At 38.1% G+C, this 144179-nt stretch overlaps 3 protein-coding genes and 2 long non-coding RNA genes across 5 annotated transcripts in view; 2 read left to right on the top strand and 3 right to left on the bottom strand.

The window, feature by feature from the left end:
- The window catches only part of trappc6bl (trafficking protein particle complex subunit 6B, like), a 4104-nt gene extending 3820 nt beyond the window's left edge, over positions 1-284 (top strand). Inside the window, exon 7 of the mRNA XM_008425555.2 lies at positions 1-284. This exon is cut by the window's left edge and continues 914 nt beyond it. The gene's annotated coding sequence lies outside the window, so the exon portion shown is untranslated.
- A 6133-nt stretch (positions 285-6417) lies between these two features.
- Positions 6418-12472, bottom strand: LOC103474517 (uncharacterized). The gene is made up of 2 exons (XM_008425557.3): positions 12207-12472; positions 6418-9220 (listed from the first exon to the last, which is right to left on the bottom strand). Exons 1-2 carry the CDS (start codon positions 12258-12260, stop codon positions 7982-7984), a joined length of 1293 nt encoding a protein of 430 aa, XP_008423779.1. The 5' UTR covers positions 12261-12472; the 3' UTR covers positions 6418-7981.
- Positions 12473-36275: 23803 nt separating this feature from the next.
- On the bottom strand, positions 36276-38849 carry LOC103474518 (mRNA decay activator protein ZFP36). The gene is made up of 2 exons (XM_008425558.3): positions 38698-38849; positions 36276-38513 (listed from the first exon to the last, which is right to left on the bottom strand). The coding sequence occupies exons 1-2, from the start codon at positions 38728-38730 to the stop codon at positions 37296-37298; spliced, it is 1251 nt and encodes a 416-aa protein (XP_008423780.2). The 5' UTR covers positions 38731-38849; the 3' UTR covers positions 36276-37295.
- Positions 38850-75142: 36293 nt separating this feature from the next.
- Positions 75143-125244, bottom strand: LOC145554730 (uncharacterized). The gene is made up of 3 exons (XR_014090719.1): positions 124929-125244; positions 114039-114192; positions 75143-75952 (listed from the first exon to the last, which is right to left on the bottom strand). It is a non-coding gene; the product is annotated as an uncharacterized LOC145554730 (long non-coding RNA).
- Positions 125245-135850: 10606 nt separating this feature from the next.
- LOC145554628 (uncharacterized) lies at positions 135851-143392 on the top strand. The gene is made up of 3 exons (XR_014090616.1): positions 135851-136738; positions 137130-137182; positions 143218-143392. It is a non-coding gene; the product is annotated as an uncharacterized LOC145554628 (long non-coding RNA).
- The last annotated feature ends 787 nt before the right edge of the window (positions 143393-144179 follow it).

The raw sequence follows: 144179 nt of genomic DNA, 5'->3' as shown, positions 1-144179 counted from the left end.
TTAAAAATGTGTAATTAGAATCAGATCTTGTTTGTGGGGGACACTGATCTTCTAAGATGATTGACCTATTTCTACCAAATACTACATTTAGAATACCGACCTGATTTCACATGTCTATATCTTTTCTCAGTCGGCTGTAAATCATGTTCGTAAAATTTTTTTCTTGAACTGCGTTATGTTCAGTAACAATGTGTTTGTTCTCTGTTCAGTCGTAGGGTCTTAAAACAAGACTTCTCTATGTAAACTTAATAAAACTATGATGTAATAAATAATGCTACACTCCATGGAAGTCTTGTCATGTTTGGTAGAGAAAAGCGATTCAAAAATCTTTTGAAAGCAGTAACCTCTTTAAGCCACCAGATGGAGACACATGACGCAATCTTTATACGTTTGAGGCATTATTTATTCACTTCTCAGTTTTACGTTCTTTTTTTTATCATATGCTTGCTGAGACAGCAGTTTTTTTTAAATTAAAGGAGAGTGATACCAGTTGTGCTCTTGTTAGGTTTTCCATGAGCAACATAAACATTCCTCAAAGGAGATTTGGTTTATGGAGAAAGACACGTATGGGACACCTACTTAAAAATTCCCAGTTTCAGTGAAGAATAACATTCTTTATTGTTATAACTCATAAAATAATATTTTTGCTTGATAGGTTTAGGTAAGATGAGCAATGCACGATTCAGGGTTTTAAAGATGATCTAGTGAATTGAGAATATTTTAAACCTTGTTTCACTCGATTTGTATTTTTTAATTGTACGTGTGGATGACAAAGATTTTATTACTTGACTACCTCTCGTCTCAAATTGCTCTCATAGCTCTGGTTTGTTCCCGTCTCAAAAACAAGTGTGCTTGAGCTATCTCAAGTTTTCAAGAGAAGTTAAGGAAAATTGCTGAATAAACCATAAATAGTTATTTTTCACCTGTAAATCTGCACAGTGTAATGTAACCCTTATGAAACTTTTATTCAACCATAGGAATCCAGAGGAGGAGGAAAAAAACAGGCTAGGAATCTCAGTTAGTCGTCTGTATTTCTATGCAGCTAAGCTCAGTCTTTTTCTGTTCGTTGCAACCCATTAAACAGCCCAAATCCTCTCTTGAGAGGAGGGAAATAATCAGGAGGAGGGATTAGAGAAAGACTGAGAGGGGGTAGAGTTTTAGAAAGTTGGTGGAGGAGGAGATTAGGAGAGTGGGCTAAATAGAAAAATAGATGGAGAAAACGGAGAGCCTGAAAGGAGGCTGTAGGAAGAAGAAAGGAAGAAAAGAGACTTTCATTGGAGGTTCTTGGAAGCAGAGGGTTAGGAGAAGGAAACAGAAAAAGGTGACAGAGGTGTAATTGTGGTCTTCAGGGAGTGTTTCCTTTCACCTGCAAACAAATTCCTCTGCTGAGAAGTAGGGTTATATGGAGACTGATTCTTCCTGTGAAACTGAGGGACAATAGTTACAGTTCAGCAGGGACATTTTGTCTCCTTTCCTACACGTCTTTGCTCCCCTCCCCTGTGTCGCCCAAAAGACTCAGCAAGGAGCCTGAACAGAGGGAGGCCTGGACGTAGGGGGCTCAAGAGCTGCGCTCAGAACCGTTCATGTTTCTGTAACTAACGTTCACCAGACAAGTACAAAGAAATATGCTGTCCAGACTGAAAAATTACTCGTTGACCTGTTTATTTCTGACAACAAGGAGCGTGTATCTCTCTTTAAAAGTTTAGCATTTTCTTGATTAAGTGGTTCCCCCCCTGAGACTACTACTTTGCTAAATCACCTATTTAAATAATGTTGAGCAATCAGACCTTTTGGAGTATGCCATCAATTAATAGTGATACAAAAGAAGTAGAAGTCAGCAATCTCTGATATTCCCCATATATCTGGACTTTAGAGTACAGTCTTGCATTTCAAACAAAACATCCAGATCTTGCTAAAGTTTCCCAAAACCTTGTGTGAATTTCGGTTATCACTCCGATTAGGATAAACTGCTACTGCTGTCACCACCGTCGACTGTCAAAAACACAAGTTTGACACAACTATCAACGTTGCCAAAAGCACAGCCCACACAGTGAACTATGTTGGTGACAGCATCATGATTACTTTTCTAAAGGAGGAACTGACACAAATAAGCTTTGACAAAAAAAAATAATAATCCAGGTGATTAGAAAGCTGAAAAATGAAGACAGATTTTTATATTGCACAGTGAACCAAACATTCATAAAAATCAACAGAAGAAAAAATTAAGTTGTCTTCACAATTTGAGAGATTTGGGGAACTTTCCAAGGCAAAGCAGGGAAATGTTTGATGCTGACATCTTCCTACCACAGAAGTGTGAATACTAAGCATTACTTTAAGGGTGGGTACATTTATGCAACCGGATTGCTACAGTTTATTTATTTATTTTTGCAATTTTTAACTAAAACAAAGTCCTAGAACATTGAAATGACTGAGCTCCAAAAAATTTAATGGCAGCAACATGGTAATGAGATAGCAACAGATTGTCATGCTTTTGTGCACCTACCTTGTTTTTTGTTTGCTTTTTTTCCCCACACCTGATTTCCATTTAATCATATGAGTTGGGATTGGCTGGAACAACACTGAAGAAAATCTCTCCAGATGTGATAACTGTTTGAGTTTGGGAAATGAAAATGAGTCTCACTCTGAGCTAATAGTAACAAGTCCTCATGCACCCATATTGCTGGGCTTAATTTGCATTATCTCATGGGAAGACACAAAGTTTCTTCCTCTCCAACTCTCCCACAACTCTTTTCTCACCAGTTTTTATCTTCCCCCCAACCCTTACCTTTTTTTCCCCCACTTTCTTATTTCATTCAACTTCTTCCACTCATGCATGGTGGGATGCTCAGGCTCACAGACACACAAACACAAACTTTGTCTCCATGGCCCATATGTTGACCTGTGGTGGACCTGAATGCAGCCATCTGCCTGCCTTTCCTCTGTCCCGCAGCGCAGGAGTGTGGGATAATGTCTCTAGGAAACAATGCCACATACCCATACAAGCACACACATGCCTCTAAACCCTGCACCGCTAACCAATCACTCCCAGGAAGGCCAACCCATCTGCTGCTGTAGAGACTAGATAATAGAGCTCGAGTGTGTGCATGTATGAGGAAAAAAATAAAGACTTCTTGTGAGTCAGTAATGAGGATCCTTAAGAAGACCATTATCTGAATGATAGGCACCTGTACATTTTATACATTTTGTGCCGCGTTAGCCTCTGCCAAGTTCTAACCAAAAATATTTGAAAACTGAAAACTTAAAAAAAAAATCCACAATCATGTTTTGGTCATTAGACTAGAGAAGACTAAACCAGGTCACACCTCACACAGCTGAGCAGGAAGAAAGTGGAAAGGGGTGTAAGTGGCAGTAATACCAGAATAAACATTCTTACACATCCTGAGCTTCTCTGTATCCTGTTATGACAGAATCACAAGATGTTATATTGGGTTATGCTACGTTAGAAACCATCAGAGACAAATGCATAATTGTGTGTAGGAACGGATGTGTTACATGGATTTCCAAAATGTTTACAAGTGAAAATCTGAAAGGTTTTCATCTGTTTCATATCTACTCCACCTCTATATCTGCTCTTTAATCCGATCCTCCTGTTTAAAACTATCGCATTCAGAAGTTAACTAATTGATATATATTCCACCTGTGTGTAATGGATCTTCAGTATAAGCAGCTGTTCTGTGAAGACCTCAGGAGAACATTAATGAACAAACGACATCATGAAGATCAAGGAACACAGCAGAGAGGTTGGGAAAGTTGTGCAGAAGTTAAAAGCAGGTTGTAAAACCGTATCCCCGGGCTTAACGCGCAGTGCAGTCATTGGAAAATGAAAGTATGGCACAACTAAGCACGTAAACTAATTGGCTGGATAAAGAATGCATTAATCAAAGAACAGCCTTGAGGTCCCTGGAGAGTCTAGGAAAATCCTCAGCTTAGTTGGAAAAGATTGTTGATATGACAGCCATTAATCATACAATCTGCAAATTGAGTTTTAGTTCATTGTGGGGAAGAAAAAGGCATTTAATACGGTAAATCACAAAGTTTTGCAGAATCTCTCACCTTACACTTCTGAAGGAAAAATACTCCTCTGGCTTTTATAATTATCCTGATCAACAATTTCTTGTAAGTCCTGGGATCCCACAAAGATCCATTTTGGGAACACTTATTTCTTGAATATAAAAATGATTTGTCTAATCCAGTGCATTTGTTTCCCGTATGTCTCACTGATGATAGCAATTTGTTTTAGTTGTAAAAATTTCCCCAGTTATAATTACTAAACTAATGCTTATTTGGAAACTACGTGAAGTTTTATCCGTTTCTCTTGATCTTTGTAAATCTAAACTGTACATCCAGTTCTTCTCTCTAAACTGGAAGTTATTCGGTATGGGCGGTCTCATTTTCTGGTTTTCTTGGTGTGTTGATAGAAAAAACATAAAAGCTGGAAAAATAATTTTCATTTTATTTCACATAAATTTTCAAAATTATTAAAATCATTAGTGTTGTGGTTAACAGCTCCACTGTGGATGTATCCATCTCATAGTGTAATATTAAATAGGAAGCTACCTATCATAACCATTATTTAACTGTTTTGCAGAATTTTTGACATAGTAAAAATTCACACAATCACCAAGGCAGACATAGAAAACCTCTTTTTTATAATTTAATTGTATGACACTTCAGAAGGCTGAAAAGAGAAACCCGTCCATCTGCTGAACTTTCTACACTGAACTGCAGCGTCTCAGTTCAGTGGCAATTCCACTACATATTACCAAGAGTCGTGAGGTCAGCATAGGAAATCACCGGGACTAAACTCCCAACTCTTCAAGAACTCCCTATTGCCTCAGCAGATCTACCAAGAGACCATCAAAGATTTCACTCGCACTACACATAGTAGTGTTACTACACATTTGAACTGTTTGAACACATGGGTTTAAATGACTCTAACTTACTGTTATCTTCTTGTTAATTTGGTTACTTACTGTAAAATGCTTTTTCACTCTTACTGCTGCTACACCTTTATACTCATGCAGTGTAACGAGTGCAATACCACTATTATGTGAACAGTGTGCAATATTCCCTCATTCTAATAGACTGTTTTATATAATGTATATTGTAACATTCAGCTCTGTTGTATAGTATGAATAACAGTTTATCATTCTTAGCAATATTCTTCATTCATTGGTTTATTTTTTTGCCTATAAGAACATTTCAAGTTGTAGTTTTTGAGTTACCTGAGGTGAATCTCACAATAAACCCTTTTCTTGTTTCACTTTCACATATTCCATCTTTTTGGCTGTTTGATTTCGAATTGTACAGATGGAATAAAGAAAGCCAATGCTGAAAGAAACCTGCAAGATGACGCTTTTGTCTTTGCATGCAAGGAACACAGAAAGCCTGTGGGAGAAGGTGCTCAGCTAAAAATGACAAAGTTACACTGTTAGCCTCAAAGAAAACCTGCATCAAAAGATTTAATGTTGAGGAAGATGCAGAAATCCCTGACAAAAATGTTTTGTTTTTTTTATTTTGCGAAGCTACCAGAGACAAAAACTTAAGAGATTTAACTGGAGCAAAAAAGATTTCCACATATCGACTCGTGTATATAGTAAATTCAAATTAATATAGTTGCATTTACATTGGGGGACACCATGCACCATTTTCCTTCCTGCTCACACATAATCCTTTGCTACAGAAGCTCAGTAGGAAAGCATCTGTAGACACATATAAAACTTAACAGTGGATTCAAAGTGAGTATTTGGTTGTTTTAAAATGCCAAGATTAACAGTTTGAAACCATCATGGTAGTCATCTTCACCAGCTATCCAGGTTTGTTTTAACTTGTGCTCTTTTTACTTCATAATATGCACTTTGGCAAGAAAAAAAATATAATGTGCACTAACTGCATGCTGTATATCTCACCTTTAAAAGTGAGATGTAGTATAAAAAAGTAAAAACATGTCTCACGACAACATTTAAGCAAAATGTATTTAAAAAGAAAAATCTTCTAATTTAAGAATTAAATGTTCAATGAATACACATTTTGTGCTTGATGCTCACAGACAACTTTATAATGTGACCAATAGTGGTAAGTCAATTATAGATCTAAAATTTAAGACAATGTAAATTTTCATTCTACTCTTAATCTTTATATTTGAACCTAAACCATTCGTGGTCACTGGAGAAATGCAGTCAACAGTGAAAACCAGATATGACAGTTAAGTCATTTCCTGCTTCCTTCCTTCCTTCCTTCCTGCTGCACCTAAAAACGTGTGAATGGCTGCAGATGCACGCAGTTCTGCAACAAAGTCAACACAGATGTAGATTATGCAAAAAGATGGAGCAAACGGAAATCATACGTTCTGCCTTGTTAGCATATCTGTTAAGTGAGAAACAAAGAAACAAGCTATTTTTAAAAAAAGAAAAACTTTATTTTCAGTAGAAAAAGGCAGAAGAAACCCAAATATATTAAACTCGATACAAGCATTAACTGAGAAGTCCTCTATAAATACGTTAAAATAAATTAAAGAAATTAATTTACTAAAGATGTTCACCTTTATCTCTAAACAGGTCTCAAACTTGTCGACGAAAAAGGCGATTCTTAAATAGACCAGGAACGTCACGACGCCTGTTCGTCTAACCAACTACTGTAAACACACACGCACACACACACACACACAAAAACAAAAAAAAAAATACAGCCGAGTAATGTTTCTAGAACACTAAGCATACGTACTCTAAACCTCTACAGTATGCCGGATCTAATTCAGTAAGGCAACGGACACATTTCAAGTGGATCTTATCAGGAGAACAGAATGAAGCCGTAACAGCAAGGATTAACACTGGATGATGGAGAGATGCAACAAGACGAGAATCACTAAAACATTTGATGAAGATGTAACGGTGCACCCGTGGACGAGAGCAAGAAAGACAACATAAAAAGAAAAACAAAGACTCACTAATAGCAACGTCTGTGTCAAAGATCAATTCAAAAAACACCATTAGCACCTAAAATGGAGGTGTTTGACGAGAGCTGTTAAGAAGGATTTGATTTAAATATGTTAAAGCCAAATGCCAATAGCTGGCATCTCGTTTATGCTTCAAACTGTAGCTTAGACTTGCTGGTTAGGCCTGCAACTAGCGCCCACAAGCTGGCAACACATACCAAGACAGTTTGAATTAATGCTTCCAAGAAAAAAAAAAAAAGAAAAAAGGATGAGACTCCATTTCCATCTCTCCAAACAAATCAGAATCTTGGCTCAACAACGTAACAGGACCCGATAAAAACATTACAGGCACATAGTTTAAAAGAAAAAAAAAAAAAAAAAAAAAGAAAACAGACAACCCTCTGACTTACAGGTTTAAGGCCAGTAATCTAAACATAACCTCAGACTGCACATTTACAAAGAAAAAAAACAAAACTATTTCACAAGCTTATAAACAATACTGTGTACAGTTATTGGAGCAAACTCCTGAACATTGGCCACCATTTGTTTGACCGTAATTAGGAAGTCTGAGCTGCAAAAACATGTCCTCTTTGGCTTTGTCACATACTGCAAACCATTCATGAAACATTTAGACAAGTGAATGATTGTGCGGTTTAGCAAATCAATCGTATCACACTGATTTGGTTTTTTTGTTTGGCCGTTTGTCTTCATGGCACATATAAACTATTTACGTAAAGAATAAAAGCATATTTGTTGATGTAAAACTACTACGGTGATATGTATGCTTTAGTTTACGCATCAGTGTGGCTTGTGCATGTTGGGGTAATAATTTAGCCACATAAATCTAGACAGGGAAATCTCTATAAAGTGTTTTGAGTCTGCCATCAAGTCCTCGTCTCCTTTAATGCCACACAGTTTGTAAAGAACGTCTTATGTGTCAGTCAGGCGAAAATATACTGAAGTTAAAGGTGAGAACATTTCATTTCAAAGACCTCTGCTGCTTTTAGGCAGAAGCCAGCAGCAATCCTATGGGACAGAGAGCTGGCTGAACACCGCCAAGCGCTTCCCGTTGCTGTCGTTGCTCCCCCCGCACGACTCGGAGCTGCTGAGGGAGCTGGTGGAGCTGCCGCCGTCCTGATCCTGATCTGACAGGGAGGTATAAGACAGAGAGCGGGCGCCAAGCGACCCCAGGAGATGGTCGGTGCTGCTGGGGCTCTGTCGGAGGGAGGGTGAGCTGGTGGGCGACAGTCCACTGGGGGAGTAGCCTGAGTCGGGGGAAGGCAGAAAGGGGGAGCGCAGGTCGGTTTGGGCAACGTGGCCCGCCGAGGGCTGGCACTGCTGGATGCCGGACGCCTCGAAGGCGGAGTCCATCTCCAGAAAGGCGCTGGAGAGGAGGTCGGTGATGTCGGCACAGGAAGCAGGGGAGCCTGATGAGCCGCATGTAAACGAGGTGGCAGTGGGGGCAACAGGGGGAGGCGTGTGGCCGGTCAGGACTGACTGGAGGACATGCTGAGGAGCGGAAGGAAAGCCGGCGAAGCTAAAACTCTGCCTGACCAGAGGTGGCCGGTGAGAGCGCAAGGACGAGGAAGAGGAGGAGCCTGCTGGCTGTTGAGAAACGTTAAGGGTGGAGGAGAACGACGAGGACGAGCGGGAAAAGGTGGGCTTCTTCTCCTCCTCATTGTTGTGGATAAAGTGACAGCGGATCCCGTACGGGCAGAAGCCGATGGTGTGGAAGGTGCGACAAGGCTCAGTCTTGTACTTAGGATGTCTGTTTAGATCGCGTAGCTCTTCCGGGCCGTGGGCGAACTGGCACTTCCCGCCGTACTTGCACAGGCCGTTCTCTGTGAAAGATCTGCAAAGTTCGGTTTTGTAGCGCGACGAGGAGCTGGATGACGAAGAGCCAGCGGCTTGCAAGGCGGTGGGGCTCAGGTCGCTTTGGGACGTCTTCAGTTCAGTGCTGGGCCAGTCTAGGCTTGCCGCCGGCATGCTCCTCGTCTCCACCAGGCTGACAGAGCGTTGGGAGAGAAAACCAAACTTTCCCCACTGGTTGGAGTTAGCAGCAAGCTGGGAGGGCGACAGGCTTTCTGATGGCTGCCCCCATTGGCTGGAGGCCAGAAACAGGCCGTCTGATGAGTCAGCGGGGAGGCTGGACAGAGAGAACGAGGAACTTCTGCACAGATCGCCGGCGTAACCTGGAGAAGTCATGGCCAGGTTCACAGAGGGGGACGGTCTGTTCTGCTCTCCAAGGTCAAGACTGAGAAAATGCTGTAAAAAAAAAAAAAAAAAAAAAAAAAAAAAAGAGGAAGAAAACATGTTAAAATGTTTAACCACAACATTACCCCTACTTTGACCCTGTTTAAGATCAAGTTTTCCGATTTGAGGCAGTCTGAATGATCTGGGCTGAAAATCCTTACAATTTTGTTTTTGTTTACTTTCACCCAAAATGATTTCGCACAGAAGAAGCAGACCTAAACTTAAAAATCAGTTCTTTACTTTACAGCTGCATTCAATGCCTTTGGAAATCATTACGTAGGGTTTTAACCCATTGTTGTGTTTCAACAGCAAACATCCTTGATGTGCACAATTCAATTCACTCAGCCACAGATCAGAGTTGGTACATTTCCAATTTTAAAACAAATTAGCAGGTCAAAAACATAAAAAATCTGAAGGTTTTTCTTTCTACATTGAACATCAACAGCAGATATGTTACTGTATCTTCTTAATATGCATTTGACCAGCTGGGTACATCTGCTAATCAAAATGAAGAGCATGGAATGGTTGATCGATGCGTGCATTAGCTTATTAAGTCATAGACAAAATGTTAGATTTGGTTGATTATGTACAGGCATCCAACCTTTTGCCAACACTCGGCTTTTCATTGCTATGCTTGCATCTAGCACTCAACAGCCAGGATGCATGGCAATGACCTTTTAACGCGTTTCGTACTTTTTTTAGACTCAAATTTCTATCATAAAAATCTATTATAAATGCAATGCATTTTCTAATTTTGCCAAATTTAGACTTTTTATTATTATAAAAAAAAAAAAAAAAAAATGAAATACTAAAACCAGAGATTTCTCAGTATGCACCTTTAGTTCAATATAAAAACTTAGTGAAAATGTTAGTGTTCTCATTTGACATTTAGAGGGTAAACACTTTTATTCAGAAACCAGTTCATCGCTGTAGTTAGAAGAGTTTCACGCTGCTTTAATTAATATTTCTATAAAGTAAATATTTGCAAACCTTTTGGATTTTTTTTCTTTAAAGTTATTCAGCTACTACTCCATGGCAGTTAAGAGGCAAGTCATTATAGCAACTAGAAAAATAACACCATAAAAGTGTTGATGTAAAGCACTTTTTAAGTATTAACCAATAGCCTGTCTTGGTTTACTTGGTAAAGAAGGTGAGGCAGTGAGCAGTGAAGTGCTGCTGTAGCTGTGCAGATGTAGGAAATGCACCACAGCCAACTGTCCCGACAGCTTCTAGCAGCAGGGCACGTATCCCTGTGCAGCTGAATTAACAACTAGTGTTAAATCCCCTGAAACCTTGTGATCAATAACCTACAACCAACAGGCCTCGGAGCAAGGAGAACATCTGTAAACAATACATAGGTGTCAGCTGAAAAGGCTCCACTACCAGATCTCCAATAAGGTTTCCTTCAACAAAGCAGTCACTCTGTATCCATGACACTACATCTGTGCTTTTTCTGTGTTATTTTAATATTTTTATGAACAACCACAGTGCAGAGAGAGATGATGCATACACATCCACATTAATCCTTCTTATTGAGTATCTCAACCTGTTAATGGTGTCCTGAACCCAAAGGTGACCAGCTGTGATCACTACCTGCGGGAAGCATTTAAACAGCATCTGAAGCTAAATTTATTAACGTCATCCGAGGATATTAAAAGACAAACAATGTGGAAGAACGGAGTTACAAATGGGTCTTCCTGGAGAAAAATCACTCCAGGTGCAGCTCGATGCAGCTTTAAAATTAAATTGATCTCCTGCGGGATCAGAGGGCTGATGCTGCGCCTGAGATGATCCAAATGTTTCCCCTTGTTAGGTTTGGTGTTTTTACTGCATTTTGTCTCAATTGAGGCTGTGCTTAGATAGAATTTCGAACACGGTGATCAAATCACTTTGATTGGTTGCTTTACTCCATGAGCCTACCTCCAGCCCCAGTTCTTTCCTCTGGCTCAGGTCAGAGTTGAAGCCAAAACTTCACCAGTTTATTAGTGCCAGTTGCTATAAAGGAAACACTAATAACTGCCCCACTTCAGTACGAAAGGAGGTCAGAAATTGAGAAAGAAAGAAATATTCTTGTTTTACATTGTGCATTCAGCAGAGATGGACCAAGAAATTAGCTTATATCTGGAACTGGATGATTTGTGGATGCTCCATCCTGACCAGCGACTGGGTGGTTAAAAGACAACAAATCTGATTTTTTTTTTTTTTAAACTATGCCGTTTAAATCAGAATCAAAGATTATAAAAGCTGATCACAGTCACCTCTGCTAAAAGAAATGTGCACAGGAGAACCAGGTTGTTGTCTTAATAATCAACAAACGTTATTAATACAAGCCAAAGTCGAATGTAATGGATGGTTTGTAAAGCCAAAGGAAAAACAAACATTTTCAGAGTAGTTTTTAAATCACCATAGGTATTTGCTGCTGTTCTGCACATAAGCTTAAAGAAACGCAGAAGTTTGGTTATGAAGCTTAAAACGAGCTACAATAAAAGCAAAGCCGAAATATGAACAGGCGCACAGTGACTGCAGCCCAATACGAAGAGAAAAAATCCCAAGTTTGCCGTTTTGAATAAACTTTTCTTTTTTGGGAGTTACTTCTTTAAGTCGGCCACTTTACTTCAGATTCGGTCTGAAAAGGCGGGGAATAGTTTGAGCGCTATATTAAGCATGAAAAGTTGGAAGAATGTCGCTCAGAGAGTTTGATGATAGGCCGCTGTTATGAAGAAGTTTCTGAACAGGCGCCACAACGCTCCGACTACTTAGCTTATAGTTAGCAGACAAAACAATCAACAGCAATAGGACTAAAACCGGCCTTCGACCCCGAAAACAACCTTTCTGCAACGCAAGGCAGGAAAACGCAAAGACACAACCAAGTAAACTATTTGTAGAGTTCGTGGAGCAGCTAAAAAGCTAATGTTAGCACCCTCCAGAGTTTTAGCTAACCAACTTGTCCTCCGCTCAACTTTTCTTTTGCGCGTTTCCGCCCCCCTGTTTCGTTTACCTTGCTCATTATGTCTTCCAGCTCGGAAAACTGGTTGAGAGGGTGAGATGGCATTCTCGCCTCTGTGTGGTCCAGTTTACCCCTGCTGCGGCGGACGTGTGCAGTGCGCTGGCATGAGTTTCGTCAGAAGTTTTCAGCAGTGCGTCGTTGCTGCTAAACAAGCCCTGAGACGGAGACCACGTGTGGATTTAAAACCTAACAGCGCCGTTTGGCTCCTCCCACTGGAGTCTGAACGTATGCAGGACACCAAATCAGCGATCTGCTTTGATTCAAGAAGCAAAACTTGTTGGACAAAATTATGTATTTATTTACTTTTCCGGAGTTCATATGAAGGAGACTGTTGAGATATTGAGGAAACCCAGGTTGATTTAATAGGAACTTTCAGCTCACCTGCATTGTTAGATTTGGGATCTCACAGAACTCCATAGATTCTCTAAGCCCATTTTGCTGCGCAATCAAACACGTTGAAACTGTGGTTATTAGTTTAGACACCAATAACTGAAAACAGCCGAGTCCTACTGGAAGATGGCAGGAGGAAGCAAGAAGTGCCACAAAACACAGTGGACTAACAGCAGCATTGAACATGACTCAAATCATCTCTGAATTTCCAGATGCAACATTTTATTTAATCTTAAAAAACAAAAAGGCAAAACATATCTTTTTTCTCATTATCCCCGTCCACAAGTGTGCTTAGCACAGTGAATGAAGAAGTTGCAGTCAGTTGTGCGATATACATTTCAGTGTGGTGAATACAGGTTTGATTTGTGAATATCTCAGATGGGCTCTTGCTTCAAAATCACCGAAAGGGCTCCTGATTTCCCCTTTTACTAGTGTTCCTTTTCTGCCACACTTTTTCCTTCCACCCAACTTTCAATTAATATTCATAAACAACCAGATGTTTTTTTTTTATTAATGATCATTTGTAGCTTACCGTCTTTCTCGAGTGTCATCGACTGCCAAGTTAGTAGTTCTTCCTATAATTGAGTTAGCATAGCGTTGCCAAAACAATGGTGACCTGTATTTGTATAGTGCTTTATCAAGTCTGTAGTTAATTATCCTATACATTCCCACATTTACACCCTGATGGTGTTAAGCTACATTGTAGCCACAGAAAAAAAAAATATTACTGCATATGCTTTTTTTTTTACTGATTTTGAGATAAGCTAATATATGACTGTATATTTTTGAGCTTTTTTGTCTCAAAGAAGGTGTCCCATGCATATAACAGCATTGCCACACCAAGAAACCTGAAAACAAAGAGCTACATTAAATAGACTGAAGAAATGTAGAAGTGTGTAGTCTCACACCAGACAGAAACAGAAGAAAACAGGCAGATAAGAAGACACCTGGACATATGGTTAGGAACGACTGCCTCTGGAGACAGCCTAACAGTCTGAGACAGATGAAAGGAAGCAACGTCTTTGATTTCAAAGGCAAAGGCAGATGTGTGAAAATTTCCACTGCAGCTGAGCAGAGCCATGAAAATATAAGTCACACTTTCACACACAGACGTGTTTGTTTTTCTGTCTTGGAACTTTGGCAAAGGAAATACATATTATCACAGGTTAAAATTTGACATCAGTGTACCTAGGAGCTTCCACTGGCTATAAACCTGCAATCCAGACTTGGAAAAACACCACAGGACTTCTAGTTAGCCCTGTGGCTAACTAGAAGCCACAGAAAACCTAATCTCACCACCATCAGAGGCGAGAAGGCTTGTTTTTACAAAGGCAGAACAGACACATCCAGACAGGTTCACTAGGAGGGAAACTATCAGATCTCTGGCATTACAGGGAATTTACAGGAGCGTGCTCACAAGCTTCATGCTCACAAACAGTTGTCTCAAACGTTGTGAGGACTATTTCAGTTTGCAACAACTCATACTAAGGAGCATAGGCATCATGGGAGAAAATGGGAACTCACTTTACAATTAAATAAACAATGTTATGATTGTGACAACATTTCAAAGTATGAGGCTATTCAATATATTTTTTTTTTCAGTCAGCACATTAAAATTGTCAAAGAAAAATGAATGTAACATTTGAAAAGCATTCTGCTGTGTCTTTAAATGTTCTTTCTACTAAAAACGTCTCTAATACTTCAACTCAGACCTCTAAGCCGCCTCGAAAAGATGTGATCAGCTGAGAACAAAGCCATCCAAAAAGCTTTGTTTTACCCCAGCCAACTGGTCCCCATTAAGAGTGTGTGTCTCAGTGTGCATATGCGTGGGCATACTTGTGTTTGTTAATGCCTGAAAGTGTGTGTTAAACCGTCCCAGACATGAGTGTGTGTCCCATTGGTCAGATCTATATACCCTAAAGTATGTGGTCAGCCATCTTTCTGCTCTGATTTCCTTTTGAAATGGAAAGAGTGTCACAAATTAAAGAATATCTTAGTATGCCCAACACTTCACTTATGGACTAATTTGCTTTAATTTTATTTGTATATGTGAATTACTTGGGTTGTTTCTGACCCCTGGTGTAACATGCATGTCACATGGTCAAAAATACTTGTGACCATGTGATATTTCAGTTTTTCTTTTTTAATAAATTTGCAAACATTTTCACATTTCTGTTTTTTTCTGCCAAGATGGGATGCTGAGTGTACATTCAGGGGGAATAATGTAAACTTTTTTTATTTTAGCAAATGCCTGCAATGAAACACTGAGTGAAAACTTTAAAGGGATCTGAATACTTTCCATACCCACTGTATATTAGTAATACCACATGTAATGTTTGTTGGCTTACCAACATTAGAAACGAGGGCAACAGGACATTTGCGCCTTAAAAAAATAACCCCGTTCCATGCGTTCATTTGGTAAATCAACAAGTCTTGGCTGTAAACAAACTAAGTGGGTTTATGTTCGTAAAAGAAAAATAAAGTTTGGTGAGTTGGGGATTACTCTGGGTAAGAGTTGGAGGATTATGTGTGAGTGGGTTGGGGAGTGGAGTGCAACGAAAAGGGGGGAGGGGACGAGAGAGGAGTTGAGAGATTTGAAAGAGAGTTCTTGCTTCTTGTTGAGTCCAGCTGGGCTGTAGGGCCTTTTGAGTACAATGAGCTCCATGAGCTGCTGAATCAACTAACAAATCAATGGCCCGCCTTCTAAGACTCCTTCTCCATGCACACACACACACACACACACCCACGCACACGCACACACACACACACACACACGCACACACACACACACACACACACACACACACACACACCCACGCACCCCCACACACACACACACAGCATAAAAAACAGTAGATGGGTGGGACAGTGGGGCTTGTTAGGAGAACAGACATGGGGAGAGAAGGGTAAATTGGGGTTATTTAAGAGAATGAGAGGAAGATAAAGAGAAAGGATTGTTGAAAGTATAGGAAGGAGTGAGTTTTTTTCTTACTGGATGTGCAAAAGTTTCCACTATTATGTCAGATAAATGAACTAAATGCATAACTCTGTATCCTGGAACACATTTAGTTTTTGCACAGATGAACTTACTTATCTGAAATAACAGACCAAGTCATCAGAAAAGGTATTTTGCTGACACATCTATTTGTTGTTTGGAAAGCCTCAAGGGTAAAGTAAAAAAAAAAAAAAAAAACAGACCTTGAAGAAACTGTGTTTCATTGTGGAGATATATGTTTCTAAAACACATTAGACCACCTTAATAATACTGAAGAAATGTCCTATGTTTTGACTTAAGTATTAGTCAGAACCTTTAGGAACAATACTTATCAAGTGAAGTCATTCCTTCACAGCCAAGCACATCCATCTTCAGATAAGTGGCTATTAGCACCAGTGAAATAATGAAGAGGATGAAGAAGGGGGTGGTGGACCTCTTGAACATCTGCTTTTTAGCTCCCCGCCCCTCACTACTTTATTTAGTTTTCACTGCTCTCTCACTCGTTGCTGTGTCTCCATTTCTTCCATTTTCACTTTTTTTTTTTGCCACACTTAAATGCTTCAGATCATCTAACAAACTTTTATATCACATGAAGATGTCACATGTGAATACAAGAAAACACAATTTTCAGATGTTTTCTCATTGCTAAGGGAAAAGGAACTGGCCCAGGGTGGGAATGTAATTATCTCCTAAACCTAATAACCGGTTGTGCTGCGCTGGGTGGAACACCTGCATGCAAGTGTTTGCAATAAGTGGGAGAAATCAGAGAAATTTTGACCCCATCTTTTAAATAATTCAGCCCCTTTCGATGGTGTGGTAACATGAACATCTTGTTGAAAGTCATAGCAGATCACCTGAATCAAATACACGTCCGGACATTGACTTTATCCTTATGGTGGCTGGACTTTGTCCAACAGAATTTCTGATTTCATTTGATATGTGTTGTTTGAATGAAACGCATGACTCCCACCACCATGATGATTTTAGTTAGTTTTTCGGGAGATGTAACCGGACATAAACTTTCCATTTTGTTGTCTCAGGTCACAGAATCCTTTCCCAAAAGTCTTGTAGATCATCAGGTTGTTTAGTGGCAGTGGGTTTCATGGGAGGAAAAGACATAATCTGTTTGACTTAGATAAAAAAAAAATAGTGTGACAACATGAATGCATGTTACTATGCATAACTAATGCATAATAAATGATTTCTGACACCTTTACACCAAACGTATGTCTCAAAAGTATGTGAAGTCAAAAACTTGGACCCAAATACACACAAACCTCTAAAAGCCCCACACAGTAAGCCTCTTCTCAGAGGTTGAAGGTCAAAAAACAACCTTAGACCTCTGACACAACCTCCTCGCCCTCCTGGTCTCCTGCTGTTGGAATTCAGTCCTGTGGATTCAATTAAGAAGCAAGAGAAGTCAAATAGCTTAGAAAGCAAGATAACAGTGACAAATGTCTGCAAGAAGAAGCTGCTGAGGCCATTGAGGCCAAGTTGATGTTTTGTGTAGAGAAGAGAAAAGCAGTTGATTCTGGATACTTTGCTCAGACAATTACAGTTAGCTTTCTGTATGAGGGACTTGATGCAGACTGAGTGTGCATAGACAGAGTTTAATAACTGCTGCGCTAGTTTGAGTATAGATAAAACCTGATACGCACCTTCCACAAAGTTCCACTTTTCTCTCGTTAGCTGACAGAATATTTCCCCAAAGTCTTAGAGATCATCACAATGTTTTTGCAAATATGAAATCGGCTTTTTAATCTTTTTGGTCAGTAGTATTTCTGGCCTCGAAACCGTGAATGCCGTGTTTGTCAAACGTCTTTCTCATTGCTGAATCACTGACCTTAACTAATACCTGCAATGCTTTCGACTTTGTTTTGGGCTGTTTTTTTTTTTTTTTTACATCTGGAGTGAGTTGTTGGCACACTTTTGAAGTAATTTTGGCATACTGGTTAGAGGGTTTGCCACTGTTTTCTTCATTTGTGTATAATGACTCTCACTGTAGTCCAAAAGCTGGAGAAATTTGCTTGCAACCCCTTCCAGAACGATACATGTCATTTACTTTATCTCTCAGTTCATTAATTTCTTAAAATCAAGACATGCAGAGTTGCTTTTTCAGATTCTTCACTGGGGTTGTTGTTGTTGCATCTGTCTGACAACAGTTGCAACAAAATATAGTATTTTGCATTGCATGTGAAATAAGTTGCTTCAATAAGATACGTTTGAATGAATGTTTTTAGTCATTAAGTTGAAATATGCAAATTGAAAATTTGTAAGAAAACAAAGATGTCTGCCTTGAATATTGGGGGTGGAATAGCTCTGTGGTATTCACTGTGTATTTCTGCCCTCTGTTGGATTAAAGTGTATTTGCAACTCACCAAATCAGATCTGACTAAAAATGTTTAAAGCATGACATGAATTCAATTTAAGCGATAGTAAAAAAAGGTTTGCCATCACTGGAAACTACTGTATGTTTTTTTGGGGGGAATTTATGAGACATAAAAATGCAACAATTATTCTTATCAAAGTTGTCAGACTTTCCTTTTCTTCTATAGACCTTAATGATCAATCATGCATTTTTTTAATGTCAAACCATGCGTATGGTTAAACATTTTCTCTGAAATGTTAAACAATGGCTGCATTGTATTAGTTTGATAAAACTAAAGCAGGATTATTGTCATGAGTGGTGGTTTGAGGTGGTGGGGTGGACGCGGTTGGACCCAGGTAAAGATGCAATAATTATGGCTTTTAATGAACAAACAATACACAAAATCCAGGCAGCACAGATGAGCAGCAGCAGCAGCAGGGAGAATAATCTGTGATGTGTGCCACACATTTATATTCAGCCCCTCAGCATCAACACCTGTTAAGACCAATTTTCATTCTAGTTACAGTCTCGGCCTGTTTTACATATCTGGATATTCTGCCCAATACTTTGAAGTTTTGAAAGATGAACTGAACAGTGTTCCATTAGATGTCTAAACTTGTCTCCTATTCATGACCTGCCTGCTGTGTTCCTTTAATTACGCTGTTATAGACTGTATATACTAATAACATCTGAAGGCCTTGTATTATTTAGGAGTATGAAAGTAAAGGCTGCTGAATACAAATACACATATCTTTGGAGTTGGAAAGCTACATCTAGCTATATGTAAATATACTGCTCAAAAAAATAAAGGGAACACTTAAACAACACAATATAACTCCAAGTAAATCAAACTTCTGTAAAATCAAACTGTCCACTTAAGAAGCAACACTGATTGACCCGACGAGGGTCCCCATAGTCAATCAGTGTTGCTTCCTAAGTGGACAGTTTGATTTCACAGAAGTTTGATTTACTTGGAGTTATATTGTGTTGTTTAAGTGTTCCCTTTATTTTTTTGAGCAGTGCATATACATATCCATCCATCCATCCATCCATCCATTTTCTTCCGCTTATCCGGGGTCGGGTCGCGGGGGCAGCAGCTTCAGAAGGGAGGCCCAGACTTCCCTCTCCCCAGCCACTTCTTCCAGCTCCTCCGGGGGAATCCCAAGGCGTTCCCAGGCCAGCCAAGAGACATAGTCCCTCCAGCGTGTCTTGAATCTTCCCCGAGGCCTCCTCCCGGTGGGACGTGCCCGGAACACCTCACCAGGGAGGCGTCCAGGAGGCATCCTGACCAGATGCCCGAGCCACCTCAACTGGCTCCTCTCGACGTGGAGGAGCAGCGGCTCTACTCTGAGTCCCTCCCGGATGACCGAGCTTCTCACCCTATCTCTAAGGGAGAGCCCAGCCACCCTGCGGAGGAAACCCATTTCGGCCGCTTGTACCCGTGATCTCGTTCTTTCGGTCATGACCCAAAGCTCATGACCATAGATGAGGGTGGGAACGTAGATCGACCGGTAAATCGAGAGCTTCGCTTTTTGGCTAAGCTCTCTCTTCACCACGACGGACCGGTACAGCGCCCGCTTCACAGTAGACGCTGCCCCAATCCGCCTGCATATACATATATGTATAAAAATGACAACTTCTCCTCCAATGAATTTCCAGCAGAGGGAGGTGCTGCTCCATGACTGCTCTAGTGCTTTAGTGAGTCCCACAGTGTAAAACTTATTAGGTCAGTTTGCTTTCCCTTTAGAAATATCTTCCATCTACACATGCATTACTTTTTCACACTTAGACTCTTCTATTTGCCACCTAATGGACACACTTTTATTAGCTCGCTTTGTGTAGCAACACAACTAAGGCTCAGGTTGACAGCCACAGTTGCAGAGGAAACTCTGACAGATAGGGGGACCTTTGGCAACTTTAATACCTGGAAGGCAGCCAGTAAATGTTTGCAGTTCTTAGTGATCCAAGTAAAGCCACAACAAAACACACAGACATAATATGATTTATCACTTTGCATGGTCGTCTGTTCAGCGTACAAAGGTGTAGTAACAAATGCTGCTCAGGAGACAGAAAAAAATGGAACCAAAGAGCTAAACTCAAATTTCAGCTTGTTTTCAGTGGCTTTTACTATAAAAATGGGATACATCAGAAATCTGTGTAAGAACAGCGGAAGTCCTCAATTTAGGGAAAATGTGGTAGGGGAGATGCAAGACAGAGAAAGGTTTCAAATTTCCTAAATTATAGTTGTGTATGTTAGGAAGCTTAAAAACTATGAGGCTGTGTGCGTGACAGCACCTTGAGGGTGTTATGAAAGACAAAAGGAATGTAGCATGAGCTGTTTGTCTCTATGCTCGCCTAGCAGATGTACATAGAAACATCTTGAACTTTCTGCTGCTGACTTTCAAAATGCACCCCTGTAAATTCCAATATCCATTTTTTTTATCAGTAGTTTGCATCTTTCATAGACTGAGAAAGGAAATGATCACTAACGTATAAAGAGTGAGAAGTGATGTAAGATGTTTGCATTCCGATGGGCGGGCAAATGTAGAACAAGCGTCACGAGGAGACATGTTGCAACACTTGTATTTGCAAAAGAGGAACACAGATGAGAAAAAAAACACACACAAAAAAAAACATCACTGTGCTAATCTGCACTGTCAATCATTTTTATGTGGAAAACTTCCCAAAACGTTTTACCACTAGACTACTGACTTCCTGCCAGGACTGGTGGAGATGAGGAAAGCACAAACTCACATCATCAATATATATTTTTCTCCCCAAAAAACGAAAGCTGAATCAGAACAGTTATGAAAAATTGCCAAATATGGAAGACAGTTAGCACGCACAACAAAGCTTTCAAGTGACGTTTATTACTTTTTTTTCACTTTATAAAATTATCAATTTGGCATTCTCTTATTGTATATTTGTAATTTTCCTGATGCTTAACTGTGGTGTTAAAAGACGCAACTGTGGCTTTTTTTAAATGCTGTAGCTAAACATCTGCAAGTTATGCTAGAGCACTCTTTTTAGATTTTACATCTATGAAGCTAAATGTTAAAGTCAGAGAGACTTGAGGATTTGGGTGTACCTCACTAGATAAGAAGTTTTCTCTTTGAATGTCCTCAAAGGGTTTTCCTAGAACTATTAACTGTGAAAGTTTTTTAAGGGAGCACCATAAATGCAGAGGAGACAGCTGTCAACTGTGAGGAGATTATTTATGCTGCGTCTCCAATGCTAGAAGTCAGGTAATCCTGGGCATGTTTCAGGTTCAAGTGTCTACATGAAACATGCCCTTCAGAGATGAGTCCTGGAATGTATATTCTCACTCATACTCCTCCAGCTGTCTCTAGGTGACTAATTATATTGATGAAATTATGTTTTTAAGTTATAGAATATTGGTAGGTTCATGTGCAAAAGGTTGCGATCTGCTTGTTTGTTTTTGTATACCGGTAACCAGACAGCTTATCAAAAAATGCATTAGCTGTGTACATCCGTGCAGGTTTTGCATCTGCGTTAAGGGGAAAATGTATCTAGCTTCCTTGATCTCTCTCTTGGAAATGAATCTATATGAGGAATGTGTTGAATGTGTCATAGGAAGTGTTACTGCAACACTGTTACCTCCCTCAGTGCTTTCCATACTTTGTACTACCCTGTGAATCTGTCACTGTGTGCCTAAATTATGGGAATGACTTTGTTTCTTCATGTCAGTCTTAAAGCCTTGCAAATGTAGAAACTTGCCTGTTTCTACAAAGCTGATTCAGAGATATTGACTATATTCTTGTCCAAAATAAAAACATGGCTGGGTGATTAACCAATTAGGATTCAGTGATGTGTTACTTTTAGGAATCTTTTTACCTACTTCATGCAGTCAGACAGATGCTGTTTGAGTAATTTTATTGTTTCTACAGGTCTGAAGCAGATCTGGGTGAAGCTAATGAAGCTGAACCAAAGGAAACAAAAACTTAACCACAGTTAATTGGTTTGGATCATTTCTCTTTACTTATGAAATGAAAACATTGTTTGAAAATTGGTTACTGTATTAACAAAATTATCTTTGCTGTTAACTTTTAAAAAAAAATCTGAAACATTTCATTATGATACCAAAGAACATACAGAAGAAATCTGCTAATACTTTACAGATCATCACTTTTGCTTGTAGTCTGAATATAATGTTAGACGTCCAGAATTTACATATTGCTTGGACCAAAACATTTCACCTTGCAGACATTTTTTTTTTACTGGCCTTACAGTAATTTGAAGTCAGATGCGAAATCCCAAAAGTGATTCATTCACCACAACCACACAAGAGGATCTGCTTTAAGCGCAGGATTTGTCCCCAATTACTCCATTGTATGTCTGATTTCTGGAATCAGTAATTATTTTCAGTAAGGTCCAGACCAAAGACGCTGGTCAACAAAACCTTACAGTATAACTCAGAAAATCATTAGCTGGCTTTGATGACGAATGCAGTCACAAAAAAGGGTCATCAGATTTTCCCAATGTTTTATTTCAAAACTTGCTTGTGTTTTCTTTTACTGTAGGCGTGATGGCTCATTCTGAGGTCCTACTTCTTTAGCAACACTTGCAGTCATTTATACATCTATTTTGACCAGAGTGACTAAACGTCTTTCTTATTTCTGAGTTTGTATGTGGGATGTGTCTGTCTGTCTGTTAGTTTTAGAACAACTATAAGGGAGAGCAGTAAATGCAAAGCCATGATGAATTGTCACACAGCTGTGAAACTGTGAAGCTGGACAAAATGTGCAGTCAAAGACCATCGCAAAGGCAACAGAACGATGGGTACACCCGGGGAACAACTGCAGGAAAAGCCCCATTCGTGGCATCAGCTTTCTTAGCTGTTAAACAGAGCGCAGCCATATTGTGGTTGGGCCCTGCCCAGCGTCATAAAATCCTTTGTTTCCTCTTTTTACAGCCGTCACTACCTGTAATTGTGATCCACCTCGCTCAGCCAGTCACTTCCCAATAGATCGGCCCATTTGTGCGTGCACACTATGTGCGTCTAGTAGTGGATGCAAAGTTCCTGATGTGGACTGTGACTGCTCACAAACAAGTCGTGTCAGCACCGGCAACAACCACTTAAGTTTTGCATGAAACTGTATTATAACATAGGGTTATAGGATTTCAATTGTTAGTGGAGAGAAATATCTCTATAAAAAACATTTTTATAAAATCTCCTGTCCAACACTTATGGTCACACCTACAAAAAAACTTACTATGTTGCAGTTTTTGAAGCATGTAGCATTGTTTAAAAAAACATATATGCCCTTTAGCATGTGCAGGAACAAATAATTGGTAATCTGTCCTCAACACAAGTTAGGTATGGCAAATGAGTAAAAAAAAACTTCTATAAAGACTGGAAAAAAAAAGAGTAGCCTGACTGTCCAAGTTTCCATAACAATTACAACACAATCCACATACCAGCCAGCTGTTTGGTAGGCATGACAAAAATACTGTTTTTGTCATTCCAACACTAACATAATATATAAAACAACTAATAAATATGAATGTGTCTCATATTTTATGTTGGACATGATGGAGGTCAAGTGACGCTGTTTGCCAGAATCCTTTCCAGAGGTCCTGGGAAACGTGTGAAACATCATGGACTATTTGAAATACGAGAAGATTTTAAAGTAAGAAAACTGCTGGATTCTATCAGAAAACTGAAAATGGGTCATGTGTTTAGATTTACCCAAAACAAATGGCCAATTCAAGACAGAAACGGTTCACCAAATGCAAACTCAACTGTACTTCATGGCCAACTCAGATATCACTAAATCTTATGCCAAACATAACCAGGCCCTACCAAGCAGTTACCAACGCAGCCCCAATCGCCCCTACTTAACTCCAACCTCAACTCCATGTACCTCCCACCATCCACAAACCTCGACATGAATTGCCCCACAGAACCACCCCATGTGTTTGGGGAACACATGCCCCCAAACACAGACGCCATGAATCTCCCATCCACCGAGGAGGCATCCCCACAGGAGAGCTCTGCCCCCAAAAAAGACGATGGGAACACATTAACACAGCATTATTGTCCGCACACAGACCCTGCTTCAATCCCACACAACAGACCCACAGGTATCCAAGTATGCCTGTAATGCACCCACCCTGACACCACCCAGCACAGCACAGCCCCATGCCAACCCCTCTCCAAAGTGAAGCCACGCCCCTGAAATCGCTGCCACACTCCATTGACAACCAGGCACATAAAACAAATTTCTTTTTTCTCTTTTTGACTTTTCTTTTACGTGTAGTGTCCGACTGTGTACCAATTAGAGTAGTTAATCTATCAGATTTACTTTCACAAGAAGGGCATTATGGCTTGCGCAATAACGCCGTAAGTGAGGCGTTTGGCACTGTAATAACAATAGAAACAGCATTTTATCAGTGAAGTGTGATAACAAAAGGGGCGGAAGAAAGTTATGAGCCTTGCACAGACTGTTAACTAACTAAATTGGCCTTATCAAGTAATCTGTGATGATCTTATAGCATCAGATGGCAAATTGGTTTCATAAAAATACAGACTGTGGCTTTGCTGCCTAAAGATGACAATGAGATCCAGACGAGTAAATCATTTTTTTTTTTTTTTACTTTTGCATAGATGCATAATAACTCATTGTAGCGGGCCTACTTTGTTTGCTCACCATTAACCCCTATGTTTGTATTCGTTCCTGATTTTTTCCCCCCTCCTCTCTTCTCTGTTTCGACGATGCTTATTTTTATAGGAAGGAATTCTGCTGGTGTCGGCGCTGCTAGTGTCCCTGTGGTATGTATTCCTGGGAGGTCAGCCAAGGCTAAATACACACATGCTGTATCCATTCCTTTCCTTTTTAATAACCAAACCCACCAGAAACACACATGCACACGCATACACACACCGCTCGCTTTTTTTTTTCAGCCCACCTGTTCAAACACCACTGTGTATATGTTCATACACGTGCAAGCTCACAAAGAGGCCTATTGTGCTCAGGTCTTCGATGTCCATGCTGTGTCATGAATTGACTCGGCAGCCACAAGCCCTTTGCTGATTTTAGCCTAAATATGGAATACGGGCCTAAAATAACACAGGCACGGACAGAAAGGCAACTGAGTCAAAATTTTGCCCCATCAGCATTGTGTCTTTTAGAGAAAGGACTTACAATACAGATCTTCTTAGAAGTTGTGCAGACGGATGTTTGAAACAATACTGGAAATCAAAAATAAAGAAAATAAAAAATTCTTTTCAAATATGCATTGATAGATAGCAGCTACACAGAAAACATGCCACTATCTCAATTATACTTTGTGGATATTTCACAGCTGTGCTGCTTTAGATGTTCCTAAGATATATATGCATATCAATTTAAGAAACAGCAAGCACTAATTAGGCGACTGCAGAGTGCTTCTCATTATGTGCTATGGGATTTTATCTTGCACTCATAATCTCATCATGTTTGTGGCCATTTAGGGACACTTTCTGGCACTTACGTGTAAAACAAATTGCTGAATAACTTGCAATTAATCTGTAAAAGATGCGTGTGCAAAAAAGGATTTCATGACACTCGTTTTTACGTGTAAAGCAAGACACGTTTCAAGTAAATAATCTGATGAATAGGAACACGATGAACAATTTGGACTTTGTTGTGAGTATTTACAACTGAGCTGGGCCACACTTTTTAGCCGAAATAAGTTTGTAAAAAAAAACTAAATAATTTAATCCATTGGAGGGAACAAACGTTCCATTCTACAAATGAAAGTCTTGCTTTAACAAATTGATCATTATTGATGGTAAGCAGTCACTGACTCTGTCAGTCTTTGGATAATTTTTCAAAGACTATTATCAATAGCTGCATGGTGCTGATATGATGGCACACTACTTTAATTAAATACCGTCTTTATACATCTGATAATTAAGAAAAGATGATTCAGAGCACCAACAGACTTTTTCAGGCTTGTCAAACTGGAATGTTCCAACTCAAAGGCACCACATATGCTGCACTTAGATGGCACCGCACAATCCTCTGAACCTCTGACCTGCACAATCTTCATCCCGACACAGAAGCAATATACATCACGCTTCACAGCAGTGGCAAGACTTAATGTGTCACAGACTGCAATATATTTCTTCATATTTAGGTCATATAAGAGCTGCTTTTTAGATACACCGACATGCTTAACAAGATTAAAAATGACAGTGTGACCTTGGCATGTGTTGCCAAGTGGTGCATATTTGTGAGACTTTTACATCCAGTGAACTTGGTGAGATTCTACAGCATAACAAGGTAGTCAAAACTGATACTTTGACCTGTTGGGGGGAAGCAGAACTGGAATGACTTTCAGGGTGTTAAACAGTAACAGATGCTTTCATAATAATTAATCTTTAAGGTATTACTCTCTGTAACTTTGTGTGTTGTAAATTTTCTTTATGCTCTCGTTTAAATATTGGTTTTGATTTGACAACAACGATACCTGTGCTGTGTGTTCCCTTTATTCCCTTGGTAAATGGTAAATGTTTTATTTCAATTGGTAAATATTAAGCCCAGTTTCCTTTGCTCAGTGCCAGGCCTTTGGGCTTGTGAGACCTCTGTTACTCCTGGTTTTCAGGTCTATATCATTTATCAAAGCTGTGGACAGGCCTTTGCAGTTTTTCCTTTTGGTTAATGGTGGATTTTCCTGTTTCTGTAGCCATGTTGTGGTTTGCCTTCCACTTGAGGATTAAACATTCAGATATTCTTTACCTGCTGTTTTCTGCCAACTCATCCTGGATTCTCACACCATTGTATTGACAGATCTGAGTAAAACAAAACACCACATATAAGAGCACTATTCAGCTAATAAATGGTAGAATCAACATGGGAAGAAACTGCTGATGTATTATGGTCCGGGCTCTGGAAAATGTCAAAGAGATGCTGGAAACTGCAAAGAGAAAACATTTTGGTAAGGACTAACAGTGCAGCAGTGACATGTCTATGCACACTTTCCATCTCTGTTCCATTGTCTCCACTCTAAATTTTCAAAGAAATAGGAAATGGAATCTTTCTTGCAGAAATCTTTCAAGTTCGCAAACCATAAGTTTGCATAATGACAAAAAGCGCCTTATACTTTAAGACCAAACCAGCCCCCTCCAGCACTAATGTCTGCAACATTCAGTCATGTGCCCTTTTACACAGAAAGCTGTTTTCATTCTGGCGTGTCACACATCTGCTGTCAATAAACCCACCAAAACCGTTCTAATTTATTTTCATGCGATCACAAGAAAAGGAAATAAAAACAGGAAGTCTAAAAGGAGAAGTGCCAGTTCAGGCTTTAGAAACAGGAAGTGTGCAGTGGACATGTATGGTCCGGTGTGTTTTGAAAGATCTGTTTTAATAACAGAAATAGATGTGAAACTGGCTGACGGGACTTTCTTTTTCTGCCCAACACTCAGAAGAAACACATTAGGCTATAAAAGGCTAAACACTGAAAAGACAGATGATGAGGTCTTAGGGTGGATATATATATATATATATATATATATATATATATATATATATATATATATATATATGTGTGTGTGTGTGGGGCGGGGAGTGTGTGTGTTGGGGTCAGAAGGGTATCACGTCAAGGCCCAGGGATATTAAATAATTGTAATTATTTCAATAACATTTTCCTATGACGTTCTATAGGTTACAAAATTTTATTCTACTGAGTTTCTATGCAGCATAGAAGATATATATTTTATTAATGAAATTACCCAGATATATTCATATCCAGGGACAAGCACGTTATGAGGTTAATTGAATTTGTTTTACTTTTTAAAATTGAATTCTGTATTTTTTCAGTCATAGTGTGTAGTAAAGAGGTAATTCTCTGAACCTGGCAAGCTAAGCACTAGTCAGAGACACTCAGCTAAATTTAGTTCTTTGGAACTACTAAACTGTAAACATATCTATTTGATACATTATATTAATATATTTTAAATGTCTACCCTTTTAAAAAAGACTTTTAAATTATATTACGGGCCCTGTCAACGTCACTTTAGCATGACAACATGGACTAGCTGTCTATAGCTGCTAGCCTTTCACTACTGTTTCTTTAAATTTGTACAAACCTATTAAAATGTTTTTCTATCACAAAAAAGGGAACTATTTTTGTTAATCTCACAGAACCACTTTACGATATCCAACCACCCCTTTAAAGGGACAATACTATGTGTTTTCCATCCACATAGTGTCATTTTATAGCACAATCAGTAACTACGTTGTCTTCAGTTGTGTATCTCAAATATGACTTAAAATAAATGATCTCTTTATTAATGTAATGCTTTCAAATTGGACCTCTGTCTCTTCAAGAAACTCTTGCTCTTTCACTCCACCTTCAGGGAGTCATTACTAGTAGCTCATATAGTGAGCTCAGCAAATACACTGTTTCAGATGATGTTTGCTAATTGCTGCTGGCTAGTTTGAAGGAGCTGAGTCAGGGAATCGCGAAAGTTGGGGCAGAAGTTGAGAAGCTTGGAAAATGCAGCCTACAGTAGGAGCTTCATCCTCGAAGGCAGTACCCAAGGTATTTTGCACAGCTCAATAGGATTTCTCAAATATGCATGAGAGAATCAAGTAAACATCCTAAATATGTTTTTGATGTAGGAATAACATTTTAACATGACGTAAAGCTAAAAAAAAAGTTGATTTTATATAATGCTGCTCCTTAAAGACAAAACACTCATGACCTTTTGTCAAAGTTAAAGGTATAACCAATGAGATATACATTACTGAATTGGACATCATGTAACTGTCGTGTGACAAACATGCACCATTGTCATGCATTGAGTTGGAAATATTGGTGGTTGGGGAAAAGACAACGTGCAAACATCTAAAAGGAATCTAAAAATGGATGCAATGTTTTTCTATCAATCGTCAAGACTTACAAAAGCTAGATTAAAGTCTAAGACTATGAAACAGAAAAAAAGTTTTCATCTAAAAAAAATAATGAAGATTTAGGAGGCAGGTCATTTATGCCACACCCACTGATGTGATGTTGACAGATCATCAGTAGATCAGGTGTTGAAATTAGCTGACCAACCACTGCTCCTGTTCACACCACCACCTACCAATATTTGCACAATCGACATCAAGTCGAGAAACATAATAGTGTAATAAACTGATTGTTCTGTTTGTTGGGTTTTATGTTCCGTTCTTTGCTTGGGAAATTCTCACGTGTGTTTTGGTTTTGATGTTGCTGAAGCAACATAAAAACCATTGTACATTATTTCTCCATTATTTCTCCACTGAAGCCTAGGGGAGTTGTTGTCATGTGGTAGCCACAGCAACAAATGTGTAAGAATTCATTGTGGCACTCTGCAGCCTCAGTAAGTTGTGAAAGTTCAAGAAGTGACAAACCTAACTGGACTAATATTCATAAACAATCATAAAAAAGGACGTATTTAACAAACTATGGTTCCTACAGCAACAGTTATGTAAAATTAAATTAATTGTCCAATATAAAACTGAAATTTGTTTAGACCTCTCTTGCATCTTCACAGAACTAACAGAAACCAAACTGTTTATAGATTTATTTCCAAGAAGACACATGTTTTACATATTAAAATGTTTACAATTTTCTCTGACAAAAAACAATAGAAATCATACTAGAAATAAGGGCGCTATGACCATTATAGTGCCCTATACACAACACATATGGGTCAAAATAACCAAAAAGATGCAACAATACTACTGTTCTAACTCAGGAAGTGTTCAGAAATCAATATTTGGTGGAATAACCATGAGGTTTTCAATTGGGTTCACTGCAGTGGTCTCTTATTTATTTTCCAGATTCGTATGTCAATGGATATGACATCAAGTGTTTATCTTGGCAATGGGTTCAGAGCCAGTTTATCACAAAGGACTTTATGATTATGAGTCTATTTAGCCTGATTAAAGTTTAACCCAAATTTCTGATTTACAAGACATAAACTCTTGGAAGAGTGCAATAAAACTCGATCTTGGTTATATGGTCTTTATTGCATCCGTCTACTTATGACTCAGCAGCCTGACAAAAGGAACAAGGAACAAATATGGGTTTTTAGAGTCCACCAAAGTCTACAGATGTCTTGTTTCCTGCTTTTCACAGTGCTTCATTCATACTTTATTTCTTGTTTTTTTGAGTAAGGAAACCAAACTGAATCAACTTAAGTCAATAACAACATGTACTGTCATATGTTGTTTGTTTTTTTAGCATACCTATATGTGATTATTAATCCATAATCTTGCATGGTAGCAAACCACACCAGTGAGACTTGAAATGTTCAGACTCTGGCATAGTGATACTTTATCATTAAAATGTCAACATATTTCCTGAGGAATTGCTTTTAGACGCATTGAAATCGCCATAAAAGCATGTTGCTGTAAATGGGAACTTGTCGTAAATCTCTCCAAGGATACCTTTAGTACCAAAGAGACCCACTAGTGAAAGTAAAATTCGAGAGAGGAAGAGTGGATCGTCAGGAAAGGAGAAGTGGTGAACACCGTCGACATAGAGGGGGAGAAGTTAGGGGATTTTTGCTCTGCCTTCAACCTCACACACTGCTCTCGACTCCGCCACCTCCTTCCTCCTCCTCCATCTCCTGTGTCTGCTCTCTGTTTTGTTTGCGTCACACGAGTGGAGTTAGAGGACAGCACAGGAGGCGGGGTGGACTGGAGCCTGTAGCTGAGGAATGTAACTAAGTGATAGAACATGGCTATAAAAGGATTGTACTTCCCCTCTGATACTCTGATGTCACAACACAAACATTTCCTCCTTCCTTCTCCTCCACTTCGCAGTTATTGACACTTCTGCCAGTTATCCATAATTTCTCTGGAGCCCACATGCAGCTCCTCTGACTTTCCTGATAAATAGGTCGGTATTTACTGTAAGAGGAGAACAGTTTTGTGTTTTGGTAAATCACACTGGCAGACAATGGTGTGGAGCCCACATCATTTGATACCCTGCTGCTAAAACTATCTTCAGGGACTCCTAAGTGACACAACATAAAATGATTATGATATGTCTGTCTTTTTATTTTGTCATGCAAGAATATGCTTCATATTTTATTTTTGTTTTTTCTTGTGAGTGTTTGCTATTGTGTGCACATTTTGTAGAGTGCTGTAAATGAATTGCCTATTTGGGACGATTTAAAAAGGCTCCGCAAAAGACAATTTATCAATGTTGTGTAATAGTCAACTTCTTAAAGTTTTTTTATTTTTTTAATCAGATTTGTAGCCATTTTATTCATAGCACTTTGTCACATTCAGTTGAATTGCATTAAAAGTTTCAGAGATGATTCTGAAAAAGTTGTCACATATTACATACTAGTTCTTTCTGAATATTTGTTTGGTGTTTGCGGCAGTCACCCAAAATGTGCAGCAAATCGTCAGCTATTGTTTCATCAATCTGTCAGCAGCACAAGGATTTCTATTTGCACACCAAATAGGAAGCTACAACTCACTACAGGGACATTGAGTCCAAGAGCATTTACACTCCCTAATGCTGATGCTGATCTTTTTACCTTTATCTGTTCCTCTCCCTTTTAAAGCTTTGACCCACTTACTTAGATGCCCAAACCCACCTTGCTGAAGTGACTCAACACTTCCCATTTCTCACTTTTTCCAGGTGCACAACATAGAGCATTAAAAAAAGCACTGAAATCAAACATCACAGGGTAATAAGTAATTTGATATGTCAGATTTGGTTATTACTGCCATCTGTAATGACAGACGGGTTGTCTCTTTATTGCTAGTGTCACACATTAAAAAAATAACATCTCAAAAGTAGCAGGATCATACCAAGTGAAATGTGCGCTAACAAACTGAGTGGTTTCTTAGTATTTTAGCGTGGTCTGACCCCTCCCGTGTTATTCTTTTCCAGGAAAAATAGTGGTATTTTCCAATGACCCAGATAGCGAGAGGTAAAACTTACATAACGGACTCCGTCACACTCTGAATGGCTGACGACGTTTTAGGGCTAAAGGATTTCTCAACCACAAATGTTTAATCCGCAGGTTGTGACAGACATGGTGGGAGGACGGGAGAAAGAGTATATGCTAAGCAAACGCTGCAAGCAGACAGACAGACACACACACACACGCACACGCACACACACACACACACACACACACACACACACACACACACACACACACACACGCACACACACAAATACTTGGTTACTAGGTTCTAACTATCAACAGCAAAGCTTGAAAAAACTGCTGACTGAAAATCCCTTTATTATCCAATGGGAGAAGAAAAAATGTTAATCCTTCACAACTTGGAAGATTTTCTGAGATTTATGCCTTATAAACCAGTGATTCCTGTGATTAAACTCTTGGGACTCTGGTTTAAGATTAAAGTGTATAAATTACCTGTCTGTTTGTTTCAAACTTTTACTTCAGCGTATTCAGACAACTCTGTCATGTAGCTTCATTGATAATGTTGGACTCGATAAAGGGCAATAGCTTCAACAGGCCTATCTGAGTCCATGTATAGTCTGCAGATCAGGTGACTTAGGGGAAAGACTGTTTTGACAGAAGCAGGTTTGTGGTTGATTATTAACTATTTCTGTGCAGGAGTTGCTGAATCCATGTTAAAAATCTATGTAGTTTTTAACCACATAGATTTTGTGACATGGGAAAAAAAAAAAGCTGAAGTCAATCAATAGTTAAAATTTCACTATTAGGAGAAAAAGAAAAATCCATGTTGTTGTCAATAGTTTAACTTGAAGCACTTTATAAAAAGATGCTTTTTTTGACCAGCTTGCTGTCACCAGGTTCCTGAAATGTCCAGCTTTGTGGAGCTTTTCAGACATTTGCCCTTTTGTTCCTCAGGCCGTTTAACCAGCCTAGTCCCGTGAACTGGCTGGTAAGTTAATGTTTGCGAACAAACAAACACACGCCTGCTTTTTTTTTTTTTCTTTTCATTCTGGCTTTGCTGTTTACACTATGTGGTCATTGTCCATCACTATGGCAACACATCCTGCTATGGCTCAAAAGGGGAACTGGGTTTAAAGACACAATGCGCAATTGTGGCTTAAGTTGAGGTGCACTCAGGGTCCAGTTTCAATAGGTTTCTTCAGAAAATCTGCCTTCCTCATGCATTTGTAATGCATAGACAATGGGAATAAATCAACTTAGGTTGTTGTCTCTGGCGTGTTCTGAGCTCAGAAGATAGCATGATGCAGCTTGAGTCAGATATGTTTATAGCTTTAATTTAAATTGATGTTTTCATTCTGTTTCTAGCGAAGAGCAACACAGCAACATAGAAGCAAAGTAATTGCAAATGCAATAGCAACAAGGAAAAGTGTGGCAAATGAAAGAAAAACAAATGGAATCATGCAAAGATAATTACAATGCATTGCACAATATGCTCTATGCTTTCTCTAGATTGTATGTTCAACCTTGGTTACACATTAAACACGCGAAAAGTTGTAAGTTGCAACGAAAATATAAAAACGGATTATTTTAAGTTAAGTATTATGAGCGGTTTTGTCTTACTTTCTTGCAAAGCACATTTACCTTTTCATACCCTGAATTTTGGGCAAAACCTCCACGTTTAAATATTTTTCAGTAATTATATAGACTGTGGGCCAGTCTCACACATGCATGCATGCGGATTTAAACCATTCCACTTCAGTTTGCTTGGATGTTTAGGGTCATTGTCCAGCTGGAAGGAAAACCTCTGCCCCGGTTTCAAGTCGTTTACATGCTCTCATGGGTTTTCTTCCTGAATTGGATACTCATTCTGTATCCATATCAGTTTTAATCAGCTTCCCTGCTACTCCTGAGAAAAGGATCCCAGGATCCCCGCAGACCACCACCATGTTTCATATCAGGGATGATGTGTTCAGGGTGACACAGAAAATTGCACGTGGGACAAAATGTTCAAATTTTCTCCTTATTGGCTAAAGCGTGATTGCTGTGTTTCCTTTGCTGCTAATTGCAAACTTTAAAAGTGACTTTGAGGTTTTCTTTGTATAACGGCCTTCTTATTGACATGTACAGTCCAGATTCGTGGAGAAAGGTTCTCTCACCTGAGAGGTTGATCTCTGCAGCTCCTCCAGAGCTCTTTTTCTTTTTTTTAAACTCTTTTTCTGATTACTGCTCTCTTTGTCCAGCCTGTTAGTTTTTGTGGTTAGGAGGTCTGGATGTGTTTGGTATTGTGTCAAATTATCCATTTTTCAGATTTTAAAAGTGCTCTGAGAGACGTGTGAAGTTTAGGGAAATTGATCTATAGCTTACTCTGCTTTAAAGGTCACCAGATCTTTATCTCTAACCCTGATGTTGTTCTTTTGCTAATGTTCTCTAACAAATCTCTGAGTCTGCTGCATCTGTTCAAAGATTAACATGGTTGCACACGGTTCTATGCAACGTATCAGAGTAAAAGGTGCTGAATATAAATACAAGTCAGATTTCTGAAATTTTATCTCTGAAAGTTTTTGAAAAAACTTTTAACTATTTCCTTCTTTTTGAAAACATAAACTGTTGGGTGTCTATGACCTAAAATCCCAACAAACAATCCTAGATAGACGATTGCATTAACAACATAATAAAATAGGAAACAGTTCAAGGTTTTAAATAATAATAACATGCAATGGCAAGATCTGTGTGAAAGTGTAAACCAGCCTTAATGAACTTCAGGAAAGTTATCGAACTGCAAAAACATATAGTACAAGAACAAGGTTTGTGGTTTTCTCAAACAAAGTTGCTTAACAAAGGTCATTTCATTGGCTTTCTGAAACAAATATGTCTTCCATTTTCTCTGGAACCGTCATTCAATGAAGTTTCCACATACATGATTTATCTGCCACCACAACGTAACACGCAAAGGTTGTTTTCAAATCTCTGTCAAAGGTCATGTCATGTTCATGCGGGCACACAATACATAGGCTAATATCGCACTCCGTAAAACGCAACGATTTCTAAATGCAATACAGAAAATCTCAGACAAATTCAAGCATGGTGCACTAGCCAACGTTCCAAAGTCTTTACAGTGGCAAGATTTTTTTTGTTTTTTTTTACAGCCTTTCTTTCATTCCATCAGCTGCCCAAACTCTGAGAGGGTGGTGATGTGTTTGTTGCACAACACATCGTCTCACAGGGAATTTAAAGTGGAAGTTGCAACAGGGTACTTTTGTGAACTTCTGCTTAGCAGTGCGTCTTGCACAATCTCCAGAACATTTCGCTCACAAAACACAGATCAATCAAGGCTGGAAATGACAGCAGCTGACTGGCTTCCTGGGAAACGGCATGTTGTGTAATTCCCTGTTTCATATTTGCAGTATTTAACTAAGTTTTAGGACATTTCTAAGTATTGAAAGGGATGGATGTATTTCACTGCTGCAGTTTACATAGTGAGTATTTCTGGTAAATCAGCTTTATGTGCACAGCTTAGAAATGTCTTCAGTTTCCTGAGAAATTTTAGTGAAAATGAGAAGTTTCTGGTGTCAGCCACATGAGTGGAGGGGTGGTTACTGCTATTGTTTTTAGTTGCTTTTCTTGGCAAGCGCAATCAGTGTTGCACAACTACTAAATCTGAATAAAAAGGTCAGCAAATAAACATGTTTTGCAATTTACATATAAGGTTAGTTTCCTGGTGAGAGCCAGTGGAATGTGGAGTGTGGGTATTTCATGCAACTTGGAAATCTTGCAATTTTTTTTAATAAATCTTGAGAAAGTAAAATATATATTTCAACTGGCAAATCTGTCCAGATCATATCCCAAACTGTCATGAAATAATCCTTATAAGACATGGATTTCGACAAACAAAAAGATTTTTTGAAAGGAAAATATTCAGACTTTTCTTGGAAACAGTTTGGCTTATGTAGTTTTAACTATAAAATCCCATGTTTATTGCGAACATTTGAATATGGCAGCCAAAACCTACAACCTTCTAAAGCAGGGGTGTCCAAAGTCGGTCCTCGAGGTCCGGCATCCTACGTGTTTTAGTTCTCTCCCTGGTGGTAGTAACAACCTTTTCAGCTTGTCAATGTTCCTCTTAGGGCTTCTAACGAGCCATCATTTGATCCAGGTGCGTTAAACCAGGGAGAGAACTAAAACATGCAGGATGCCGGCCCTCGAGGACCGACTTTGGGCACCCCTGCTTCAGAAGGTTTTGATTTTTCATACTGGTGTGTTTATGGCTGACGAAGACGCCTACTGGAACTGATCCAAAATAATTCACTTATGTTTTCCTTCAGTGTGTCTATATTTATAATAATTTTTGGTTTATATATTTTATGTAGTTGTGATGTGCAGAAAACTCAAAATGTAAAAGTCCATAAAAAGTCAACAACATTTTTTTTAAATCTATTTAGGAATTTATTGTTTGCTTTTCAGGCAATTAAAAATATAATATTTTCTTTTTCTGTTTTTTTTTTCTCTCACATTGCTATTTCACAGAGTTGGAAATATCTCTCCATAAATAAAAGTACAAAACACATAGTTTCTTTTTTTTAAAACACGAATAAATATAATAAATACATTAGTTTAAGTTAACAACAAGAGCCAACCAATAACCAAATGGAATACTGTGGTGTTCCCTGAACCAGGCTGTCAAACAAACAGGGGAAAAAAAAAAAAAAACTATAGATGGTGTGCAATTAACAAAAGAGCAAATAAAACAGAACGTTTTACAGAATCAAACACCATGAGAGCATGTCAGGATACAAATATTCAGTTCTAAACTCAACAATCTATTAGCATACTTTGATCCTTCAGCATTCTGCAATATTTACTTGCACCCCAAGTCTGGAAAAATAAACTCAAACATTCTTACATGCATTCTTGTACAGTCACACACTTTCCATACACACTTAGCAGAATTACAAATGAAGCTTTGGTTGAATGCTACTGGGACATTTTCCCCATTTGAATTAGCTGTAAAGTGCATACAATAGACACGTCAGGTCTCGCTGATTAAGGCTACTGAATCAAACATACTGCTTGTGGCACAGAGGATGGAAAAGTCTTTAAGGCACAGGCATCATTGATTATCACTAAAAGAGATTAATCACCACTGATTTGTAGTGAGCCAAAGTATGTGCTGGTAAGGTCAAGACCTGCAGAGGAGGTAATTCTCTTGGAAGACCACATACAAAGGTCTAATAGGCTAAGCCACATTTCTGAGTATAAAAATAAAGTCTGATAACATTTGAGTTCTAAAATCATCTTAGCATGTGTAGTTTGTAAAAGATAAGTTACATTTCTACAAGTGTTATTAAGTTGTCTTGTTCTGAAGAGTTTCAAAAATAGTCAGAAAGGCTACGTAAGTGTCACAGTTCTTTCTCTTTGGATTGTGTTGTCTGATCTGTATCTTTAGTCAGACAGGGACAGACGCTCAAACACGGTCAGCCTCTTAGTGGCCGACCCGTCGAAAGTCGGAGATTCAGACCCGCTGGAGCTGCTGCTGCTGTAGCTGTCCTCCAAGGAGTCCTCGGAGGAGAAACGCTGCAGTCCAGCGGGCCTGGTGAAGCCCCCGGTGCTGCCAATACCAGGAAACAGCAAGCCGCCTTCCTGGTCCACTGTGGTGGGGAAGGCTCTGGATTTATTGTTGGAAAAGTTATTTCCGTGGTTGCACACGCAGCGTGTAGGCTTTGGCTCCAGGATGAGAGGAATGTCTCCGGTGCTGGTGCGGGTCTGGTGGCTGCCAAACTGGAATGCTGATGTCTCCCTCTGCACAGAGTCTCCAAACACGGGGGAGAGGAGATCTGCAGGAGGAGGGGAAACTGAAGGAGCGCGGGTGAATCCCAGGTTGGGATCATTGAAGAGTGAAGAGAACGACGGAGGAGAGGAACTGCGGGATGGACCCATGAAGCCGGCAAAGCTGACACTCTGGCGCAGCTGGTGGCGTGGGTTGTGGCTGCCAGATGCGGAGGCATTTTGCTGCTGCTGGAATTTGGCAGATGGTAAAGGACCACCGCTGATTTTCTCCTCGTGGATGAAGTGGCAGCGTGAGCCATACGGACAGTACCCAAAGTTGTAGAAGGTTCTGCAGGGCTCGGTTTTATACTTCGGGTGGCGGTACATTCCTCTCAGTTCGGCTTCACCATGAGCAAACTGACACTTGCTGCCGTACTTGCAAGTGCCGCTCTCCTGGTAGCCACGACACAACTCAGTCTTGTAACGGTTAGAGGAAAGCATTGGCTGTACCTGGGCTGAGAGGTTGGACGAGGGAGGAAACCCTGGTGGGGGGGCCACCGTAGTAGCAGGGCTTGGGGGGAAAGGCTCCAGGCCTTTCAGGTGTCCGATTGAAGGGAGCAGGGAGCTGCTGGGCTCGATCAGGCTCATGGAGCGGTCAGGCCGGAAGGAAAGCTGTTTTTTGTTGGAGACCGGCGCCTGACTCCAGATGTTCGATGACCAGATAGAGCTGCCATTGTCATCATCGTTAACATGCTCCGAGCTCGAGCTGAGGCATGAGGAAGCAGGATGGGAGGAGGGAGAGAAAAATGAGGCCGATCGGTTCAGTCGGTTTTGCCCTGGGTTCTTAAGCTGTACGAAGAGCGGGTCTTCATTGAGGGCCAAGTTTAGAAAGTTCTGTAACAGATGATTTAAACAATTACCACAAAGCACACAGACCATCTGTGAGGCAATACAAAATGTCTCAAATGAGTAGAAAGAAGAAAAAAAACACACTTATAGATATACTTTTTGAACTTCATAAAGTTTACCAAAAAATAAATAAAGAGAAAAAACCCACAAAAGTTGTGTTTTTACTCACTTTTGCCAAAATGTCGTCAAGCATATCGGACATGCTGTATCCCTTTGACTACACCAACGAGACTGAGCTCTGGTCCTTGGTTCAGTGATAAATGCCTGCGTGTAGACTTGTGTTAACCCTGCCTTTCTTAGCTCCTATATTAAGGGAGACGCTCCTCCCCTCCTATGGGAGGGGTTTCCACAGGCCATGTTCCCGGACGATCCTCTTTCTGACAACCCTTTCTCCTCCCCCTCCAGAAAAACAGAAAGAAAAAAAAACGAGAGAGAAAAAGACAGAGGAGAACTGAGTATTTTTAGTCAGCTGTGTGAAATGTTTCAGTTTCGGAGGCATGTGAAGCCGAAGTGGCTTATTTACATAGCTCTCGAAGATACTCTACTTTAGGGCAAATGCGCTTATGCTCTCACGCACAAAGGAAGATAAATCCCTCCCAACTCTGTGAGACATTTAGAAATCTGAAGCATTCAAGCTTCAAGAAAATGTCAAAACAATTGAGATTTCTGTATGCATAATGTTATATGTTTACAGTGTTTGACCTAGTTCCAGTGACTAATACTACACTGTCGGGAAGCGTGATAAACGATCGCACAATGTATAGTTTCTGAGAGTTTTTTTTGTCTCATAGAGAGCAGAATGTATTACTGTACATTTGAGTTTACCAGAACATACCCCCCTCCACCCCCCCACTATGTCTTCTGGTTTCAGTGATGATTACATCAGAGCCGCAAATTAAAGTACATGTTGGTCAAAGGGAGAAACCTTTGGTTGAAAACAAGATATGAGCAAATAAAAAAATATCAGCAAAGACCAAAAAAGAGAGAGAAAAATATAATTACAGAATTCTTGAACATTGGTGGCTAACATTATTTACATTTTAAACCAATTAGTGTTGTAAGATTATTTTTATTACTAGGTTTGTTACATGAAGTAAATGATTTCTAAAACTTGGTTTTAGAATCTAATTAAATACAACACAAAATAACATTTTAATCAAATGTTCTCCAGTCTTCTTAGAAAACTGATAATCCTTTTCTTGTCATAAGAAATATTCAATGGTTTACACGGAAAATGTCTCGCTTTGAGGCTTATGTACCAGAGAGTGGAAACGTGTCAGTCTTTGTGTTTATATGTGACAAAACAGATAATGTATTCACCATAAACAATATGCTTTCAGATGTTTTTTTTAAATGTAATTTTGTACATAAAAAATTACACAAACTGTCCACAAAGTACTTGTACAGTTTTACTCTGCTTTGCGCAGGAAAGCTAAAAATTACTTGTACACCTTTATCTTTATTTTATTCTTTACTTTCTGATTAATTCTGTTTCTCATAGGAAATGAGAAAGAGAGAGATCTCTCAAAAGATAAGACAGTTTAAAAGGTGAATCAGGATTTTTAGAAAAAAACTAGTTTTTTGTCTATGCTTTATTAAGTTTTAGTATGTCATTTCATTTCATATACTTCTCAATTATCAATGGAAAAAAAAAAAAAAAAAACTTTATCTGCCTCCACTGACCGTCATATTCAAGACTCTGGCTGGTTCACTCCAGATAATTAATTTGATTTCCAGTCAGAAGAAACAAGTTGGTAAAATTAAAATGCTACTTCAAATCAAAATCTAACAAGAAGGTGAATAATTTTAGGCGGTACCCTACATTTATCTGATGTTGACGTAAAATGTTATTTACACTTTTATGCAGCAGTAATAAATACACATTGTCACTTTTTTTTAAGCCTTATCAGGTAATTCTTAAATAAAATGCGGACAGTTTTGCCTTGGGTTTTGCTACAACACTGAAGTCATCAAGCACACAACTACAGCTGTGACAGGGCACACAAAATCTAAACAGATTACATACAATACCTTTAAATGCAGCTGTCAGTTTCCTTCAATTTTACTAAGTTCATATCAAATAATTAAAGCGTTTTTTTTTCTCTCTTCACTGCTGCTGCTCTTGCATGTGTCACCCACTTGCATGAGTCACCCTGAATCCTGGCAATGACGGCGCGTATATTCGAAGCAATGTTGTGTAAGTGTACAAGTCATTGTAATAATGGTAAATTGGTAACGACGTGCGGCAATGCAGCCAGATTAATATCCGTGTCTTATTAGTGCAACCAGTTTTTACTTTGCTTTTTAGCACCTATCCGTGTTGTAGTTATTGTCATGTTGTCAGATGCCGTCAAAGTGACCTCCAGTTTGAGAAGAAGTGAGGAATTATGGGATAGGATTTTAGCCAACAGCTACTTAAATAGAGAAAAAAAAGAATCTATTTTACTATTACTGGAAAAAAATAACCTGGGAGCAAAGGTATTTTTATACAATATAATATTTGTATGATGTCCGGTTTACATTTTCTGAACCAAAAAAACATTATGTCTATCTTGACTGCATATTGTTTTTTACAGTTAAATGTTTTGTAATAATGATGTGGAGGTAGTCAAGTTTATTCAAATCTATTTTTGACAGGCAAAACTGATTTGTAGTATGTCAGTAAATAAGTAATGTATGTTAAATTAAAAAAAGAAGTAATTTTCCTAGGAAGACTCACCATGTACTAAATATATCATCGGAGAACTTTACATATTTTTATATTGTCATTGTTTAACAAGGATAAACTATCCACCTAGTTTTATGTCTAACCTAACCACTCACTTTTATAATACATCTGAATGTTAACAACCTTGTGTGAGGCAAAAACAACAAATCACTAATTAAACTATCAGTCTTAGTCAATGACAGTTCATGTTTTAAATGTGCTGATAAACTGAGTTGTGAATTTAGCACCAAATTATGTGCTGACCCCAGATTTTTTGCATCCTTGAACTCCCAGGGGCTAATCACAGCACTTTGTTCAAACGCAACTATTTTTTTGATATGTCCTAATTTTTTTCAAACTAATCAACAGTTTATGGGCTAATAATTAAATAAATAAATAAATAAAACAACCTCACATGCTCTTTACCTTAACATGATGATGCACTGACATCATGGCCGGGACCAGGCTCGCTTCTCATGTTCAGCTAATAATATCTTCGGCTAGTTATAAATAACGTTGTTTATTATAAGCTTGACGGATTATACGAGCCTGTCAACAGTGTGTGGAAAAATCTGACCCCTTCTTTAGAAACATTCCCCCCCTCGCCAGGCCAGGAAATTGGCAGGGATACTTGGGAAGCAGAATTACATTCATATGTGTGTATGTGTGTTTACATGTTGGTGTGGTTACTTTGATCTGCTCGGTTTTGCTACGTCTTTTGGTGCAGTTGCAGGGAGTAGCTCTGAAATAGGGAGTGGCACTCGCACAGCCTACTCGTACTAATGTAAGCTTGAGAGAGTCTTCTTGGTGACGGTGACTTGCAAGTTGCTCAGTGTGAGGTTTTTCTTTCCTTGGTGACTAAGAGACTGGGCTCTCAATTTCCACGTTTTCCACAGGGCTTTTTCTTGGATGACATCTCAGTTTCTATACAGCAAAGTCTTGTAACAGGTCAGGGCATGATGACAGGCGTGAGCTGGTCCGTGAAAAAGTGTAATTGGAGAAATGACATACAATGCAATCCTGGTACTTATCTGTGATTTTTTTCATTTTAAGGTCTATTATTATTCTCAACCAAAAGCTTAATATTCATCTAGATCCAACACTAAATGACGTGCACTTTAAAATGTGCATTTTTTTCCCTTTTACTTTCTTTTCCACTGTTGATTGAATGAAACAAAAATAATAAGTGTACATATCTATTTACCCTCAAACATAAACAAATAAGAAGAAATACTATCATCTGATGTCTAGACGTTCTAATTGGGTTTCAAAATGTACCCGATTTTCATGGACGTTTATCACTGTACTCTGACTGTGCACATTGATAAAACAAGATGGTTGGATCATTAACCAAGAGGCCTTTGTTCACCCTTGTTGATCACGTAGTACCTGCTCTTACACAGAATCGACTCGAGTGCCTAAAAATCTGTGGTTAAAAATATACCAGACACGTTCGACACTATTTGAACTTATCTCTGGTTAGATCATCCCAACCGCTTACAAAGCAAGGTCCAGGCTGCCAGCCCAGATTACATATCCTGTTATTTAGACTTCGGCCTAGGTCTAACCTTCTTTTCACTTCTGGTAAGTGGTGCAACACATTTTACATTTACCAGCAGCAGCTGATATATTTTACAGAAGGCTTTTGATGCCATCTCCCACATCTTATTACTGCCATATGTTCCCAGACCCAGCAATGGGAAGTGAAAAAGGTTAAAAGGTAGCTACATCTGCTTGAATGCTTGGGGAGGAAAAAAATTAAAATCTTGCAGTCCTATGCATGACAGATTGATCAGATTGATCTATGTGCATGTGTGTCATTATGAAAACAATGAATCAAACTGAATATATATTGCACATCCAAATAGATGTATAAGTCATGGTACAGTAAGACTAAGGATTTAATCCTAGTAAGTTAATTTCAAATGATTCTACAATCACAACAGGCTAGTTACTTTCCTTTTGTGTTGATCACATGATGTGATGACTTTGGAATGTATTCTATTTTAAGTTTAATAACTTATAGCATTCATGTCTAATGATTTATGTAATCTTTAATATTTGCATGCGGAAAGAATATTTCCTAGTTAATTAAAAATAAAGGAAACTTAGCTCCTGATCACGCACAATATTCAACAATTACCTCATTTCACTGCCAATTGCCCTGAATGTTGGTGTTGTGATTGTAATCAAAGAGTAAAGAACAAAGTTTTGACGAGGCATTAAGCTTTATTTTCTACCTTCTTCTTGGTTGAACGAAAACAAAATCTAAATCTGCTGGAGTCGAAGATCATTTTAACTGTCATCATCTCACATAAATAACATGACATTTATGACAAATCTAAAATTAAACTCCAAACTACTCTGCCATATTTCCATCCTGAGACTTCTCTACCCTGAAGTGCTCCTAGATGAGGGGAACTCTGGGAAACTTTTTAGGACTCTGACTCATTACAGGGTCCAAACTGTCAAGTCATCGTCACTTGACAGGCAGGTTTAGTCAACATCGAAGAAGACACTCAACAACCCCAGAGGTTTCCTTTCTTGCCAAAACAAAATTTATGCTGCTGATAATTTTACTAAGCTACAGTTCAAACATTGTTTTTTTTTTTTTTTTGTACTTATGCTATCACATATAATCCATTTCAAGTTAAACAGTTTTTAGACTCGCTGACAGTGTTAAAGTTGACCTTTCAGGTTTCTTTTGGTTTTTCATCTCCTTCAAAACTCTCACCTGAAGACCTTGATAAATACAATTTGACCAGACGGGGTCTACACCAACTAATACTCGGCAAATATTTAACCATACCCTACATAGCATTGCTATGGTGACACGCCAAACACCGAGCCACTAAATGAGCACAGGTTAAACAGTCGCCTAGCAACCACTGTGCAGCAGGTTTGTCAAGCTAATAAAGATGTCAGAAATATGATTAGCCTGAGCTGCTAATACCTTTGAGCTCACCGAATGATTCAAGAACAGAAACTCAGGGAAGACTGAAGGAGAAATGGTATTCCTACTGCAGAGTAGGGAAAGTGAGTCAATGCTTTAAGTGAGAGGCCTGTGTGGACATTAGGAGTGGGGGAAAGTACCCTCCTCTCCAGACGTCTGGCACATGTACAGTATATGAGACACGGCCGATACGGAGGCTGCTGTGGGGTCATTAACAGGAGGGCTGGTTTTGGACCAGTCGTCAAGGTATGAGCTGCATGTTCAAAAATATGCAGACTGCTACATGTAATTATATAGTTTAGACCTTCATCTTAATTTAAGAAGGACTTCAGTTTTTCATGTGTTGAAGGCAAATGTACATTTTCACAAAATCTATAAATAGATATGCTTTAATTTCTGGACATAAATATAAGAATTTAATGTATTCCTAGAACTTATGTTAAGAAGCTTCAACAAGATCAATTCAATGCAATCCTTCTCTTTAACAATGCAGTACTGAAGCTGTACGTAGCTTCGGTTGTGAAGTGTACACTTATATTCAATAAATTAAAATATGCATCCCATTGAGAGTCATGAAATTAATTGCACATGTTAGAATAATCTTTAAATTTGTATTAAAGTTACTTTTCATTAAGCCCATATTTACGCATAAAAATGCATAAATATCAATATCTGATGGAATGTTCTATGTATTCTATATCAATGTCGTGTTTTTTTTTAAATTAAACAGAAATTAAGGCTTTGCAACATCAGCCTGTATGTGTTTCACTTGGTGAATTGAGTTGTTGAAATGAGTAAACTTTTCAAAAATCATTCTAACTTACTGAATATGACCAACTTTTCCATGTTTTCTTTTTGGATTATTCCATCCATCCATCCATCTTCTTTACACCCTTGTCCCAATAAGTCATTCTTGAATTGGACTGAATGTGTTTGTGCTTTCTTGAATGGAAATACATTTTAACCAAATCTATTCTGAACTGGTTTTGTGGCATTGATTGCAGCTGCGGCACATCGTTTCTGTTTCTCAACAGGCAGATGTCTGATTACTAATGACTGGTGACTAATATTAATCTCTCATTCTCAGTGGATTACTCGGTTATTTCCTGCTCATATGTTATAGTAGCATTTAATGAGTGGGCTGTTTTTCTAAAACTCGATCACGTCATACTCACATTTATTTAGTGATCCAGTTGAAATACTCTTTCCAATCAATGCTTTCAGGAACTGCACTGTGATAGTGGTTTTACCTTTTGACTGGAAACATGCTGACAAAAACACATTACTGTTCACTGTTACAAGTTTATCACAACTTTCAGCTGTCAGTTACAGTCAAAATCAGATGTTTTCTTAGTCTGTACAAAACGAAACATGAGCAGATTTTCTTATCGCAGTTTTTCATATTTTTCTTATAATCAGAGGAAACATGTTATACTCGAGGTAATTTTGGGTTGGGTTTTTTTCACATTATTTTTTTCAGTGTCAAAGGCTGTCCCCAATATTTGGAATAATTGCTTTCCAATCGTACGACTTCAGTTTGCTGAACTTTTGCCCAAAAGACAAAGTATTGACATCAATTCTTTGTGCCCAAGCATTGACTTTTAGGCTGATTTATTGAGTTGCTGCTTCAATAACGTGAGATTTGAATTATTTTTAAATCATGATGTCATGCAGCATTAGATTCATACAACATAACAGTGTCACACTGATACTTCAAAGTTTAATCAATCTTATAAGCGAAAACCCGAGGGGAAAAAAAAAAAGACAGAAATAAACAAATTACTACCACCGTAGAAATGTAGAGGAGGGAAGGGGCATATAAAAGATAAGTCGGCAAACATTCTGAAATGTAAATGTCACACATTTCTTTTAAAAACATTTCTGAAGAATAATAATACGGGAATAATGTAGTTCTTCAATAGTGACCCACTGAAAATGTCAATGGGTCACTGTTGTTCACAGTTGTTCCATAAACAAGAGAAAGGTTAGAAAGGTCACTCAGCATGTGACTGAGATTAGCGTGTGGCCCGACTGGTTAAACTTGTATCTTTAGCTTTTCCTTATAAGGCGTCATGGTGACAACAACTCAAAAGCAAAATGTAGCATAGTGCAGTGACATACAAAATTATTTGCCAACAATACATCGGTCTTTTAATGTACCAGCATAAGCGGATACAGGGCTGCAGAAAGTACTAATCCCCTGACAGTTTTCTTTTCTGTTGCTTTTATTGCCAATAAGTGATTTGAATCAATCACATTTTCATTTGAGAAAATTCCTTTTCAAATGATAATTTATAGTTTTAGGGGAACAACACTATGCTAACCAGCATGACCGTATGGGAGAAAGTAATTACTCTCTTGTTACATCATGCTTAACCCAAATAATACCAGGCCTGTTAGATCAAGTCATGACTAAACATAACTAGATAAGCAACACACAATTCTCAGACTGATGAAAAGCAAGATCAGTCACATCTATGAGCCTGTATGGAGGTTACAGTCACTGGGACCTCAGTGAACCACAGTCAGAGCTTTTATCCGCAGAAAACATGGAGCAGCGGGTGAACCTTGCCTGGAGACGTCAGACTACCAAAATTATTCCAAGAACGTATTAACGCCTTTTCCAGGAAATCATAAAAGAACGAAGAACAAAATGTAAAGCGCTGCTGGCCTCTCAGTTAGCATCAGTGTACATGATTTACCAGTGAAAAAGGGACTGGATACAAATCGCATACGCAGAAGAAATCCAAGGTTCAAACCACTGCTGACCAAAAAAACCCCACAAAAAGCCCATGTTGCACTTAGTAAAAACATCTTTATGACCCCTGAACTCTTTGAAAAATACTGGCGTTAGTTTAACAGAGGGCCATTTGTAGCAGTGAAACTAGTTGAACACCAGACTTAGTGTCATATTCCCAAAAAACAAGACAGATTGCATTCCTAAATGAATAATAAAAAAAAAATAATTACCCCAAGATATTTTACTTCCTTTTTTCAATAAAATGAACAGGAGAGCAACAGACAGTGAGGTCCACAAGCATCTGCTTTAACTGTAACCATGAAAAAACAAAAACGAAAAAACAAACCAAGCATTGATTTAGAATCCGTCACCATATGTATTTTTAAAATTTCAACAAAACAAAATATGGAATGGTTTTAAAACAATTTTATGTAAACTGATGCAAAGTTTTGACTAGACGGAGATTATAAAGGTGGTAGTTCAACAATATGTTAAATCCTCAAAGCTAAAAAAAATTAAAAAAATAAAATCTATAGCATTTTTTCAAATGTATTTTGCAAGCTCAAAGACATTTTTGCCATGCTTCCTGTATCAGCTGTGAAAAGTGGTTTTGGAGGAATTTCTTCTGTGAGCAAAAAAAAGCAGTAATTATATTACTGAAACAGCTGCGACTGAAATCTTGGTTGATACCACACACAATTAATGCTGAGGTTTTCCAGTGTGTAACTCAAGAGTTGTTTATCTGACTCTTTTCTCTGGCAGTGAGAAGTGGTGGTTTTCCATAAAAGAGTAAAACCCATAATCTGCGCACATGTTCCTCTGTTCTGAAAGCATAAAGTCGCGACTAAATTAACCGTTTCTGATCTGTGCTCCATATAAATGTTCACAAATGAATTATTTGCTTGCTCTCAAGAACAATCAGACACAAAAGAAAAAAAAAAAAATTTAAATAATGGATCCTTCACTTGAATGAAACCCAGAGTAGTGCGATGGAAAGTAATTGTTTTCATAACATGTCTATTGTACAGTAGGGAATGTTAGTTTTTAAAGATACTAAAATAAAAAGACGAAAATAATTGGGTTGTGTGAATGAATGCACATTTGGCAACAGAACGCTAGCCAAAGAAAAACACAGTCAAGCACTTTTTGCCGGAGAAAATTATATGAGTTGTGTTACAACGCATGCAGTTGTCAGGCAACAAGGTATATTTAGAGTGTTTGAAAGCATCCGGCAATAGCTTTGGGTAAAATGTAATCTTATGTTTCATATTCTGTGACTGGTGTCCTGAATTTTTTAAAAAAACAAAGAAAAAACATGGAGGGGATTTCCCATTTGGTAAAGAGTTGAATTTGACATTTTCAATGACCAGAGCAAACTCGTGGTTCAGGTTTTGTTTTATTTCGGAAGAGAAATAAAACAAAACAAAAAAAACTTTCGAAACTGGGTTTCAAATCTGTGTGCTTCAAAGTAATTTCCAATGCAGTGCCTGGAAAAGCTATTTGTAGCGCTGCACTGTTTTGTTTTGTTTCAACCACAAACGTAATTGAATTTTTAAAAATGTTTTTATGTGACAGAGTAACAAGACAGCAGTTGTGAAGTGGAAGAAAAACGACACATGATTATAAGATACTGTTTTTACAAATAAAAGAGAAAGTTGTGGAAAGTTTGGAGGAGGGTTAGGCTTACAAAGCAATATCCTAAAATGACACAAAGACCTAAATATATTTGAGAATCTGTTGTAAGATCCAACAAGGGATTTTCACAGATGTTATCTGTCCAATTGTCCTGTGTTTGACCTAATTTGCAAAGAAGGGAGGCCAATAATTTCAGACTCAAAATGTGCTTAGTTAGCAGAGTCGTACGTCCAAAACTGTAATTGTATCAAGAAGTGGTTCTGCAAGTAACTGAATCGGAGATGCTAAATACATATGGTCCCCGTAATTTTCCTGGGATTCCAAAGTGAAAACATGTGAAAAGGTTCAAGGTGTATGTGTAGGGCTCATGTGCTCCTGAAGTGCTCGCTCACGTGGACCGTCGTAAAACAAACAGTCTGAACTTTCTGTCCAGAGAATATGCCTTTAAAACTCACCCATCCTGGTAAAACATTGAAAATGGGCAGCGTGAGAGCTTTGTCAGTGAGCAGCCGACCCTTTTTTGAAAATGTTTGTGTATCAGCTGCGGTTCAAGGTCACTGGTGTGGGATTTTAGGGTGTTGTGTTTACTGCTATATTACTCTGTGGCAGTGACTAAGAAATCACAGTGTCCACTGAGCACGTCATTTTGCTCCAAAAGCCTCACAGATGTTTCTTGCTGTCATTTTTCAAGCTGTGCTTTTTCTTTTCTTTTTTTTTTTTCCTGTCTCAGGGGAAACGGCATTGGAGATTTCCAGATCAGAAATCATTGACTTGCAGCTTCTTTGTGTAAAGTGTCAGAGTTGAGCTCTCATGTAGCCGGATTTATAAAAAAAAAAAAAAAATATGGAGGAACTTATTTGACGGGAATGAAATAGACAAGACGGAGAAAGCTGAGAATACTTTTTTATTCCTTCTCATTGTATCTTTATCTAATTACTTACAGTAAATCTGTCAATGAACTAAACTCCAAGAAAACGTCTCCTTCTCGAAACCCCTCTCCTTCTTATATTTCCCTTTTTTCTTTTAAAGAGTAGAGCAACGCTCTTCCTTCTCACACGGAAATCAGGACAGGGTGTAGAAAGCCAGAAGAATGAGGGTGGGAGGGAATGACGGGAAGCCACAGTAGGAAAATGAAACAAAATGTTCTCAACTGCAGGCTGGAGTGGCTGCCAGGAAATGAGCTCCGAGTAGTGGCGAAACTTACCCCGAAAGTCAGTGAAAAACATTCCTAAAAACATAAATAACGCCGTAGTTGTGCACTCAGAACCGCCACATTTGTCACATTCTGGATGTTGCGAACTTTAACGGAACTACACCAACAATGTGGAGCTATAAAAAGAAAACGAGAAGAACAGCAGCAGTGGAAGAGATAGGAAAGACACACGCCAGCAGAAACAAAAGAATGTTTTCACGTCCCCCCCCCCCTCGACTACCAGACTTTTGGTGGTCTTTTCAAACTTGATAAGACACATTTTGAAGCTGGACAAACAGTAAATCAATAAGTTTACTTGCCTGTAATTGCATTTGAAAATTGGAAACGGTAAAGTGGTAAGAGATAAAGATGTGATCAATACACACAGAAAGCAACACGGAAAATTATTTTCCCCTGAATTTGAAAAACTGATCAACTCAAATTTCTATGTAGAATTTAACTTAACCAGTATTAGATTGCAGTGATGTGATAACATGGAAAGATCAGATGAGACGGACACACACATGACAGCGACTATATAACTATTGTACATAGTTGCTGTTGTTAAAATCAGAGAATACTAAAAAATACTACACTGTAATGCATACAGTCATTTCTCTTGTCTTTATTGTAATTTTGATTTTGCGACACAGACTAAAAAGATTTAAATATATATATTTTTTATTTATTTTATGAATAATAGCACCATGTTAGCTAGATAATTAGTCAGGTTACCTGCAGTTAGCTGCTCAATTAAAAAAAAAAAAAAAAAGTTTGATCCTCATTTTGTTTTCACATCCACAATGTCTATAATTCATACAGCTGAAAATATATTCTAACAAGCAAATTTTCCTCTTCCTGGGACTAAAGAGAAGTGAAATACTGTCATTTCACAGTAACAAGAGGGGAATGGGCAGCATTTGTTTAGCTGTGTGCTCTATGCAGCTGCAAGATACTTTTGTCACGCTGACACATTGTCTGACATCTCATTCTGAAAACCTCCAATTGGAAAATTCACCTTGTCGATTCAACTTTAAATACAACTCTGTATTCCTTTCTGACATCATTAGTGAATGTCTTTTCAGAAAATGCTTTGTCGTCTGGGATAATCGAGTAAGTGCAGACAAAAACACAGGCATTGCACACATTGTATCTGTCCGGTTCACATAATTTGCAACTGCAGGACTAAATGTGCAGCTTTTGTCTGAAACATTAACCCAAAAGGCTGTGGAGATGAAATCTCACTGGAATGAAGCCACGGCACCTTTGAGAAGCAAGATGAGGCTTTTGGAGATCATCCAAAAGCATGATTGTAACTTTTTACAAGTACTTATTTTTTTAATGTTTTTCTTTGCAAGAAAACTTGAAAAATGCAAACCTTTCACGTTATTGTCGTGAGTAAGACGGGTGTCGTTTTGGTTGGGTTGTACTTTGACACACAATAGGTAATGCATGGATTCTGTGAAACTCAGATAATTGAAGTAAGCCCACTTGATTCTTTATAATCCTCTTTGACGTCATTGAAAACCGGCTCCATTCATCTTGATCTCGTATCTTCTTTTATCTCCCAGTCATGCCTCGCTGCATGCCAGACTCGGCAGATAAAATCCATTACGTTTCTAACCTTTATCCACGTTTTCTGGCCCGGCCCCTCTGAGCGTTGGCCAAAGAAAAAGCTTTGCCCTACACTTTCTCTCTTACTCTGCTGCCTCTTTCCTGTTTCTTTAAAAGGAAAAGTATGTTCCTAACTGGAACACCCCACACACACTCACACAAAGACGCGCCAAAAGAGAGAAAAGGGGAGTTTTTGCAGATGTATCTTGGAAACAGACATAGTAATATGCAGAAGTTAACAAAGTTAAAATGTTTGTCTGATCACGTCACTCAAGCTTTTCTGTTCCCCCACAGTTTCACACAGACACAACAGCTAGCTGCCTCGATGGATTTTAATATTTTTATTCCTCTTGTTTCAGTGATTCAGAGCATTTCAGTGTCTGCTTGTCTGTTCCCACAGTTATAAGTTTGCAGGCATCATCTTGTCAGGTTCCTAAAAACAACAGATGTGGTCATAACGTCTACTTACTGGTTTCTAGCTGTAACCTGCCTAGTTTCTGTAGCAATAAGTGCACTGGTGGCGTTCAAAGTTTAAGCTCAAAGTACTCGTGGGGCCACAAAATCAGTATGTATTTAAAAATTAAAAACACGAAAGCAATTCCACTTTTTTACCTGATCAGCAGAAGACTAGATGCTTTAATGAAGCATTAGTGGTCTCCCTTTTTTGTAAAGCCAGATCTCTAAGACAAAAATAATCCTACATGTTTGCCATTTTAACATACAGACTTACAATATTCCTCTAGGACTTGGAACAAAAGTCTGCAAATCCAGTCCTCAAACGCCATTAATGACCATAATGACTGAAGCTCATTAGGATTTAATTCATACTAATAACCTCATTGTTTGACTCAGATGTGTTGAAGCAGAAGCACATCTGAAAGTTGCCAGATTGTAGTTTTGCAGATCCCCATTTTAGGTTGTCTGGGTTGGGTTAGAATTGACTGGAAATAAATAAAAAAGAAGACAGATACAGTGCGTTGTACATAACATTTCCTATTTTTAGATTATTTTAATGCATATTCTTCAAATACCTTGTATCAGGGAAAATGTCAGCCTAGATGTTTGTGCTGGCAGGCCATTTATTGTCATTCTTGAAACACAAAATTCAACCAAGGACCCCCATCTGCCACCAACGGGCTCTCTGGTTTAGACGTTGAAAATACAGAGAGCTCAGAGCAAGTTTTGACTTCAGAAATGAACCAGTGTTCATTGTTGCAGCTTAGTTACCACATAACAGATCTGCACTAATATATTGAACTAATCCAGTGAAGCTTCTGACCGATTGTTCACTGTCACTCTATTCTTTTCCAAAACAAAGCCTGTTAAAGCATAAACGAGAAAAAAATATTGCGCTAAAATCCACAGTGTTAGGATTTTCCCATTTAAATTAATCTGGAAAAGCCATAAAGAGTGTTTGAACAGGTGGAAAGATTCAAACACATTTAACACACAAGCATATGTCGTCACAGAATCACACCTAAATAAATAAGGCTACCAAGGAGATGAAATACAGGAGAAGACACTGAAACTTCTCTGTCCTCTGTTCGGCTCCCACAGCTCCCTCTGGCTCTCTCAGGTACACTTTGTATTTCCCACTACATCACTATTGACACACACACACACACATACAGCCACACAACCATGGCTGCAACCCTCTCACACAAACACTGTGTGCAACTCTCCATCCTCATATTTGAAAGATGATCTTGGGAGGTGTGTGAGACCACATGGAAGTGTCACGATGCTGCAGGCAGGTTGTGTGTCTATGTGAGTGTGTGATTTCAGATGTCTGCTGAAAACACAAGATCATGTTTGTACGTCACATTCCAGGTCTGCCGTGCAAACCCAAATAGAGCAAAAAAACAGGCAAAGGACAGACAGAAGAAAACAGATAAACGATTTCCACGTTTCAAGCACAAGAACAGAAATTCGAACTCTCGTATCTCCACCAAAAGGAAGGTTTGATGTGGATGAAAATGAACGCGATGGGTTATAATAGCAATTATGAAGACTTATTTCACTATTTTTTGTGTCAGCAATTGTTTCACACTGAAAAGAGTTCTGTTACCTAAATACATCAAAAAACATGAATATCCAAATAAGGGTCGTTTTTTAAAAATAAAACAGAGCATTACACACAGCCTGGAGCATCGTTTTATAAAACAGAGTTTATGCAGTTAGAGGCTTCATAGACTTGATGTAATACACACTGCTTCTTGTCCCCAATAACTCCTGAAGAAACTGACCTGTGGAGTTAATAAAGTAGTTTTGAATTTGAGTTAAAATATTAATTCAGAGGACAGAAACTGAAGATTAATGGTATAAGATCATTAGACATTCAAACATGCCTCATAAAAAGAATTAATAATAATTATAATTATATGCCACAGCAGAAAAGTGCTTTGCTTGCTGGTGAAAAGCTTTAGCAGGTTTATTACAACATTACCCAGGATAAATGCTGAAAAATCTGAAATGAGATCAGATGAAGACTGAATAAATATGGCTTCATCAGAAGTGCAGTCTAGGGGGAAGTCTAGCAAAGTTCTACCTAAGCAAGTCGCAATCTTCAGGAAACAGTACACCGTGTCTTTGTGGGGGCAAAGTAGTGACGTATGACACACCTGACCAACTTTTATCAACTGTCAAGCATGTGGGGTGGAGTGATTATGATTTAAAGCTGTTTTGCATCCACAGTAATTGCAAGCTTTGCAGTCAGTGAGTCAACCTTGAGTCACAGGAGGACAAATTTACAATTCAAAACATCAAGCACAGCAGTGAATCACTTAACAAGGAAAACAAATTGTTTTAATTGCCAAATTAAAGGCCGGATTCCAGCTTTGTCAAATTGCTGTAATTGGGGCTGCGCATAACCAAATCCACACTGACAAACTTTATATGATATGTGTGACGCAAATACTCCATCGGAAAATGTGAAAAAGCGATAAGGTTACGCAGAAAATAATGGTTGAAACTGGAAGCAGTTGGCATGTTTAGGAAAAAAGTTTACCTTCATAATAATCCTCCTAGTTTCTGTATGTAGCCCCAGATTTCCAGTGTTAAATTGATCCTATTTGTATTATCAGAGCTTTTTGCAGATGTAAACAAAGAAAATATAGTAAAAAAAAAAAAACGATACTGTGGTGATCCTATGATTTCTACAATGTTTTAATGGGGTTCATATATTACTGTATCTTTTGATATAACTAAATTTGTAAAACATTTGTTGTGAGAGGTCATCTTTGTATATTCTTTCATTATCTCCCCTTACCTATATTGACTTTTCTTTTCAGGTTGTTTTTATGTGAACATTGACAATAAACAAAAATGTTTTCCCTCCTTGGATGTGATTGGTTCACATATGGAGCCACTTTGAATGTTGTATGGTGCCTGATATAGGGTTAGATAAATGCCACCAAATCAGTTTTGATGTAAAAAAGAAAAAAAAGTAACAACCCCAAATAACTGAGTCATGACACTGTGACTAAGAACTGGATTTCTATATAAGTTTACCAAAAAAAAAAACTAACAGAACTGCCCTAAATCCAAAATATGCTATCGACCGATCTCAGTTCTCACAGATGTCTTTGTGTTTGTTTATTAAGCCTAGAAACATGTTCCAGGGTGTGACCTAAGATTGCTCAAGTTTGAAAAAAAGATGAGGTCGAATGACATAAGCAGGTGAAACAGGTTTTCTGTTGCTGCCAGGAAGTGATGCAGGTACCAGTATTGTGTTTGTTCTGTGGGCACAGAGTCAAAACAATGCCTTTTATGTACATGCAAGCTAAAACATGGTATCTACTAGCTAACATACACTGCATTTCACAACAAATAATAATAATAATAATTAAAATAGTCAATTTGTTTGCAGGCTGAACTGAGTGACACTGTCTTTTCCACTTTAGAGACACCAGATGTGTTTTGACTGGCAGTTGGAGATCAGGTCATCCTTATATAACGCGCTCTGAGTCAGTCACTTGTTTATATCACAGGCAACACACAATTGTGCTTGCCTGCACTGCGAGAGCCAGTGAGAGTAAGGGAGCTAGACCAGAAGTTGTGAAGATACGCACAACACACAAACGCGCGCGCGCGCGCACACACACACACACACACACACACACACACACACACACACACACACACACACACACACACACACACACACACACACCCCCACACACACACACACACACACACACACACACACACACACACACACACACACACACACACACACTCTCAAAGCTGGTGAGTCAGTGAGGAATGTGAGCTATGTGGGCAGAGCAGAGCGGGCAGCGTGTAGACAGCTGTTGGGAACCTTCATGTTGGTGCTCGACGAGCTGCAAAGAATCTTCCATTCCTCGCCGATGGAAACTTGAATTCAAGCCCTTTCATACGCAACGAGGAGCCGGCGGGCAATTAACCAATTTTGTTTGAGCTTTAAAAGTCCCCCTCTGATTTAATCAACATGACACTGAGGCTGCACATGTCAAATTGCATGAGTTTTACAAATTTGGCTTATTAAAATAGCTTTACAGATGGTAACTCTGTGCATACGTCAGCTGATTTTATTTAAATGAAATCTTGGCTATTACACTTAGAGTGCAGAGGTGAGGGACATAAAAAAAAATCATGAAAACCCTAAAAACAGAACAAAGCATTTTAGGACAACATTTTACTGGACTTAAGGCACTAAAAAATGCCACATGACATTTGAAATTAACAGAGTAGTCAGAATGTTACATATATCTTAATTTCCTCCTTTTCGTGTCTTTTTATGGGCACGATTTCCTTCTGTTTCAGTGTTTGAATGGATTCAGTTTTGCTCAGGAAAAGCTGTGATGTTCAAACTGCCCAGGATCATTATTTGTGTTTATACACCAAAGCTGGCACCGATTTCAACATATGAACGAAGAGTTTATAAACTGAGTGGAACATATAAGTTGAATATGACAATCTTCATCAAACTCTTTGTGTATGTGGATGGATGTGGGAGGATCAGTTATGATTTTATTTCTTTTTTGATTCCTTAAACACCGTTTTGCAGTAGCTTACACAGATTGTTTCCGTTTCACATTATATCACAATTACAAAATTTATGGATAATTTTAGGGATTTTAATGTGATGGACCTACATAAACATGTGAATTACCGGGCAGTGAAAGCATAAAGAAAGTCAAGTCTTTTCTTTTTTCTTTTTTAAATAAACATGTGAAGAATGTGGTGGGCGTCTCATCCCCCTTTTAAGAACCACATGTTGCTGCATGAACACGAACAGCTGGGTTTATGCAGAAAATAAATTATATCAATTTCTTTAACCAGGTGACTTTTGAAGGCAGGTGAATCCATCTGTGGTTCGTTTCTTGGTTTTTCCATTTCAAAATTAAGCAACAAAAAAGTGAATAATTGGGTGCTTCAAATCTTTTTTGTTTTAAAACTACATTAGACAGACAATCTTTATGGTTAGAGCATAGACAAGCTTTACAAATGCCTTGTGATGGAACGGCCTGAAATGCTGGTGCAGAAACAGTGAGCCTCACCATGGAAACGTTCGTCCTGTTTGAAGGGAGTCGATGCATCTCATTGAGAGCCGATTATCTGACCGTGAACAAAATGACCAATATCTTTATGAAAGTTTTTGCTTTTAAGGAGTTTTCCAGATACTACAAATTCTTCTTCTTTGGTATCTTTTGTTTCCGGTATCTCTACATAGTAAGATACTGGATTTAAATCGCTGAAGCAAAAATCAAACTTAATTTGACAGACTTCATTGATTAAGTTAGTTTGATTTGACATTTTCACATTTAGGTTTTTAACATGGAAAAACATGGTTATTTTGATTTTGCAATTTTGTTTTGAAATGGAAAAGTCAGAGAACAAACCACTTGGATTTCGTAGTGTTGCAGTTGTATTGTTTATTTTTGCATTTTTTATTCTGTGAAAAATATCAAAAGCTGCGTACTTTAGCTTTACTCACAGTTACACTTTTCTTTGTGCTGGTTTATCACTTAAGAGCTGAATAAAACAAAAAAGCTTCTGAATATGGAAAAAAATGAAAAATGAGAAAAATGAGAAAGAGTTCTAAAGGTATTGCATTTCTTAGCAAGCCAAGTTAGCCCCCACAGTATCCTATAAATAAAACGAAACCTTGTGACATACTGGTGACTGAGCCTTGCTGACAGAAATAAGGCTTATTCATAATGTTATTAGAGTTTAAACCCAGAAGTTAAGTACTTTGTCAGAATTAACCCATCGTTGAGTCATTTTCTCAAAGCTGCTGCCTGGACCAGTTTGTAGAACTTGTTGACAAATCTCCAGAGGACAAAAGAGCTAATCGCTGACTCAAGCTTTCTTAATTGCAATGTCCTTGAAGATGGTGAATCACCAAAAGCTGTGACAGATACACAGATAAGCCTGAGTAAGAAATGAGCACTTGTCATTAGTTTCACCAAATTACCTCCCGAGTTAAAAACACACACAAAAGAACACTGTGATTATTAACTGCTGCCTTTGTTGTTCTGCATCTGTTTCTGTAAATGTTTGGGGAAACATGTTATGTCACGCTTCATTACCGCCTCAGCGGAAATATTTAAGTTTAAGTCTTCAAAGGGAAAAGAGTCGCAAATAACTTTAGAATAAAGATGTGGCCCAACCAATCAATTGTTTTCCATTTCTAAACACATTACATTATATTATATTCCAGCTATATTTCAAACATACGATAATTACCCATGGATTGAGTACCTGATTGTGGCCACGCAAGTGAAACTTGCAATCAGTCTCGAGAAATTTTGAACTCTTTTTGCAGAATATTTAATTTGAGGTAAAATTACAACTAACTCCACCAAGTCTTAAAGCATATGCAGTGTTTTGGCAAATGTATTAACCAAGAAATTCACATTCACATAAGTATTTACAGCCATTGCAGATTTACCTCAAAACTGATCTGTTGCCACTGATCAATCTCATCATGTTTCTGCAGCTTAACAGGAAGTCCATCTGTGGTAAAGTCAGATGATTGAGGTTAATCTGGAAAGGTACACACCTATTTAAAAGGTCCCACAGTTGATAGTGAAGGTCAGAGGTCAAACACCAAGAATCAACTCAAAGATCTGAAAATGGTTGCGCAGATGACTCCCGTCCAACCTGATGTAGCTTGAGACGTCCTGCAAAGAAGAATGGGTCAAACTGCCTGGAGTCAGGTGATCTAAACTGGTGGCATCATATTCATAAAGATGTGAGGCTGTACTTACTGCCAAGTGTCTGAGAATACTTTTAAAAATCTGATTTCTTGGTTTTCTATTTTTCATAACTATGCAAAAAATCTCAAGACAAATTCCCACATTGTCATAATGGGGTAGTTGTGTGTAGAATTTTGAGGAACCAGGTTAAAACTGAATGCAATCTGGATATAACGAAATGCGAAAAAGGTGAAGTGCTGGGAATACTTTTCGGATGCCTTGTGACACGGCTTTTTGAACAAGCAAAAAAACGTTTTGCAGCATCGTGACTGTGAAATGATGTCTCAATGACATGTTGTTTTGGAGCCCCCCCTAAAAAACCTTTTCTGTTAATCTGACGTCACAAGCACCAGTTTCCACCCCGACTTTCTTCTTTCATGTCAAAACAGCACCCATCTTAGACGTACACTGTTACCCGCTTTATTCCAGCTCAAAGTCTGTATAACAAGCTAGGAAATTACAGAAAAGTTTCCCACCACTTCATGGTTTATTTCCCCCCCACACTTGTTGTGATTATACAAAGAGACAGTGCGCAAACTCTAAAGCGACAAACCACAGTGAAACAGGCTCACATGACGGGTGCCATCAAAGAACTAAGTACAATGAGTCATAACCACAAACTTTTCATTTGAGTCTTAATCACATGAGGCTGTGTAGCTTCTCACGTATTCTTCAACAACTGTGTGTTCATTAAATAAGGTAATAGTATGAGGGTACTGTAAGTCACAGCTACTTATTGCCTTTTCTTAAATATACTGTCCGTTAGAGAGCATATGATTTTTCTTAACTCGTTGAGAAAAATCACAAGTTAAACATTTTGTAAGCCATGAAAAAATAGTGTAGCTCTAGTAAGCAGGCAAAAAAATTTGTAGCAAATCACTCGCACTAATAGCCAAGCTACATTAATATTCTAAAATATATGGAATATATATTATGCAAGGAAAGAAAGACTCAAAAACACTCATTATTTTAACTGGGGGGAGGAACTGCAGGAGGAAGGAGGAGTGCAGGGAGAATTGAAGTGGGTGTGATGGGGGCCAAGAAAAAAAAAAAATCCAGATTTACAGAACCATGCACACACACGCGCACACACACCAGAAAGTTTTTGTATTTACCAGCATTCTGCATGCATAATGGAAGGAACACCCCCAAACAAGTAAGCAGACACAAAGCAAACTATTCCTACTCGTGCACTCACAAAATGTAACAGAACCACCCCCTGAGTTAGGTATCAGTTTAGCCACCTTGTGTGAAAAGCCCTAGAGGTTCCAGTTTCAAAACACCTTAGAGAATCGCCAGAGGAAATCAAGCAGTCAGCAAGTTGTTTGTGTACATACTTGTATCATTATTCTCAGTTTTAGGACTGATGCCATCACCTGACTCAGCCTCACATGACCACACGCTCATGGAAAAGATGACGGGACAGATTTTAATAGAAACAACGCCATGGATTAGAACAGTACAATGTACATTAATGTAAGTCATGATGACCCTGTGACATGTTATATAAACTGACTAGCATTGTTTTTTTTTTCCATTACGGAAACAATGTGATTAGTTCTCCCTTGATTTGTATCTTTATTAGCAAGTGATGTGTTTTATGTTTGACATCTGTGTGAGCCCTTTCTGTTAGTGTTTGCCAAGATTAGTGTTATCACTGTAAAAACCAACTTTCTATTCTGACTTCAACTTTAGGCTAGGTGACCTCACACCAACCTCAACAAACTTCATACTTTAGCCGGTGGCTGAATGTAGCTCAGGTTCATAAGGATTTCAAAAATAATGACACTGAAACAACAAGCTGCAGTTTATATTTTTATATTAAAAATTTTTTATCAAAATTATCATTAAGTTGTGACAGTATGAAGTAAGACAACCTGAAAAAAATTGAGCTCCTCGGCCTTCTCCCAGTACTCTCTGTACTAAACAGCCAATCAATCAAAACCAATCTTTGCTAAGCTACAGCTGGTTCACCACAACACAGCATCTCACCAATGCTAAGGCTAGTAAGCAGAGTCACAAGTTGTTTTTCCACCATTGGCATATTGAGCAGCAGTAAGTAGACTGACTGACAGCACTGAGACTCTCCTCCTGGCTCTGATTACACAATAGTAGCACTGGAAGGAGGTGGAGGAGCTTGATTTTTTTTTCCACAGGTTTTCTGTCACGACATGGTTACACTTTTAACAAATATGGAAAAGACATATTTTTGTAAACGTTACACACTGCAGCTTTAAGTGTATATTCACAAAGTCCCTTGGTCCACTTGTTTGATCTGGACCAAAAGCCATTTTTTTCCCCCTTTGGTGCAGTTTCCTTTCACATAGTGTTTTTTTGCAAGTGGAGGATGATCATTTGTAAACAAACTTGCTCCTATTTGACATGAATAACGGCACCAGAACAGAGCATAGACTAGGAGAAAACAAACCTTGAAAATCCTGCTTACTGCATATCTGTTGTGCACATTTGTGCTTTTACTACATCTACAACATCATGTTGAATGTCAAGAGCAGCCAGTACAATGCTGGCTTCACGTTGGGAGTTCTAATTTTGGAACGGTGTAAACGGCTGCTGCAAGCTGAATGAGATGCTCTTTGTATCCTGACCAACAACATGATAGCAGCAACATTGCGAAACCAAATATTTCCATATGTCCTAGCAACAGTAGTACGTGAAGTCCAAAAAGACATTTATTTCCTGCAGTTGGTTTGGACTGTATGCACACTAGAAGCAAATCGCACAACAGTTAGTTTGGAAGGAGTCTGACACCACGTCAAAAAGTGGGTTTCCGTTAGATTTGTTTTGGTCAGCACCAGGGTTCAGTTGAACGTATTTTTGCCTGCACAACAGACCTGGAGCAACGAGGAAAACAAACTTTAGTCAACTTACTGCTTACGTAATTTGTTATTTAGAGCAGGGTTTTTCAAAGTGAGGGTTGTAGCCCTCTGGAGTGCCAACAGGGGGAGCTGTGGAAGCCTGAGAAAGTTGGAGGAAACGTGAGAAAAAAAGTGCTTCAACAATAAATGATTAAACAATAAATGTTTAATCTTGATTTTTGTTTTTTTGTTTTTCCAATCTTTTTTTTTCAAAACATAAAACCTAAGTGAAAATACATCTCTTAGCATTTAGGTGGAATACAAAATATTAGTCATTCATTTACTTTATTTTTCTGATTGACTGCCAGTCAACTTTATCAACTTGCTTTTCTCTTCAGTTTAGCTGAGCAAGCAAAATGTTTATGATTAGAAAATGACCAAATAACCGTCCAGCAGTCCTGCTGTAGACGACACTGCGCACACACACACACACACACGCGCGCGCACACACACACACGCGCACGCACACACACGCACAAAGCAAACTGGGATTAAAATCAAATCTGATGTAATTAATATATGTCATATATTACATTCATATACATTATAACATGTAACATCTGGTAATAAAGTCATTTTATCTGATAATAAAATGTTTCCCTACAGAGCTCATGGTCAACTAAAATCCAAAGATATGAGGCAGCATTTATGTTAAATAGATGCAATAATTATAGACTGGAGAATATGAAACATTCCAAAGGTTGATGTTTCTTTGCATATTTTGTAGGGCGGCAGAGGTTGTTGCTCTTTTGGGGCAAAATTTTGTTAGTGAGATATACGTAATGGTACTGAGCTAAGAGTTGAAAGTATCAAAAAACAAAAAAAAACAAACCAAATAACAAAAGTATTATAGAACAAAGATAAAAAGATTAAACAATCCAAACAAGACACCTTTTATGATAAAATATAAGATTAGGAGCATCAAAAAACTGAGGAGCAGAAGGGTTTTGCTGTAATGCTAAACCATTGGTTATTCAGAAGGAGATAGGTTATTTTGAATTTTGAAAAATCACAGGATTCTGTAGAATAAAATACCAAATAGTAAATTTTAAACGGTTGATAGGTGTAAATGATGTAAATGCAAGTCGAAAGTTCAATTCTTTGCCCTTCAGCAATGACTGGTAATACTTTGGCCTGTGGAAATGCTCTCAAAAATGAGGTTTTATGCATCTTTTAAAAAAAAAAAGACGACGCACTGTAACTAGAAAAAGTGTGGGTGTGAGAGCTAACGTGTGCTCCTGTTCCATGTTTGAAAGGAACATCTTTACAGTCAAATAGCAGAACTGCTGTAATGGAAGCTTGGTAAAAGGTTAACTTCCTCCTGGCTGTGCTCATTTTTAACCCACTGGTCAAGGTCATGCTGTGTGTGCAAGTCAGTGTTGAAATGTCTGTTCAAGTGTCATGTGTAGAAAACAAGGAAGCACTTTTTTATTTTTTATTTTATTTTGCAGATACAGCTTGATAGAATCGTTAAGAGTCTTTGAAAACGTTAGTGTAATTATGAGCAACAGCAAAAACACTGTAATTGTATTAGCATGTCACTGTCGGATCAGGTTTTCTTGTGGTGCTTGAGTTGAACTTTGTTTTTTAATCAGACAAATCCTTTACTAATTTATGAGCGTCAGCTGATTCCTATTAGCATATACAGTACCTAATAATTACATTTGAATATTTCTTTAAAAAAAATACTCATCTGGAACCGGAAGCGGCTGCGTGGGTGGAAACCATCATCTAGCTTCTTTTTGATAATTATAGGTCACAAGCTGTTCCTCTGTTCTCTGGAACTAAATGACATTAACAATCTGCCATCAAAGAGAAAAATAAAAATGATTTGTTTTCCTTTTTTCTTGCACAGATAATTCATTAAAACCCAAATGGCAGTTACGAAGAAAAACAACGGTTGCAGTGAACATACACACTATATTGGATGAATATGTATATTTAAGACAATGAAATGATGTAGTTGTTCTCATATGTGCACACATAGCTTCTGAATCTCAAGTTTATGTGATGTAAAAAAAATAGACCAATATAGATTATACCAAAACATTTTTCTCTATAATGCAGAAATAAAAAAATATATCTGCTGAAGCTTAGCTCTGAATGCTTGTTTGTCCACTCCAAAATATTTAGTCTTATCGAGCAATTCCCTGCTTGATTTGGATGTACATTTTGGGTCACGGTGTTGCTGACAAGTATAACCCCTTTTCATCGTCATCTATTTTTGTATTAGAAGCTTTAATTACATCCACTTTGATGTGACAGTTCTGTCTGAAGAAGCCCAAGAGCGTGATGCTGCTACCTCCATCTGTCATGTCATGGAAGGTACTCTGTGTTTTTTTTTTCTGTGACGTGTAGTGCCTTTTTCTGAGAAAAACTTACCTTATAGATCTCAGACCCAAAGGTTCAAGTTGGTTTCAGGTCATTCTTCCATCACGTTTTCTGGGGTATTTGCCCCAGATGTTTTTCTGGAAGAAAATAATGTTCTTAATCCTACTTCTTATCTTACACCGTCTCTGTTGGCACCTTGCTATCCAATCTGACAGGTTTTTGTTGGTACCTTCACTAGTGCATGTAATTATCTGTTTTCACCCGAGTATAAATATATATATATATTTTTACTTTTCTTGATACAGATTCAAATTACATAATCAGTGAGCAGTGCCAGGGAAGACCTACCAACACAGCTGAACTTTATTTCAGTTTATTTAGATTCTCTATAGCTGACGGTCTCAAATAAATTTGTTCTACTTACACAAGATATGTTTTACATTATATTTCATTCCATTCCAGTTTATTCATAGAGCACTTTAAAAACACCACACTTCACCAAAGTGCTGTACACCGCAACCAGAAATAAAAAACAAACAATACAAATATAACAACCACAGCTATAAAAAGCAACACTTCAATCTGAATTAAAAGCCAGTAAGAAAAATTAAGCTATAAGAAAAACTTATATGTGACAAAGGTTTAAAATTATTGTTTTAAAAAAAGAGACTTTTTTTAAAAAATCACAGGTACTTTAGCAGAGTGTGAGATCCACTGTATGCTGTTAAACTAATTACTTAAGAGAAAGAAAAAACATTTTTTCCGTCAATTATTGCAACAACACGTCAGCAATTTTTAACCCTAGGGGTTTTATCTTCATGAAACTGGTTGAGGATGTGCAGTAAATGTCAGCTGACGTAAGTGTCTTTCATGAGCTGTATGTGTGTGTGTGTGTGTGTGTGTCCGTGTTCATAACTGGGTAAAGTCCATAGGGTTTACTGCTTTCTTCCATCCACATTAAACTCTTTTATGATCTCAAAAGTCAGACAGAGATGTCTGACAAAGCCTGAATCACCTCTTAGTTTATAACCATTTGTCTGAAGAGATTAGGTTAAAATAGGAACGGTAAAACATACAGAAGCTTTATTTTAAACAAAAAACTCTTACCTTTTTAAAATGTTTTCAGCAGATTTAGCTATAAAAATATTTACTGCCACCGGAGAGGGGCATCTTTAAATGCTGAAACGATAGCCAGTATTTTCAGCATTTGTCCTCTACACTTTGTGTGGATGATCTTTATTTTTTTTACATTCTACTTAAGCAAGCACAGCTGACAGTTGTACAAGTATGTCTTAAAGTGTAACATGTTTACTGCTTACGAGTGTCAGTATTGGGAAGTCTAAGCACACTTCTCAGACGTCGTCAGACTTCCCACTGCAAAGTGCAGACTATGACATGGGGGGATTAAAATTGTATGAAGACGTTCGTAAAGACAGAGCAGATGTCCTAACTGTATCTTGTGAAAAAAAGTCAGATTGAAAACACCTACTCAGATAAGTAGTTGGAAGGTGGCACAGGTCGAACCTGGTTTTTCACTATGAATCACTATGATTAGTTTTCTATTCATCTGTTGACTGTGTCTGTTTTAGTTTATAAGAATGATTAAAGTAAAGCTACTCATTTATTCATGTCTTTGCTCATCTGAGGCATTCTCTACATAGCTGTTGCATCTATTTTACACATCCATTGCAGCATGACATCACATCCCTCTAACGTACTCTGATGGGTTTTTTGGCTTACAAAACAGCGTGATGTGTTGAATTTGAGCAAGAAAATGTGGGAAGATCTGAGTGTAAAAACTCAAACTCTCATCCGGTTGGTTAGTGTTAATAAGAAGCCAGGTGTCTATTAATAACCAAGAAGTTGACTACATGTTGGCTATTACCAAGATATATCCTTCTTCTCAAGTAATCAGTGAACAAGTACCACTACCAGAGTACTGTACTGTATGTGAAGCTGGTTTGGAGGCATCCACACACATTAAGATGTGTTTTCTTACCTGGTTCCCTAAGTTTTCAACATATTAGCTGATCTTTAAATTAGGTTAATTTTAATTCTTATCTGAGGTCTTGAGCAGTACTTATGAGAAAGTAAAGTTTTAGCCTCACAGATTTTTGAAGCCACATCTTAAGCTTAAGTTGTGTCTTCACAGTCCACACAGCTCCACAGTCTAATTTACCCAACTTCACGGAGGCGTTAAGATATTGATCAGTTATTTTTATCAAGGCACAGAAACCATCTAAGATAGGTTCACTCTTATTTTCTCAAATCTCTTTGTGGTTCAAAAAATAACTTGTGTAAATTACAGAAAGTATAATCAATTGTAACGATCTATCGATTTGATTACTTCCAGGCCTTGTGTATAACGTCACAGGTAAGATAACAGTCATTGCATCCGAGTGCTTAATCTGGCTTGAGTATGGATCCTATGGCTCATAACATTATCCTAATATTTCTGAAAAAAAAAAATGTTATAATGGGATCCTTACGCTGTCAGCACTAATATCAAAGTCTTTCAGGCTGTGTTTTGTGCACTGCATATAGGTTTTTTTTCTTATTTAAGGACGTGTGGTAAGTGCTCTGCTTTTACTTTTGTTTAGCATATCACCCACTAAAATACCACAGCATGACGACTTTTTTTATTGTTTACTGATCACATCACACCATGGAAACACAGAAAAAAGGAAGTCTGCCAAGAAAAGGGGAAGAATGTCCATCAAAGTGGCAAATTCAAGGTATTTTGTAACTCCTACAATATTTTCCGGAGTGTTCGCTTTTGGCCCTTATATCCTGATTAGTCACGAGCAAAAAAAACAACAACTGTGTTTCATGGTGATTAGGACATAAATTACAGTCTCCAAGGTCAAAGTCCTGCAGTTTGGCTAAGCTCATAAGGCACCACGAATTGTTGTGCTGGATGTATTTTCCTAAACCCAATCAGCTTGCCTCATGACTAATGGTGACATGGCCATGGTGTTCATTTTCAAGATTGTACTGTAAAAACTATTTGCAATCATTTTCTTAAACTAAAAATTTAAATAGGAGACAGGCATAAACAAAAGCAGAAAATGTAAAAAAAAAAACAAATAAATAAAAAAAAAAAGACCAGGTCTTATTTATTTTTTAAAAAGGTTTTTCATGTTTTCATTTTTATTTTGACAACTTTGGTGATGAACTCCAAAGTTTTTCACACTGAAATGCCTCCTTGACATTAGTTACCCCAACGTTTAGCTTTCTCCCAGATTCAAGTCATTACTTCCAGTCAGCACACACATTTTGGTAGAACTAAAATGTTCTTAAACTCAAATTTCCCAGCAGTATGAGTATGAGTAATTTTGGGCTCAACCACAAACTCTTTAAAATTTGGTTTAAAGACCTACAGTATGTAGGTCACATCCAGGGAATAATTGTAATACTATGAAGTTTTTGATATCCTATGAATGCAATGAGGTTGATCTTGACAAATGTCTCAAATTCTTAAATGCATGATTCAGATGTATGTAAATTCAGGTATTTCTTTTTTCTGATAGGAAATGAGAAAGAACTATGCATCACATTTGTCTCAAAAGACAAATGTGGTGCCTCAACCAAGAACTCACATTTGACTCATCCTTCAAAAATGTGTGTGGAAGTCCAGTTCTCAGAGAAACAGTACTACACTGCATCTCCACAAAACAACAACAATGTGGTTTCAGAATAATTCAGTGAAGAGCTACAGAGCTGGTCCCATTTTCTTTGTGGGGAAGGGGTGGAGTAATGTATTCTAAGAAAACAGTCAGTTTTTGAAGGTTGTGCATGATAGAACTCAACCATCTGTTTGTGTTTAAGTATTTAAATATATTTATTGCTGCCATCAAAGCAAGTTTAGTATTTTTAGGTTTTTTCACAGGAATTTAGAGGGCTTCTTCTTAAAACAGCCTCCAAGTGCCATTAAGTGTGGCTTAGAAGTTTTTATATAATCTTGCAAAGAGCAAGACAAACAGACCTGGGAAGATGAGAAAATTCCAAGTCGACTTTTGACTAAAAAAAGGAACAAAGGGGTCGCACAGAAATTAGTACAAAAAAATGAAACAGAACCCTAGAACAGAAGGTTTAACATGAGCAAATACAGGTGGTATTATTCTGAAGTTATTTTTTTATTTACTTAACTGTCTCACAACATCTTGTAATACAACTACATACAGAGTTTCACTATATTTAGAATATTATAAAATCTCGGAAAACAATGTTTGAGTAAGTTTGAGTACAAAAACACGACTGTCAACTTTGAGCTTAATACTCTTAATTGTACTTTCCTTTTTAAACTTTTTCACTTTTGTATCATCTTGCTGTAAGGCCAGATCTCAGCACCTAAAGCACAACTTTAAGTCCTTGGCAGGGCAAGGCCATATTTCAAAGCTGATTACATTGCAGCAATGGGACAAAGACTATCCAACATGGCCTCTCCAAATGCAACCCACTGGGTCTGAAGGAAGGGTCTGCTGTATTTTTAACAGACCCTCATGTTCCAAGATTCAGGGAAGATTTTTGTTGTGTGACAATGGTGAACAAAGTGAGAGATGGAGCGGGTACAATAACTGGTGGTACAAAAGTTAAAAGGTAGAAGCTAAAAGAGATTGTGTTGCTCGGGATTTGTCATTTGCATAGGTAAGTTATAATTAAATAATTAATGTAATCCAATAAAATGCATTGAATAGGTAATGAAACCAACCTCAAAATTTAGAACTCAATTTGTACCTGCTTGTGTTGCTAGGCGACAGGACAGATGTTGAGGTAAGGGCAGGAACAAAACAGAACAAAACAATTTCATAGCCATTCACTTTCAGTATTCGAGGTTGATGAAGGATCTAGGTCGACTGGGTAGGCCGGTTCCTTTACAAGATGTAGCTCTGAATATAAGCACACCCAACATCTATTCTGCTAGACATATTTTCTTCAGTAATTCACGAATGAACAGTTCCCTCCCCTCTCTAAAAGACAAAGGAAGAAAGTGATCCGCAAGAGCAGAGTTACTTTTGAAGTAAATAAAAGAAAAACCAGTATTTCAAAAAGTAGAAAGTAAGTAAATTAGCAAACAAGTAAATAATTAACTACACACATAACTTCCCCCTCTCCTGTAGCTTTGGTTAGATTAGCGGTTCTCAACGTGGGCGGTACCGCCCCTCAGGGGGCGTTCAGAGGACGGCAGGGGGCGCTGGGATGCCTTTGGGGGGCGTTTGGTCGAAGGTAAACTTTACACCTTAAATCCACAACAATGCCAGTTTAGACTTTGAGCAACTTGGTAAAACTGTATTGTGTAACATTAAATCATGCTTGGCTGCAACTGTATCGATGGCAGCTCTTCTACTATTCAGTGTTTGTAGCTTCATGGCGCAGCTCCGCTCCGCATCAGTTCAGTGTTACACCAGGTGATGACGCTGCTGTGATTCACTTTCTCTGGTATTTATGTAGGCTACATATGTTTAGGCAGTTCTGGGATCATGTCAAAAGCAGCAATTTATATTAAAAAGTTTTTTATTTCCGTTTGAAAGCTGCCCGCTTCCATGGAAGGACAACAGAAAATCGCTCTTATAAACATGTAATTACTAAAATCACGACTTTGTATCCCTCTGAAAAATGAACCCATTTAAATCAAGAAATCCCTCCATGGGTGATACCGAGATAGAGAGCGTTCATTTTATAGCGTTAACACGGTACTGTAAGTGGTCCGATATGAAACGGGGGTGATAGAACAACACAGCACTTTTACATTGCAATAATCAGAATGCAGAAATTGTTTCCGTTGTTTTAAAAGGTTTGTCAGTCTGCCTTTTTCCCATTGATACAATTCCCGACCGCCCTGCACCTTAGGGGCTTAAAAAAAGAACCGCCGCGCACATTGCGCAAAACTCTGAAACATGAGAAGTGGGCAAAACGGAGCGAAGGACTAGATGTGAATTATGACAGAAAAACAGAGAATCCGACGCTGAACAGTGAAAAATCATTAACACATGATGTGAAACACATGATGATTAGGAAGCGCAGCAGGTGATGAATGAAAATTACTGATAGTTAATAAACGATCAAATAAATGTAGCAACAGGAAAGAAACTAAATGGAAATGAATGAAGAACAAAATGCAAGAATAAACTAAGAAACTAAAGTAAATACAGAGGAATAAACTAATATGGCAAGACCTTTCGAGCAATAATTAATACAGAGGACTGTATGGCAAGAATAAACAGACACTATTTCCAGATAAAAGGTAAAATAATATTGTTGAAATGTCATGGGTAGGGGCGCAACTACACATTATTCAGGTGGATGCGAAAACATAAATCGGCGCCCCCCACGAAGGAGAGTAGAAACATACGCTCGCCTCCCCCCCCCTTCAGACGCCGATACGTTTAGCGCAAAACTCACTACATTTACCCCGTGTGCGCGAGGTGAAGGAGCGCAAGGCGCGCTGAAGTGTTCGGGAAAACATAATTGGTGTGCCGAATCAAAACATCTACAATAATGATAGTAACATTAATAATAAAATAATTGTCAGTGCAAGTAACCTACAAATTCTTTGGTGGGGGGCGGTGAGGGACCTGGATAAAGGTAGGGGGGCGCTGGCCTGAAAAAGGTTGAGAAACACTGGGTTAGATCATTAAAGATCTAGCTGACGATAGGCTACAAAACCAGCCTATCAAACGTCAAACAGCAGTGCCAAGGACCAATAGCCTTCGTACATGGGGCTCCCATCACACCACTACACCACGTTCCAACCCCAACAAATAATTAAACAAGCTACTTAGTAAATATCTACATTTCTAGATGGCTTGTTTCAGCTTCTTCCCCAGATGTTCAACAGGAATTAGATGAGGGCTCATTGAAGGTCACATCAGAAAAGTCCAACGTTTTTCACTTAGTCATTCTTGAGTGTTTTAATCTCTGTGTTTGGGTCTTTATCTTGATGGAAGACTAATGACCTGTGACTGAATCCAGGCTTTCTAACACGAGGCAGCACATTTCTCTCCAGAATGGCTGGATAGTCATGAGATTTCATTGTACCCTGCAAAGATTTAAGACACCCTATGCCAGATGCAACGAAGCAGCTCCAGAACATGACTGGACATTCTTCATGTTTCACAGTGTTCTTTTCCTGGTATGCTTAATTTTTGCATATGTGAACATAAACCTGATGAGCTTGGCTAAAAAGTTCCAATTTTATTTTCTATGTCCTTTCTTCCAGAAGCTTGCGGTTTGTCAACATGCATTGTGGCTAATTTAAATTTCCCCTTTTATGCTTTGCTTTCCTACTGGGTCATCTCCCATGAAGTCATCTTTGGCTTAAACAATGACGGGTGGTGCGATCCGATATTGATGCACCTTGAACACGGAGTTCACTTTTAATTTCTCTAGAAGTTGTTGTAGGCTTTTTGGTTACCAGTCATAATACTACTTTCTTCAATTTGTCATTAGTTTTCCTCGTGTGACCACTGCAGTGGAGGTTAGCTGAAGTCCAAACAAGGAAAAAATGTAAGCAAGTAACCTACTATGACTCATAGAGTCCAAGTAGGTAGATAAATAAGTAAGCAATTAAGTTAGTATACAATAAATAAGTAATCTAGTACAAAACAAAGTGGTATAATAATAAAGTATATAAGCAAAAAACTATATTGTTGCAATTGTGATTGGCTGATTTCACCTGTTTTACCCTCGCCATCCCTCCTGTTCTTCTGAAATTGTTTTGAATTATAAAACAGAAATATTAATCTTTCGCAGTTTTCTAGACATAAATGATTACTTTACTCCAATTAAATCTCCTATAATGTAAAGCACAACTATTTCTAAAGACACACTACAACAAATAACCGCATCTTTTAGGGATGGAGGTAGATCAGTAAAGAAAACAGCTTCTCAGCTCGTTGGCTCAGAAAGGGAGTGAGGGAGGGTGTGGGAGCTTAACTGTCTTAATGTACAGTACGTTATGTACCAGACAGACTTTTGCTTTCATTTGAATAGCATTCTTCACCCCCACTGGAACGTCTCCTGAGCACTAAGGGGCCTCCCTTCCTTTTCTTAAAGCTTTTCCATTTCCTCTGTCTGAGGCGGAGCTCTGCCTCTAAAGAAAAAAAACTTGTTCCACTTAACTAAGAATGCTCAGAGCGTAGTCGTAGCAGTTCTCTGTCCCTGTCATTTATTAATGCTGATTAAAACCACAGTCTTTAAGGGTGATTATTTTAACTAACAACACTTTTTTTTCTTTTCTTTTTTGCAGAGCATTGTGGAACAATACAACTAAAAAGCTGTCAATTAATACGACTAATGACCTTTAGTAAGAATGTACATTCTAATTTCAGTGGACAGTAAATGCCCTAAATTGTCTAGAAGGCCACCATACACAAGTCCGACTTCGAAAACTGAATTCGTGGAAATATTTTCTCTCAAAATGGGCTTTAATGTCAGCTGAGTTTACCTCATAACACTTCTGAATTCACGGCCACTCACCCACAACAACTCAGGCCTGTGTGGAGGGAAAACAAGATCACGTGAGGCAAAGCAGAAGTCTGTAGCAATAACAATCTAAATATACCTGATTAAAATGGTATGGAAAATAACACATTTCAAGGAGGGTGAGTGAAAAAGCAGAAGTACAGAAACTTCTGACATTTATGGCCTTAAAATATTTCCTATTATGCTTTGATAATAGGAAATATTTTCCATCTACAAAATCTCTCAATAAAGCGGGTGTAATTATGTATAAGTCACCTGTCATCAGGAAATCCTGCATATTGCAACACTCAGCATTCACCAATTAACTGGATGACCAGCTTCTGCACGTGAATCTACACAGTGTGATGTAGGAGCATTACTATTCAGAATTTCTTGCCACAGTGCAGATAGTTTCTACTGTTGTCAAAACATACTTTAAGAAATGTTTGTATTGATTTTATATTGACGCTGCTCTACTTGCATGTAATGTCTGGTTTGCTAATGCACTGCTGCCCCCTGCTGCCTGAAAGCAATCAGGTAGCAGCTGGAGGAGTGAAAGTGACTCACTACTTTTGAGCATTCATGCAACCCACAGTAATATCAGACTATTTACAAACTCTGTATTTACAGTCATGTATGTGAAGGTTTCAGAAATGTCTCCCTTATTTGTGATTTCTTTAATCATCAAAGTAGGCAGGGTACATTGTACTTTGTAGTAGTAACTTGTGTTTTTATGACCTTCCACCATTTCTATTATATACGTGTTAATGTGTGTGTGTCTTTTTAAAAAAATACATTTCATTTGTGTGTGTCATTAACTTAGACACTAGCACCCTTTTATTCTAGGTTTTAAGACTAGCATATAATCACCTGTATTGATGTCTGCTACATCTCCAGGAATACCTGCATTTTTCAAAACTGTGACAGTTTACTGTAAACTTGTGACATCGTTTTGGTCAGTGGAAACAAAAAACTTTTCCCAGTTCCTCTTGAACACATGCATATGCGCAGAAAAACAACCACTGAAATAGAGAAAAAAGGTTTGATTTCTTTGTAGGTCCATCAGAGTGGCAGCTCAAAAAACATGCATTTATGTTTTTTTTTTATTATTAGCTTTGCTTTGCATGAAAATATCACCCCTCTTTACTATGAAAAATAACATTTACTATTTAGAACCAGTAATTTATCTGAAGGGAAAATGATAGCACACGTCAAACTATCATTGGGTTTTAGTACCATTCGTATGTCAATTTGAAATTTTGACTTGACTTTAGGAGTAATAGCATGGATGTTTATTTGTCCAAAGTATTTCTGAATTTGCCCAGAGATAAATCCTTGAACTGTTGAAGTTTCACCCAATATTTGCCCTTGGAATAAACTTTTCCTTGTGCATGACATTTATGGTTTTCTTTCTTAAATAACAAAATAAATTGACAAAGAATAAGGTACAATACTTGTAAAAAACATTCTTCAAATTCAGAATTTCACAGAGTTAAGATAGACATGCCTTCAAACAATTTGGAAAACCCTTATTATGTCATGCTTTTGTATTTCAGGTTATTTGAGTGAAACTCAGACACACCTTTGAATGGTTTTGTGTCAGGCGACTCTTCATGCAGACTACTTCCCTGTGTGACACTCTAGTAGAGAATTTAGGACCTCCATATGTCTGGTTCACCACTGGATATGAAGGTGCCAGATTCATATGAATGTTTCCACAGTTACATGAAAGTATAAACAATATAGCGATATAAAAAAAATCGCACCGCTTAGGAAAGAGAAACTTGGCCTCGCCACTGTTTCTGACTGTAACTGTAAAGAGTGTCATTATCCACAGCAAAGGTAACTCAGGGAGGAAGAAGCAATTCTTTTGACAGCAACATCAGAGTACATGGGTGTGACTTTGAAGGGAAGGTAACTATTTTAGAACTTGGCATTCAAATTTTAAAATACACACACACGCATGTGTCTATATATATATATATATATATATATATATATATATATATATATATATATATATATATATATATGTGTGTGTTTCCATCAGCAAGTCAATACATCCAACAGAAATTTCTTGTCAAACTATGATTTAGTTACTATTGCATCCTATGGGACTACGATGATGAGCTTTGCCGGCTCAGTATGAACTGAAGTCAAATGAAGAACTCAGATCTCACTTCATCTGTTAGCTAACTTCTTAGAATAGTTTTGGTTTGATTGCTTCTACTAAAAATATATTTATGCAGCTAAAGAAGAAAAAAAAACTGTAGCAGAATAATGGCAGCTGGACAGAGGGTAACCTGAGTGTATGTTCAGAATGGCAATTAGCTCCCCCACATAAGGGTTTTGAAAGGCAAATGTGTTTCCTTACGTTGGGAAACTGAGTCATTTCTACAACACACACGTCTGTGTTCTGACCTTCTTAGTGAAACTGAAATGGCTCATACAGTTCTGCAGGTGTGGATGTGCATGTGTCTCTGTGGGTGTGCAGTTCTCAGGCTTCACATCCTACCCACTCGCTTGGCCTCGCCACTGTTTCTCCAAGACTTTGATTGTTGGCGGTGTGCGTATTTGTGCTGGGGGGCACAGAGAGGTGTCTCAACTCCACATGGTGCACCTCCCCTTCCTGAGCGAGCTCACCAAAAACACCCAGGAACATCTGAGGACACATGAATCAGATGTGAGAGATGCTCTTACAAAACCTCCTCACCACATATTGACTTATGAACTGTTACACAATCTCATCCGTGTACTCTAAAAGAAAAGGAAAAAATCCTGGACCCAATTGGAAACCTCCTGAGTCTGTTTCCTGTAATCAGTTATTTGGTAGCATGTCAGCGTGTAAATAAGGGCCGAAAACTGAGAAGAGATCACTTGTGTCAAGAGTCGTGGATTTATTTGACACGCAAATACGGATACATACACAGAATCAGATGGAATAAGTGTTATCTTGAAGAAAATGTAGTTGAATGTTCAATTAAAAGAGAATCTGAAGGTACAAAAAAGAAAAAAAAAACAATTTTCTTGACTGCAATTACGCTTTTAAATGATTAAAGCCCAAGTTAAATGGTGCGTTACAGAATAACCCTTAAGCTCAGTCAGACTGTCTGTCTAAATCATCTACTGCATTCTGCTGTAGCTCTGGATGTAGTTGCTTTAGAGTTGATCTGCTCAAGTCTTTTCAACTTCTTACATGTTTTATTCCATCTCCCTATTGACTCTGACCTGCTACTCTGTCCCTACTAAATATAAAACCATCTTCACAGCATGATGCTGCCATAGTCATGTCTCACAAGAGGGGTTGTTTGTTCAAGGTACTGTGCAGAGTAATGTTTGAGCCACATAAAGAAAGTGTCTTCCAGTAAGACAAAAAAGTTCAATTTTGGTCTCATCTGACCAGATCACTTTCTTCAACAGATGTTCTGGATACCTGTAACAAGGCATGGCTGGATTTACAGTGGATGTGGTCAGTGGACACAGAATAGATAGGTGAGCAAACACATCTTAGCATGCATAATCAACTTCTTTACACTCACTTTTAACTTTAGATTTTACACACACATTTACCTAAGTTTTATGAAATAGTTTACCTTATTTGCTCCAAGTAGCGATTCTTATCTCCACCCAGGCAACCGCCACACGTCCTAATGAGAAGCAGTTGTGGAGGACCTGGAACAAAAGGTTACATGCTAAATAGTAAATACTCCATAAAAAACAAATGGCTAAAACGTCTTGTGTGCAACTGATGATTGATGTGAAAATCTGTGCTTAAAGTGCAGTGATAAAGTGCTTGATTCCCATAAAGTGCAAAGGTTGTCTTAATGTGCTGTACAAATTATGTCAGTAGAAATGGTACCAATAACGAAGACGTCTTCTCTCCAACACCATCCTTAAGTTCTGCTAAGCTGAAAACAGAACTTCGTTTTACTTAATTTACCAATTGTTTTCTTTTTTGTCGCTTTTCCATGAATACCATATTTGTAAAGTGCATGATTACTGCATGAGCTTTGGATCCCTACAGCAGCACCAGAATTAATGTAGCCCTCTTTGAAGTTTCTCTAACCTGCTTTAGACTCCTTTACATCGCTCTCCCTGACCTCTGTGCTGTTGGGGTTAGTGGGTTAGTAGTTCCACAACTTCACATGCAACAGCAGTCTGATCATGTCTATAAAGAAATACCTCTGCTCTGTTTGTGATCTCTTTGTTTGTTGAACCATGTTTGTGTCTTTGTTAGGCAGATTCTTTCATTCAGACATCCATGCTGTGCTGGATGACTGCACTTAACAAAACAGATCCCAAGAGAGCTTAGAAGCATGAAGCAGGATGGTTGTGATCATGAATAAATAAATTAATCAAGGAAACCTAAGCGCTTTGCTTGTTTGGCTGCTCAGCAGGGAGCCGTGTCGCAGGGCCCAGCAGCTCACTCTTAGGGGTTCAGAGTGGTTCGTCCAGTCAAGACTTATACATAATTGACGTCACCTTTCATGTATCCGTGTTGCACATACTGAACAAAGAGAAGAAGCTTTTACAATGAAGTGACAGACAATCAAGTTCTTCAAAGATTGAAGGGACACTTTCTCTTAAAATGCGTTAACTGGTACTTCACCACAGACATGACCTCACACCATCCGTCCAGCTCTGATGAGCTACACTGACGTTGCACCTTGTTTTAAGCTCTTCCAGCTGAAATCACCTGTCATTCTTACAGGTTCTGCTTGAGTCAGAGTTTAAGATGTTTTGTGCCATTATTAGACTATTTATCTCTGTTGAACTCAATAACTATTAATAGCCAAACATGAGTCAAAAACCCAGTAGAATAATCTGATTTGAAGGGAATTTAGTACACGTGTAGATTAGCACTGGAGTACGAATGATTAGATTTGAAAGGTGCCGACATCTGTAAAACGAACACCAGAGGATATATTGTGGTGTCATCACCAGCAGGGAGAGTCCGCAATTAGGCAGTTGCCAAAATCCCTAACAGTCAGTCAAAATAGTGAAGGGAAAATATGTCTGGTCTGTGGCATTATGCAATCTTTCTGCACATGTTCATCCCACTTCCCTAGCAGTTGCACAACAAAGTCTCATGAAAAAACAGAACACTACATCATATAGTGGTAATGTGCCTACAAGGCATCCTATGGGTGAGATTCACACACTATTGTGATTGAGTTTAGGATGCTCTTGCTACTTTCTGAAAGCCCAGCTGATGGTGCCCCACTTAAACTTGATTATGCCAGTTTTATTGACATACCAGATGTGCATGTGCATCAGTTATTCCATGTTAAGTATGTGTAAACGCTCAGAAGGGTCAGATTTGGAAAAAGGTTCAATTGAACAGTTGCACCAGTCTAAATAATGGTACATAATGTTTTGCAAAAAAGCAAAACGTTATGTACCATTTATGGGGGGAATTTGAAAAGGAAGTTCTAATTATAAATTATCAAATAAAAATCTTTGCTTACATTCTTTGCTAATTTCCCAAATTTCAGAAGGTTGCACAAAAAGAATATGTAGGCTACCAATAACTTGTTTGTCTGTGAGCAGCCAAATAACAAAGGGATTCGTGATTAGTTGAACATGTTGGACAAAATATGTTGCGAACAAAAGTGTCCGCGTACTCTCTATGGATTGACAAAAAATGTCAACCCATAGAGGCTGACATTTTTCCACCTGGGATGATGATGCGGCTGGGTCCGTTCTGAACTGGAATCTACAATGTAAACACAGAACAGCTAACATTACTACCCAAGTTGTTTATTGCGTTATGGGTATAAATTTAAATAATGGCACCCTATATTGCTGTTGACTGTAATTATAAAAAAGTCTGGATCATTTCCCACATGAAAAAAAAAGAGTGCAGTGGGAAAGATTTGACCACAGCTTCTGAAGAACCCACGTTTGTGCTCTCAACATTTCTTTCCAGAAGTCATTTGTACAAGCAAAACCGATGAAGACTCCAACAGGTGGATGTTACCTGTGAGAGGTGGCTAAAACCAAATGCTGTGCTGACAAAGTGCCTAAACCCCACTGCTGGCAAGTGAGCAAAAAACACAGCTACCACTGCTATTTTCAATTCATCGGAGTAGAAAGGTGTGCTGTAGTAAGACTTTATATAACAAGGCCATATATATATATATATATATATATATATATATATAAAAGTAATACTGTGTTTTAGATTTCTAAACTTATCCAGTTTGACATCATAGGGATTATATTTTTTTAAGTTTTATTGTTTTAAATCAGTTTCTATGGAGAGGTTATGACCATTTTGTATTTTCTCTGCGGGTGTTATTGATCTTAAACATCTTCAATCTTCTCTCAGCTAAGCTCAATGCAATGTTCAGATATGCTGGGGTAAAAGAAAAGAAAAGCATTTCTAGTAAATCCTCCCTCACTGACAAAAAAGGTATGCAATTGAAACAGAATGACACCATATAATTTAGTTTATTTTACATGAACATATGCAAAAAGATGTGTGCTATAAAAACAGATTAATGAAGATAGATAAAGCATATAGTCTAAATAAGTACTTATAATACAAATATAATTTCAAAGATCACATGATTTCATCCTAAAAACATAATTGTATCTTGTAATATGAAATGTACCTTTAATGAAAATGCATTGTTCCGTTTAGTTGCATACCTTCATTATAGAGCTGTAGTGAAATAAAATCAATTTCAGACACTAGAACGTATGAGCTTCTTGATGTTGAAAGACAGTCTCGCCAATGTTCTCTTGACAGTCATATAATGTAGCATTGAAAACTGCCCACAGCAAAATTAGCTTTTTTTTCGTGCAATTGAAAACCAACAGATATAGGCATACGCCAAAATAAATTAGCAAAACTGTCAGAAAAGGGATGATTATCAGCTCTAATGAGCAGAACAGTCATCATACAAGCAATTTGGTTGTCGGGCAACAGACAACTGACAATCAACAGACCCGAGTCAGTCTCCCGTCACTGGTGACTGGTCTGATAAGAAAGTGCTTAAACACGCAAAATTTAAATTACTTTAGTCAACAGTTCCCTGCTATGCAGCTCTGTATCCTTTATTTAGAGTGATTTGTTTTTGTGACTGGTAAACTAATGTTTATCAAAGGTTTTAAGTTTATGTTTCCCTGTTAGAATAAGTTGCAAGCCTCTGTTAGAAAAAATATGGCACTCTGGTTAATAATATACAGGTATTAGCTTCTAAGACAAGTGCATCTAAAGCCAATTGGTGTGCCGCTTATATTAGAGATTGACTGGTTTTAAACTAATTAAGTTGTGCATAGCATTTGTTGACTTAGTGTTTTATAATTGACAAAAGCTAAAAAGTGTTTTGTATGCAGTTTTCAACACTTGCTCAAACTACAACTGTGAATTTCAAGCCATTTGAAAATGGCCTTTTTTCAGCTTTGTAGCATGTTATATCGTCTTTCCCTCATCATACACATATATGAGTGTTGTATTTTTGACACCCTCCTTGCAATCCAATATAAAAAAAACTTTTGTGTCACTTTGGCCGGCTCTTCATCCTTTGAACATCGTTCTAGACAACTAGTCCGAATTTCTTTCATCATGTAAGGAGCGTATTCCTAAATCAAAACTACGGGTGTCAAAAAATGGATCCAAAATGGTGGTTCATGCTTTTGTCTTTTCTTGTTTTGACTAGAAAAGACACTACTTTTTACATGTAAAAAGTAATAAACTTTTTACGTGTCTTAGTAAGTCAGCTTTCAAACTCTTCAAACTCTACAAAATGCAACAGCATGACTTAAGGGGGGAAAAAGAGAGCACATTCTAGCCTCCTTCCACTGGTTCCTTGTACAATAGAGGATACAGTTAGAATATTGATCCTGATCACTCTCACCCTACAGAGTGTCAGAAATGTTACAAGGTACTTAAAAGACACAGGGCAATATAAAATAAAAAAATAAAAATAAAACTGAAGGTAACGTAGTTACATGATTGTGCTATGGTACTATGAGCCCTGAAAATACATAACAAACCCCTTCCACTTTTGCAGAACAACAGAGACTGGTTACAGAGTTTTTGTCTTTCAACAACAGGCCTCAAATTCAGAGCTCCCATCATCAAAAATCATTTATTGTTAAAATTGGCAGCCTCCGAATATGCTTTCATTATGCTCATGGCATATTTAATAAAAGAGATGATGCAATGGTTAACTGTCCCTTTCCTCAGCTTTGTTAGAAAGTTCTTCATGTGTTGTGGAACATCCAATTCAAAATAAATGTTTTTTTTGTTTGTTTTGTTGTTTTTTTTACATAGGAGCTTATTTGTTTCCAGGAAGGTAAACAGAAAGAACAGAGCAGATTTTCAAGTTGTTTTGGATGTAACTTGTGACACTAAACAAGCTGCACATAGATTTGTCATACTCTGAAACACCACTGGGCACCATAACATGATGTGTGACTGAAAAAGCAGAGTGCTCCAGAACCAAAAAAAAAGAAAGAAAGTTGTTCACACCTGTCTGAGTCTACAAGCCTTAATTGGTATGCAAGCACAGCTTACACAAACTGACATGGCTAAACCCTCTGAAATGCCTTGATCTCTCCAACACAGACACCCTGAGAGGCAGCAGCATGTGCCCTGAATTCTGTTATTTGTTCTGCTTTCATGTCAGCCAGGTTTAAAAGACAACTTTTCTGAAATTGTCAAACCCTTTTTGATTCACTGTTGTAAAGAATATATTGTTTTTGATCATACTGTACTCCTTCCAGAGTAAACTCTGGCAGCTATTGCTTTAGTCCTAATCAAAAGAATTTACTTTGAAATAAAAGGTTTAACTGCTGACACAGGAGCAATGCAAACAAACTACTAAACAGAAATGTAGTGTTATGTTTACAAGTAAACATAATATTTTCTATACCAATGCTCATACTTTAAATAAAAACTGAAAATCCTTAGGATTTTGTAGTTATGATTTGGGGTAATTTATGTCCACCATTCCAAGGCTTATGCACACCACTTTATGAAGTACACCTGGGCTAAACCTTTCTTTTAACTTCCATAACTGCCCACAATTTTGATAATATAGACTCAAGATGGCATCAGAAATATTGCAGACAGTTTGGTCCATAGACCTATTGACATGACAGTATCTCACAGTTGCAAACTGTAGATATGCCAGCCACACGTCTCTGGTATGAATCTTTCATTCCACCACGTCACAAATTAGCTCTATTGCAATAGGTGAATGTCTGTCTGGTGTATGCCATTACAGTCAACTGATCTCTTTGTTCTACGAACCAGTTTGAGATGATTTAAGCTATATGACATGGTGCATTATCCTGCTAGAAGCAGCCATCAGAAAATGGGTCTACTGTGGTCATAAAGAATGGACACAGTCAGCCGAAATACCTGGTTTGGACTGTGAAGCTTAAAAAATGCTCAGTTGGTACTAAGGAATATTTTCCTCACCGTTACCCTAATATCTACTATCAGTAGGCTGAACCATTGATGCTACCATTTATCTGGCTCTAGTGGCCAGACAGGAAAATCTGTTCTGAGAGAGGGGGAAGACATGCAGCAAAGGCTGAACCTGGTCAAGGACTAAGGCCTCCGTATATGGGTCACATACTTTACCCCTGCACCACTGCAGCACCCAGGAGCTGTTAAATTTGACACCTCACCTCTTTTAAACACCTTTTCTAAAGGTGTTTAAAACGTTACTCTTAGACCACCAAATGTAAAATGCAAGGGAAAAAATATGGTTCAAAACAAAGCCCAATGTCAAACTGAAAGATCCTTGTCATAGTTCACCAACCATCTGAACCTGCATTCTGCTCATTAAGTATCTGTTTCATCTTCCTCAAAGTCTTCTGACAAACCTTGAGGTGCTTTTCTGAGTTGTTCCTCTCTGAATTCCTTCAGGTCAACTCTGTAATATCCTCCTAATCGTGGCTCCCTATGGCCACTATTTTAAAATCCCCGATTCTTGTAGCTCCACACCTTCAGGCTGACAAATTAATCCACCTTCACTCACTTGAGACCAATTCCCCCCCCCCACTCTGGCCATGAAAGCTCCAGAAACCTCTCCTACAGTGGAATAATCTTCCTACTTCATTCAGATAAAGAGCTCATAAATATGACCAAATTGATCCTCAAGCACTCTCCTCTGAAGTCTTTGTTTCATTAGTGACATCTGCGCTCCAGAAGCCATTCAAAGTGGTATTTTGTAAAGAGGTTATGTTTTGCAACTTTGTATTATCCTAAGTAGGTGTAAATTGAACAGTCTTAGAAATGACTAAGTGGAACAATTCCTTAGCCTAAATAATAAGAAAGACAAATAGCTGTGAAATGTTTGAGATGTTGCACAAATCCAACAAGACTGTTATTTTAACAAAATGTACAAATGGTTGGCTGTGTGGGTTGGCCAGAACAAAGTGTTCAGACATGTTTCCATTCAACGTCATCAGGACATGCCTGGACCAAAAATACACACAAAAAAACCCCTGAAAAAACTAAACTGGAATGATTAAGAAGTTTGGCTGGAAAATATGTCGTAATATTACATCCATCATGTTTGTTTTTCAGGTATGGAACAGATGTGTAGAGCTAGGTGCAGCCGAGGGATGATTGTTGAATTGTAAAACGTTTGCTTGCAGATTTGGATGATTGAGTATTCCACGGTTTCCTAGGGGTTGACTTTTCCATAACAACTTGCAATAAAAATTCACGTGAAGCTAACACGTAATAAAATTTATAGATGTTAGCAGATGAACATATACAATTTTATTGCAGTGTGCCGGAGCTGCTGTTTCTAATTAAACATATTCAAATGTTTTCAAAAGTGTTCATACAACTTGAACTGTTTCACATTTTGCTAGGTTATAACCTCTAAATTATTAGGATTGCTAACATAATTTTGGGGGATTTTATGAGATGGACCGAAATCTGTTTACCAGTTTTGTTATTTTTTGCAGTATAGATCAACTGGATCCTACGGAGCCCTCCAGGGGACATGGGGAATTTTTTTTCTTTTGCGTTCCCTCGCAAAACTTTTGCATCCCCTCGCAAAAGGTTTTGCGTCCGCTCGCAATGATCTACTGATCAGTTCATTAATTCATAATTTAACACTTTAAGCCATTTTTATGGTGGCCGCCGTACTTTCTGCTTTAATACAAGCTTATAAGGTTTTTCCATGGACTATTGAGTTATTATCGCGGGGTAATCAGTCATCTGATTGTGTCTCTGTTGTGTTCGTATCTGAATGGTTTAAATGGCTGCTTTCAGTGCCGTTCCATCTTAGCCTTAACAGACATAAACATGCAGTAAATGAATCGATTTTCAATCAGCTTTTTGCACCAAAGCGTTAATGATAATAATCACGTTTTATTATTATAAAACACAGCAAACTAATGGTGGTAGAGGGGCTCACTGGGTTAACTCGGGGAATCTCATCTGTCCGTGTATCAATCAACTCCAAACCTCTTCTTTGTTCTGTCATAATTATCGATTTATTAAATTTTTATTATCATGCTCCAAACTTTGCGAGGACTGACCACCTCGTTCACCCACTTCCTCATGCACACAGAGCCAGCAGCCAGTAACCTTCCCATTCATACTTCATGACAGTCACACCCACATCGACACGCCCACCACCAGGTGTCAAAGCCGCTGCTCCTGTCATATCAATAATTATTTAATTCATATGGCTCCTATAGAGCCTCAGTGAAAACGTGTTTATTATTATTAACTCTTTGGTTCAGAAAACTGATTGAAAATCGATTTATTTACTGCATGTTTATGTCTGTTAAGGCTCAGATGGAACGGCACTGAAAGCAGCCCTCATTCAGACGAACACAATAGACAATATAATGACTTATTACCCCGCGATAATAACTCAATAGTCCATGGAAAAAACGCACATAAGCTTGTATTAAAGCAGAAATTACGGCGGCCACTGTAAGAAAGGCTCAGTATTCAATTATGCCACATGAACTGATGAATAGATTATTGCGAGGGGATGCAAAAGTTTTGCGAGGGAACGCAAAAGAAAAAAAAATCCCCATGTCCCCTGGAGGGCTCCGTAGAATCCAGACTATCTCTGAACAACAATTTTTAAGTCTTTCCACAAATAATTGTGGAAAGACTTAAACCATTTGAAAAGACTTGAAAACCATTTTAGGATCGCCTTCTCTTTATCTCTAGTCAAAATTAAATACTTTTTCCAAGTCCATTTTAAATATTTTTGGAGGTTCACAGAAAAGCCCTAACATTGTCATAAGGACTCTGATCTTTGTCCCTATGAAATTTATAAGAGTTTTAAAACATGAACAGTCTATGTAGAAATAATTCAAAAAAATAATGTGCTTTACTTCCTCTTCCCCTTTTTTCTACTAAAACCCAGAGTTCATTGATGTTTACTTTTTCAACACTAGAGGGCAGTAATATATTTCAAAGAGTAAGATGAAGTGGGGAATCAGCCACTGGGAAAGACGGCAAAAGAAACAGGGACGAGGCAGTAAATTAGAAAAGTGAGATTTGAAGAAACCAAAGTTTTAAACAGTGGTCAAAAATAGCAATGGTGACAGAAAGGAGAGCAGAAAACTGAAGATAAAAGGCAACACAGAAGAGATGGACACTGACAAGAAGACAGGGAAAAAAAGTAAAAAGCAAAGTGAAGGGAGACTCAAATAAGATCAGAGACACAGAGAGGGGTGGATAAGAAACAATCTGTGTGGGATGTTAAAAAAACCTAGCAGATTGGGAGATAAATGAATGCAGAGACATAAGGGGATGTTCATGGCAAGGGCAGAGATAGGAAACATATCTGATTTGAAAGTGTTTCTTTTTTGAATCAAAATCTGGGTGTTATGCTGTCAGCAAAGAAATAAATTATCTTCAGTCGCCCTCTGATCTGATTCATTTTTAGTTTTCATGTTTGCCATTCCCCTTTTTTTGCTTCCCTCACTTTGGTAATCTTTCTACATTGCCTTTATCTTTTTTTTCCTCTTACAGGAAGGATTTTTAGGAAATTACAGTCATTCTTTAAAACACTGCTCATAAATCAAAGATCCAATCTCAAAATTGGAAAAATAAGGCATTGGTATGCAGGGAAGTTTTAGGCATCCTCACAAAAGTTTAAGCCTTTGTTTTACCAAAAAAAAATAAATAAATAAACAGAAGCTGACACTGCAGCACCTGTCGGGGCTTTAACAGTCTGACACATCATGCAGCACCACAGAGTTAAGTCGAGCAGAAGTTTTCCAACATGCCTTTTGCCTAAACAGTTAACATAAGTGGTACTAAAAATATATATTTCAAGATTTTGCAAAGTGCACATAAAATGCAAAGATATTGCAAAGATCATAAAACAGTATGTTCTTCTGACTTTCTTTACTTTCTCTACTAATCCCAAGTTTCTGAAAAAATAAACCAAGATCTCTGTAACACTTTACTAAAAATTGTTTTCGGGGAGCTGTTCTTATTGCCCGTCTTGCTGTAATTGTAATGAAGTTGAAGCAGTTTTGTCCACGCTCACTAAAAACCACCTACAGTTTCTCTCCGCTTCTACATCATGTCTTGGCATAATACGAAATGTCGCTACATGCAGAATTCAACTACTTCTCTGCAACCAGCGACATGGTTTAAATAACCATTAATCTGCAATCATCTTCAGATGGAACTAAAACTGCCTTATTTGATTCCATTGGGAAAAATTAAGATGCAGGTAAAAAATACTGAGAAAATGAAAGTAGGCTACTGCTCAAGTCCCTAACTATAGCATTGAAATTATTGAACATGTCATAATAACGAAATTATTCTATTTTCTAAAGTGAATGAATGTTGTTAAGTTATGAGTGAATGAAACCCTGCCTCAATTAGTTAACTTTCATAGCAACTTCATCCGTAAAATGCAAAACAGTTTTTTGACTTGGGGGTGGGGCGTGGGGCTAAACTTATACCCCATGTCATGATAAACCACACTGTCGGATTTTTAGGACACTCCCTGATACTGCAGTCGTAATTGAGACACACAGTTTATTACTGCACGTAAGAGCCACTTAAATGAACCTGACACAAGTGCTATTGAAGTATTGAAAAGGGTTTGGGGCAGTGGTTCTTAACCTGGGTTCGATCGAACCCCAGGGGTTCGGTGGAGCCTCTGCCGCGGAGGTAAAGACACACTTGTGTAAAGTAGTGATGACTTCCCGCTTTGCCATCACTTGCTGCAGAGGAACACGTTACATTGCTTAGCCAATCAGAGCTGCGGAGGAGCCCTGATTGAAGGAGCTCCACTCTCAGCATGGATTTGAACTTGTGTCTTTATTTACTTCAGCAAAACTCACAGTTTTTACCAAATTCTGTAGCTTTCGGTGTACTCCTAAATCTGCTCCTTAGTGCATCTTTTCGGGGTTGGTACTGCTTCTAGTGGCGTGGGGGTGGTAACACAACTAATATAATTACATTACTAAATCAGAATACCGCAAAGTCTTTATTATTTATTATTAATTTTTCATTCTCTTAAAAATGTAGAGCTAATTAAATGATCTAAACAAGACCTTAAAGTGGTTCCAGTTTCTCTCGATGACCAACCTGTTGAAACTGTAGCAAATTTTAAATACCTTGGATCGTTCCTGGACAGTCAGCTCAACTTTGCTGAAAACACTGACTATATTTTGAAGAACTAGAACTAGACTAATCTAGTTGGTGACCCAACTAGAATCTAGTTGGGTCACCCCTATGTCTTGAATTTTGGGGGGTGGGGGGAATCATGTTTTATTTATCACTACAGAAGGGTTCAGTGAATGCGCATATGAAACTGGTGGGTTCGGTACCTCAAAATAGGCTAAGAACTACTGGTTTGGAGGAAGAGAAAAACAAATTTTGCAAATGTAGCAGGTTATACTTTTCATTTCTTTACTCTTACACCAACATAAAACATGTGTAAGATGTTGGTGTAACAACAGGTATTACTGTACTGCATATGTTTGGGCCTGAAATCATTCAATTCTTGTTGTAAATAATGTTTATTGGCAAAATACTGAAACTACAGGCTCATAATAAATTAAACTGTAACAGTTTCTACACACACATTTAGTCCTCCAAATGAAACAAACAATGTCTCAGCAGTTTTGGATTTATTCAACTCCTTTATTCAACTACAATAGTTATTATAGTTGTCTGCTTAGACATAATTCATTGCCAAACATCAACTTTTGCCAGCATTAATATAAAAGGGATATTAGCCCACCCCTCGTAGGCAAAGGCCTCCAGCTTTTAATATCCTTAGGGCTCCCTTTTTAAATCACAGCAAACACTTTTAATAAAGCTCAAGTCAGGGAACTAAGATGGCCACTATGGTATCGTCTAGGATTTCATCTGAAAACAAGTCTCTGTGGACTTTGAGATTTGCTTGAGATTACTGTTCTGTTTAATTAATTGCACCCTTTATGTGATTTGTACAAGAAAATGACCTCTGCTCTACACTTCTAACATGCAATGGAACATTATAACAGCCCAGGAATTTGAGATTTTCTACCTTTACAACTGATACAACTAATAAAGCCCTTATTTAGTTGTATCAGGTGGACCTGATACCAAAGTGATATTGTATGACAAATTTTGTTGAAGGGGGTTAAATACTTTGGTGAATTCAACATTTGTTGAAAGTACAAGTTAACATTGTGTTTAAATAAAACCCTTTTAATATCAGTTTTATTTATCCAGCTTAAACGTTTTTGTGCAATTTATGCATTGCAAATACTTGAGCAATTTTTTTTTACTTGCCAATAATCTTAATGTGCATTGTTGGTTGAATGACTTTAGGTTCCAACTGCAAGATAAGTATTATATAGCATCTTAACACAACGTCATAAGGTTCTGTCACTGAAGCCAGTTCAAAATGTCATAGCTCTTCAGTTTAACTGGTTTTATCTCGTCATAGGGCTACTGAATGTAAACAAAATTATCTTTGTAGGTGTTTCACAGTGAAGGTATTGTTAAGGACTAATGTGGTCTTCAATGTAAATAGCTACATTTCAAAATAAATAGCATTCACATTCAAGCATCGCAATGGTTTAAAAGTTTATACAATGTTTGCTTGAACTACTGTGACGATTTGGAGATTAGGATTGTTCGAAGATGACAAAAGTCTCGGGGTGTTGCGATGAGCAGCTGTTACCTTTAGGCTTTGGAAAATAAATATTTATTTATACAAAATCAGAGTTTCAGCTCTTGGTAAGACACAAACTGCTCAATAACCTCTAAAAACAATCCCCACTCCAAAGCATCTCAAGGTCTCCATTTGAAGAAAAATAACCTTAGTCCTTTAAACTGCCAAACTTTAGCAGCAGATATTTTATTTACTTTCAGGTTTTGTTATGATTTTTCAGTGATTTCACAATAAATACCATTTCACATGAAACACATGGCACAAAGGAAGAAGAGCTTAAACATAACTAGGCTGATTAAAAGGAAATTGATAGAGTTGTAAAAGTTTTGGGATGAATTGTTTCAAGATGTAAGAAATCTGTGTTCCATTATTCTGTAAATTCTACAAATGACTTGCCATTCTTCTTCCAAGCTCCAACAAAACATTTTCTTTTCCAGAGGCACAATATCCAACACCTGGGAGGTAAAATCCCTCATCACATCCATTTTTTGAAAAGGAGAGGATGGGTCTCTTCAAAGGCAGTGAAATGTCCCTAAGCCAACTGGCCTCAAAACCGCTGCCAGTGCTCATCAGACCTGCGGTGAGGCAGTGCCACACTTCAGCTCCGCTTTACCTCCAGCATGCCAGCAAGTAATATTAAACCCTGCTGATCATTTATCTCCACAGGAAAAAAGGCTGATGGGACAATTGACCTTGCTGATAGTCATCTGACAACTTGGCTGTCCATCAAACGATGTCGGCGTGTTTGAGGGAAATGCAAGACGAGCCTCGACTTGAATGATTTCTGATGCAAGAACTGTGGGAAGAGAACCACGAAGCATACGCTCCACACGTTTATATGTGTAGTCACCGATACACGGTGTGTCAGGCTACTATGTTTTACATCCATTTACCTTAACAGCTCAGCATTTAATCCAAGGTGATCAGTGTTTGCCAAATTTGACCTTTTTTAATATCTCCATCTTTACTCACTAGTAAATTGTAAATGCTATCTGGAGTGATCATTTTGAAGGAGTGATAATTTGGGTTAGCTTTGCAGTACCCCGACCTGGGCAATGCAAGGTGACCCGTAAGCTTTGAATATTTACCCAAATGTGTTCACCTAGGTCACAAAACAGCAACGTAAAAATGATCTAAAATGAAAACTTAGCTGACAAAAAGCTGTTTAATTTTAAAATTACTTACTTACTTTCACAAAAACATTATGATTTCCTCTAAATTGAATGTGTGTTAACTTTCAGCAACTCCCAAGTCGAAAAACCCTTTCCTGCTTTGATTGTCAATTATTAAAAATACATTTTAAGTGTATCAAACCTGTCAGAACCACAAATTGCATTTGAGAAATGAGAATGATCCTGCCTTCATTATGCTATTACTGTCTGTCTAATGTGTCAAATACTGCTTATTTGTTAGTAAGGATTGGAAACCTGTCTCAACTTTCATAACTAATTTGATTCATGATTAATTTGTAATTTCAGAGTGAAAACAATATTTCTATGTGATTAAGCTGGGGAGACAACTGCTATGGCTTCAGCAAGGTTTCTGACCCAGCATGGAGGGAGAGGTGGATTCATGCAGGTAACTGACTGTGATTTGATGGATGTTTGAATGAGTAAGTTCCTTTAATCCTGAACAGAGTGTGCTGGAGAGCGGGCAGGCTGATGAGAGCTGAGGAAGGTGGAGCTCCAGGGGACAACCATAGATGATGTAGGATTGGAGCAAGACGAGGGTTGAAAAGAGGAGTGAATGGGGCGAGGACCACCAATAAACCAACGTAGGAGGGACAGAGAGCACAAATATAAAGCCGTGAAACCAGGAAGGCATGAAGCCCAGGAGGCTTCGGCTTGATTTCTACCAGGTTTGGTTGATCGTCAAACACCAAATGGTTGCCTCACAGCTCCTTAAAACACACATAAAGGAGTTGATTATATGCAGCTGCAGCAGGATTGAAAAGTTAATCTTGCCAGGTGAGAATTATTGATCTGAGTGTATCATAAACAATAAATGCTAGAAATAATGTAAAATATAAAGAGCCGATTTTAATTATGCTCATGAAGCCCTGAAAGCCGTCCTAATGAAATAACCAATTTTAAGTTGAACTGTACACAATTATTACTTATAGTAGGAAATTACGTCATCTTGTGGTTTCGTTTTCTCTCATTGTTTTATATCTGATCATAAGTACAACCACATAGGTCCATTTCACCATGCTTTGCAGTTATCACAGTGTTTACTAATCTGCACTAATCTGAACTATTCTTTTTTGCTTTATGGAATCCCACATTATTCTAAGTAAATCAAATAGTTCACTTTGCCTCAGAGATATTCTGTCATATCAAATGAATCAGAATGATTTGATCCGTATTTTTGACAAAAGCAGTTAAAATAGATCAAGGCTCAATTGTTCTTTGAAAAACAGCCAAGGAATCGATGTTTTCCCATGTTCACAGAACCCCATTGTGAGAATAAATATTTTCCAGCACAAGCTTGATCTTCCTTGTGAAATATTCCGAGTCTCTATAGTGGACCACAGTAGCTGACATTATATACACAGATTATAGGATTTGTATGGTTCTCTCAGTGTTTGTGAACACTTTGTACAATACCAACATTTCCAGCCTCTGATTTGTATTCATATACGTCTCGTTTCCCTCAGGATGCTAAAATGTCAGCCTGGATAGACAGTTAAGCTGAAAATCATTCATATCCCTGGTAGATTTAGGTTTGAAGTAATTTAATCCAACATGTTTCTTCTCTCTGGAAGTGATAACATTTTTTCAGAGGCCCAATTCAATAAACTAAGGAAATAGTTAAATATTAAGGTGAATGCATAGAGACCCTCCAACCATAACCAAAATCCCATGGGGTGTGGTGGGCTTAGGGCAGAGGTTAAATGATCCATTTGCTACATCTTTGCTTGTTTTGCTTAGCTGTTGTATTGAATGACATAAATATGTATCTTTTTTTGAATGGTAAATTAATATTCAGATTATGAAATGGACCTCTGTGTTGAGTCATACTTACACCCAAAAGAAAAAGGAAGTTATGGCTAAATTAAAAGTTCCCACATACTGTATCAATTAAAAAATAAATAAATAAATGCATAACGTAACGTAACGCTTCTGTTACATGTCTTCTTGGTAGCTCTGCTAATTCTTAAATGTGTATTTGTTAAAAAGATTATTTATTAACACAAGATCTTATTAACAAATGCAGTAAAACTAAGGGTATTTTTTGTAAAGAAAAATGTTGCTGCGTTGAAAGATGAGTTTTATACTAAGGCTTTATTCACAATTATTCCAGAGTGGTGAGAACATTTTGACTGTGCTTAAATTTAGGTGTTTTGAGATTTTTGTTGAATAATGATGAAAGTTTTCATTTAAAAATCCTTATTGTATTTTCCACTCAGTGCTGAGGCAAAGTGCTGGACAAATGTATTTTTCAAAGAAGCTGCAACTCAACACCTTAATGTCTTAATTGTCAAAAGGCCGAGCTTTTTGAAATTCTTTGCCTCAAACTTGCTGCTCTCCACACATTAACATTAAATTGCAGCAAACTTGTTAGGATCTATCTGTCAACTCACCATACAACATCAAATACTCCTTATAATGATTGTTTTTCAAAAGGAATTTTGAGCGTGATGACGTATTGCACATGGTCTGTATTTTGTTTTAGAAAATATCTAAGATGAAGTTGCTGCAGAAGCGCTTCAAAATATGGTTATATTTCACAAAAAAAGACAGCAGTAGGGCCAGTTGCAACATGTTCAGAAATTCAATCACAATAAAAACAGGACATACCTACAATATCCGCAAACAGTTGAACACAGAGGATGGAAACGATTTACAGTCAGATAAAAAATAAGATATTTTCTAACATTTATTATATTAAAAGCACCTGCACAAAAAAAAAGTTGCTGTGCAGAAAGTTGCACCTCATGTTAAAATGTTCATTTGATTCTTATTTTTAAGCCAGTTTTAATTTAGTTTGAATAGAAAACAACATGGTGTACATTTTGAATTAAAGTTTATTTCCGAATTCGATCAGAATTTATAAGAGAATCTATAAGGAATCAAATTGATAAGAGAGATTGATAATGGAATTGGCATTGATAAATTATCATCAATTCTGATCTCTAGGATTATTTTGAGTAATTTTAACACAGCAGTTGTGCTAATTAGCACCATCATTGTGTCAAATTTATATTGACATTAACATTATTTAATTTTCCTTTGGGATCAATATGAATTTGAACACATCTTTTGTTAATATATTGACACATCATGAGTATCAGAAGCTCATAAATCTGTGAACATTGTAAACTGGCCTTTCTTAAATTGTTTACAGACATGGAAATCTTGGAATGCATAATCTTCTGAATTTGAAGAAAAAAAAATCTACCTCATTCTGGTATTGAGCTGATAAAATTGCAGGAAAATTATAGTCTGAATTAATGTTACCCAGTAAGAATGAAAATGTTTTTCCCTGTAGGAAGCTATATATAGAGCTTTATAAAGCTGCATAAAGTGAGACATTGCCATGTCATAAAATAACCAGAGCATGGGAAAGAAGAATAAAGCCAACTCTGCTATGAAATCTATTGTGTGGATCACATTTTCGGAGTACTTTGCTCAATAGATATTGATGCCATAATCATATTGATTCATGAATAACATTTATTTTGCAGAGCTTCACAACACACATCATGTGGAATATGGGAATCTGGAGTAACATGTCCACAGACATACCCTGTGTGATCACTCATGGTCAGTCTGCTCTGCCCACGCTAAACATCAGCTACCAGCAGCAAAATAGATCTAAACTGTTTGCTGCATGATCACTTTATGCTACGTCTTATGCTAAGCTTGTTTTGTGTTGATGTCTTTCATAGCTCATTTTATTGGTTATAACTAAGATCAGGTTCTACATATCTTATTGTTTCGTAATCCTCCTAATCCCACCTTGTGGTATACAAATATACAAGTCCCTGCAGGAAGCAAAAGTACAAAATTAGGTGACAAAGGGTTGGATTAGTAATCATTTTCTTCTTACAACAAGCATATCCTGGCGTGTGTTCATTTATTTATCTTCTTCCTCGCTGTTAATGTTCACATATATAAGTTATTGTTCAGTGTGTGTTTATTTGATAGATGGCCTTTCATAATGATGAAACATGGGGCAGGATGCACACAAGCACACTCACACACTTGCTCTTTATGAGCCACATAATTTTAAATAACTATTAGAAAAGAATTTTCTTGTTCTTTTATATAAATCTCGGCGTGCTTATGCAAATATATGCAGCCTAACAACTTTCTTCCAGGGACAAAATTTATGGAATTCACTCAAATAAGTGCTTTTAAATGAAGGCATTAAAAAAGTGAAGATAAAATTAAACTATGAAGTTGTTTTATGCCTCATCTCTCCTTCCATCACCGACAGCAGCATTTCAGCCAATTCTGACTTTCAACCCCTTTCATGTTATTTTTGTTTTATTCTTATGGCTAAAACAAACAAATGAAGAAAACATCAAGAAATCAGACCCAAAAAATGTTTTTATAATGGAAGTAGCAATGGAAGGTGGATGTATCAGGCTAAAAATGTGAACTGGTGTAATTATCTTTCCGAGTTTGTCAATCCTGCCCTTCTATTGGGATTTAGTTGGCAGATAGAGACGGTACCCTTTCATACCAAATTATCTAATATTTATTATAACAACCGTCATGATTCTAACCCAGGACCTTTTGCAGCAAGGTAACACTACTGTCAGCTGCTCCACCATACAACATATGCTGGCATTAATAAAAGTGCAATAATTTAGTGACAATAACCTAAATCTGGAAATGTTAATGCCGTATACCAAAAAAATGTTCGATGTAAAGAAACAATTACATTTATAGTGTGTGTGTGTGTGTGTGTGTGTGTGTGTATGGGATGGGTTTTATGGAAGTTTCTGGCAGTCCCCCAAACTGCAGGGCATATGTGAGACTAAGACACTGCATGGACCATGGGCAGATAAGGGCCTTCCCCTCGTGTCCCTCAAGCTTGTGGCATATTGACAACTCAAACATCCCCCCTGCCCAACTGACTGCAGCCAAACAAAGTATCCCGTCACCACCTGTCAGCTAATTCACCGCCTGACACCCAAAATCCCCCACAAAGCTCCAGAGCACAACCTCAACCAAATAACACAAACACCATCTGCCAACCACACTCTTGCAGGTCCTGCTGCACCAAGTGATTTGGTGACCTATTCTGAACCCGGGCCTTGTAGAGGCCCACAAGCGGCTGACAATCTGACCCAAAACACTAGACAGCCCATCCCTCCACCACTTTCATCACAAATTCTACAACTCTGCAAGGTTGGCACCCACCAGGAGTTACCTCAAGACTCAGGACTTTTTGTGGGATTTAAGGGAAACATCTAATTTCAAAAGGCAAAAGAAAAACTGTTTAGTAAAAAATCATGTGAAAGGGAAAACCCCTATAATCAAATAAATAATGCTGTAATAATGTTAAGCCAGAAAAGCCAGGTCAGTTTCACATTTTACAATTACCTTTTAGAACACACAGGAGAAATTACAGTTATTTCTGAAAGCATCATATCTCTAGAGTGATCACATTTTTCTCCTCTAAACAAAAAAAGGGTTCACCCAAATTTGCTGGGAAGTTCAAATGAATTGCTTGCTAATGCATTTATAGCAAAAACAGCCTAAATAATGATTGCACCTACATATATTTTTTTTACATTGTTCATCTTTCTAAAACATTGTGCTTCGCTGGAGGTATTTATGTTTGAACCAAAATCCTCTGTGGGTGGTTGACGCTATAAGAAACAAAGAAAGAAGGGAAAAAAAGAGCTTTTTTAAAGCTTTAAAATGGATGGCAGCCGGACAAAAGCCATGTTTAGGTATAGGCAAACAGAGAAAAGCTGCATGTGAAATGAAAGGAGGCTCGTTTTAGGAGGGAAAAAAAATGCTAGAACAACATAGAAAAAAAGAACATGGAAGAAAGAGATAATCTGAGAGAATATGAGATCAGAAATCCAAAGGACATGCAGAAAGCTAAATCTGAAGTTGAGAAAAAAAAAGGACAACATGTTCCAATGTAGTCTACAAAGGGCTTTGAGTTTGCATGTCTGTATTTGTAAGTTTGTGACATATTCATGTGATAGTTTTTGCCCCTCTGTCAGAATGTCCCCCAACCCCCAAGGAAAAGGCAGAGGTGTTTGTAGAGGTGTTGCTGACAAAAGGAAGTGGGAAAAATGTTTGAAAATGGAAAATAGAAGGCAAAAAGTCACTCAAACGTCCTGCTTTAGAATGTCACTGCATCAGTGTCTCCAATCGCTCCAACCTTCTCCTGCTAGCCCAGATTATAATAAGTGATATTATTGTTCAGCATATATGCAGATGATACATAGCTCTACATTATGAGGTCACCAGGTGACCTATCGAAGCACAACACAGATGCTTAGAACAAATCAATGCGTCTCAACTTTCTCCAGCTGAACAGAAACATAACTGAAGTTATTATGGGTCTTCTATCGCCTGAAGAACATTTCCAGGATTAAAGGATTAATGTCCCAGCAGGATCTAGAGAAACCCCATGAGTTCGTCTTTGGTCACTTTGATTAGTGCAACAGTGTCTTCACAGGTCTGCCTAAAGATAATCAATCAGACAGCAGCAGTTGATCTAGAATGCTGCTGCTCGCAGTTTCACCCAAACCAGGAACATAAAGCACATCATCCCAGTTTCAAAGTTCGTACACTTTAATTCAGAGAGTAGACTTTAAAATATTTCTGCTAAGGCCTGTAGCACTGCAGGACAATGTCACCGTCAGGATGGCTCACTGCCTTGAAGAGGACAATGAACTCATTATTCTCCAATGGTCTTCACTCACCAGATCTGCATCAAAATAAGGACCATTGAAATGACCTGGAACCAAAGATTTGCATCATGTATGTGCAACAATGTGAGGCTGTCATGTCAACATGGACCACATTTCTGGGGAATGTACTCAGCACCTTATTGAATCCTTGTCAGAAAGGTTTAATGCACCTCTGAAGACAGAACAAGTGCAATCCGATACTAAAGTTAACTATAAAGATAAAAAATATATACTCATCTTCATTTCCTCTCTTCACTTTTTATTTCACCTTCTGCACACAAGTTAACTTATTCCAGTTTATTCTATCCCACTTTCTGTCAGCTTAATTTTCTCAAAAATAGGCGTTAGGGAATGATTAGGGAATAAATATACTTTCCTCTTGCTTCCCTTTTCACATTGTTAGCCGTTTACTCATAAATGATGAGCAACAATGTCAGTATATAGAGTAGAGAAAGTTTTTTTATCAACCACTTTCGTTTAGCTCTCTAGAAGCCTCTTTTAAGAAACACATGCATTAATTAGTCTAGATCAAGTCATGCCTCACATCTCCTTTTTCCTTGTCTACATTTCCACCCCACTAAGCAAATCTAGTTGCCTCAACCTGCACTCCCTCACCTTTCAATTATTCACTGTCTGCTTCAATAATATAAAGGTTCTGTACTTTGTGACCCAACATCTGAGGGTTTTCACCTGTAATTCCAATTTGCTTGGAGATAAAACTCTACTTCTTCTATGCAGAATAAAGGTGCATTCTAAGAAAAGGCGTCAAAGATCTGTTTGGTTTGGAAGACCAATATAAGAAATCTCAGATAATATCAGTGCGCAATAATTTGTTTTGATGGAAAACCAAAATAAACTTGAAAATAATTTACTCTAATCTTGAGAGAAGTGAAAATTTATGCCAACTAATTATTTTACATGAATCCCTAGTGAGGTTGTGAGAGGTGCTGCCGTCTATCTCCGGCGGTCCAACCATCTTTACATCTTATTTAAGTCTTTAAATTTAAATGTAATCTTTTCATTTAAAATTTGCTCCGGGGTGGACATAATCTAGCTCTAAAATCATGGAGTCTTTAGCATGTAGCATTTTAAAATAGGGATTTTATGAAAGAAAAACAAGTCTTAAGGGAAGCTATATTTCAGATTCAAACAATACCAAGGCATTAATTAATCCTTTGAGAATATTTACACCCACAGTCATTACATTATACATCGCACTTGCATGTAGTCAGTTTTGTCTGCTATGTAAAAACTTGTTTAACGAGGAATTTAAATGAGCAGTTCTTTATTAGTGATTGCTGTAAAGGGTTGTTGAAAGCCTATTCAGTGTATACTAACCAGGTATTAAATGGCTAAAGCCCAATGTAGTTAAACCTCCATATTGTTTTAGAACTGGCAAAGTTTCAATAAAATATTCATGACATTTATACTATCTTGTTGTAAGACTTGTTTACCTCAAAAAGTAAAAAAAAATATTTCTAATTTGATCCATGTCTTAGTTCAAGAGGATAAAACATTTTCCATCTGCTAATGCCAAGCCTTTGACATAGTATAACAGATGAAAAGCATCTGAAAGTCACGTCCTTTAACGAAAAGAATAAATCTAGAGTAAATTTGACCCAAAGGATGCGACATCCTTCAACTGACCCATCAACTCTACCCACATGCCAGATGTTGAGCAATTGTGTTTTTGCTCCTTTGACTGTTAAAAAATCTTATAATTTTTGCATTTTTGTGCATACTGCTTTAGAAAAGAACAGTCACAATTTCAGCTGAACAGAGATTAGTCAATCAGAATGTTGTAACTAATTTACAGGTTTTTGTTTAACTTTGACTACCAAAACCAACTTTGGCCAATTTAGATTCTTGTCAAGCGCTTCAGTCTAAGAAGATACAAGATCAGCATTCAAAGTATATTTTAGCATAAACAAATAATAATTGTTTATGTTGTAAGCAGAGGTGGCATAAAGTCACATGTCCTGCAGTCTAGTGATTAGTGATGAATGCAATTAGTATTTCTCAGTGCAACTTCCAGTTATTTGCTTTCAGTCTCCTCTCATCTGCCAGAAAGAACTGCAGATATGTTTTGACATGTTGTAAAATCTTATTTTGAAACAAGCTTTTCCATGCTGTATTTAATGTCACCTAATTCAGAAAATACCTGACGTTGCATCTTCTTCACTCAGTAACTGTGCTAAAATTACCTTATATATCACGTGTTTGATTCGTATGACTAGTCACAGTCAATCATGGTAAAAATTTGATTTCAATCAATAGTATTTATTTCCTTGAAAGTCACTGGTACTTATAACCACCAATCACTGAACTCAACTGTACGTTACTTTATGAAAATGCTTACATATGCTTTTGTACCAAACATTCTACCAAATACTATGTGCCATACATTACAGGCTTAGCTACTTAAACAATAAGGGAGCTTCTTTATAGCTTAAACCTCTCTAAGATTATATTTTTTTGTTATTTTACAGGGTTCATGTCAAGTCAACGAGCTGTTGACCTCCATCAGATTAAGTCAGACTACAACTAAAACACTGCGCAGAAACCAGAAAGGACTTATTGATTTACTACTGACTGTGCTGGCAGAACATACAAATATGAGAAGACTTAACAGAAACGTATAAAACCAACAAACTGGATTAGAATAAAAGCACAACATGTTTTATTTCTAAAGGTTTTAGATTTGATTTCACACAGACACATATGAGCTTTCTATTTTGCATTCACAAATCGTGTGAACCAACGTCTGAGTAAATGTCACCATGTGCCAGTTACTATATGGTTCAGACTAAACAAATCCTAGATTATTAAAATGACAATTGTGACAATGTGTATCTGCAAGTTAGACATTTGTTATTTTTTCTTATAAAGTGACCTTTTCTCACTGCCAACACATCCTCTAAAGTTTGACATGGATGAATAAAACAAGTTGGAAGTTATTAGGCTAATAACACAAGATCTTAATGGAGCTACTTTAGTCACAAACATGCAGAGAGAAAAAGATTAAAGTTTTTTAATTGTCCCTCTGAAAGAAGGAAAAAAACTTAATAATCAGGTTAATGTTCGTGTTTGGTCTGATAATGTTCTTTTTGGCCCCTGTGCCACTAAAGTCTTAAATTTCTTATTAAGAGGGGCAAGCGAAGCACAGAGAGCTAGAGGTCTCAGTCTGTATAAGTTTTGAAGTTTTTTGTTTTTGTGCATGTATGTCTAACAGTGATGTGTGTGATAGAGCTGTCAATTTCCCTGAGGGAACATCACAAGGAGTTGATAATGTTGTCCCTTTCTCTGTGTTTATTATACCTTTGGTGGTATTTACAGACTTTCTTAAAATGAAAATAAACGATAAAAAAAAAAAATTTAAAAAAAAGAACAAGCACACCTTCTTTGGTGACTGGAAGTTTTCTTTGAGCTATGACGCTTTAATTTATGTTCCAAAGCAGAACAAAGAAAATAAGGGCAACTTGAGATGAGAAGGATTTTGGTGTATGACATGTTTTAGAAAAAGCTTGGCTGAAAACACGATAGGACAAGAGATGTCAGCACGGGAAGAAGTGAGAGAATGACAAAAAATATCAGAAGCCAGAAAAAAGGACATTATGAGCAAGCATCACATCGCACGGATAGCCGGTGGCCTGAAGGGGAGAACGTTGGGAACACTTTGCCACAACAACAGCCAAAGGTGCACAATCACTGAACAAACACCAAGCTGTAAGATGGAGAGAGAATATCGTGTGAGAGAGGGATGAAAAGATAAGAGACAATGAAGAAGAGGTAGGCACATTTTGATGTGTGACACTGAGAAAGATGTGAAAAAGAAAACCCGAAAGACTCTGTAAGGGAAATGTGTTGGCAGTGGCCAGCCAGTTTCCAGACAACAAAGAGGTGTGCAAAAATATCTGAGTAAAACTCATGCAAAGTCCACAGTGAGGCAAGAGACAAAGATCTTGCTGTTTCATAAACAAGTGGTGTATAGATTTTGTTCAAATTATGTGACGGACAAGGAGAAAACACAGTGCAAACAAATAAAATAAAAATGAAAAATAATGTTCCATGTGTCAAATTCCATAAGTGTATATTCAAGAAAAAATTGATTTGTGCATAAGATTCTGTAACTTAAATAACTGTGTTAGTATAGTTGCCTGGCTTTTTCTTAAATTAAAACAAAATCTTAAAAGAATTACCAAAAATATTTTACAGAACTGAAAATTGCAATTCTTCATGCCATCAATTTTTACTGCATCACTAACAGTAATGAGTACATAATGAGAATAAAAATAATGAGTACATACATTATATTTCTCATGTTAAAGAGTAGCTTGACTAAGCATTCTTCCTTCTCAGGCTAAAAACATAAATGATAGCTGATAATCCCCTACAGTTGGCAATGCAAAAAGAGTGAAATCCCTTTTTGAATCTTCTTCTCATCTTTCCATTGCGTCTTTGGTATGACAATTAAAATAAAGTCTGAAATCTTGAAAGATTAAAGCAAAAATTGTCGCCAGAGAGGGCAGCACTAACGAGGCAGCCTGTCCACCAACAGCAGGCTTGCTAATTTCACATCATTATATTTAAAATCATCTGTTGAAATTGTCAAATTTAGTTCAAATTTATGTTTTATTCGTGTATTTTTTAAATGAAGGATTAAACTCCTAGATTAGAAATAGCCAAAGTGTGACTTCCAGCAACAAGGGGCCATGCTGTCTGCACCTGTGGATGGATCAGTGGCCTCTGCATGTTTCACAATCCTAGAAAGATGTCTATGTTAGAACTGAATTGGTCCCATCTCCAAAAAAAGAGCAGAACCAAAATTAGAATTATTAATGCAAAGCAATATTTCTATTTGATTCTTAAGCAAAGCTTAGAAAAATGTTTGTGACCTGCAAATGTTTCCCACTAGAAAGTGATAAATATTAAAAAACTGAGAATGTCCTCTTCCCTGTCAGTATAAATTCCTTTATTGTCAAACTACAGGGAAATTCTGGTGCAACAGCTGCAAAGTGACAGACAAAGCAGTAGGTTCACACAGACTTATAACCCAGTGGATGAAATGCTGACATTTTAATAACATATTGTTCTTTTTCGGTAACACATCTGTCAGTAAAACATTTTATTTTATTTTTTTTACCAAGGTATTTTCTATTGTCTTATTGCGTCATTCAGTCATTTAGCATCGAGCGCTGGACGTCATGGGAACAAGATTGTTTACACCGCCACATTGACAGGAAACAAGAGTTTGGGATGCAGAAAACTCAATGGGATGAAGCAGTCAACTTTCGAAAAATGATGCACATCGATACACTACTAAACTTCACAAACTAATCAGTGATCCATATATAGGTCCTGGTGTGCCTTTTTAAAACAATTGACTGACCAGGTGGCAGGCAGCACAGGTCTCCTGAATTGACAAAATCCTGACATTTACATCTACTTGATCAACTTTAACTTGCACAACCCCAGAGATTCCCTGAGGGCTTAGTCAATTCTAGGGGGCTATAAATGGACTAAGTCAGGATTTGTGTTTAATTGCTTCTACAAGAGTAAGTAGCCCATCGTTATGCTAGTATAGGTTTAGATAACATCCATCCATCCATCCATCCATTTTCTTGCACCCTTTTTCCTCAGTAGGGTCGGGAGGGGTGCTGGTCCCCATCTCCAGCCAACGTTTCGGGCGAGAGGCGGGGTACACCCTGGACAGGTCGCCAGTCTGTCGCAGGGCAACACAGAGACACACAGGACACACAACCATGCACACACACACTCACACCTAGGGGCAATTTGGAGAGGCCAATTAACCTGACAGTCACGTTTTTGGACTGTGGGAGGAAACCCACGCAACGCACAGGGAGAACATGCAAACTCCATGCAGAAAGACCCCAGGCCGGGAATCGAACCCAGAACCTTCTTGCTGCAAGGCAACAGCTCTACCAACTGCGCCACTGTGCAGCCCGGTTTAGATAACATTAGGTAGTAAACTAGTAGCTGAAATAGTTTTATGGCTGATTTCCGTTACAAGTGAACCATTCACTAAGATTAAATAACCCCTCCCTGAAATCATGGTCAGAGGTGTGTATTGTCATTGCACAACTGGACAAGGGGAGTGTTGCTCTCATGTGTGTGCCATGCTGTTCAGATTATGATGGCATGACCAAGACAGGAAGGAAGGGACGAGATTTGATTTTCCTTTGGGATCAATAAAGTACTTTTGAATTTACTAATGAAAGCCAGAGAAGTAGATGTGTAAAAACTGACAGAAAGTGGATGACGTAATGAGGTAAAAACCTGTTGCTGGTTACATCAAATTTATCACTTGAGGAAACGGTAATCTCAGTGTCCAATGTGATAAATCCCACATCAGAAACATCTAATTAACTGTTCAGCAACTTCATCAGACAAGGTTTTAATGGAGCATCCCTGTTGTCATTATATGAGAGGAGTAATAAGGAACTTATCTGTAATAAATTGTGCAGTATGAAGATAAGGTTGAGATGCGGGAGCTTTTTTTATGATTACATTTATTTAATTAACTGTGAAGTAGCCTATTCTCTTGAATGTTGCCGTGAGTGCTGTGAAAGAACAATTTGCCTCATTAGAAGATTCTTCTGCTTTTGTTTTTTGGCACTTAAATGTTTCAGGATATCAAGTGAGTTTTAATATCTGAGAAATATAACCAGAGTAAATACAAAAAGCAAAATGTTTTTGTTTATTGATTTGATGTGTCAAGGAAAAAAAGCTCTCAAAATCAATCTAGCTCTATTTGAAAATGTGATTACCACTCATGTCAGATTCAGTATATATGCACTACCAATCAGAAGTTTAAACAGATTCCCACTGATTTAAATGAGTAGGTGTGTCCAAACGTTTGACTGGTCGAACATCAGGACAGTGCTTGCTTAAAATAAGCTTTTTTTATGCTTTTAATTACTTTTAATATGGTTCACTTTACTGAATTTACCAACTGAATTGACTTTTGGCAATATTTCTTATTTCACAGCCAAGAATAAAACACTTTGGCATTGAGCTTCTTCATTATAATCCCTTACTAACGGTATTAAAACCCTTGTTGGGTAAAAGGCTGCTGTGCATAAGGAGTCTCTTCACTTGCAAGTCACATGTAATAAACACTTCGGCCAAATTGTTGTTTTATCAAAAGAGAAAAAAAAAGACTTTAGCTAGGTTTTTGTAATGACAGCATTGCAGAAAGCAATCTGTATAGCTAGGGAAATGTGACCTTTTGTCCTCAAAAATGGACAGCTGTGTATAGGTCATTGGCTGGATTGTAACAAATTGGAAACAGCAGGGCCATTTGTTGACTCCATGGTGAACTTGTTCTTTGCAAAGCAGCACCGTACTGCAACATGATATAGAAAACATGCAGAGCACATCATAAAAAAAGTATTTGGCCCCTTTCTGAATTTTTTCATTTAAACATTTGTTTGTCACAATGTTTCAAATAATCTAACCAGAGACAGCTATTGTGTGTTGTCACGTACAAGGTAATGGGGAAGTTTTTTTAAGCATATCTGATGCTTAAAAAAATGCCATTTCTAGTCTCAGTTGATTCTACAGGTCTTGCAGAAATCTCGAGTGGATGTGGCTTTTTTGGTTAATCGTAGTTAATACATGATTTTGCGAGTGCAAAAATATTTTTTGTCACAGGGGGAAAAGTTTGGAGAGCTTTTTGACCCCAATAATTTTAATCATAATTTGAAAGCTGCATTTTATATTTTGTCAGGTTATCTTTGTCTGATATTAAAATTAGTTTAATAATTGGGTATAAAACACTCGAGTGTTACAAAGAAGCAAAAACAAAAGGAGCAAATTCTTTTTTTTATATCTGTCAGGATGTGATTAAGAAAAAGCAACAAGACATTACCTCACTAGAAGTATCTTTAATGTTCTCTAATTTGTGGGTCTTTATCCAACTACATTTAGCTTAATTATTTAAAAAAAATATATTTCAGGGACATGGACCTCTTGTGCGTTTTCATGTGTTTCACAATAATTAAATTAATTTCCCTATGTAAAACATAAGCAAGTTGTATTACATTGGTTGGATTTCTAGATTCTGAATGTATTTTCCATACTAATAAATTTACTCAAAAAGGCTCTGTAGAACCATTCTTTGATTATGGTTGTGGAATAAGTCTAAATAATAAAAATGTCAATTTAATATTTGAATGATTGCAAATAATGCTACTATATTTCCCATTACTCACGCGCCAGTAGACATATTACATCACCAACTATTTCAGAAAAAAAACTAATTTCTTTAACCACATAACTTGATGGTTTACCACCCATGTACATGCACAGTTCACAGCTCCCCACTAGCCTGTTTGTGCATTTGTTCTGTCAACGTGTGTTAAATTGTACTGAGCTTATGGTAAAATCATGGATATAAGTTGAGCTCTAAAGGCACAAATTGTTTTCATTCTCTGCTGACTTAAATAAAATACTTCCTGCACATAATTAAACAAAGAAATTAAAAATCCATAAATCCATCCACAATGTCTCACCTACACCTCTGCACACAGATACAGAAAATAGCAGCCCAGGCAAACATAATTAGCACTTCTGTTGTTTCCCCTAACAATGTGTTTGATTTTATTGTTGCTTAAAAAAGCATTGCCACACATTCAACATGCAATTTTCCAACGTTTTATGCTTGCCAAAATGAAACCCTTCAAGTCACTCAAAAGCATATTTCAGACTATATTATATGGTTCTGTTGTGTTGCTGTATTGACTTGTATATGCAGACATGTTCATTCTTTTTCTAGTCTTGAGGTTTTATAAATTTGTTTTTATTTACATGCATTGGTTTGTAAAGAATCAATTTGCACTTTAGTTGTGCGAAATACAGCTACGTGTCAAAAATGTTATTTTTGTGAACATTATTTGCTTCAGCGATTTAATTCACAAAGAAAAAACAGTCTTGAGAGCATTGTGAACTAACGCAGCTAATTCAAGAGTTTGAAACCACATATTATATGATGTGGTTTGCAGCTAAAGTCAGTGGTTGAAAACATCACACTCGGATGTAGCCAGGCTATAACAACAGCAGTCATTGTATTAAGCCAGTCCTTAGCCACAAACTGCATCATCAGCACTTTATATTGATAAAGAGCAAAACTGGCTGTTGTTCAGTTGTCATATTTCCCTTTTCTGAATGGAGAAAATTTTTGCAACTGACTTGGAAATCAATGTCCAAGAATATATAGGATGATTGGCGATACACAAATTTCAATTTACCAATACTGTTTTAATTACCAAAACACTGACTGATTGACCAGGAAACTTGTCTGACCTCAACAATCGAGCAGCAGTGCCCAAGTACAGTTTTTGGAGAAGGACATGTCAAAAGAAACACGAGAGCCAACAATGTAGGCTAGCTGAAGGCTGTTGTTGAAGAAAACCAGGCCGTCTTAACAGCCCACAGGCTGTTGGACTTCATGCCACACTGCATTGATCCAGTAATTTGTCAAAACTAGGCTCGACCAAATACTGAGTGCATACCGTTTTGTCGAGAAACATTCCAAGAAATAAACTTGATTTCCATCCATCCATTTTCTTACACCCTTGTCCCTTAGTGGGGTCGGGAGGGTTGCTGGTGCCTATCTCCAGCTAGCGTACCTGGCAAGAGGCTGGGTCACCCTGGACAGGTTGCCAGTCTGTCGCAGGGCAACACAGAGACACACAGGATACACATCCATGCACACACACTCAGACCTAGGGGCAATTTGGAGAGGCAAATTAACCTGACAGTCATGTTTTTGGACTGTGGGAGGAAACCGGAGTACCCGGAGAAAACCCACGCATGCACAGGGAGAACATGCAAACTCCATGCAGAAAGACCGGGGCCAAGAATTGAACCCAGAACCTTCTTGCTGCAAGGCAACAGCTCTACCAACTGTGCCACTGTGCAGCCCTTATTTTCTTTCCTTATTTAATTTTCTCAGATGTTCTTGGTGTGTTGGGAATCCATCACACTTGTTCAGTCAGCATTTTTAATCCAGAATGAAATTCTGAGATAAGAGGTTTCTGAGTTTTAGGTTCTTTAACAAATTATACAGATTCAAAACAACTTTTGCAACACACTTAGGAGGACACAGCAAATATGAAAGCTGAAAATAAGTACTAAACTTGTATGCAGAAGGTAGAGAAATGAGGGGGGAAAAATAAATGAGAATTAATAATATGTTGCTATTGCAAACACTGCGTCTTTAGGGATGACTGCGCAGCACGATGAGGATTAAACTCCACACCTTTAAATTTGTGCATTCATTGAGTAGCAGCAAATCAATAATGATGCAATTCTTACACTTTTTAAAACATTCGGCTCCTGCATTCACGGCCAAGAGGACGTACTTAGATACATGTGCAGTTCTCACAGCAGATCTTTAATCTTACATGTATAAAGAAGGGAAGACCTTGCCACTTATATTGAGAGCAGAATGAAACATGAGTCAGAAACTTGCTTCCCACAGCTCTTCCTCCAGCAGTTTGTGTTGCTTCTGCTGCTTCTGTGGAAGATTCTGTACCAGAGATAATGCATATCGCTTCCAGTCTGATAATATGTGCACCACATTCATTCTGATTAAATTAAACGCATCAGTAAGCTAAATTAGGAAAGCAACATCTTACTTTGGAGGGCAATTTGAAGAAATGTACTTGCATGCAAGCAGTAGACCGTAAGATACAGAGAAAAACATAAATGGTCTTAATTAATTCTTAATTATTTGGGTTGGACAGTCACCATATACTGCTTTATGGCTCATCACTTGATGTGAGGATCAACTGAGGAAAAGAAGCTTCTTAATTAGGCACATAGATGCCTCAATCAATGACTGCTTTAATTACTAAGAAGTGTGGAGACACCATATGTTTCTTACATGGCACTATTTTATGAATGTGAGCTAGCATACATTTAATCTGTTCATTTTTCCAAGATAATTTCTGTGAACTTAGATGTGATGTTTGACTTTATCACAACAGGAGTATATAGCTTTGGAAATTCAGCCCAATGTGCAGCTAAAAACAACTATTGTTTTGAAATTTTGGGGCGCAGGGGAAGAGGATGCAGGGTATAAATGAATTACTTCAATAACAGATTATTAGTAAAAAAATAAAAAATAAAAAATAAACATGGCATAGCTGAAAACCCTAATAATGTCAGATTCTAAGTTTAGGATTTACAGTTTTCAAACTTATTGTGTTGTAATTTTTTCATGTTGTTTTAAGGAACATTACAGCAAACACCAATTTAGCTGTTAAAGGAGAACCTCAATTACAATTTAAGGTACAAAGTGTATAAAATGTACTCCCAAAAACAATTTCAAAAGCCCAGAAAAATAATGCAACTTCAAGGCTGCACACATAAAACTTTAGCGTCAGGTTAATTAATCTCCCATTCGCCAATATATCCAAGAATGTCATCCAAATGTTTTCAGCTCACTGGCCTTCATCAAAGCATGAACCAAGTTATTGGAGATCAACTTACTTCATTAAGTCGGAAATGCCAGATATTAAAAATTTAAAATAAATAAAAAAGATAAGGTTAGATAAACATAGTGTATGCAGTGTGAAGACCTGCATCTATTTTTATTATTCAAAATAAACTCAGGACAAAAAAATAAGGATTTTGTTTGTTTGTTTGTCATCAGAATCTCCCTGATGGGATTCTGTTTTAAAATATTTTTGTTCAAGTTTCTGGACTTATGAAAACAAAATAACTAGTGGATATATAGTAAAATCAGGAAGTCAAATGTAACATGATCTATTGGTGTTTAATGTAATCTTTTTCATTACAGTGACAGATTTCTGTCATAAGAATTTTTATTTGTGACATTGATAAATTGAAATGAATGATGTTTGAAAACTCCTAAAACTCAGTGTAAACTATTTTTTTTCTATTTTCTCCACCGTTTGTTCCATGAGTGTCAATAAACGTCAATAAAGTCGACATTATGATTAAATACAGGTGCAGTTTAGCGATACAAATCACACTTGTTTATGGAAATGGTGTCTTGAAGAAACCCATTTCAAATGGATATGTATTTCAAGAGCAATATTTGTGTTTTTGGGCTATGATTGCTGTGCAGTCATAGACATACAGCTATATAAAAGACTGCAAAGTAGTAATAGTTTCACATCACTTTTATTTTTTTATCACAACAGTAACACCTCTAATGTGACTTTTGTCAAACAATCACTTAACGGTATTTGTTTTTAATATTAACTCTTCAAAATGTTTGTTCATGCTCTAATGAAGGTAATTAGGATGAAACGTAAATAATATATATTTAACTCAGCTTACATTATATAAACATTTGCATGAAACATTGATACTTTGAATGGAATGGGAGAGCCGTTTCTGTTTCTTGGCTTTGATAAGTTTCATCATATTTTCAATGAAGTTAATGTGGGCACTAGAAACACCGCTGCTGTTTGCCTTGGGAACCAATGCAAGGATTTAAGACCACATCCAGGATTTAACATACTGCCCAGCAGCAGCAGCAACAGAGTGCCTCAAGAAACGGCTAAACGAGCTCAGATAAGATAAATAGCAAAGTTAAGCTTAAGAATCTCTCAGTTAAAGGCAACAAACTAAATTTACTTTAATTTAATAATCTGAGCTAAGAAAAAAAAAAACTATTTTGTACTTTATGTCCTCTGCATGAGAAAGATGAATTTTTCTTAAACCTCATGGGTCGTGCAACTCGAAGGTGTATAAAAAAGTAATTTACTCCTATTTAGGTGTACAAGCTTCCTTTGTTGTGCTGCTGTATCTGTTCAACCTACAGTTGCACTTTTAGTTTCTGTGTTTTATGAACAAGGCAGCTTGTTGCCATTATTATTTTTTTTATCTAGATGCTTTACAATTTTAGGAGAGTACATATGAGAGGCACGCACAGGTCATCAAAACACAAACACTAAAAGAAATAAAGGCCATAAATATCTTTAAAACAATACACACATTCTGCAATAGCATAATCTTATTGTGGAAATATACCGACACATTTTCTACATATGAGGGTCAAGTGTCCAACTGGTTCCAGTGAATGTTCAAGAAAAATGGTTCAGAAAAAATGCTTTAGCAATCTGTCACTAACAATCTGATTTATGTTCATAGCACATAAAGTGAAACATTCCAGTGAACTGCTGCCCTGCATAAAAATGTACCTTTTTTCTTACTCTGTCACGTTTTAACTCCAGTGTCCTGATAACTATGTGTTAATGTAAACAATAATGAAATCTGACAGACATGCTAATATAAGACATTTTAAAAATGTGCAAAATTTTTCTGAACCTAATTTAGAATGAACTTAGCTCTAAATTACAATTTGTTTGACTGCGTTGTGTGATTATGGTGGGTTGGACCAACATGCAAACCTGACCTGACTCCACTGAGCAAAGTTATAAAACAAAGCAAAATCTAACCAATATATCAAAGGATCTGATATAACAGCTAGACTTTATATTCAAATACAAGGGGAAAAAAAAAAAGATTTTTATTTTTTCCACTTCAGTTGTGAATGTGTATTAAAAGTAGGGCTGTCAATCAATAAAAAAATGTAATCAGATTAATCACGCTCTGGCCCTGTAAATTTGAAATATAAATATGCATCCAGCCTAGCGCCCACCATAGTTCGTGCATTTGAAATTACGAGCTAGTACAGATGCACTCATGCAGGCTGGCGACGCAACGTATAAAACTTGAAAATGTTCAACTCTTACTGCAGTCACTCATCTCTGAAATAGTACTATTTTGCGTAATCGCCGTTATTTTAACGCATTAAAGTGTTCAGATTAATTGCACGCTTTAACAAGTTAATGTTGATGGCACTAATGAAAAGTAACTTATTTCAACTGTAAACCGTTTTGAATTTTTTTATTTATTTTTTTTTTACAGAAGTACATCTGTTCAGTTCTGGGTTGGATTTTTTTTTCGTATGTAAATTCATAAAAATTTACATTTAGCCCTGCATGTTGCTCATGCAGGGCTAAAGATTAAATTTTTATTTTTGGGTGGGGAGGCTATCAAAAAAGTCAAAATCAGAATTAGAAACATTCATATAGCAAAAACCTGAAAACATATTGAAGAAAAACAATTAAAGCCCAACCAAACTGAGGCTGACACTGGTACATCTTGTGAAATGGCAATGTGTGCCTCACACCATGTTTAAAATGCATGGATACATTTCTCATTGGCACTAAGATAATGAGCACTAACCACAGGAACCCTGCTGTGTTTGAAGTGATTCATGCTGAGATTAAAGACGTTTTTGACTGAGATTTTAAACCCCCTTTAGTTACAAGATTACGTCACTAATCTGAAGATAACCCTGTAAAGTAGAAAATGTTTTGTCATGGTTAGAGACCGAAGCATGTACATTTTAATGTCGTAAATGGGCATGTGTTCCTCTCTAAGAGTAGATATCACTTACATAATCCCAGACTTCACCACCAGGGATGGAGACAATTAAAAAATGTTGCTACTGGTTTTCCATTATAGACAGAAGAAAGTTTATTAAACAGAGTAATGAAAAAGTTAATTTGGTTTTCTTGTCATATCAGCATAGATGGGTCTAGCTCTAAACATTGTATCCAGGCAAACGGGCAGTCTATGGAGCACCTTCACTCCCAATAGGAGGTTTTTTTTAGTAAATGTTATTCAGTTATGGAAAAACAATGAGTGGGCAGGAGGAGAAACAAAGCGCCTTTTACCCAGTAGAATGAAGACAAACAAAAAATAAGTAAATCACTAAGACTAAAATAAATATAAAATAAAATGCACTTGGGGTTGTCAACTAGTTTACACTTTTCAGCAAAATATATATGTTGCCAGGGCAATTATTTATTCTGCACTCTAACCTCAGTGGAAGAGGCACAAGAAAAATACATTTGTGAAAGAAATGTTAAAAGTCCAAAATTAACAAATATTAAACTTAGTTTCCATGCAGTGTTACATGTGACAGAAACCTAACATTGCACATTACCCAGACCATGCCATTGTTGTGAAACATGGCCGGGGCTTCATCTTGTGGAGACACTTTTCAGCAGGGATAGAGAAACCAGTTAAAATGGTGTTGATCCAACACATAAAATCCCATTAAATCCTAAAAATACATTGAGGTTTGAGGTTGTTCTATGACAAACTGTGAAAAGTTTCACACTCTTAAAAGCCACTGCAGAAATCCGCTCTGTCCTGGGAATGCCTCTGGATTCCCCAATAGAAATTCAAGTGGGCTACTGTCAAGATGAATGACTGAGTTTACTTCCTGGATCCATTAACTCTGTAAGTCAACCAATATGAATGGGTTGTTCAGTCATAAGACTATAAATAACATCCAGACAAGGTTTTTATTTTATGAACTGGCAGAAATTAAGGCATAAATAAATTTCTCTCAAAAAGAATACTTATTTGATGCAACTGTATTATGAACTATGGTTCATAATACAAATTCATAATACAAATACACATTTTATTTGATGCAAATAATAGAATATTTTATTCTTATATTCATAAGAATATTATAAGCAAGAGGCACGCTAAGCCTCTTGCTTAGCATGCTAAGCAAGAGGCAACCTCAAAGGACATCATAAATATATCAATCCATATACAAGATCTTTTTGATGTTAGATATAAATCAAAAATATATATATTTTTGCTCCAACTCTAAGAGAATAAATAAATCTCACAAAATTTGCTTGAAGTAATTATGCAAACTGGAGACCCTTACTGGTTGCAGAGAATAACAGGATTGCAGATTGTCGAAACCTTGGGATTTTGCTCAACAGAATCCGCCTTAATTGGACTCAACAAGCACATCAAAGTACAGGTAATGGCCTTAACAAGTCCAATGGAGTTGCCATTACACATGATTTGTGGGTTTGGCTACATCTTGTGCTTTACACAGGATGTTCTGTACTCAGTTCACTCAGACACTGTAGTAAAATGATGCAGTTTTTTGAATGTACTAAAACTCCAGTCACATTATTCTGATTTTAATTCAATATGAAATTGTCTTGGTCCTAGAGATTGATTAGCTGACCGATTGTATGAACTCAGAAAAAGTTCTATTTGCATTCTTCCCCAAAACTGTACTTAAAGACCAAATAACTTTGAAGATGCTAATGACGGATGGTGTAATGTTGCACTGAGATACTAGGTTCTCTTTTAATAAAGTGAACTTAGTGATATTTGATACATGCATGTTACTAATATTTTGTTTCAGCTTCATGCATCTCTCTAAGTAGGTTGGTTTAGTGCCAAATAAATTGGATTTTAAAAACTCCAAAAACAAACTGTTGGGATCGTGAGAGTAGGCCTGTTGCGATAAACGATAAATCAATTAATCGGACGATAAATTAAACCTATCGACCTCATTTTAATTAGTCTCTTCCGGCCTTTTTTCTTTCTGTTGATGACACTGAATGAAAAAAGGCTCAGCTCCGGTGCTCTCCACTGACCCTCCCTAACTCATTTCCTTAGTCTAATGTGCAGCGTACATTATAGCACATTACACGAGTTGTCGGCCATTTTTCAAAACCTGAGACACACATTAGTCGACAGAAATCCTAGCTATAACGGTTCGATCGGGTTCGTTGTGCCGTGTGGTGTCCAGCCACATGGGCACAAAATAACGGCTGCAAGTCCAGTTAACCAATTTTAAAATCCGGCATTAATCAATGCTTTACTAGAATCTACCTGTGATGCATGTGGCTAGAGTCAGCGTAAAGTCCTGACTGAATGAAAATCATTATAACCTATTTATGTCATGTTAACGAAAAACAGCTGAAAACTTACCAGGATCTAAGATTGTCATAAGGGGGAAATAGGGGCAAAAAATGGTGTAGTATGAACTACTGCATTAGGTAGTCGGATTTGCCCTTTTACTCTATTTAAATCTAGTGATTACTGAAGGGCAATATAGTATACAGACTTCATAATCTGCACTCTTTTGGTTGAATGCAGTATTTATTTCCACTTGGGCTTTATGTTGTTTAGTTTTTATTCAAGTAAGTTTTTTTGTTAAAGGAGAAAGAGAATCCATTTTATTTTTGTTTTTGGTTATTTAGTTCATCAGTTCCAGTGTTACGTGTTCTTTTGAAAATAAGGTGTATCCATCAGGAAATCGCATGTATTAGTAGTCATTTCCATTAACTCAGTGTCAAAAGGTCTTGAAACAATATTATCCATCCATCCATTTTCTTGCACCCTTGTCCCTCAGTGGGGTCGGGAGGGTTGCTGGTGCCTATCTCCTGCTAACGTTCCAGGCGAGAGGCGGGGTCACCCTGGACAGGTCGCCAGTCTGTCGTAGGGCAACACAGAGACACACAGGACAAACAACCATGCATGCACACACTCACACCTAGAGACAATTTAGACAGACCAATTAACCTGACAGTCATGTTTTTGTACTGTGGGATGAAACCGGAGTACCCGGCGAGAACCCACGCATGCACAGGGAGAACATGCAAACTCCATGCAGAAAGACCGGGGTCAAGAATTGAACCCAGAACCTTCTTGCTGCAAGGCAACAGCTCTACCAACTGTGCCACTGTGCAGCCCCAACAATATTATCGATTATCGCAATAATTTTTGTAGACAATTAATCGTACAGTAAAATTTGTTATTGTGACAGGCCTACGTGTGAGTGTTATGCGTGTTGTGAGTCTTCCCTGAAGAGAGGCTCTGCATGGTAGACACTCACCTTCACGGATCCAGATTACTCCTCCACGCTGAGATGCCGCCACCAAGTCACATTCACATTTATCCTACCGCAGAATGAGAATGAACTTGGTTCCTCGTCTAACATCTTCTCCTCCATTTCTAGATGCCGTCTCCAGTCCAGTCCACTTTACATTCTGTAAAAATAAACTCTTGAGTTATGTTTTTTAGACTGCATCCCCTTGTGATTCTGCATGTGTGTCAGGAGACTTTCTGAAAGCATAAATACATTTTCCAAAATCCCTTTTCGTTATCATCTAGGTTTTCTTTCAATGTTGTCTCCTGTAACATTTATATTTTATTTGTTCAAGATATAGAAAGATAAATAAAAAACTCTTTACACTTTTATGCTAATTTAAAAATTCCTCAAGTGAATGAATGTAGTGTGAAGCTCCATGGAGATTAGATGAAGTGTTGTACAGGTCATTTACCATCTCCGCTCAATCTGCTCTCTACCCTCTTTGACAACCTGCCCTGAAATGTCTCATCTCTCCTGTCGTTTTTTGTTGTCCAGTTATATCTCTGTTTAGTTTCCAATCCCTGGAGCCAACTCCATATGCCAGTTTGCATCCGAGTTTCTGCAAATTTTGATGCATTGGTGTGCGGACTTCCAACCTCCGTACACCGCTTGACCTTGTCCAACCATCCGTATCCCATCATTTTCCCACAGGTGGATTGTTTTTTGGTCTTTATGCACCTGTATGTTGGTGCCCATGTTAACGTGCAGCATTTGTCCTTTTGCATTCAAGCAGATGAGCTCTTTTCATAATCTTTGCACAGGTGTGTGTGTGTGTGTGTGTGTGCGCACGCGCATTTGATAACATGCATGTGTTTAAGCCAACAGGGCACCTGCAGGCACAGTCTATTCAATTTAGCAAGTTCAGGAGAGGAGTGGGTCACCAGTCAGACATTGTTTAGTCAACACACATCAGATTTACACAGCTACACACACATCCTTGAAAACAAGAAATAATCTTGCAATTGGATTACACAAACTGCAGGCAAAATGAAAACATCACTAAAGTTGCTATTTTAGTATAGGCTCTCTTTTTATACCTTTAAAATAGGGCTTCTAAAAACACTGCAGGGATTTCACCTCATTTTTGGTGTCCTAATCCAAATTCCAGCCCTAGTCGTTAACTGTAAAAAATTTATTTCTATTCCTAAATTAAATAATCTGCAGTCACACTCCATGTCTAAGAATAGTCAGGGTACTGGAGATTTATTCTCACTTTGGCTGAACTTTGACTCTGTCAAGCTATGTATGACTTAGCTTGGTAAAAACCTGCCTTGGCTTTGTATAGAGACTCTGGGCTCTCATCTATTGAAAGACAATTGCTTCCTGGATTTGTAGACTTTGTTGATGTTTTAAATGTTACCCAATCGCTATCGTTTGCCCGTAATACACCATTCTTGATGCCACAAAGCTTACTGGAAATTGACTGCACCTGATGAAACCAGATTTGTGTCAAGCGGAGTAGCATAGGAAGGCAATGGCCAGGCTACTCCTGGCCATTCTATCTAACTTGATCATTCCTGGAAGACTCTATCAGGAAGATGTAGTGTAGCAGGGAGAAGAGGGTGAAGGCAGATGGGAATAAGCAGAGGGTACAGAAGAATAAAGTATATTCATTAATTCATTCAAGACCCTCCTCCTGGGTCTGATTGGTTGTTTCTAGTTGGCACTACAAGCACTGGGAGAAAACCGAAGTGCTAGTTTTTTTTTTTTTCCTAGATTTTAACCTAGTTTAGCCTACTTTAGTACAGTTTAAATCCTGACCAGATTCATTACTATAAGTCATTACTCTCTCTTCTTGCCTGTTTTCACTGTCTAAATAATTAATATAACATGTATTAAACGTCCCCTATTGTCATAAAATAAGAAAACATAGGTACAGAAGATTCAAACATGTTCCAAGATACTAATTTCAAGTCCATATCAATTCATGTTTACTAGTATTTATCCATTATACCCCACTAATTATTGTGGTGCAACTAAAGATCTGCCTATGTTTTTATAATGTAAGGCATCGCACATCAATAAAATCTGAGATTTTTATGTTTGTAAAAAACATTTAAAATGACAGCCTAGTTTAAAGTGAAATGTGAGAACAACAATGCTTGTTATTGAGCTGGTGTGTCTGTGTGCATGTTTTAGTATACAAGAAGGTGATGTAATCTTAGGAAGCTGTGGGTGTGTGTAGGCATCCAGTGCATTGGTAACGCAACACACACACACAAAAGAAAAAGCGTGTTCACACTGTTTATGTTTGGAACCTTTTTGCCTGGCTCTTGAACATGTTTTCACTTTAAGTTTGGTTCAGATGGAAGGTGAGAACGGACCCAGAGGAACACAGCACACCCCCTTGCAAAGCTCCACGTGAGAATGAAAGTCTCAGGTAAGGGATCAGGAGGGAGAAGTCAAGCATAGCTGCAATCAGTCTTTCACCAAAACATAACAATATGGACTCCATCTGCTCTGAGATCAATACATTTACATAATCTTCTAAAAAGGGGCACAGGCATATCTCCACATACACACAGATAGAAATCCAGTACAAATTGAATGCTATGCCTTCAAAAAGAATACTTTCAAAAGAAGTACTCACTACCTCTGCGAGGAAATGCTTATATCATGTGGAACATTTTTACGGCTGGGAAACTTGATTTTGTGCTTTTGAGAAGCACAAACAAATTTTGTCCTGAATGTTCAGCTGGAGCTAGAGCCATTCAAGCTAGTTTGTTCTGATGTGAATATAAATATTTTTCAACAATAGAACTTCTGATTTTACAGTGTTTTCCCCAAGCCCAGGCTTTACAAAAGGCTTTGTTTTAAATGTCAACCTTCTCACTCAGTAATTCCAAGGTTCAATCTGAAAGCCAGTTTCTATGCAAAGTAGGGGACTGCCTCGCACATACAATTTTTACATCTAATAAAGCACATTTTGTTTGTGTGCTGCCCGTTTCATTTTGTGTAAATTATGTTAACAAAAGGAACTGAAAATTAATTTAGCAACAGAGGGAGTGAAAAGACAAAAACGGAACAAAAATAAAACTGTCTGGGGTGTTTTTTTATAACTTTTCATCAAAGCTACCTTTTGAGTTTGTGGCCTGTAGAAAACACTAGTCCAAATGCTTTACTTCATTAACATCAGCAAATGTTGGAACCCTTTTTTTACCTTTCATAAAATGTCCTGCTATGAGATAACAAAACAATTATACTTACTAGACTAGACTATTGCATTATCAAGCAACAACTTGTTTCAGCTGGATTGTGTATCAGTCTGGGTATAAAACTCCTATTGTCCTGAATGAGTCTAGGCTAAGTGAAATGTTTGTGGAAGAGCACATAAATTTTAATAAGTTTAGGCACATGTAAACAATAGGCTAGAAGGAAATGTTATTGTGCCGTGTGTCTGCTGTGGCCACCTCGTGGTGCTGTTGAAATGATTTTAAAAACCCCATAAAAAAACAGTTTAAATGTTTAACTTAAACTTAAATTTTGCTGAATACCTTTTCTTTATCTTCGATCAAGATATTATAAAAATGTATAAATGCCACTCATGTTTTTAGGCAGGCACAACCTATTGATACTGCTTACAGAAGAAATGCATGTTGGCTAATCTGAAAATTTGAAACTCTTACAGAAGGGGTGGTGTTTATGGAGAACCAACATTCAGGTAAAAGGAAGATTGAAGTGGAGTATAAATAAAGATTTTTAATGCAAAAAGACAAACGAATTCTAAAAAAGTGAATTGAAAATAATGAAACAATATAAATCAAAAACACAGGGAACATGATGGAAAGTCAGAACTGTACTGAGTAGATGGAGCAGTAGTGACAAAAGATCAAATGGGAATATGTACGGTGAAGAACTGATGAGAAGGGGAGGAGGAATAGGCGAAGTGACATTTGTCTTGTTTACTCATTTTTAGCTAGCTTTACCACACGCTTAAGGAAAAAATACCCACTGTCAAGTGATTATAAAATGACAAAGGTAGATATAGGAGTCAACTGCTAGTCTTGTGGTTTGAAGCATGATGACAATCAGTGGACCATATGAAGATCAGTCGTGTCCTAAAAATGCACAGTGAGAGGAGAATAAAATATATTTTCAGACCTGCAAGCTTTCACACAATGACTGACCATACTACACAGTCACCTTCTTTAAATTGTATCTCCATATGCAGTGATGTGGAGGACAATCCTTTTAGTATTTACATTTCATTTTGGTCCTCTGTCATCCTTTGATATTTTGGTGTCATTGTCATTACTCTCAAAGTGAGTTTAGATAAGCCAGGAATGCAAGTATCCATACTCCTACACATGTTGGGATGAGCATGGGCTCCAGTTTGAGTCAATTTAGTGATGCCTATGTCTCTGTGGACACAAGAATGTGGTCAAATTCATTTGAGAGAGTTATCCATGCAGCAAGCTGAAAACAGGAAATGGGATTATCAACAGAAAAAATGTCACATTGGGCATAATACACTGAAGATGATACAAACAGCAAAAATAACAGCTCAATATCATACTGAAGAGTCTTCTATGGAAAACTACCTTTAGTTTCTCTTCTATATGAGTTTGTGTTGATGTTGATTCACTATGTTGATTTCTTTAATAGTGTGTAACACTTTAATGACATTGGTAGACAAGTTAATGATCTGCCCTTAGTATACCTACCCACTGAATGCTGGGAGAGTCTGTAGATTCTTTATAAGACACCTTAATAATTCTGACCATCGTAGTCAATACACACTAGACTCCAAAAGTTTAACTATCCACAGTGAACTTCACAGCAGTCGGTCAGCATCCAAAAAGAAATAGATTCTGCTAATGATTTGCACTGCCATAAAACCTAGTGTATTTTTTTGTGGAGTCACTGACACACACAAAAAAATACACTAGCAGAAAAGAGTGAAAATCTGCAGCTTCAAGTTTCCATGTCTCTGCTTGACTAAGTAACTACTGTGGAGAGAAAATAATGAAACAAGCAGCAGTTTTGGTTCCACACAGTTGGGTCTTTACTTTCCTTATATCAAAATGAACCTCTTAGGGTATTCAGATCTAGGTAAGGAAGAAAGCAGCAGCATGAAAATCAACTCACAGTTTATGAACATCACACATGGTGAATCAAAGCCAGCTCAGTGATCTAAGAGTAAAATGAACACCCCAATAAAGCCATGGAAAGATATTGTTATGATGCCATTTTACTTCTAGTGCTCACTTATTGTATTGCTCCATTTGTGTGTTTACTATAATTAGGTTATTCTTTTAAGGGAACAGCAGCACAAACTGCTGATAAAGCATACATGTTCATGAATCTCTTACATGTATTCTATCCAAACAAGCTCATAAAGACGGTCTCATATCCCAAGCAGAAATAGTACAATGTTAATGAACCCCTTGGCACGCCAACACAACATGCCCAGATGTAGGAAGAGATTACTCCTCATAATAAAGTCCTAATGAAGCTCCTCTGCCGAGTCCTAGATTTCAGGGTCAGGGTGATGGGTGCTTCTTGCATTGACTTATACTAAAGAAAGCCATGATCTCAACAGCCAATTAAAAGGAATATCTACACAGACCCCACATGTACAATCATCCAAAGAGACAAAAAAGGAAGTTTATTTCTGCATTTCCTGCATGTAGGAATAAGATGTGAGATCAGCTGTGTTCTCCAGTGTCTGGGGTGAGCTGAGGTATTGCTGTGGCATAAAAGTGATGATAAAATAATTAATGCAACAGTTCCACATGCATTAAATGGGTGTTGTGTAATTTATGAATTTTGCATGTGCAACCAAAGGCCTCCTCCATGGTCATGCATTTTCTATCTGTCTGTGCTTTCTTATTTTGGAAATTTGCCACATTTCATCTGTGAATGCCACAAATCACAGATGAAATGTGTGTTCAGCATGTCAATGTCCTGTTTGTTGAACAAAAATACGAGAGGAAGCATTTTTGTGTAATCCGTCTTCACTGAAATTAAAATACTGCATAAGAACCCGTCATTGTGTCTGATGAGGCTAATCATTTTCAAGGATACAAGTTCTTTGAGAGTCAGGTTTTTCTCAGGTAGCTCTTTCATGGTTAGAGGTGTGATTGGACTGTCTTAGTTATATGATCAAATAATCAGATTTCAAAATGCCTCGAAGCAATAATGTAATAATCTCAAGGCATCAAAATACTGCAAAGCTTCCATACCTGCTGGCTTCACAAAACTATCACATGCACACCTCATGGTTTTCTAAATATTATGTACATATTTATGTAAGTATCATCTACTAAATGTGAATTTTTATCATGGGTAGGATTGGTAAAAGAGTTTGTTTGTCAAGCTATGGGTGAAAAAGCTAAATAGTTCATACAAAATAACTACCTAATTAACAGCAGAAGCACTTTTTTTTCCAATATAGCACCCTGATGGTTAAAGTGAAAAATAATTTTATCATCCTTTAAAGCTCATCAGTTTTTTAGAGAAATGCAAGATCAGACAGATTGTCTTTATCACAACTCAAATCCAGGCATTTTGTTTCCTCAGCAACAGTCACTTTTAGCTTGGCACAAGATAAGCTTTGATAAATGTGACAAAGAAAAAAAATAATTTGTGACCATACCTTTTATAAGTAAATATAGAAAGAAAATGTTGCACATCCAACATTTTGAACAAAGCATTTTACTGGGGTTAGGTACAAGACCATTAATCACCCTGTGTCATAAAAAGTTCCAGGAGTTTCAATTGACTGGATCTGACCTGCAGATATATAAATTCATTTAGTCTTTTGAACCTGGTTGTGGGCAGTTTAAAAGTAAAATCAGTGAACTGCATTTTTTTCTTTTAGACTCAACAGTGACCAAAACATATTCCACTCTTTGAGACAGAATTTCTATGAAACATTGCTTTAAAAAATGTAATAATAACCACAATGTTCTACAGAAACAAATTACTTTTAAACTAATGTGAATCCCATTCTAAGTATCGCCAGTAACCTCCGGTGGTGGACAGTGCAACTTTGGGTGCCTAGTAGTTTGACACCCAAGTCTCTGAAAAGCTGTGTCATCTCTCTGCTTGCAAAATGAATGCCGAGATAAAATATCTTGCAGAGATCAAAGCAGAGATCCTTTCAGCTCTGCTCTCGTAAAGGTCACCTCAATAGATAATAGAATGGGATGTCTTTGAGCAAAAGGAGTGAGATGAGGATATGGCTGAAGATAGGGTCCAACGGCGTTATAAAAAATAGGGTAAGGGGCTTACAAAACAGACTGAGTGAGATAAGTGGAGAGGGGATAGACAGAGAAAGGTGTTGGTCTGAAAACATACACTGCAAAGGGAAACAGTTTGCTTTAGGCTTTATATAAAAACATGACAAGCTGGGGAACAGCTAATGAGCTGGCATCATCATTTGGTAGATTACCTTGATCTATATGAAGCCATAACATAACAGAGATGTTGGGGTTGTATAGTAACAGGTTGTGGTGATATGGATTACAATCATGGTGATTTTGTCTATATTATCAATAAAGTTTAACATGTGAAGACTGTTTTAAAGACATCAGATGCAACCCTGTAAGCTACAAATAGACAAGATGCTTGAAAACAGAAAAAAAATGTCTTCGTCTATGAAACGGCTTCAGATACAATCATTTCTTAACAGCTCAAATACATGTAAAAATAAATCAGGCAGAGACTAACTTGTAATTTCCCTGGCTGTATGCTTCTTTCTATGTTTCTTGTTTAGCCAGGTTTGCAAAAAACCTTCATATTTAAAATTATTTTGCCTAAACCTGGTGAAAATTCAACATTATGCTACTGCCCTCCCAAGTGTTGTTCATTTCTCTGGTAATTTGAAGGAACTTCATCTATATGCCCCAAACAAGAGCCAACACCACACAAACACAAAAAAACGTGTAAAATTGCACATGGGGTCAGTATGACCCCGCTGGACCATGCACAGAGTAAAAAAACACTTCGGGTCTAAATGTCCCTGTCTCTTAAGACCATGGGAGGGTTAAATAGGTAAAAAAACACACACACACACACACACACACGCACACACACACAAAAAGATTTTCATTCCCAGCTGCTCAAGGTTCAGGATGTGTTAAAGGGAAGCGCCTATTAATGGTAGCCCATTATTTCCTAATTGTTATTCTTATTAGAGTTGTCATGTTTAATCTGCAGTGCCTTAATTTGATGCCTTCAAACAAAATCTGCAACAGAGAACTCAAGCTTTTAACCATCGCTGTCACATATGTTTGTTCATATGCCAACTATAATGTTTGTTTCTCAAAGGGGAATTTGGATAATCACTGCTTAATGTGTGAAAACTCCACCTTCTGCTCTTCCTAGCTCTTATAAAACTCTCCCTGATTATGTTAAAAATGTGTTTGATTTGAAGGCAGATATTAGGCAGAGGCATCTCTTTGTGCCAGATGTAGAATAAAAGGGGTGAGCAAGCCAAGGGCCTATACTCCTTTTTCCTGGAAATGTTGAGTGCAGTAAACGACTTTGTATTTATTTCAACTACTTTTTTGTCAAGTACGGTTTTAACTGATCACCAAGGACAGGGACAGTCAAAAAAGATGTAGCAATGCTGATAGTGAAAAAAAAGCCTTTTCATTCCTTACACCATGCATCTAGTTCCTTTTGCGTTTCTTGTTCGAGCTAAAAGGAGCGCCCTACATTTAGAAATGCCACCTTAGCTCTATTGTTGTTTCGCAAATTCCATTTCAAATTCAGTGGAAGCCAGCCCACCCACATCCCAAACCCTCGTTTTTATGCTCAGTTACCACAAGCGTTATAACACGGCCTCATCTGGAGGGAAAAACTGTGTTTTGAAGTTGTTTTTTTTCTTCAATTCAATCCTTTTACATATAACTGCATTGACAACATAAATGCTGAGAAGCTCAACATCAGGAGTTAAACACAGAAGCAGCCTTCCACCTCACATTCTGGGTTTTACTGTGCTCTAAATACAGAAAATTGTGGACACTTTCAGGTATGAATGAATGCACATACAAAGTACAACACTTTAGTCTCATTCAAAACATGGTTGAAAACAGGCATAGAAAGTGTGTATTAAATATAATATGACTTAATTTAAAAACACAGTAGTGAATACAGCATACTTGGTTAAACATATGAATACATCTTCAAAATAGAAAGTGCATTTTGTATACTTTATCAGTTGTGTAACAAGGATTTAATTAAAATCTGGGCCTTTCGTAATCTGTCTTGAACTTTCATTCTTATTTATTTTAAATAATATTTGGAACAATGTTTTTATTTCAATGCTGAACTACTGAAGTACAGAATACTAAGCTCTGTTCTTTGTCTGCTGAAAAAGCGCAATCTCTTTTTTCCAAGGCAAATTCAAGGAAAGTTACACAGAAGTCGGTCTACAAAGAGAGGATGGGGAGCGGGTGGGGAGGGAAATTAGGGCAACGATTTGAAATTCCATCTATGAATAAAATGAAGGTTAGAAAGTTTTGCGTAGGCATAAAGCATTCCAAGTGTGTGGGGTTTTTTGTACTGCTGGATTAAAGGATGTATGAATGAAATGTTTCTCCCCCATAAATCTGTGTCAGTTTAGGTCAGGGGTCTTCAACTCCTGGCCTCCAGGTCTGATGTCCAGTTACTTTTAGATGTCTCTCTGCTTCAACACACCTGAGTCAAATAATGAGGTCTTTAGCAGGACTCTGGAGAATTTAACTGCATAGTGAGGAGGTAATTCAGCCATTAGATTCAGCTGTGTTGGAACAGGGACAAATCTAAAATTGGCTGAACACCAGGCCTTGAGGCCTGGATTTGAGGACCTCTCATCTACGTAGTGACCATCTGCTATGTAGTGGCTATGTAAAATTGACCAAGTAACAGGTGTCATGTAAAGGGTATTTATAGTCTTAGTTTTACCTTATAGGAACATTTGGGCCTTGTTCACATTTTTTACATACCCATTTATGATTTTATGTATTTAGTTATGGATACCAGAAGCTCTTAAACTGGAAGCTGCTGGCAGGGTTGCTGCTTTCTGTTAATACTTTTTTATATCTTTCCTTATAGAAACACTTGTCACACTGTTTATTAAAACCTCACACACACTGTGGTACAAAAGTCAGAACATCTATTCAAATGTATGCTTGCAAATGAGTTCTCGCTATGTGCAGGCATGATGTTAACACCTAGGTGACTAATAGTTAACAACGTTAGGCCCCCACACACACAGTGTACATGGATAGATTGTAAAAATACAATGTTGCAGTTTGATATGTTTTATTATGGCTGGACTCGCACTTCTGAGAAGACATCTGTTCAGTGTAATGAACTTGGGGTGCAAGAAACATACTAACCCTCTAAAACTAATTTCTATTAAAGACACGCCCTCTGCTAATTAGGATTCACATTAACCTGTGTAGCATTGTTATTATTTCCAAGCTCAACCCTTTGCTGTTGTAGCACTTTTAACCACTCTATGCGAGAAAACTAAAATGGAGGAATTCTTGGGTTTGATATCCATCCGGTACCCCAATCGGTGTGCAGCGCCAATGACCTAGTTTATGACAAATATGACCCAGAGAAACATTAGAATTTTAGGCAAAATGATTCAGCCTAATTTCATTAAAGTGACAGGAAAACCAATTATTTAGACACCACTGTAAACTTTAAAGTTGAAAGACCCTTCAATAAGGGTCTTTCAACTTTAAAGTTTACAGTGGTGTCAAGGCAGAAAGACCCTTGCCTTGCTATAAGCAAGGCAGAACAAATACAATATCAATGGCCACCTTTTCCCTTGAACCAATGCACAACACGAAATGTCCACTTAAATCAATATACAGTCCTAAACAAATGTAACCCAGTCAGTTTGTTACTCACGACCTCGAGGAGAGTGGAAAAAACGTTGCAGGCCTGTTAGGAAAAGCGAGGAAAACATTGAGAGCGTTGCAATTCACTCGTCCTTTCACTGAACGCAGCAGAAAACGTGGAGCTGCAGCGGCTAGCTAACTTAGCTCAGCTCAAAGTTCGTCATGACTACTTGCGTCTGTCTCCTCTCGGTCTCGACCGCTCTCCAAGCTCCTCCAGCTTCTCCCGAATTTCGTCCTCTCCCGTGCTTTGTCCGGTTTTCTCTGGCTCGAGTCCGTGTTTCTTCTCTTCTTGTCCACTCGTCTTTCCTACGTTCTCCACCATAACGTCTCTCCTCTCCACCAATCACGAGTCACGCAGAACGACAGTTGGCAGAACACTGAGAACGCTGACGCTATTTCGCCCTCTACTGAAATCCTTAGCTGTCACCAATGCTATGCAATAGTAAATAAATGTTTTAATATATTTGTGTCCTGTCTTGAACTATGTAAGATTTCTATTAACCTTAACATACAGGAGCAAATTACAGTAGCCCTTTATCACAGGTCCACACTGTCATAGTGGACAGATAGTGTATGGGGCAGTATTATGTATTCTTCAACGGCATAGTTCCATTTTATAGCACAAACTAGAAGCTATGTTACCTTCAGTTGTTATATATCAAACATAAGTTAGGGTTACGGATTTGACACCTTGATATTGCCCTCTGTCTTTTTAATCGTGCCTGGACCATGTACAGGGTAAAGACTGTGAGCTACACTGTGCATGGTCCAGGCGGGGGTGAACTGACCCTGCATGCGCTTTTACGAGTTTCTTTATTCTTTTTTTTTTGGTGGTTTTGTTAACTCACCTCAGGAGACGAGCGGGAGAGTTGCAAGGGAGGGATGCTCTGTATGGCAGAAGTTCAGCATGGAAACTGCAGCTCCAAGGAGGAGCTGTGTGGAAAAAGCAACACTCAGTGATAACAAGCCTTTAGTACGCCCGAATGTCTACAGTAGCCAGACTTGTTTTATTTAATTTAGAAAATGTTTAAAATATTGAAGCAAAGCAATGCTACTGAATGTAAGAACATGTTGGGCTGTGCCTGGCCTTGTTGGCGTGAGACTATCTCTTTCAAAACAAAAAAGACAGAATATATATATATAAAATGGCTGTTAAATTAAGTGTACATTGTTGTTCATATTCTTCGTTTTAATTTTTTTATTGTTTTAATGATGCTTGGGTTGTATTGTACATACACTTGCTCTAACTAGGAGATACCAAATTGTGAGATTGTAGAGCACACAGCGATGCAAAGCAGGTTTTTATGTTTTAGGATTAACGGTCGCTTACAGGAATCCCTGAGGCTGATAAATGAGTTTATGCCGACATAGAGCTTTTATTTGATCCGCCTCACATTCTCCCCTGTCACTGTTGTTGATTCAGAAACAAATGGCAGCAAATTACAGCAAGCAGTTCTCAATCTCTGTATGCTATTTTGTTTTGCTGTCAGTTTATATGCAACAGTTTTAAAGTTGTGTGAGAAAACACTTCCACTGATCATTTCCATCTAAAATATTTCTGCATGACTAAGTTTAAAACATTCAATTTGTTTGTTAAATGTGTTTCCATACCCAAAACCGCTGGTATGAATACATGTACTGTTACATCACTAATATTTTCAGTACATATTTTGGTTGAAATGCACTTTTGCTACTAAGCAGTCACACACACTTCAAGTTTTGTGCTGCATTTCAACTATTATTAGGCTGCATTATTTAAAAGATGAAATTAAATAAGATAAGGTAATAAAAATGTGTCACTGATTTTCCTAAGCAATTTATTGAATGGTGCCAAAGATAAAATTGAATTGTGCTTGCATTTAACTGTGTGGATTTGATACATTTTAAAGTGATCAAACAACAAATAAATCTAGGGCAAGCCTTATTAATCCTTTTCTTTTCCTCACTCTTGCGCAACAAACATGCGCACACCAAGCAGAATAAATTTGTGAATCACAAAAAGAGGAAAAAAGGAGGGAGCTCAAAAGGGTTATCAAACAGAACAGGCATGTCTATCCCATTATCTCATCCCTTGCAGCTCACCCTTAACCCTCTTCACAGCCTCCTCAAAAAACCTTTTTAGAAATGAGAAGATTCTCAGAAATGGCTGCATTGCCAACAGCACAGCTTCAACGCATGGATGGTGGGTTTTAACCAGTGATCCCACAGATCGGCAAACAAACAGCATGCTATTACAAGATATTCTGGCAGGAATATCCAATATTACATTGGACAGGATTTGGAGCCTGTCCAATGTAAGAAAGACATAAGTTTTAACAGCTACATACTTTTGGACAGTTTAAAATGCATAGAAAATAAACACACCTGTAATAGTGTGGGTGTGTTTTTGCCTAAATAAATCTGCAACATTAACATGCAATTTGTTTCAAATTATTTGCTTTGGTTTTTTTGTCACTACTTTTTTTTTGTACATAATTCGAAGTCTTCGCTTTAAACATGTGCTTTTATAAATCTTCTTAACCTAAATAAATGCAGTGGTATTTCCTGTTCTCATTCTTGATTTTTTGTTTATTTTTCATTTCCTCTCACTTTTATCTCTAGTGTCTTGCGTTGCTCTCATTGTGTTTGAAAAGGCTCTTTAAACAAAGACAGACTGATTGTTCCTGTGATAATTCATTCTCCCTTTAAAAAAATCAGTATCATAAATAGTTGGATTTCTTTTCATCTTCATTTAATTATTTCAATTGAGATTGAGAAGTTAGGATTGTGGGGATAAAGCACAACCCACATACAAAGGTCATAGTCCTCGACGCGGATGTCACAGGTTCAAGTCCCGACCTGATGATGTTTGGCACATGTCTTCCCCATCTTTTGTTGTCCATTTTCCTGTCTGATTAGTCTCAAATAAAGGCTGCCTGAGCCAAATAAATAAACAAATACAAATAAAACAGATTTTAGGTCTGGTATTGTGTTTGAATGTTACAACCAGTATGTAAAGATCATCATAGTAAGATTACACTAAAATTCTTAGGTGACACAGAAAGATCAGAGGCATCCAGCAAAACTGGCTTCTCTTCATAAGTAGCATTTTTAGTGATACAATAACACTAATTATCAGCAATTTTAAGTAATAAAGTTATATTTTTATATCTGTTGTTGCAGCAAGGCAGGCTCCATCAGGAGTGTCAATTTCTAAGTTCTTAAGGAACAGTGCTCTGCAACTTTCAGTTTTGTCCCTGGTACAATACATGAGCTTCAGCATGCAGCAAGTCATGCTAATGACCACATTGATTCTGATGTACTAAAGCAGCAGCTGACTTGAGGACTGCTGTTTGACACTCATAAACCACGTGGTATGCTTTTTTATGAATTAATATTATTTTTTATCTTAGTGAGGAGATTGATTACTGAACAAGAAACAGATGGCTGATTAGAAACGGGTTGCAGGTGTGAGAGTACACAGCAGAAGGCATGTTGAGGAGAGAGAGACATAGAGAGAGAGAAAGTGGAACAGGGGGTGAGGGGAAGTTCACAGGGGACTCACACTAAATAAATCTAACAATAAAGAATAACTAGACCTAGGAAACATAATTAAACTAGAGTAACAAAGAACAACTAGACACAAGAGATAAACATAATAAAAGCTCAGCAGAAAAAACATATTTTCTTGTATTTTAAGCATTCAAATCCTAAAGGGAACTTACTTGCAATCAGATATTGCACAGTTCTAGGTGTGTGACAAATTCAAGGAGTTACACAGTGGATGTGCAAACAAACTGTTTGTGTAGCTATCACACATTAAACACATGTTTTGAGGATGGTGGTGTTGAGAAACATCTGATTTCTCTAATGGGAATTCAGATTTCAAGGAGACTTCCTGTTTACTTATCCAAATAGGAACTTGTACATTTGATTTATATTGTAGCACTGAGTGCACACTTGAATCCATAATCAAGCAAACATACAGATCCAGTTGGATTTTTTTTTCTTCTTTTGCTTTTGCTTTTCTGAAGAAAACACAAAAGGCTGAACAAGTCCAAGTCCCATTTTATTATTTCATAATGTCTGCCAGTATGGTGATATTTGGAAATGTTAGAATTGACTCAAGTGCTACTTGTTATATAAAATTTAAAAACACTGGTGTAAAATTTTTAGACCAACCATGTGTTTATCGACAGATTTATTTGCCTCTCAGGAGGACATAAACTGCTTAAAACTTTAAAATTCTTAGCAAACAATCACAAAGAAAATTAAACACCAACAGACATGCAAACTTAAGAAAACACAGAAACTAAAATATACAACATATCTTAAATAAAATATCACTTTGACTCTGGCAGACAGTGATTTTACAAATAGAACAGGCAAAGGAAAAAGACAAAAATGAGTTGGAGACAAGTTTCAGTTCATATAACTGAGTTGTACTAGCAAATGAATTCAGTTGTGATTAATTAAGATAAATCTTTACCATGCTTTCTGTCTTAGGTAAGTTTTTCTTTAAACTTGCAAATGTAATAAAAATGAAGGTAAGTACTAATGGTTCCAAAATCTACCCTGCAGGAAAATGTCTTTCTTAACACACCTTAAAAAGCATTTAATTATTTCATACAACAAACAGATTTTGCTTTTAATTAGTTTGATATAGAAATAAAGCTAAATAGATTTATCACAATTAGACAGAAACAGTGGTGCAGTTTGTTATTACAATGCTTCAAGTTAAAAGACCATACCTTATTCTCTTTTTTTGTAATTTAATTCATAATTTTGAATTTGAATTATATTAAACTGTAGGCTAGTGTGATTTTTTTTAAGCTGAAGCTTTTAATTGATAATGATTTCCAAGTTGGCTGTTTTAATTAGACATGTAATGGTAGTAATTACATATTATGTTTAAACCTGACATGAGCCTCAAAAAACACAACTGTCAGATTGCCTTTGTAATTTGTGTGTATAGGAATATGTATTGTTATACTAGTTGAAAATCTGTTGCACAGCAGGATATGTCTTGCTTTCTGGATAGGTCATTAAAACTGTATGAACTGGAGTTTTGTTTAAATGTCAGGAGGTGCTACCATAAAAAGTTAATCGATCAAACCTGTCATCTGCTGCTGCTGCTTCATTTTGGGCTGCTTTAGCTTGTGCAAGAAACTTACCCGAGAAGAAAAATGGAAACTTGTCCACTTTGCTGCAGTGTATGGTTGATTTATGCTTTTGGTTTTTACATTAGGGATAATAAACCAAACTAACAATTTAAAAAAGACGATACGGAGTACTGTAACAACACACTTCAGATGATGTGTCAAATTTTTTGTTTTTCTTTTCCTTGCAGAACATCTCAGACAAGATGCTGGCAAACCCTTCTTCCTGGTATCAGATCAAAAAGTACTTGAATATGTCAAGTATATCTAGACATGACAGGCACACCTAAATGCTGTCTTATACTAAGAAAACATTGCTCTGTTATTTGCTTCATACTTGTGCTCATGAACACAAACTATAGGTTTCTTGCCCTTTTTCAACCAAACCAAGTTATCATAATAAGAAATGAAATTTAAATGTTAAGTGCCCATGTTTTACAGTAACTTCTCAAATGGTCACAGCAGATCTTTAATCCACTGACATTTCTACATTTATTTTGCAAGTGGAAAAGTCTTGTGCAGACAGTATGTGTTTATATTCTAGCTATTATGAAGTTCACTCCAGAAACTGTTTGAAATCTGCATACGCTGTGCTGAGTTTTAAATAAATACATATGACTCATAAATCAATGCTTTAAAAAAAAAATTGTTGGCTTGCTTTTGGGTATCTAAACGCCTGTATCCCAAAAAAAAAAACAAAAAAAAAACGGAGGACGAGGAATCCTGATCTAATCCTGGAGTGCGCACATATCCTCAAAGATGAGAGCATACAGTCAATACTAATACTTTTAACAGATAACACTAAAGTCTTTTGTGGTGGATGATTGGTAAATTGTTTCTGGACAGTTGGAGAAGCAGCTGTCCCAGGGTCTTTACCTCACTGTCTTTGCAGATGCAGTCACAGTCACTCATTGCCAGTGATGAGTAAGCTCTGCACTGATGGCAAGATGATGCTGTAGTCCATTCATTCGTAGGACACAGTTCTGACACTTGATGAAAACCCTTGGACACCTTGAGGCCTTCTTCACTGCAACAGAACCTTTCATTTTGAAGTAATTGAAGACAATGCTTTTATATGTTTTAGCAATTTCCTTACATGCTATGCCGAATTGATGTAAATCCTCTGAACTGCCTTTCTTTAAATGTGATGAGTGTTAACACAAGACAATATATTCAACAACAAATTCTCTTCGTTTATCTGTTTAAGCTAATAAGTCCCTTGGCAACAAATTAGCCTAATAGCTAGCAACATGAAATCTGATGTTGCGAATATTGGAAAAATGCATTTGTGTTCCTGCATGTTACCTTAAACCACCACAGTAGACTTCACTGCCCCTTCAGTGATTGGTTAGTTTGTTGCTGCTAACTAATGTGTGTCTAATTACACATTTTTTTTGTGATTAAATTATCCACACCAGGGGAACATTTTTCTTGCTTCAGCTGGTATTGTTTCATTTGCTGGTTTGATAAATTACACTGCGATTGTTTTTTTTTTTTATTATTGTTACTGATTATATTCTTCGTATTTTATAGTAGCATTTGACACACACTGGTTTTGATGTGGAAAACAAACACATTCAAATTTTAAAAAAAGCATTTGACATCATTGCACCAAATATAAAACAATTTCTGTTCATTCATCCAATGTTAGTCTCAGGTCTGTCATCCAAAGGGAGCTCAAAGTAGAGCTGCTGGTTCTTTTTTTTTTTTTTTTTTAAGGTATTTGTGCCACTGGTGACCTTTATTCAACAGTAGCTAGACAGGAAAAAGGGCAAAGAGAACAGGAGGACATGCAGCAAATGTCCCGGAGCCCGGAATCAAACTAGGGACACCTGCGTTGAGGACTATGGCCTCTGTATATGGTGCACCTTCTCTCCCACTGAGCCACGTGGCTCCCCTTAGCTACTGGTCCTATGACAAATATGAAAATAATAACCAGGATGGTTGTTATATTCCTGAAACAAACTACGCTAAATTATAGATTACAGTAAGCTTACCTTTTATAGTACCCTTAAAATATTCCAACAAGCAAAATCCAGAAATCTTCATCACACAAAACAGAGAGATGCACATGTGCACATTTGCCGTGTGAATTTCTTTTAATGCACACACATTGGACACATGTCTCTTCCATTTCAATCAAACATTTTATCAGTGTCAAGAGTCAAAGTCAGCTTCATTAAACATTTATTCTCACGGAGCATGAAGGGCACACTTTTTCCAGGTTCGCTCACTTTGTGATGTGAAGCGTCTTCCCCATTCCCCCGTGTAAGCGCAAGCACAAAAGAAAACCTGGAAAACACACTCGCTTCAGACGCATGTTAAAGTAATGTATAGCACTGCACTGCAAGACGGCATAAATATTTCAATAAAAGCAAAAGAAAAACGTCTGAAGCACATGCACAGAGCTCTAACTGGATGTTCACGTTAGGGCTGCGTCCCACAGCATCTGGCTCGAGGGAAGATTATGGCAGCAGCCACATGAATGCACAGAACTCCACAGAGGCAACAGTAGTGATATGTGCTAAAGCTTTTCATGTGTAGGTGTATTGTTTTCCTCCACATTGTATGTTGCTTTCTCTCAACATTGACTCTGGATGCAGGTTTGTGCGCTATTAGAACATAATAATGTAACACGCAGATTCCTTGCACTCTTTTGCTTTTCTGTCAAATTTGGTTTTTAGTTTGATCTTGTTAGTGTATCTCGGTTAAAAACACATATAAAGGCTCTATAGATATGAGATGACAGCATTTGAAGAAATTATTCAAAACGTTAGTAGAGCATAAACAGAGCAAAATCATATAAGTAACATGAATGCGTGTTTTTTTCCCCCCAGAATCTCTTATCCAACATTCTGTGTATCCACAAAACAAACACACTGACATGTCAGCCTTTAGTGTTAGATAATACAAGAGAATAATCAGCAGGTATCTGCCTCCTCTCTCTGGCCTCTGGATAAGAATAAAACAACACATGCCATGCTCTTCCTCCTCCATTCTTCCCACTGTTGCCCCCCCTCCCTCACTCCCTCTTCCTTAGCTCTATTTTTCCACCCTCCATCTAATATCCCTTCGTCTCTCTCTTTCTTTCTCTCCATCTTCCCTCCGCGCACCACCCTCGCTTCCTTCAGACTTTCATACGTCCTCCTTCATCTATCCGTCACTCGGTCTGTCACTCTCCGCTCCTTACCTCCATCACTGTCTCCGCATCCATATTTTATTTATTCATTTTTGCTGTCATACAGCTTTCCGTCTCCACATTTGCCAGTGATCTGACCTTTTCCTTGTGATTGGAAATATTACCAAACCATTTGTTCACAGACTGTAAACACACTCCCACAGCAGTCAGGCAGAAGAAAAAACAAAAAACAAAACACCTTCCCACAGAGTAGTTAATGTTATATAATGGTTTACCAACATTTTCTGACATTTGCTATTTATTTTGGTGATTGTTTTGTGCTTATGTGATTAAGCATGTCATTATCTCACACTGATTCTTTACAGAATGCCATTATTAATGTACATTTCTTCAAAAATCAAGGTTTTTGAAACTCAAAATGTCCTCCATATCAGACACAAAACAATTATTGCAATTCCATTTGGAAGTTTCATTATTGTGTTGAGGGTTTTGGGCCATTTCCAAAAGAATTGACATCTGCTATTCTTACCATAAGAAGTGAGTCACAACCACAAATAGTTAAAACAGTTGCCTTTACAAGCTCCCTCTATGAAGTCATGTATCAGGTTTGATATTTTTTTGCATGTCTAGTCTGATTCTACACACCTTAGATTGTATTTTTATAAATTTTATACATTTATAAATTCAATTAAAAAACATTTTTGAAACAAATATCTTCAACTTAAAGGTGGTGTGATGGCGATGAAAAAGAAGTCTATCAACCTCAAAGACTTGGAGCTCCTCACCAAAGATAAATTCAACAAATGCCAGGAGAAACATTGAAAAAGCAATTATAGGAATAATGTCACATTTGCAGGATTTTGAATTTAGTTTGATAATTTTGGTGTCTTTTTTTTAGCACCATGAAACACATGGTGCTATCCTTGATTTGGCATGTTTTGTTGCTTACTAGTGTTACCCCTTCGCTCAGTGTCACAGCGTTTCGTAGTGATCTGTTGCTTACAGCTGGTGGTTTTAGCTAATGTTGACTGATGAAAATACCCATTCATGTTTAAGGACTGGGGTCAGCAGTGAGGCACAGACACACATCTTTCTATCTTCAAAAGGACTTTCCATTGTCTTCCATCCTTTTTACAGTCATTTCTATAGTCTAAACCTACCTGACCCTAAACCTAACTGTTGCCAGTATGTGCCTGAGCCTGACCCCAAAACCCAGAAACAGCACTTCTTCTTATTGGGTCTGGGCTTTTTATTCAATAAGGAGCAGTCAGTCCCCACAACATATATAAATTAGAAAAATCTAGGTTTCTACAAAGTATCAAATAAAAGGCCACACACAAACACACAAGTATTTCTTTCTACGGGGACTTTTCAATGACTTCCTTTCATTTTTCACTCATTTCTATAGCCTAACCTTTACATTGTCATTACATGCTGAACCCTAAACCCTAGGTTTTGAGGTTTTTCCCCATACGGAGCACTGGGCACTATCACTGCAGTATTTGTTGGAAAAGTGGACCTTATAATGTATCAAGCAAGACTACACACACACATACACATCAGTAAGCCAGGAAATATGATTCTTCTCTTCATTATACGTCCAATCTTTACCCCTGAAAACCAAAATGCAAATATTGTGTTCATTCCCAGACAGTGTGGTTAAATATAAATAGAAAACATAGATTTCTGTTTTTCTTTGTAAATATATGTCTTCTGTATATTCATACATGCAGTCATATTCAATAAATTGAAATATATTATTAGTTCCGAGGCTTGTTTGTCAGCTGAAAAGTTATATTTGAAAATAAAATATACTTAAAGCAGGTAGTAAACATATTTCTCGTTAAGTGCACATTTCTGTAAAATTGTTTTGTTCTGATGTACTATTCTATTATTAACTGTTGTATTTTTATTAGCTTTACGCAGAAAATAATCATAATTTTCACAAAGACTTGAAAGCACCAGTCTGTGTGAAATTACTATGAAATAAAACAACTTCAAGAGTTGAATTACATTCTAATTTGTTGAATGTGACCACATCCATATAATGAAGCTTGTGTGTAATTGCTGATGGGCATTTAGTACATTTGCAAAGCCCTGTAGTTAGCTGCTCAATATTCTTTATTTGCATACCAAAACCAAAGTCATTCATCCGTTTATAAGGAAATAGGCCCCATGATTTTGGAGTCCTCAGTGATAACATCCCATAACTCAGGTTTTTGTTTGTGTTGTTCTTAACTACTCTGAGATTTTATCACTTGCCTTTGCTTGTAAAACAGTTTCATTACTCTTTCTTAGTCATTTATTATTCACTAAATTAAATCACCTCTCTGCACCACAGTGTGTTGTTTATGATGCACCAATCTTCTTATACAGATTAGAAGCGTCAACTATATGTCTTTGTTGTAGCTGTACGTTGGCTGTCATTGCACCAGTGTCCTTCACTTTAGAGAGAATCACGTTTTCATGTTCTGGATGAAAAGATTTGTCCTTGACTGATTTGTTATGTCATGTTACAATGGAGGGAAAATGCTACAAAGTTACAGCAAACAATGACCCAGCTGTCAAAGTGCTAAATGAATAACAAAGTTTTCTAAGTAAGTGAATGAATGAAAATTAATTTCTATAAACTCTTAGTCTTTGTTACTAAATATATATGTAGTGGTATAGAAATGCACCTAATTCCACACAGGTGGTTGTCAGGTGAGAAGTTCCGGTTGATAAGGTGGGCGTGGTATATAAGGAGCTGCGGCGTTCATTCAGGATGTGTCGTCTTTGCTCTTCCACTGTGTGGCTTGCATCCTGTGGACTCTGGCAGCGGAAAGTAACACAATCTCTGGCTGGCTGGTGCGTGCTACACTAAGATCCTGGTGGTAAAGCGCCACTGCGCTGCGCTCCTTCTCTTCCTCCTTCTGCGAGTGTGTGTGTGTGTGCGTGTTTGGATCGGCAGGTCCCCCCACAGTTGGACCATTGCTGTTCTGCTCGGATCTACTCTGCTTTGCTCTGTTCTGCTCGGATCTACTCTGCTTTGCTCTGTCTGCGTTCGTTTCCCGGATCGGTCAGTCGGCGTTCGTTTTCCCGGACTTCCATCTCAGTCGTTTTTAAAGTTGGACTGCGGCGGTATTATCCGCCTCCATCGAAGCGGTGTTTGGGGTGTGGCATCGGCGCACCCCTTTCACCTCCCGTTGTGGCATGACAAGCGGGCCACGCATGGTCCTGATGTTTTAACTTGCATTGGCTATTGTTAATTTCTATTACTTTACTTATTTTGCTTACGGCCCTTTTTGTCTTTTATTTAGTTGGGCTGATATTGTTTTTTTTCTAATTAGGTTTAAGATTGTTATCTTGGTTAACTGTTTTTCTTTTGTTGTTTTGCAGTTGCTGAGGTCCGGTGGTGGTGTTGGTGTGGTGACGGTGTCTTCCTCTTCTGCGTGCTGTGATTCTTGAGTTTGGGTTGTCTCACTGCGTCTGGTGTGTCAAAGGGTTTTTTTGTTTGTTTGCTGTGTTTGGTGGATTCCGTCCCTATAGCGCCCCCTCTGGCCGGTAACTTCAGCTACTGCACTTACTTTGATTTTCTTTGTTTTCCTTTGTGTCCCATTCTTAAAAAAGAAACTGGTTTTAAAAAGTGTTTTAAAAAGAGCTTAATAAATGGTTGTTTTATAAATTTGAAACTGTCTCAGATGTGCTAAATTCATGCATTACTGAACCTGTGTGCCTTATACCAAAAGAAATATTCTCTGGGTGAAATTCCCAGGGTGGCGTTGTTGTGCAACCTATTAAAACTAAAAGTTCACCAAATCTGAGTTTCCGTCTAGTATCGCCACATTTTTGGCGTTGTTGGCAGGATTATGCTTTTTATGAACATCTGAGACAAGCATTTGTTTTTCAATATTTGTTTTGTTTGTTGTTTCTTCCCCCCCTCCTATTTGTGCAGATTGGCCGATCCAGAGACAGAGCAGCAGTGGTTCCATGTAGAGCTTCAAAGTGGTGGGTGAGGTGTTAATAGTTTAACCATAGATTTTTTTTTTTTATTTATTTTTGCACTGCAGTAATCAGAAGCAGCATAAGCTTGTGACAATGGAAGAAGAAATTCAGGAACTCAAAAAGCTGGTAGCAAGCTTAAGAGCTGACAATGAGCAGTTGCGACAAGGGCAGGCTAGCTTAAGTGCTCAGCCGTCCACTTCTTCAGCATTGCCTAATGCCCCTCCTACGCCTAGTCTCCCTGTAGCAGAGAGACTGATTTTTGTGCCTAGAGATAGGAAATGCCCCATCTTTAGAGGAAGGACAGGCATAGGATTGAGTGAGTGGATGGAGGAAGCGAAGGTGTGTATGAGAGCGCGACATCTATCTGTGGCTGACCAAGCGTTTTTCCTGTTTGATCACTTGGATGGAGAGGCTAGGAACGAAATAAAGTATCGCTCTAGTGCAGAGAGAGAGGACCCTGCTAGGATATTTGAAATCTTACAGGAATTGTATGGTTGCTCAGAGTCATATGTTGCTCTGCAAGAGGCCTTCTTTTCCAGAAGACAACAAGAGGGAGAGAGTCTTCAGGAGTTCTCCCTCGCATTAATGGGTCTTATGGAGAAGGTAAAGCAACGCGCACCTGCTGGTATGTTGAATTCTGAGACGCTGCTAAGAGATCAGTTTGTTGAGCAGGTGTTGGACGGTTCTCTGCGTCGTGAGCTGAAGCAGCTCGTACGCGTGAGGCCAGACAGCACTTTGCTTGATGTCAGGACTGCAGCGATCCAGTGGGAACGCGAAGGGGTACCTCATCCTGTGAGAAGCCGCAGTCAGTCGGTTCCTTCAGTTTATGGTGTCCAGTATGGGGTTCATGGCGGTTCTCAGATGGCTTCTTTGACATCAGCAACGGAAATGAGTCAGATAAGAGAAATGCTAAAGCATCAGCAAGAGCAGCTCCAGCAGCTTAGTGAGAGCATTTCTCATTTGCAGAATTTCCGTCGTCCTAACCGTCCACCCTTTGCTGGTCCAGTTATCTGTAGGCGGTGTAATCAGCCTGGTCATTTTGCACGAGAGTGTGATGGGGTGCGTGCCCCTCGTCGAACCCAAGTTCAGTCAGATTCAGCTACTCGGTCCCATTCTGCTTCAGCGGCGGAAAACTAGTTCCCACCGAACTGCAGAGCCACAGTTTGGGTGGGGATGCTATTGGCTCACAAGCCGTTACTGGAAGCGTGGGTGCTTCTAAATTGATTTCAGCTTGTCCTCATGCAGATGTAGTCATGGGTGGTGTAACAGTCACATGTTTGGTGGATACTGGTTCAATGGTGTCCACTGTCTCTGAGAGTTTTTTTCGTCGGCATATGGAGTCCTGGGGTTGGGAGCGCCTCCATTCGTGTCATTGGTTGGAGCTTAGAGCTGCCAATGGTCTTAGGATTCCTTATGTTGGCTATTTAGAACTTGATGTACAACTCTGTGGCAAATTGATTCCCAACTGTGGTGTTTTAGTTGTGCAGGACCCTTGTGGTGAGTTCCCAGGTGTTTTGGGGATGAATGTGATCAGGAAGTGTTATCAGGAACTGTTTGGGCTGCATGGTGTAGCTTGGTCTTCTGTGTCTGGTGTCTCTGAGGCACCCCAGGCAGTTGTGCAGGCACTGCAGCAGTGTCAATCTGCCTACTTGCAAGAGCCTCGTAGTCCTGGAAGGGCTAAGGTCAGGGGTAGAAAGGGCTGTCGGATCCCTGGTGGAGTCATGAAAATTGTGGCTGCCACATGTTCTGATGGGTACTCGAGCTCTACCGCTCTGTTTGAACCTTTAGAGTCCGGATTGCCTTCTGGTTTGCTTGCTTCCCCTGCTTTGGTTCCTGTAATCAGGGGTACAGCTTATGTGCCCATTATTAATGTTGGTATGACTGAAGTGGTGTTATACCCCCGCACTGTTGTTGGCACACTGAATGTTGTTAATGTGGTGAGTCTCCCTGCAGGAATTACTGAAGTTCCAGCAAAAGTAGCCACGCTGGGGTGCCAGACGGCTTCAGTTAGTGTGCAACAGCAGGTGAAGGACTTGGATTTGTCTTCACTGCCTGTGGAAGAACAAGGTCAGGTGAGATCATTGCTCCATCAGTACATGACAGTTTTCTCATCTCATGATGGTGACCTGGGCTGTACTAGTGTGATAGCTCACGAAATTCCTTTGGTTGACGATGTCCCAGTTAAACAACGCTATAGGCGTATTCCCCCTTCTGATTATGAGGTGGTGAAGGACCATATCAACCAATTACTAGCTTCACAGATCATTAGAGAGAGTAGCAGCCCATATGCTTCTCCCATAGTTTTGGTGAGAAAGAAAGATGGAAGTATTCGGATGTGTGTTGACTATAGGCAGTTGAATAGCAAGACCCGAAAAGATTCTTTTCCTCTTCCACGAATAGAAGAGTCGTTGGATGCTTTGTCTGGTGCATGTTGGTTTTCCACCCTTGATCTGGCTAGCGGGTATAATCAGGTTCCAGTTGTGGAGGCAGATCGTTCAAAAACTGCCTTTTGTACCCCCTTTGGGCTGTTTGAATGGAACCGGATGCCTTTTGGGCTCTGTAATGCGCCTAGCACATTCCAGCGGTTAATGCAGCGGATTTTTGGGGATCAACAGTGCCAATCTGTCCTGTTATATCTTGATGACATTGTTGTTTTCTCTTCAAGTGTGGATCAACATCTGGAACGCTTGAAGGTGGTGCTGGATCGACTTTTACAACAGGGGCTTAAAGCAAAGCTCAGTAAATGTTCCTTCTTTCAAAAAGAGGTACGTTATTTAGGACATGTGATCTCTGGTGAAGGGGTTGCTACAGATCCTAGTAAAGTTGAAGTTGTAGCCAACTGGCCAACTCCCTCTAAAGTTTCAGAACTTCGGTCGTTCCTTGGCTTTGCCAGTTATTACCGTCGTTTTGTAGAAGGTTTTGCAAAACTGGCAGCTCCTTTGCATAGAGCTGTGGCTCAGTGTACTGGTGCCAAAGCTGGTAAGAAATCAGATTGTGGACTTGCTGCATGTTGGACTGAGTGTCAAAAGAGCTTTGAAATCCTGAAGGCTAAGTTGATAACAACACCAGTGTTGGCCTATGCAGATTTCACTCAGCCATTTATCTTGGAGGTTGATGCCAGCCATGGTGGCTTGGGAGCAGTTCTCTCTCAGATGCAAGGAGGCAAGGTGAGACCGATTGCTTATGCCAGTCGAGGTTTGAGACCCACAGAGCGAAACATGGTAAATTACAGCTCCATGAAGCTTGAGTTTCTGGCCCTTAAGTGGGCCATGACTGACAAGTTTAGGGAGTATCTGTTGGGGAACAGATGTATTGTCTACACCGATAACAACCCTCTCAGCCATCTGTCCACCGCTAAATTGGCTGCCACTGAACAGAGGTGGGCTGCTCAGCTAGCATCTTTTGATTTTGAGATAAAGTACCGGTCAGGTCGGAGTAACACCAATGCTGATGCACTTTCTCGCCAGCACCCACCTGATCCACCAGATGTGAAAGTCATGCTTCCAGGTACAGCTATGCCTAGAGCATTGCAGGAAGCTTTGGGGATTGAAAAGGTTGAGGCAACCCAAGCAGTTGTTGCAGTTTTGCCACAGCATACTACAGCTGAACTTTGTGCTTTGCAGCAGGCAGATCCTGTTTTACAAGACATGTTAGTGTTCTGGAAGAGGGGACAGCATCCCAGTCGAGAGGAGCGGGCCCAGTTGTCTTCATCCACGTTGGTTTTGCTTCAACAGTGGGACCGGTTTGTCGAGAGAAATGGAGTTCTCTATCGAAGGGTATTTAGATCTGACGGGGGTGATGTTGTGTTCCAGTTGGTGCTACCAAGTGTGCTAATTAAAGATGTTCTGACCCAGGTCCATGAAGAACATGGTCACCAGGGAGTGGAGCGAACTTTGGCGCTCTTGCGGTCCCGGTGTTACTGGCCTCATATGGCCTCTGAAGTGGCCCAATGGTGCCAGGCTTGTGAGAGGTGCCAGGTGGCAAAGGATGTCCACCCTAAAGCTCATGGCTACATGGGACATTTACTAGCGTCACGTCCTAATGAAATTTTGGCTATTGATTATACCACCTTAGAGCCCACTCAGAATGGCTTAGAAAATGTCTTGGTCTTGACTGATGTTTTCAGTAAATATACTGTTGCTGTCCCCACACGGGATCAGCGAGCAGCCACTGTGGCTAAGGTTTTGGTGTCTGAATGGTTTTATAAGTTCGGTGTTCCAGCTCGGTTGCACTCCGACCAGGGTCGTAACTTTGAGAGCTCACTTATCCAGCAGCTGTGTAGCTTCTATGGTATTATAAAATCATGCACCACTCCATACCACCCAGAAGGAAATGGCCAATGTGAGCGTTTTAATCGGACACTGCACAATCTGTTAAGGACGCTGCCTGTATCTCGGAAAAGAGATTGGCATGCCTGTTTGCCCCAGGTTCTTTATTGCTACAACACAACTCCTCACCAATCTACTGGAGAGTCTCCTTTCCTTTTGATGTTTGGTCAGGAACCTAGACTGCCCCTAGATTTCCTGTTGGGTAGAGTTGAGAGTCCAGTTGGTGGTTCTGTCCATGAGTGGGTTCAAGAGCATCAGGCTCGTTTGCAGGTAGCCTTTGATGGGGCTAGAGAGCACCTGGAACATGCTGCAGATCGCCGAAGGCATGCCCATGACACTCATGTGAAACATCTGCCACTAAAGGAAGGTCAATTTGTGTTTTTGCGTGACTTTACTGCTAGGGGGCCTCATAAGACCAGGGACCGATGGAGCTCGGTTAAGTATAAAGTGTTGAGGGCACCAAAGGAGGATGGCTCTGTTTACACCATTGCACCTATGAATGACCAGAGTAAAGTAAGACAGGTGCACCGGACCATGCTAAAGCCTGTGGTTGGTGTTGTTCCTCCTGATCACATTCCTCCTCACAACTTGCCTCCTGTAGAAAAGGGACTGTCTGAGGACAATGGCCCATTTGATTATGATCTGTTTGTGAACAACCCCTGGTGGTTGCTTCTGACTTACCTTCTGGTAGATCACAGCCTCCAACTGCATCCCGGGAACCGGGGTCACCATGTGAACCAGTTGTATCTGCTGAACCCTCTACATCTGGGACTGTTCCAACTGTCAGCTGTTTTGATCCAGTGGCCCTACGTCGCTCCAAACGTACAACTGCTGGACAACATTCTAATTTGTACCATCTTCCACGGCCAGCAGGAGACGATCTTCCTGGGGGTTCTTCTGCATCCCTGTCAACTGTATCAGCGATGTTTAGACCTTGGAACTAATGGTATTGGTTTGAATTGGTCATCGTCGGGTCGACGATGCAAGAAGGGGGGGTAGAATGTAGTGGTATAGAAATGCACCTAATTCCACACAGGTGGTTGTCAGGTGAGAAGTTCCGGTTGATAAGGTGGGCGTGGTATATAAGGAGCTGCGGCGTTCATTCAGGATGTGTCGTCTTTGCTCTTCCACTGTGTGGCTTGCATCCTGTGGACTCTGGCAGCGGAAAGTAACACAATCTCTGGCTGGCTGGTGCGTGCTACACTAAGATCCTGGTGGTAAAGCGCCACTGCGCTGCGCTCCTTCTCTTCCTCCTTCTGCGAGTGTGTGCGTGTTTGGATCGGCAGGTCCCCCCACAGTTGGACCATTGCTGTTCTGCTCGGATCTACTCTGCTTTGCTCTGTTCTGCTCGGATCTACTCTGCTTTGCTCTGTCTGCGTTCGTTTCCCGGATCGGTCAGTCGGCGTTCGTTTTCCCGGACTTCCATCTCAGTCGTTTTAAAGTTGGACTGCGGCGGTATTATCCGCCTCCATCGAAGCGGTGTTTGGGGTGTGGCATCGGCGCACCCCTTTCACCTCCCGTTGTGGCATGACAAGCGGGCCACGCATGGTCCTGATGTTTTAACTTGCATTGGCTATTGTTAATTTCTATTACTTTACTTATTTGCTTACGGCCCTTTTGTCTTTTATTTAGTTGGGCTGATATTGTTTTTTTCTAATTAGGTTTAAGATTGTTATCTTGGTTAACTGTTTTTCTTTTGTTGTTTTTCAGTTGCTGAGGTCCGGTGGTGGTGTTGGTGTGGTGACGGTGTCTTCCTCTTCTGCGTGCTGTGATTCTTGAGTTTGGGTTGTCTCACTGCGTCTGGTGTGTCAAAGGGTTTTTTTGTTTGTTTGCTGTGTTTGGTGGATTCCGTCCCTATAGCGCCCCTCTGGCCGGTAACTTCAGCTACTGCACTTACTTTGATTTTCTTTGTTTTCCTTTGTGTCCGATTCGGAAAAAGAAACTGGTTTTAAAAAGTGTTTTAAAAAGAGCTTAATAAATGGTTGTTTTATAAATTTGAAACTGTCTCAGATGTGCTAAATTCATGCATAACTGAACCTGTGTGCCTTATACCAAAAGAAATATTCTCTGGGTGAAATTCCCAGGGTGGCGTTGTTGTGCAACCTATTAAAACTAAAAGTTCACCAAATCTGAGTTTCCGTCTAGTATCGCCACATATATATTTTTTCAAAATATTTCTCAATGGTATATTTTAGAAGTTAATTTTATTTTAACGTTTTTATAATACAAATCCAAAAATAGGGACTAGATCTGAAAATAAGACTGGCGAGAAAAACTTTGCACAAGACAAAGGTGAATTAGTGACACTGTCTATGCACAGTAGTGCTAAAACAAAAGCTGTACAGGTTTATATTTTCATCTTCAGACTCATATGTCAGAAGGTTCTCCGAGTCTAACTAAAAAAAAAAAAGCTTACAAACTTTTGGACAAGATTTTTTTTCTTTTTTTACCAATACCTAGTGGTGATTATACTGCTAGTTTTTTCCCTTTTTTTCTCTTTTGACTTAGAAAATTTCCATTAATGTCAGCAGGGCAGATAATACTTGGTAGACTGATGATCGCTTATGGCAGGGTTGCAAAACTAATTGAAATAACTACCTATTAAATTTCTCAGAATAAATTAAGTTTTATTGTAAAGGTCTGTACGCGTTATGGCTTTATATGTTGAGAGG

This window comes from Poecilia reticulata, chromosome 13 (assembly GCF_904066995.2).
Source record: "Poecilia reticulata chromosome 13, P_reticulata-male-v2, whole genome shotgun sequence".
Classification (NCBI taxonomy): domain Eukaryota; kingdom Metazoa; phylum Chordata; class Actinopteri; order Cyprinodontiformes; family Poeciliidae; genus Poecilia; species Poecilia reticulata.
This window is presented reverse-complemented; position numbering and strand designations above follow the sequence as displayed.

Excerpts from the sequence above, each read along its gene's own strand:
- LOC103474518 (XM_008425558.3), bottom strand. The coding sequence starts at position 38,730 with ATGTCCGATATGCTTGACGACATTTTGGCAAAA. Across the intron at positions 38,514-38,697 it reads TTGACGACATTTTGGCAAAA|AACTTTCTAAACTTGGCCCT; the intron begins GTGAGTAAAAAC and ends CATCTGTTACAG.
- LOC103474517 (XM_008425557.3), bottom strand. The coding sequence starts at position 12,260 with ATGCCATCTCACCCTCTCAACCAGTTTTCCGAGCTGGAAGACATAATG. Across the intron at positions 9,221-12,206 it reads TGGAAGACATAATGAGCAAG|CATTTTCTCAGTCTTGACCT; the intron begins GTAAACGAAACA and ends TTTTTTTTACAG.